The sequence below is a fragment of the Syngnathoides biaculeatus genome, chromosome 22, assembly GCF_019802595.1.
Source record: "Syngnathoides biaculeatus isolate LvHL_M chromosome 22, ASM1980259v1, whole genome shotgun sequence".
NCBI lineage: Eukaryota > Metazoa > Chordata > Actinopteri > Syngnathiformes > Syngnathidae > Syngnathoides > Syngnathoides biaculeatus.
The window spans coordinates 11,771,363-11,884,392 of NC_084661.1; the positions used below are offsets into that span (position 1 = coordinate 11,771,363).

The 113,030-nt window shown below is 44.6% G+C and overlaps 4 protein-coding genes, 1 long non-coding RNA gene and 1 pseudogene across 8 annotated transcripts; 4 read left to right on the plus strand and 2 right to left on the minus strand.

Moving 5' to 3' along the window:
• The first annotated feature begins 8,077 nt into the window (after positions 1-8,077).
• On the plus strand, positions 8,078-33,924 carry LOC133495951 (myoferlin-like). Of its 4 annotated transcripts, XM_061811035.1 has the most exons (56): positions 8,078-8,095; positions 8,364-8,405; positions 9,618-9,673; positions 10,744-10,835; positions 14,748-14,856; positions 14,938-15,031; positions 15,102-15,256; positions 15,540-15,668; positions 15,744-15,806; positions 15,929-15,979; positions 16,066-16,096; positions 17,334-17,449; positions 17,536-17,662; positions 17,736-17,839; positions 17,919-17,987; positions 18,067-18,110; positions 18,702-18,784; positions 18,915-18,953; positions 20,051-20,175; positions 20,352-20,465; positions 20,572-20,749; positions 20,834-20,958; positions 21,047-21,156; positions 21,272-21,464; positions 21,553-21,708; positions 21,789-21,920; positions 22,000-22,163; positions 22,664-22,778; positions 22,861-22,963; positions 23,907-24,049; positions 24,137-24,307; positions 24,532-24,622; positions 24,704-24,781; positions 24,881-25,062; positions 25,144-25,302; positions 25,432-25,533; positions 25,614-25,775; positions 27,104-27,269; positions 27,355-27,431; positions 27,562-27,618; positions 28,144-28,155; positions 28,254-28,352; positions 28,532-28,660; positions 28,744-28,899; positions 29,007-29,098; positions 29,181-29,351; positions 30,033-30,181; positions 30,567-30,706; positions 30,784-30,872; positions 30,961-31,056; positions 31,376-31,517; positions 31,982-32,081; positions 32,637-32,830; positions 32,922-33,031; positions 33,133-33,280; positions 33,412-33,924. In XM_061811035.1, the coding sequence occupies exons 2-56, from the start codon at positions 8,399-8,401 to the stop codon at positions 33,448-33,450; spliced, it is 6,138 nt and encodes a 2,045-aa protein (XP_061667019.1). In that variant the 5' UTR covers positions 8,078-8,095; positions 8,364-8,398; the 3' UTR covers positions 33,451-33,924. The 4 variants fall into 4 exon arrangements, with proteins under 4 accessions (XP_061667019.1, XP_061667016.1, XP_061667018.1 ...); XM_061811032.1 differs by lacking the exons at positions 8,078-8,095; positions 8,364-8,405 and adding an exon at positions 8,620-9,033; XM_061811034.1 differs by lacking the exons at positions 8,078-8,095; positions 8,364-8,405; positions 27,562-27,618 and adding an exon at positions 8,621-9,033.
• A 10-nt stretch (positions 33,925-33,934) lies between these two features.
• Positions 33,935-39,568, minus strand: aarsd1 (alanyl-tRNA synthetase domain containing 1). Its single transcript, XM_061811039.1, has 12 exons — positions 39,409-39,568; positions 38,616-38,744; positions 38,024-38,183; positions 37,893-37,950; positions 37,647-37,803; positions 36,061-36,177; positions 35,827-35,957; positions 34,631-34,697; positions 34,466-34,557; positions 34,323-34,377; positions 34,163-34,257; positions 33,935-34,073 (listed from the first exon to the last, which is right to left on the minus strand). The coding sequence occupies exons 1-12, from the start codon at positions 39,445-39,447 to the stop codon at positions 33,935-33,937; spliced, it is 1,239 nt and encodes a 412-aa protein (XP_061667023.1). The 5' UTR covers positions 39,448-39,568.
• Positions 39,569-40,014: 446 nt separating this feature from the next.
• Positions 40,015-41,324, minus strand: ptges3l (prostaglandin E synthase 3 like). The gene is made up of 7 exons (XM_061811044.1): positions 41,215-41,324; positions 41,027-41,140; positions 40,890-40,956; positions 40,702-40,800; positions 40,510-40,599; positions 40,366-40,428; positions 40,015-40,271 (listed from the first exon to the last, which is right to left on the minus strand). The coding sequence occupies exons 1-7, from the start codon at positions 41,247-41,249 to the stop codon at positions 40,263-40,265; spliced, it is 477 nt and encodes a 158-aa protein (XP_061667028.1). The 5' UTR covers positions 41,250-41,324; the 3' UTR covers positions 40,015-40,262.
• A 724-nt stretch (positions 41,325-42,048) lies between these two features.
• On the plus strand, positions 42,049-48,977 carry kat7b (K(lysine) acetyltransferase 7b). The gene is made up of 14 exons (XM_061810951.1): positions 42,049-42,267; positions 43,056-43,206; positions 43,292-43,540; positions 43,638-43,720; positions 44,817-44,900; positions 44,978-45,076; positions 45,179-45,289; positions 45,412-45,603; positions 45,716-45,805; positions 45,877-46,017; positions 47,339-47,432; positions 47,509-47,655; positions 47,802-47,908; positions 48,323-48,977. The coding sequence occupies exons 1-14, from the start codon at positions 42,250-42,252 to the stop codon at positions 48,422-48,424; spliced, it is 1,668 nt and encodes a 555-aa protein (XP_061666935.1). The 5' UTR covers positions 42,049-42,249; the 3' UTR covers positions 48,425-48,977.
• A 2,424-nt stretch (positions 48,978-51,401) lies between these two features.
• On the plus strand, positions 51,402-51,520 carry LOC133496120 (5S ribosomal RNA; annotated as a pseudogene).
• A 2,853-nt stretch (positions 51,521-54,373) lies between these two features.
• On the plus strand, positions 54,374-90,756 carry LOC133495922 (uncharacterized). Its single transcript, XR_009793683.1, has 3 exons — positions 54,374-54,489; positions 86,829-86,992; positions 90,640-90,756. It is a non-coding gene; the product is annotated as an uncharacterized LOC133495922 (long non-coding RNA).
• Positions 90,757-113,030: the final 22,274 nt, after the last annotated feature.

The following is a 113,030-nucleotide window of genomic DNA, read 5'->3' on the forward strand; positions in this document are numbered from 1 at the left end:
TCGGTTCATATATTCCACCGGTCTCACTCTTACCTTTTCCGCTCGAGTGCCCCCCTGCGGCTGTTTGTTTTGAGGGTCTGCTGCACTCAATTTCCAGTTGCAAAAATGACAAAAAGCAGTTGTCACCCCTTAATCTTTGAACCTGACTGGAAAGCTAGCTCACTTTTTTTTTTTTTTTTTTGCTCCGGGTTTGGCTTTTTGACAACGCTCACGTGACGAGGATTACATTTTCGACTACATTTACTAGCTTTGTGTATTTTATGATTAGCAGAGAGAGATTTCCCATCAAAACATTCCTTGCATTTCCTCTTGACAGAAGCTCTTTTTAACATCTTTTACGAGCCCACAGCGGTCGGGTCTAGACAATCTTGGCACGCTTGGCCGCAAACTCACGACGCGACAGCAAATCACAGAGACAATGAAGACATGGCGCAACCCATACAATGAAAAATATACCGGAGATCGGTTTTCCCCACATCAAACGCGTCTAAAATATAATTCATGCGTCTTCCTCCAAATAGTGCGAGTCAGTCACAGCACCCCCCCCCCCCCCATCAGTGGCATATTGGCACCTTCCTCCAGACCCTTTATAGTCACTCGTGCTGCTGACCACAGCTGGATCCGCGTGAGCCGAAACCTGCGCACACGGCAATTATTCATACAGATAAAAAAAATGAACATCGACTTTTGAAAGGTTGTTGGCGGTGGAGAGATAAAAAAAAAAAATGCATTTTTTTTTTTTTTTCCAATTCTACAATCCAAACCAATTCTTAGATGTGTGTCACCAGAAGATTGGGAAATGTCCAAGAATGTCAACTTCCTTTGCGCGGGCCACAGAGGGTCAACCTATCAATTTGGAAAGTTCTGGAAGAGACATCATTCATAATTTACTGTCCGGTGCACTCACTTTATCATTTACAAGCCCAGACTTTATCGCCTGTGCAGCAAAATGTGCACTCTCTTCCATGTTGGACATCACTAATACGCACGTGGAGGGTAAAACAGGAAGTAGATACATCCAAAATATACTTTGTGTGTGTCAAGATTATTTTAGTGTACAAAAAAATAACAAAATATGAGCAGTTTTGCACCCTAGATGTCACAAAGGAGACAACACAGATGATTAAAACATTTTTTCTCGTCATTATCTGGATAATATTCTTCCTCTTGATCTAAAAATTGACGTAAATATATTCCAAAATATTTTAATTTTATTATTTAATTTTTCGGGGTTTTTTTTTGGGGGGGGGGTGACTGTAATGCTCTCTATTGGGTAGCCAACACTGCTTATTAATCATCAATTAAATTTTATAATCTCACAAGACAACAAAACTAATAACACAGCTAATAAAAACAAAATTACGATAAATAAAAATAGCGCAAACTAGCAAAGGAGCTCACTAAAACCCAAAGTCGCAATGAAATAAACATTAAAACTGATGACAAATCCAAAAATACTCTGAAAAGCTCGGTGTGTTGCGTCTGCCAGGGTGTGGCTGAAGAGCGCCCAATTGCGGTTCTCCGAGCAACGGCCTGTCGCTGACGGGAAAATAAAACAAATTGTTTGCAGACACAAATAAGTGCGCACACCCCCGTATGACTGTCGTTGAAAACATCTGCAACTCCAGATGTTCTCCACTCAGCAATAAACGGAATTCTCGAGGGCAAAAGGTGATTAAAGGGGAAGAAAAATGGAGCTTGGGATCTTTTGTTTGTGTCCAAAAACATCTGTTTTTGTACTCGTTTGTAATATTTACCCTCAGGACGGGATTAGTCCTGCTAGAGATCTAATCCAGAGGGAATCTATTTTATTTGTCTATCACACAAATGTAGCTAACATTTCATTAAAAACAATATTTAAAAAAATTCTCAACAGAACAGAAATGAGCGTCAAAGTCAGTCTCGAGATTTTGTTCGAAATGTCACTTCGATTCGGCAAGCTCCGGTACTCTCCGGAATGTGACGTCACGTCACGACAACATTTAGCCAGAGTGAAAAAGCTAGCAAAGATAATGGGGAAGGGTGCTGCATACGTCTGTTCTGCGTCATACGCCGATGGATTCGGCTTTGTCATGATCCATCGGAATGGAGGTAGGACCCAAATGCAGGAGTCGGGAGACGCAAGGTAGTTCGGGAAAAACGTTTATTATTCCAAGGTCGAGGATCGGGCAGGCAGTCAGGTACAGCAGCGGTAGTCGGGACGTCGGGCGTAGAGAGCAGATCAGCGGGCAGGCAGGAGTCGGTACACGTGAGATCGATCAAGGAAGGCAGAAGTGTCAAAGGAGTCAGGCTTACGAGGTTGGTCGGAGGACAGGCGGAGGTCGGTACGCACAGGAATACGATCAGAGATACCGGGGTGCTGGAACGGGGCATGAACCTCAACGATCTGGCCCGGACCAGTCATCCCCATGGTCCTATATACAGCAGGGCCAATCAGCGCGACAGCGTGGGCACCCGAGCAGTCAGGGCTGGACCGGCAGGATCATGACAAGCTTAGATGAATGGATAGGCAGGTTACGGACCAGGTTTGCGAAAACAAAGCGGGCGGATTGGACTTACAAATCAAAGTGGACAGTAATATGTTCCAAGCATTTCACGGAGGACTGCTTTGGAAAGCCGGTACACCGTTCGGTAGCAGGTAAGTGCGTACGTCTTTTCTACCTCGTTTTAAATGTAAGTACAATCCCGATACAGATATCTATATGTCAGCTAATATCCGTATCCATGTGACGTTTAGGAGGTGATGAATTTTGGACACTGGATAAAGTGGGTGTACTGTTGACGCTGAGGTCTTCCTAAAATTTGACTACGGTGGTGTGTGCTCTCAAGTGTTAGGCGCGTTATTTAAAATATGGGCTCAATGTTTAAACGTAGAACTATTCCAAAGGTGTCGATTTTTGTTTTACGCCGACTCAGTCACTAGTACAACAACAACAAAATGCACGTAGATTGGTTGAGGCACATACCGGTCTGTGTTTTGGGTGCGAAGTTCCGCGTCAACTTCGTCAGGTCTCGCCGAATCCTGTCCTTGTGTTGCATTCGACGTTCAGACGCTCACACCGTATGTTCTAGTTATTTCCCTGCAGCAGTCTATGCGTAGCCGCCCACTGTGTTCCATGTCCTCGGAGTTCAATAAAACGGAAGTGGAGCAGCTCAATTCACTCTTGTACTCGCGTATCGCTACAAGTTTCCAGTGTCTCATAACTTTCGGACCAATCTGTGACTACATTGCTCTTCTTTTGCTATCGCTTTTCATTTCATTATCCCGTCTTCTGATACTTTGTGAAAGATGCACATGTGGCAAAGACTCTGTAACCTCAGCTAACAATCCAGGCTAAACTAACTTTAACATACTTCTTTGACACAATTCATATTTTGATAAACCATTAAAAATGGAAAGGGGGAAAAAAAGCATGTTAAACATAGCCTTAACCGAGTGAGTTGAATCAAAACAAGAACCCGCAGAATTTTCTCTGTTCTGGTGCCACGCACGTCTCTCACTATTTGGCCAAACATTTGCTGTTTCTGATATTCTCTTCAACCGCTTCTTTCTTATTTGTGGGAATTTTTATACTCAACATGTGTCTGAAAAATTCAAAATGCTGAGCCAAACCCGAGTTTATGAACTTCAGACTTGAACATCTGTGAGAGGACCGAGAGAACGATGAGCCCAAGTGGTCAAGAATACGGAACTTGGGTTTGACTAAGCTCACGATGTACAGTGTACCATCTTTGGTATTTGTATCCCACTGGTCGGCCACATAGCCTCAGTGGCCTCATTAAAAATACAATTTTCATATTTCAGTAATTTTTTGGGGGGGATCTCAACTATTTATACATAGATTGGCCACGGATGAAGCAACCACAGCTATTCCGAGTACGTCCGTAAGCGTTTGCTCCTACTTGCGCTCCAGCCAATACCGACAAACTTACGAGGTTCGCCTCTGGTATTTTGTTGGCTCAGGGCTGTTCCACATCCAGTCGATGTCCAAAAGAACACACATGATCGTCGTCCAAAGTCCAACCGAGCCATCTGTTAAAGCTGTGAGGACAAAACGCTCCTCAGCCAAATCTCATTTTTCCTAACCCCAAAAATGTGAAGTTGTACATCTCTCAATCATCCAAGTCACGGTAACCCACAACAGATGAATCGAGGCACTCAAACTCGTCTCGATTGTCGTGCAAAACAACAATTTAGAAATGAAGAAGCGTTCTGTATTAAAGGTGAAACAACAATCACGAACATCCAATCGGTTTGGAGGAAGACGAATGACGAGTTCCATCCCAAGAACACCATCCCTACTGTGAAGCATGGGGGTGGTAGCATCAGGCTTTGCGGGTGTTTTTCTGCACATGGGACAGGGCGACTGGCCTGTATTAAGGAGAGGATGACCGCGGCCATGTTTTATGAGATTTTGGCGAACAACCTCTTTACCCTCAGTCAGAGCATTGAAGATGGGTCGTGGCTGGGTCTTTCAACATGACAATGACCCGAAGCACACAGCCAGGAAAACCAAGGAGTGGCTCCGTAAGAAGCATATCAAGGTTCTGGTGTGGCCTAGCCAGTATCCAGACCTAAACCCAATGGAAAATCTTTGGAGGGAGCTGAAACCCCGTGTTTCTCAGCGACAGCCCAGAAACCTGTCTGATCCAGAGCAGATCTGTGTGGAGGAGTGGGCCAAAAATCCCTCCTGCAGTGTGTGCACACCTGGTGAACAACTACAGGAAACGTTTGACCTCTGTAATTGCAAACAAAGCTTACTGGGAAAGGTTGTCCCCCCCCCCCAAAAAAAAAAAAATTAACTCTCTCACAGTGGACATGCACCTATGGTGAAAATTCCAGACCCCTCCATGACTTCTAAGAGGGAGAACTTGCAATAAAGCAGGGTGTTCAAATACTTATTTTCTTCACTGTGAATGTGTGACTTTGACAAAGATCATTGCCTTACCCGCCATGACCCTCACCACACCTCACTGATCTGAGGTCTGTCTTAACCCGAGAAAAAGAATGCCCTCTGTAAAATCTAAATCAGTTTCACCATTGTGTGTTTTTGTAGAGGAGGTGATTTAGTCTGTAGTATAAACCGGGATATTTTGGACTTTTTGGAACAAATTGCTACCTTTTCACTTATTATGTTACGTCACAATCCCATACTATTTGTCAGAAAGTAAATGCAGCGTACCCCCACGGTTTACGCCGCTTCCCTTGTGCGCATACACACGGTCGGCGGTCGCAGTGCACCAACCCCACGCCGCTAAACACAGTCCTGGGGAGGCACATAGTTGTGGCTTTCTGGAATCGGAGAGGCTGAGTGTCGCCGTTGTTTTCAAAGTCCACTTTCGAGGCCCGTCTAGACCGAGTGTCGTTCGGTCCACTCGACATTTTCCGTTGTCAAAACTGCCTCAACAGAGACTTATATTGGAGATACGGGAGATTGTAATTTTAGATTACTAGCCGGTTAATCAACAGTTTCTAGCGCAACGAGGATGTGATGTGGTAGTCAAAGTGCCGTTTATGTTTTCCACTCACGATTTCATTGGTCCTGTGACGCTTTTAGAAAAGTCGAGGCGACGGGCCCGAGACCGGCACAAGTCAAATAAGCGGTCCTATGTCAAAATAGAACTCTTTTGTATCAACTATTTTTCAGTGATCTCAGAAAATTACCGTAATTCCCGGCCTACGGAGGCGCACCTGGTTACAAGCCTCACTGAGTACATTTGTAAAGGAAATACCATTTGGTACATACATACGCCGCAGCTGTGTAAGAGCTGCAAGTGCCCGCATTGAAACCCACATTGTAACCCTATTTTATTTACAAGGAAAGATGGTACACAAAAAGAGTTTAACGCTAGTGCTAATGCTAGCGTCGCACTAAAGCTAACGCTAGCGCCACGCTTATGCTAACAGGGCTGGTTAAAATAAAACTTACCGGTAAATATCACTGAGACACGCCAGTAACACAGCAGCAACATGCTAGCACAGCACCAACGCTAGCACAGCGCTAACAGGGCCGGTAAAAGTCACTTCCTTGGCGCATATATTCCACCGGTCTCTTTCTTACCTTTTCCGCTCGAGTGCCCCCTTGTGGCCGTTAGGAAAAAAAAAATGCAGAAATTAGCCGCGTCACCGCATAAACCGCAGGATTGAAAGCGTGTTGAAAAAAAGTCGCGGCTTGTCGGCCGGAAATTACGGTATCATTTGCATCATAATTTGGAACACTACCCAACATGCCCTGGCCTAAAACAACAAAAATTATTCATCGGTTCACGACGCCTTGTGGCAATGCTTCTCTCACAGACATGAAAACGGCCCCTTAAAACCTCCCAAAAATGAAGTTTTTACATAAAATACACGGTCAACTTTTGAGGAATGAATCAAAAGCACAGAAGAAATAGCGCTCATAGTCGGAGAGCTGCAGATGTAACACAAGAGCGTGAGGCGATAAAATGTCCACGGCGTCTGTGTTTATGCTGGCTCGTGCATCTTCGGAGCCAACGTGCGCAGGAGGCGTAGGCGTGGAACTCCTCTAGGAAACTCCTGCAGACTTGTGAGCTTTGGTAGTAATATGATATTCTGTATGAATGACAAGAGGTGGGTGGCTGGATATCACAGTAAAAATGTAAACAGAAAACCCGGTTGCAACATTTGGCTTCCCTGCAGAATCTTTTGGCAATTATGCCAAGCACGATATTGCAGACTTTTCAGTGTTTGCGGGGGATTTTCTTTCATTTAAAGTTTTGAGTAAGTTAAGTTTTGAAATTACTTCGGTCACCTCGGTGAGCTCCGAGAGTCAACATCAGAAACAACCCCTGCCGACCGTCTTAAAAGTTATTTTCTGCGACGTGTTTGTCTTTTTCCTCTCCGTACTGGCACTCCTGCCCGTATTCATATGATACACTGGGAAAAGCACGTGTTTGATAATGAAATCAAGATGCTAATAAACAAAAAGTTCAGAGACGAACGACATCGCTTCTTCTTTCAGTTTTTTTTTTTAAGTAACAGACAGAATTTTAAAATGATTTAGAGGAGTTGAGCGTCCAACAAAGTAAGGTCAGGATCACCTGCAGCGGCAGAGCGTTTTGACAGAGGCCCCTCTGACCTCACTCTGATATGAGCTTTCCAAGAATTCTACTTTATTGTACAAACAAAAACAATTCAATAATTTGTGTTTACTCAGAGCCGCTTCAAATACTGGCAGGTGTGTACTGATTCCGTATTAAACATGAGTTTAAATGCAATTTGGTTAATTCTGAACAGTCACATCCCAGTCCTAAGGGGGTGTGCACACTTTCGCAACCACATGTATGTTTTTGCTACTAGGTAAAAGGGAAAAAACAAGTGGAAGTAAGTGTTTTCTGTTGTTTAGAGGGCTCGGCAAGTGGATGATAGCCAGAATCTCCTGGGGGAAGGGGGAAAGGTTAATAGCTTTCGCTCTTTATAGGTTTAAGTCACAATGCATAATGGACAAGGAGTTTTTTTTTTTTTTTAACCTGTAATGTACTAAGTATCTGACTAAACATCGTAAAGTGCACCATGTGAGTGACTTCTGATCACAATGTGTATTATTACAGTACTATTTTTAAATTTTGAATAGAGCACTGCTAATTCCTGAAGCAAACTTCTTCAAGCATTTAGAATGTGCCTTTGAGTTGACTGTAGAAAAACAGCACCCTCATGTGGCGATAATGGGCAGTACATCCTCAATTTCACGTCCTGGGGTCAACAACTCCAAACAGAAACAGGAATGATGGTACAGTGCGATGACCTTAAAATGGCGTCTCGCTGGCAGTTGGTGAGTAAGAAGTCCCCAGCATCTGCTTGCGGTGGTGCTGTTGCCCGGGAGACGAGCGACAACAACAATGAGTCACATGTCCGAGCACTGCCCAGGATGTAACTAAGCGGCATCATGCACGCTACTCAGATTAAAAATGGAAGCGGAGAAGAGAAGATGCAATATTGTTAATGCCTAGAAACGACAAAAGAATGTACATAAATAATTACTTTACATAACCTATGTACTATAATTTTTCGGTTTTTGCATGAAATGATGGGGCCATGAAGATAAGAAGCTCCCAGTGCTGCTGCTGCTGATTGGTAATGTTTGTAGCCAAATAAACGACAACAATGATATCACACACATATTTTTGGAACTATATGAGTTATCGTATTTTTCAAGCAACAGAATATTTTTTCCGAGTCATTTACTGTCCTCGGGTGTGTATAATTATTAGTAACATTTACAAAAAAATGAGGAAAAAGCTAAAACGTAAGCAGGAGGGTTGTCACGTGACCGTCCAACCGGAAGCAGGTGTATATTAATTCTAATTGTCTTCTTGGGGGCAAACGTGGGCGCCAATAACAGGCCTCTGGTGGATGTGAACTGCTGCTAAAACGACAATGGAAGGTGATTATACGTGAAATTTGGTTGCATACACCTTTTATGTGTGTTTTTTTTTTTTTTATTCTTTTATGTGGAACAGAAAGATTTAATTAGTGCAGCACCCTTGAGTCGGTTGTTGTATAGCTCATTACGGCCACTAGATGGAGACAAAATATACTTGACGAAACGGGGGGGGGAGAAAAATGAAGGGGTGCAATTTTCGTCGAGTCGTGGACAAAGTAGCCTTTTCCAAATCAACGACCGATTGAAGGTTTGAAGCGTTTTTTCCCCTAGTTTCGATTTCAGTTTCCGGTTGAATTCAGTTTTCAGGACGGGCGGCAGCTGCGTCCCCACTCAGGATAAGTACACGGCCGAGCTCCGCCCACATTTCCACTTCCCGACGGTAACGCTTGGAAATAAACTTTTTGGGTCTGCGTCCCGGACGCGTCTGTGAGGATGCCAGTGTTTGGTTATTTATCTTCTGGGTTGACCATATCACTCAGTAACTAACTTTAAAAAATATATATATATTATTATTTTTGTCGCTTCCCCACCTGGATCATCATGTTACGGGTTTTGGTCGAGTCAGCTTCAGGTCTGCCCAAAAAGAAAGTTGGAAGTCCTGATCCAATCACCACAGTGGTCTTTAGAGGTATGAATAATGCTTTTTTTTCCCCCCCCCCGGTTTGTTTGTTTTCATAAAACTTAAAACTTAGTAAAAAGTGCAGCATTTAAGCTAAGATTAAATAATGGATGATTTTTGTCACCATTTACCCGTCACTCCTGTGATATGTTGTTCTGTGTATATTGTATTTCAATTCAACTAACGAAAAAAAAAATCTCCCCAAATAATAATTCTCATTAAAGAACCAACTGCAGCAAATTGTCCCTATATATCATAACATTCCTAGTTGGATTTCAAAGGGGGAAAAATGTGTGTGTGTGTGTGTGTGGGGGGGGGGGGGGTTTGGGTTTTGCAAAATGGCTCCAATCACTACAAATGTGTCAGCAGTAGGTTATATCCTGCAGGTGTGGCTGCTTCTCCTCTCTTCTTTTGTGTCCCCTTATAAGGCAATAATTGGAGCTCCCCTGTTGCATCCCGAATGATAAGCAAAAAATGCATATTTAACGTTGCTTCTGGGGAAATATCATCGCTGCTTTCTTTCTGCGTTTTTTTTTTTTGTCGTTCACTTCTGGCTGGCTTCACTGGCGATCATTCAATCTCTCCTTTTCCAGATGAAAAGAAGAAAACGCACGCGATTGACAACGAACTGAATCCTGTGTGGAATGAGGTAAATGTGCAACCAGCTGTGTTGTCATGTCAGTCCTTCAGAATCCGTAGTCGGAGGAACCTGGACCGTATCAGCGACGACAGTTTCTTTATGGCATCGGATTTCAAATTCAAATCCCGACTGCGTGCCCATGATAACGTCAGCGCTTTATTCCTGTCCTCTGGTTGGTCCGAGCAAAACGTTGGTAGCGCTCTGCAAACTGTAGACATATTGAGTGGGTAAAGCATTGGCCTCACAGTTTTGAGGACCCGGGTTTGATCCCAGCCCCGCCTGTGTGGCGTTTGCATGTTCTCCCCGTGCCTGCGTGGGTTTTTTCTGGGCACTCTGGTTTCCTCCCACATCCCAAAAACATCCAACATTAATTGGACATTCTAAATTGCCCCTAGGTGTTATTGTGAGCGCACCTGTTTGTCTCCATGTGCCCTGCGATTGGCCGGCGACCAGTTTAGGGTTTACCCTGCCTCCTGACCGTTGACAGCTGGGATAGGCTCCAGCATTCCCCGCGACTCTTGTGAGGATAAGCGGCGTTGACAATGGATGGATGGTTGTTTTTTGCCCCTTCCCAGAGAATGAAATATTTGAATTAAAAGAACTTTTTAAACTGAAACGTTTTTGAGCACACCATTTGAAACATAATTTGCAATGTATATGAAAAAATACTGTGCATAGTATCGCGTTTTTGAATATACATTTAAGAGGCAGAGTCGGGTGGGGTGGCCTGTGGCGTCTCGCAACCTTCGTGAGGATAAGCGGCAAAGAAAATGGATGGATGACTCATGTGGTACTGTTTTATTGTTGTTGTCTGCAAATTATATCTATGATTGCCGCATATTAGTGGCACTATTGAGGTGGGTTAAGATGGGAGCATAATGCTAGCAGATTTCCTTTTAATTTATGTTTTAAAAAAAAATGGGGTAATTTGCTATAAATGTATTAACGGAGTGTACGATGGAGGTCTCACACTCTCTATTTTATGGTTATATTTAAAATAAAGTGTCACCTGAGTGATGACCCAAAATGTTTGTTGGAGTTCATGCTTGATTCATTGTTTTTTTGACCCCCCCCCGCAGCTCCTTGAGTTTAACCTGAACGGAGCCGCTCTAGAACCCAACTCCCATGTTGACGTGATTGTGAAGGACTCTGAGACATTTGGGAAAGATAAGTAAGTGGCGCATGAACACCCCCCCCCCCCCACACACACACACACACACAGCCCACCCCACCCCAGAGATGTGGCCTCCCTGGCTTTGCGTAAAGAGGATGTCATTATGATCAATGATTTGCCTCCAAAAATAATTTGTCATTTGTCAATTTAAGTCAGTTGAGTGAGTGACAAAACCCGCAAATTCTTTTTAAGACTTTTGAAGCCCTGATAAGCTGGAAAATAATGGTTCCCCGGCTGCCTTTGCCCCCTCACTGCCCGCTCTTGCCGTGCCGAGACTTGCCGTGGGACGTCACATTCTGATTGGGCAACGACAGACTGATGAATTGTTTGTGCTCTTGCCGGTGAGGACGGGGCAGGATTCTAGTTGTGTCATGTCTCAGCAATAGTTCGCACGAGCATGTTAAACGCCGCGCGAGGCAAAAGAGTAAAACGAAGAATCCCATATGGGACTCATTCGGACCAGCCGCAAAGAATGCGTCCTCTGGCTTGCTAATTACTGCCGTGCAGTTCTCGACTTCATGAACGCATTTCTCATCTTTTCGTTGTTTCTTTGCATAATCCTAAATTCCACCCCCCCCCCTCCCCCCTCTTTGCATGTGACAGTCCCAGCACAGGGAGGAGCTTTTTCCAAACGTCTGTCGCCCGCAAATGAGTCCACGTTGAGCAATGTTTTCCACTGTGCCGTCTGACCCACCCCCAAAAGATGGAGGCGCAGGGCTTCCCCCTTCTCCTTGAGTAGTTTTCCACAATGTGTTTTTTTTTTTTTTTGCGCTCCACATTTCAACATTTGTTATGGCAACCCGAAAGGGGAGGGCGCGCACCCGCCGTAGCCCCTGGACTGATTCGATTGTCCATAATTAGACGCAGCAGCACTGGCATGATTTAATCATCTGATTAACGGATTCCTTCACTGATGACCTGAACAGGTTAAGGTCACTGTTTGGACCGATAAAATATTTCTGAAGAATGGATAAATGATTTTGATGATGGTAACATTTATCCAAAATGTGTGCCTGCCTCTTTTTGCCTTTGAGACTCAACTTTTGTACGCTCGAGTGAACACAGTAAGTTCGTTTTAATGATTGTGTGAAAAGAGAAGGGACTTTTGGACTTTTAGTACTTGTGTTCTCCCGACCCGTAACTGACAACAAAATGACTCAATCAGGATTTTGACCCCATAAGCCCGTCACTCCCAACCCCCACCCCCACCGCACCCCTGGAATCCCTCCATCCATGACATGAAGATATTTGGACCAGTTCTGTGGGGAAATTTCCACGCAAAAAAAAACCATCCAAAAACCAAATCTGGGTCAATGTTAGTTGTTCACTAGTAGTAATTGATTTTTTTTATGGTGTGTTTGAAAAAGGTTCCGCAGTGGTTCACCTCAAGATCATCAGACTAGTGTCATTACTTATCGGCTATTTAATAAACAGTCCTTCATTGTAAGGTCCCAAAGCAGATGGAAGGGAAGATGAATATTAAAGGACACGGTATTCATTGTTCCCTCTAATTTTTGACGTGTCTGAGCAAAGACACTAAGCCCATGAGCGCCCCCTTTGGCCACTGTGAGCAACATCAGACGTATGCACTGTGGTCAATCAGTATCATCCATTGAAGTTACACGGCTCATTAAAAGATTCAGATTACATTCCCGTCAGAATAATTTTAAGAACGATTTTGTGTTTTTTGCAAAGTTACACTGAAAGTCAACAAACAAAAAAATACATTGCAGACCTAACCAAGCCAACTATGAATTATAAATTTGAAAATTCCAACTTTTTTTTTTTTTTTTTTGATATCCCTGTCTTTTTTTCTTGGTGTAAAACTGAATATTTGCTTACAGAATATCTTTCGCAATGCATGTTGAAAGCTGAATGATCTTTAAGGTTAATGTTATGTTGCGTCCTATATTTAAAATTCAGAATTAGCTTTTTGGGCATTGTATCATCTGTGCTTTCATCCTCGATCCGGCTGTGCCAAGGTGGAATTTTAACATTATACACCCGTCTCATCCTGCACTTTCTACTTTGGATTCAGACCAGACCTTTTTACTCAAAAAAAGAGAAAATCTGGTCTAGTTTCACCACTTTTTCTTCTATTATTCACAAACTCTGACACTCATTAAAGCAAGAGCATTTTTTTTTTAACCATTACTTTTACCATTATTATCGAGAGTAAACACAAGCAGCATGTCTAACTCTTTGCTCTACGTTGCCCAGACAGTGTTGCTCACTAAAGCACTGGTGGTGGGCCCGTGTTTGTAATTATGAGTGTACCCCTTTAAGAGCGGAGATGTGGAGATTGTGCGCAAATGCGCAGCTTAGAGGGAACGTTGTTGGTATTTTTTTATTTTTTTTGGGCTGAGAAACGTCTGAAATGGACATTCCATGGAAGGCTCACCTGAATCCTTGGTGCAGGCCCCTCCGCTAAGTGAGAACCCGCCGGAGCAAGGCATAAATATTGTCGGACACTCTCGCATTTGAGAAAACATACCAAAGTTGCAGAGTCACCGACGCAAGTCTTCAACCCCCTTGATGAAGGACGCAAAGTCCTGCCAAAACCACAACACTATCCGCCCGATAAGAGGTTCTCATCCAGCTGTATGTTCGGCCACAGTGTGAAACGTGCATCTGTCAGCATCACTCAGAGAATGCAAGATTGTATCTTTTCTTTTTTAATTTGTGACTTTTATGATTTTGACAATGTTTTAATTGAATCAATGCTAACATGCACTGCGAAGGTTTCTTCGTAGAATTGCAGCAACTGTTAGCAATTAACAGTAATATTTCTTTTGGGAGCAATCATTTAGTGCTGTGCTATTGGTGCTCATTTATCACTTTTAGGATTTAAAACATTTTTCAGGGTGGTGTAGTTTGCATTATTCAACACATCTAGTACTCTTATTTCGAAATGATAAATTTGTAATCTATTTTTTGGTGTGTGTGCCTGCGTGCGCATAAATGAGCTGTTGGGTCGTGATTTATTGGCAACACAGGAAGGTATTCATAACTTTATTCTGCAGTCTAATATTCTCTGACGCGCTTTTGCTTCACCAGATTTAATTTTCAGTTCTCACACTATCCATTTTCTCTGCCGCTTATCCTCACAAGGGTCGCGGGGAATGCTGGAGCCTATCCCAGCTGTCAATGGGCAGGAGGCGGGGTACACCCTGAACTGGTCGCCAGCCAATCGCAGGGCACATTGAGATAAACAGTCACAATCACACCTAGGGACAATTTAGAATGTCCAATTAATGTTGCATGTTTTTGGGGTGTGGGAGGTAACCGGAGGGCCCGGAGAAAATGCATGCAAACTCCACACGGGCTGGGCCGGGATCGAACCAGCATCCTCAGAACTGTGAGGCGGACGATTTACCAGCTGATCCACCGTTCCGCCCGTTGCCACCAGACCCAACCCCACACCCCAAGGGAAGGGGTTACATCAAATCTATAGCAAAAAAAAAAAAACCTCCTTCCAAGACTGTCAACTTTAATTGCATCATTATCTCTCATGACTCTTAGAGTATTAAGCCCCATTAGGCAAATACTTCATGTAGTTGCCTATTCAAATATCGTAAATGTTGTTTAGTCGCCGCTTTGTTTGGCTTCTGTTTGAGTTTTGCCAGCTCCCAGGTTGCATTTGTTTGCCTCAGCAGGCCGGGCCTTGTTAGCTCTGGGTGGGGACCACCTTTGTGCCCCTTTTGAGGTGGCTATGACGTCTTTTGAGCGCACACACGCCAGCCCTCTACGACTACGGGGGCCGTACAGCTCACTCAAATGTCGGCTCGGCCCCTCTGGCAACGTGGTGGACTCGACTTTGCACAGGAAATCAGTGCAGCGGTGTCACAGAAAACTGAAGCTACGGTTCTGTTTCTTAATATTTTTTTTTTGTTTTTTTTTTTCTGGCAGATTCATCGGGTCAACAAGAATTCCTTTGAGAGAGCTCGCCTCTGGTCAACTTAGATCGCTGCCGTCGAAAAATGTGCCTCTAGTTGACGAGACTGGCCGCAGTATTGGTGTAAGTATATTTTGCAATAAGAGATTTACTTTGGCAATTTTTTTGGAACATAAAAAAACTTTGTTGGTCATTTCCTTGCAGGGGACCGTGAACCTCATCATTGGCTATGATCCTCCACCCAACGCTAACCCGAATGCCGACGAATCCCAAGATGGTGATTCTACTGTGGATTCTGGTATGTTCCGCTACTCTGTATTGGGATTTTAGGACCTCAACTCTGACAGTCTTTACTTGAAACTATTCAGGCGGTGGAGAACAAGGCGACGAGACGGCACCTGACGGGGCTCCGGGCGGTTCCGCGACGGTCCCCTCGACTCCCGGTCTCTCCGGCAGCCTCCGCCGGCGAGTCGCGAGGTCACGGAACCGGCACCGGCTTGTCAACAAACCGCAGGACTTCCAGGTAGGTGGAACTGTTTTTATATATATATATATATATAAAAGATATTTTGTTATAAAATCCGTCTAGCACTGGGCCTATTCTGGTTCAGTTGAATCCAATGAGATGATTATTTTTTTTTTAAACTTTTTTTGTTGTTGTTGTGCCGTATGATTTTTTTTTTTTTTTTTTTGTACCGTAAAATAAGTTCCTTGATCGATTGATTGACTCAGAACTAATTATCCTTCCACAGCGTCATACTCTTAATTTGTTCCTGGATGATTGAAGTCCACTTGTCGTCTTTCAGATCCGAATCCGCCTCGTCGAGGCCCGTCAGTTGCCGGGCAACAACATCAAGCCGGTGGTCAAAGTTCAGGTGTGCGGGCAGACCCACAGGACAAGGATTAAGCGGGGAAACAACCCCTTCTTTGACGAGGTACTCCAAATTTTCCGTTTTTGCTCTTCGCCTTGAGCGGTTTGAAGTATTGAACATTAATTTCTGTTGGAACAGATGTTTTTCTATAATGTCCACATGCTTCCATCAGACCTGTTTGAACAGAACATCAATTTTCGGGCAAGTAGATCGAAATGAGCACTATCCTAGTACAGGTAGAATTTTGAATGGTATTTATTTTTGAGGCAAGTTATTTATTTATTTTTAATGACTTGTCAAGTGTGTTTTCATGCTCCCCGCAGGTTTATAATTCCTACTCACTTCGGGCTGACAGTCTGATGGGAGAATTTAAGGTACATACCTGTCGAAATTGTTTGAAGTGTATTTGTTAGTCAGTCGGTCTCCCTCGCCTCTAATTTTTTTAATTTTTCCCACGTAGCTTGACGTCGGCTATGTGTACGATGAGCCAGGTAAGCGTGTGACGTCTCCATCTGCCGAGGCTTTGGTTTTGTTCTAAAAAGTCAAAACGCATCAGCTACTTAATTATGTGCGCTTGTGCATGTTTTGTGTATGTAATTGTAGCTGTCATACGACAGATATTGAGGAAGTTTATTGTTGTAGTGTGAAATTGCCTAAAGCTGTGCTATATCATACGGTTTTCCCCTATACATATAGATGAAAAATGTACCGTAATTTCGGGCCTACAAGCCGCAACTTTTTTTCACACGCTTTCAATGGTGCCTTTTATGCGGTGATGCGGCTAATTTGTGAATTTTTTTTTTTTTTTTTTAAACGGCCGCAAGGAGGCTCTCGAGCGGAAAAGGAAAGAGACCGGAATATGTGTGCCGAGGAAGTGACTTTTGCCTGCCATATTAGTGCTGTGCTAACGTTAGAAATGTGCTAGCGTGTTGCTGCTGTGTTACTGGCGTGTCTCAGTGATTTTTACCGGTAGCAGCACAACACAGCAAATGAAAGAATTCAGAAACAAATGCGAAGGTATTGTTTATTTATCAACTGGAAAGCACCTTCCACCATTGACCAAGAATCAACACAGGATTGTTCAGATATGGGTTCGTGTGATATGACATTTACTTTCACTCTCCCAAATGTGCCTTAATGACTGAGCCCGAACAATCCTCTGTTAATTCTTGTTCAATCCTAGAACGTGCTTTCCAGTTGATAAATAACAAACAATACCTTTGCATTTGTTTCTGTATTCTTTCATTCGCTGTGTTCAGCTTTGTGAGACATGCATGCGAAAATGAACACACAGAGTGACACGAATGTAGAAAAATTCAAAAGATTTCTACGTGCATGCGCATTAACCTGAAGACCTTTTAGCGCTCAGACCGTCACACCGGTCCTGTCAGCGCCGCGCTAGCGTTAAACTCTCTCTGTGTACTGTCTTTCTTTGTAAATATCTCATTTCAATCTGGGCACTTGCAGCATTTACACAGCTGCGGCGTACGTACCAAATGGTATTTCCTTTACAAAATGTACTGGGTGAGGCTTCTAACCAGGTGTGCTCTGTAGGCTGGGAATTACGGTATTAAAATGTCCTTTGCAATGAGTTATTTTCAAGTCTGCAAATAGTTATTAGCTCGTATTTGAAGAATGGGCTTTGCGTAAGGTATAACATTTTCAAAGCCTGTCCGCTCAGACGATATTGCGTGATTTTGTGTATTTATGGTGCTTCTTCTACCGTAGGCCACTGCGTCATGAGGAAGTGGCTGCTGCTGAGCGATCCGGACGACTCCAGCTCTGGGGCAAAAGGCTACCTGAAAGTCAGCCTGTTCGTGGTGGGGATCGGTGATGAGCAGCCAGTAAGGAAGCGAGGAAGAGCTTGTTCTATGTTTGTAGAACATCTCCTCTTCCTCGTCTCAATCAATGTTGCTCCTCATCCTCACAGTCGGAGAAGAGGGAATCGAATGACGACCAAGATGACATTGAAAGCAACCTGCTGCTTCCAGCTGGTGTCACACTCCGTTGGGCCACGTTATCGCTCAAGATTTTCAGGGCAGAAGATGTCCCGCAAAGTAAGACACCGCGCAGTACAGTATCGGATCTGATGCCCGGTCCGCACAAGTTGATTCTCTCTCTCTCTCTTAGTGGATGACGCCTTCATCCAGTCACTCAAGGAGGTTTTCGGGGGGAATGAAAATAAGAAGAACCTGGTGGATCCGTTCATAGAGGCTCGTTTCGCTGGCAAAAAGGTTCCTCGTCATTCAGCTCTTGGGCAGAAAGAAGCATGTTTTATAAATGGGATATTAATGCCTCGTTTTGTCCAAGCAGCTCCGTACTCAGATCATCGAGAGGAACGCGAACCCAGAGTGGAACCAAGTGTTGAATCTCCAAGTGAAGGTGATGAAATGTTTCCAAATAGCCGTCATTGTACACCAAAGTATAAAAGTGTATTTGAGGTGTTCTCCTTTTGTCGCAGTTCCCGTCCATGTGCGAGCGTGTCAAACTGACAGTCTTTGATTGGTGAGTCTTGGATGAACAAGTTCTGCGCGTACACCGTTGAGAACTTTGGCTATTTTCTACTACTGACAAGGTGTCGCAAGCAATAGTTCTGCGATGTGGTCAGCTTTAGAGTGTACGGGTGCGCTCCATCACCAGATTTATGAGAATTCTGTGGCTTGTGAGTCAGACTGTGCAGGACTCCCCCCCCCAACAATAACAAACTGTCATCCTGTTGGCACCGTCTAACTTTCATCACCGCGTATTCCTGAGCGAACAATACGTCTGATTGGGCAGGTCCAGTTAGCCAGGAGGGAAATGGGTGCAAGAGGAAGTGTTGAAAAACTTTAACTTGCTGGTGAAAGGGTTCACGCGTCAATAAGAGATTATTTTCACTATCACAAAATGAACCTTTGTTAAAAAGACAACGCTCAGTTTCGATATAGAGAAGCAGCATGTTTAATAATGTGGATGCTAAGCGCAGTTGACATAAAGCACAGGATCGTACTACAACGTGGGATTTGTGCGTCGTGTTTTTGTGCGAGTTTTGTCTTGCCGCCTGAATGTGAGCGCTGAGCTGTGAGGTTAATGAATGCGAGTTATGTGCGACCGCAGGGATCGCGTGACCGGGAACGATGCTGTTGGCACCACCTACCTCAACCTGGCCAAAATAGCCTCCTCTGGGGGTGAAATAGAAGGTACGCCCAATGATTTTACAGCAGAGTCGATTTATGATAGTCACGATAACACTGAAGGAAAAATGCCTGAAGTATTCATGTTCTCTACTGACTTCTAAATGGTGCCTTAATTGTCTTTTTCCTGGAATAGAGGAACATGCAGGAAATGCGGAAATGTCATCATTTGAAGGTTCACTTGTGCTCCCCTTTTGCTCTGTTGCATGTGCGCTTTTGATAAGCTTGCAGTGTTCCCCGGTACATCGCGGCTCATGGCCCGCAACCCCCCGCCGTAATCCAGATTTTTATCTGTGGAGCATATGGAAGTCGCTGCTTTTGAGTTTTACTTTTGAGCCATTTTTTTGAACAATTGAAGCGTTAAACAAACCTGGCACACTAATGGAGCTGCTGTCAGCCACAGCTCTCGCAGAAACACTCACGCAGACGTCACATCCCACCCCACCCGACTCTGCCTCTTAAATGTATATCCAAAAACGCTATACTGTGTACAGTATTTTTTTAATATTCATTGCAAATTATGGTTCAAAAACATTTGAGTTTAAAAATTCATTTTAATTAAAATATTTCAGTCTCTGGGAGGGGGCAGAAACTATCCATCCATTTCCTTAGCGGCTTATCCTCACGAGGGTTGCGAGGAGTGCTGGAGCCTTTCCCGGCTGTCGACAGGACGGAGGCGGGGTACACCCTGAACTAGTTGCCAGCCAATCGCAGGGCACATCCAAACAAACAGCCGCACTCGCAATCATACCGAGGGGCACATTTGGAGTGTCCAAATATTGTTGCATGTTTTTGGAATATGGGAGGAAAACCGAAGTGCCCAGAAAAAAACCCACGCAGGCACAGGGAGAACATGCAAACTCCACACAGGTGGGTCCCGGATTGAACCCGGGACCTCAGAACTGTGAGGCCAACGCTTTCCATCTGATCCACCGTGCTGCCAAGGGAAAATCTATTTGAACAAAAATGTATCTCTAAATTGTAGCTTTTCACCTATAGCAAGCGGGACTGTAACATGCGATGAACGGGGGTCCACTGTAACTCAAATGCTGTTTGTCGCATAGCTGTGTGCTCGTGTGTTAAAAATGATTTCATTTTTCAATTTTTCAATTTTTTTTTTTTTTTTAATTTTTTTTTTTTCCCTGAACGTCCTCCAACGCCACTGCCTGATCAAGAGCTTCTCTGCATACTAACATACAAGCTTTTCATTCTGCATGGTAAAGTACAAGTAGTAATTTATTATTATTATTTTTTTTTTAAATCTGCATGCAGCTGAAACCGGAGAGTCAGAGGTTGGTTTCCTACCGGCCTTTGGTCCTTGCTTCATCAACCTCTACGGCAGCCCCAGAGAGTTCACTGGACTGCCTGACCCTTACGAAGACCTGAATTTGGGAAAGGTAACGGTCACAAATGCGCAGTTTTGTGCAACCATTGAAGGCAAAATGCCCTGTTTTAGTGCACTTCAAGAGTAGGTGAATATCAATATTCATTGGGGGGGGGGGGGAGTAATAAGGAATACATACTTTGTTTCAATTGAAATCTTCATATCCATTACGATATTTTTTTTGATCAGGGTGAAGGAGTGGCCTACAGGGGCAGGGTCCTGGTCGAAATGTCCACAAAACTCGAGGGCAAAGTTGACAAAGCAGTAGACAGCATCCCTAGCGACGACATCTTGGTGGTACAGGTAATATTAATCATCTAAAAGTGAGTAAAAAGAAATGTGAGATTTTCCAGAGGTCTGGTTGCACAACTTCTTTTTGCCGTTTTCCCCTTTTCCTCTCCTACATCAGAAGTACCAGAGGAGAAGGAAGTTCTGTCTTTGTGCAGTCTTCCACAGTGCCTCCATGATACAAGAACCAGGGGAGCCGATCCAGTTTGAGGTCAGCATCGGTAACTATGGCAACAAGCTCGACACCACCTGCAAACCGCTGGCCTCCACCACTCAGTACAGCTGCGCCGTGTTTGATGGTGAGCGAGCCACAATTTGGATTATTTCTGACTGGGGCATTTTTAAAAATTGAATTCTTTTAAAACGTCACGTTATGTCGGAAGGTAACCACTACTATTACCTGCCGTGGGCGGGCACCAAGCCGGTCGTCGTGGTCACATCATTCTGGGAGGACATTAGCCACCGCATGGACACTATCAATATTATCCTTTATATCTATCACCGCTTGGTAATGCTCCATTTTACTCGAAAATCAAATATTTAAATGCCACAGCGTGTGATGAGTGCTCACACAGCGATTTTATTCTTTGCTACAGCAATCCAACCTTGAGGACTTTAGAACTGCTGTCTTGGCTAAAGCACCCGACAAACAACTGTCCGAAGTCTGGGTGAAGTTGCTGACTCAGCTTATCGAAGACTTGGAAAAGTAAGTAATCTTACAGCTCTTTATTGTATCGCATTAGATTTAGCAAGTCTATCAAAGGAAGTTTCTGATTTGGTTCCGTTAGAACTTAGTCTCTCGCGTTGTCTCCTCTCACCAGTTTCCCAACACCGGAGCTGGAGGGCCGCTCCAACCTGACATCCCTGGACATCCAGCTGAAGAAGCTGCGCGACAGTGGCCTGAAGAGCATCACGCAGGCGGCCAGACGCATGCGAGCGGAGGCCCAAGGCATCCCCGACACGCTGGCCGACATCGAGTCCTGGTCGGAAAAACTCTCGATTCTTGCGGAAGAGGTGAAAACGCAGCCAGTCAATCGTAAGATTAAACCTCCATATCTGTCATTTATCAGGAACTGTGCTAAAATGGTTTTTGTGCTTTCAGCCCCAGAACAGCATGCCCGACGTAATCATTTGGATGCTCCGCGGGGAGACCAGGGTGGCCTACAGCCGCATACCCGCTCACCAAATCCTCTACTCCACATACAGCGAGCAGGCCTGCGGCCAACACTGCGGCAAAACCCGTACGATCTTTTTAAAGGTGCGTTCGGAAAACTAGAGAAGCTTTGCCGTGTCCGTCCTCGCCCATCCAATCTAACCAGGGTGTCACGCTCCTCTCAGTACCCGATGGACAAAAACAAAGGCTTGAAGGTGCCCGTTCAGATCAGAGTCAACATGTGGCTGGGTTTGTCTGCACATGAAAAGAAGTTCAACTCCTTTTCAGAGGGGACGTTCAGCGTGTTCGCAGAGCTGGTTCGTTCACTCACTTTGTTTTTATTTTGAGGCCCGAAACAAGTCAGGAACTGAGCTGCGTTGTCCTTGGCTTTTGCAGTACGAAAACCAAGCCAGCATGTTTGGAAAGTGGGGAACCACGGGACTGGTGGGCCGCCACAAGTTCTCTGACGTGACTGGCAACCTCAAGCTGAAAAAGGAGTACTTCATGCCCCCGAGAGGGTGGGAGTGGGAGTCGGACTGGTTCATAGACCCGGAGAAAGCGTAAGTGGGAACTACAGACCGCTTGGCCAGTTGCTCTTTGTCCTCCCTAAAACCTAGAAAAATTTACACTGCTTATTATGAATTGGTTCAGGGTTGTTATACTATATATAAATATAAAACACATTTTCTTGACTGTGCTGAGGAAGTGAGTCAGCCGCTCTTGTTTGCATTCCTCTCGTGCCACAGACTTGATTTATTGGGAAAATACCGGAGACTGGAAAGGATTACATTTAACCCCTGTGCCTCAACTTATTTTTAAAATGTGTATTGCCATTATCGAAGCTGTGCTGCTTAGTGCAAATAGCCTTCCAAGTTGAAACTGATTAGAACTGAACATATTTACATGTTTATATTCTCATGATAAATAGTTTGGTCACTCCCCATGGAACTAGTCTTTCTCTTTCAGGGCATGCAGACCTTTCTACATCATTTAAGATAGACTTGGCAAAGCTCCACGGTGTTCTTATATGGTTTCGTTTCGGTGACTTTTTGTCTCTAAGTCTCTTGACGGAGGCGGACGCAGGACACACGGAATTCATGGATGAGGTCTTCCAAAATGAGACCCGCTTCCCTGGCGGCGAGTGGAAGGCCGCCTCCGAGCCTTTCACTGATGTGGTAAGAGCACATGCACAAAAGCGCACACCATAAAGATTTTTTAAAAAAATGTTTTTGTTCTTGTTCGTAACTTGTTGCACAGAATGGAGAGAAAAGCCGAAATCCAGGAGAGTTCGATTGTCCTCCGGGTTGGACGTGGGAGGATGAGTGGACGGTTGACATCAACAGAGCTGTGGATGATCAAGGTGCTCTCAGTACACTAACCCAGTGACGGGACGTACATTTGCAGTCACTCACACCTCCGTGCTTGCAAATCTCCACTGTCAGGCACGAAAAATCACACGGGTAAAATGGGTTACGAGTAGAAAAAATTGGATATTGAGAGAAGTCTCTTTTGTGTAGTCTTGACGTTAATTTACATGTTTGTTTCATAGACGTGAACTAAACGAGGCTGCTCCAAAACAACCGGTATTCACCCGGAAACAGGAAATGCAAGTTAACTGCGCTGAGCATGTGTGGAAGTTAGGCCAAAAGCGCATGTTCAGAGCTGCTTCACGTACCGCGAGCGCATTTACGTCGAAAGCCATCAACATCGTGAGCCATGTCGAAGGAAATTCAGTCACACCAGGGGTGCTCATTGCGTCGATCGCGAGGCAGTGGGACAGCGTGCCCCCGCCCAAAAAAAGACGTTAGGCTATCATCCGCCTCGTCGCTTGATTAAGGTGTGGCCAATACGTCAAGCGCATGCACATAAAGGTGCGTTCTAGGAAGCTGGCCTCCTATTCTCGGCAGTCCTGGGATGTATATGTTTTATTTTTAACTTACAGTTATGTTAATCCAGGAAGTTATTTTAAGGCCATCCCTAATCACAACTTTATCTGCGAACATGACTGACCACACCCGTACATTTTTCAAATGTGACTGAATTTGGTACTTGGCCCTTCACCAGAGATTTATGATTTCATCTGTCTTCGTACCACTGCTGTCAGATAGCAATTATGAAAATACTGTACAAAACGTATACGTGATCTGGAATGGTTCACAATCAACATGATTAACTTAAAATAAAATACATATTAACCAGATAATTTTGATTTAATTCAGAATTGAGGTCATCAGTTGCTTCTGAAAGCGTTTTTGCTTGACCCGGATGAGAAGCTTAAAGGGGTAAAAACATGTTTTCCACAGGATGGGAATATGGACTGACCATTCCACCGGATGACAAGCCTCGGTCCTGGGTGCCGGCAGAGAAGGTGTACCACGTCCACCGTAGGCGACGGCTGGTTCGACCTCGCAAGCGAGCTGCGCTTCCTGCGGGTGCCGCCATGGAGGTCGTCAGCGTCCTGATTTTTTTTTTTTTTTTTTTTTTAAATTTCAGGGTTTAGGAATATTTAGGTAACACGCCGCTTTGTGCACAGAGGCGGGACCAGGGAGATCCGGAGGGCTGGGAATTCTCGTCACTGATGGGCCGGAAGTTCCACAGGAAGGAGCGTTCGTCGGACGCGTTTCGTCGGAGGCGCTGGAGGAGAAAGATGGCGCCGGAAGACCGCTTGGGCGCGTCGGCCATCTTCAAACTGGAGGGTGCACTGGTGGGTGGAAATCATCAGTTGCATTCAGGTTCTAAACTTCAACTCGGGCGTTGTATCTACAGCCTTTACACAGATAATACATGTCCATCGTTGTTATATCAAGGAAGAAGCTAGTGTATGAAATCATGAACCTGTTCAAGTATTAAATATTTACTCGTGTATTAAGTGTTAACCGCGCCATTTCCCTCGGGTGTCTTTGTATTGTATGTTGATTTACTTTCCAGGGTGTTGATACAGAGGAGAAAGAAAGCTCCAAGGGCGACGTAACCAAGATGTTTGGCGCCAACACGCCCACAGTGTCTTGCTCCTTAGACAGTGAGTGATGGTGATTATGTATAGATATAAATTGAGATGACGGCCCAGAACATGAATGAATGATGATGTTCCTCTTTCCAGGGTCATGTATGTATCACCTACGTGTATATGTCTACCAAGCAAGAAACATGACATCAATGGACAAAGACAGTTTTTCTGGTATGATGCCCCCTTGTGGTGAAAGTGATTCTCGCATTTGGCCAAAATACCAAAAAAGGTCTGTTTTTTTTTTTTGTTGTTTGTTTGTTTGCTCAACAGATCCCTACGCCCACATCTCCTTCCTCCATCTCAGTAAAACGACAGAAAAGCTGCGCGCAACGTTAAACCCAACCTGGGACCAAACGCTGATTTTTAATCGCGTGGAAATTTACGGGGACCCGCAGGCCCTTGCGCGAAATCCCCCGGATGTTGTCATGGAATTCTACGACCATGACCAAGTGGTAACGCTACGCCGAGGGAGTCGCTCGATAAATCCAGTTTGAGAAAATGTTCTCCCGCTGACGAGGTTTGTCACCGGCCAGGGCAAGGACGAGCTGTTAGGTCGCTGCGTTTGCGCTCCTTTGGTGAAGTTGAATCCCAGCATGGATCAGACACCCAAACTGCTTTGGCATCCCATCAGGCAGAGGGGGCGCGTGGAGGGGGAGGCACTGGTAGCTGCCGAACTTATTCTCAAAGACAAGGTATGCACCCCAAGAAATGTATCTGGACTTTGTTTTGTCAAAGTTCCTTTTTGAATCCCACACGATTAAAGAATATTTTTTTCCACCCAAGCAAGTGTGCGCCATACGTTCCCTGCTTTGTCTCTACAGTCAGGAGATTCAGATCTTCCTCTGGTGCCCCCAAAGAGGGCAGAGAACCTTTACATGGTTCCGCAAGGTATCCGACCGATTGTGCAGCTCACTGCCGTGGAGGTAATCGTTTTACACGTTTGCTTATCGAACCGCTTCGATCACAAGGTCTCGCGGGGTGTCTGAATAATTGCTGTGTGCAGATTCTAGCTTGGGGTCTGAGGAACATGAAGCCCTATCAGCTGGCCACGGTGTCCTCCCCCAGCCTGGTGGTGGAGTGCGGCGGGCACAGGGTGGAATCCGCAGTCATCAGGAACATGAAAAAGAGCCCCAACTTCCCCAGTTCGGTCCTCTTCATCAAAGTGGTCAGTGTTGAAATGCATTTGGTGAAGCGGGTTTTTCCTCTCATGCCAGCGGCCTACTGAAATAAAAACAGTTCACGTGAAAATGCATTTGCAGAAGTCGCTGGCGCGAACAAAAACCCACCTTGTCCCTGAGGTCAGTTTAGCCGATCAGCAGCTTGAAAGGGGAACTTCTTCCAAGTTGTCCAAATGTGGATTTATGTACATATTTTTTTTCCATTCTTAAATCTCTGAAGTATTATTTAACAATAAATAAATAAATAAAAACAATGCATTTGCCTTTATGTACTCTCTTATGAGGACTCCGATTTTTAGGTCTTTTCACTCTTATAAATTTGAGTGTAAAATCACTGTGTGGTCACCAGTTGAATTATTGTGCAGCATGATTTACTAAAAAAAAAAAAAAAAAATAGGGTTAGTCAATATGTAAATACAACAAGCTACATATTGTGACTGTCAGGCAGAATCAGGAAATGAAAACCAACCTTACCAAATACAGCATCAGCAACCTTATCCGCACCGACATCAACAGACCCCAAAATAATGTTCAATCACTACTTTTATATGCAAAAAAAAAAAAAAACCCCGCACTTATTACTCCGTCAAGGTTTAAAATGGTCCAAAAGTCTCTCATTCTGTGTTCGCACTACCTTTTAATGCTCAACAAAAACAAATGAATGGTTACATCATCTTCCCGAGCCTTTTCAAAGGTCATAAAGATTGATTAATAAATAAAATGTTCATCTGACTGTTGAGCAGTTTCATAGATGTGAACCACGCATTTGCCTTTGTGGTTAAACAGTTCCTTCTACACCAAAGCATTACATTTTTTTTTTTAAACAAATCAGGCTTACACCAATATACCCAACCTTTATTGACTTATTGTCTTGAAAAAAAAAAAAAAAAACAAAAACATCCAGACCTTCATCAGTAAACTGGAGAACTCGAGTATTAATGGACTTGTTGTCAAGCTATGTTCAACCATTTCAATTTGTTAATAATCCGTAAAAACATCAGATGATGTTGGGGGAGGGATCAATAGTAGAGCACCTGCAAAATCCATCACTCTGCAATCTGTCAGCTGACACAATTCAACGGTACTCTTTTGGAACTTGGTCACTTCAGGTCTGCAGCTGATAATGACTTGCTTAAAAAAAAAAAAATGGCAATTTAAAGTTCTCCGAGAACGCCAAATAAAAGATGAATAGCCATACATGTCTTCTGCACATCATGTTTGGCAATAATGAATAAAACCTGTTTGAGGAGACATTGCCACAAACTGTGCACGCACCAACTTGTTGTAATATTTGTCTTCACGTCAACTTTCCCAGCTTCTACCGAAGGATGAGATGTACACGCCTCCGATCGTGCTGAAGGTGATCGACCACCGTCCGTTTGGCAGAAAGCCGGTGGTGGGCCAGTGCACCATCACCTCCCTGGAGCAGTTCCGGTGCGATCCGTACGTGATCACGGCCGAGGGAGCCATGGCTTCCAAAAGTAAGGGATAGAAAAATGATTATTGTCATAATGACGGAGCTGAATGGGACGGTGGAGTGATTGTTCTTCTCGTGTACTTTTGCAGTGGCCCTCATGGCGGCGGCGCCTCCCAGACACGTTTCCATCAACATGGACGAAACTAGACTACTGTTAGAATCTCAGGTCGGCAATACCCGGTCAAGAATATTTCCCCGCGACGTTCTAATAACGCGATCGACTGTAACTGACCGAAGGTGTCACAATTTGACCCGCGGCAGTCAAATTTGACAAGTGGTGTCGCTCTGGCTTGCAGTTCATGTGCAGCATGACAGCTGCTGTCAACAAAATGGCTCCCCCCGCCTCCTATTTTGTATGTATGGATACTTCTCGTTGTCGCGCGCTCACAAAAGGTGGACACTAATGACACTGGGGGGGGGGGGGGGGGGGGACTAATAAACCACAGCCCTCTAACTGTCACAATGCCGTGAGCGGAGAGTAACTTTAAGATTATTCAAGTGTGTTCTTTTTGCTCACTGATTTGAGCTTTCATCTAACGAGCGCACCAAACTAATGCGGCTTTTCACTGGAGGGGGGCTTCACGTGACGTTTGTATCAGGAGCACGGTGAGAAAATTGAATTCAAAACGGCTGCCGTTTCAAGTCATGGCAGGATTGGCACATTTACCGCAAGTTGGGGGTGGAGGTGGGGGGGGGGGGGGGGTGATACAAATGTACTGTTGTAGCCCCTCCTAGTGGCCTTGCACGCCTCTGATCCGTCAGTCATTCAAATTGCAGCTCAAATCTTTCACTTCAATAATAATTTGTGTTCTACCCAAATATTTATAGTTATTAATTTCTGTTCTTTTTGGCTTCCTGTGTTCGGCGTGTCTCCACAGCACGTAGAGAAGGTAACTATAGAATTATTTATTTTATGTATTTATTCCCCCCCCCCCAAACTGAGTATCGATTGATTTTTAGTACAACTTGTGCGCATTCTATTCCGTAGGAAAAGCAGACGGTGGATTGGTGGAGTAAATTCTACGCTTCGGTGGGCGAGCACGAGAAGTGCGGCCCTTACCTCAAGAAAGGATACGACACCCTCAAAGTAAGATGGCGGCCCACCTACGAGCGCACGGGGTTGATTTGACAGGTGTTTCTAATATTTTGGGTACAAAATATTACGATGTAATAGAGGCACGGTTACACCATTGTAAGCAATTATAAACGTGGATTATCTGTTTTAGACGGTCCCAGTCTTTGATCGCATTAGCGTTGCCTTCTCAGGTCTACGACTGCGAACTAGAAGACGTCGCACAGTTCAAAGGGCTGACGGACTTCTGCAGCACTTTCAAACTGCAGCGGGGCAAGAACGACGACGGGGACGACGACCCGAGCGTCGTCGGGGAGTTCAAGGTCACGTTGGCGAATCGCATTTCTCAATAGCTCATTACTTCCGATCTGAAAGTCTTCGAATCCTCGCGGTTTTGCGCCCGCAGGGCTCGTTTAAACTGTACCCCCTGCCAGATGACCCGGGGGTCACCCCTCCCCCGAGGCAGTTCAGAGAGCTGCCGGATAGCGGACCTCAGGAGTGTCTGGTCAGGATTTATGTGGTCCAGGCCATCGACCTCCAGCCTAAAGACAATAACGGCAGAGTGAGGATGACACTGCAATATTGTCCCCCCCCCCCCCCTTTTTTTTTTTTTTTTTTTTTTTAATAACAAGGTCCAATTAATGTTTTGAGCTTCTCCGTTTCCCTTAGTGTGACCCATATATGAAAATATCCCTGGGAAAGAACACGATTGATGACCGGGACCATTACCTCCCCAACACAACCAACCCCGTGTTTGGAAGGTAGCCGATCCCAGCTGAGAAATTCTCAACCAGATGATACATTTCATGGATAAATGCAGAACTTTTCATTTTTATGCCACAGGATGTTCGAGATGACCTGTTTCCTGCCGCAAGACAAAGACCTGAAAATCTCCGTTTACGACTACGACCTCCTGAGTCGGGACGAGAAGGTCGGGGAGACCGTGATCGACCTGGAGAACCGCTTCCTGTCCCGTTATAACTCCTACTGCGGCCTGCCGCAGACCTACTGCACGTAAGGCAAACGTGCACCGAAAATATACACGGGGTATCCCGAAGGTCACCGTGCACTTAACTCGAACGCGTATCCGAAGAGCTAAACTGGAACTCCATACCCGCTAAAGCTCAATTGAGGACCCGCTTCAGAAAGTACCGTAATTTCCGGCCCATAAGCCGCGACTTTTTTTCCACATGCTTTCAATCCAGAGGTTTATGCAGCGATGAGGCTAATTTGTGCATTTTTATTATTTTTTTTTTTTTTCAAATGGCCGCAAGGGGGCACTCGAACGGAAAAGGTAAGAGTGAGACCGGTGGAATATATGTGCCGAGGAAGTGACTTTTACTGGTCCGGCCATGTTAGCGCTGCGCTAGTGTGTTTACTGCTGTGTCTCAGTATGTTTTTGTTTTAACTGGCCCTGTTAGCTCGGCGGCGCTAGCGTTAAACTCTCTGTATACCGTCTTTGTAAATATCTCGTTTCAATGTGGCCACTTGCGGTTTTTTACACGGCTGCGGCCTGTGTATGTACCAAATGGTATTTCCTTTACAAATGTACTGGGTGAGGCCGGGAATTACGGTAGTAGTTTTACCGGACTGCGGGTAATTCAAAGGCTTCACGTAAAAGCTCAAGTTGACCAGGGTGATTTCGGATGAAAATGGCGACTGAACTGACTGTGTGCTCTCGTTTTGGCTGTTCAGTTCTGGAATCAACCAGTGGCGGGACCAGCTGAAGCCGTGCGAGCTCTTGGAGAACCTCGCTCGCCTGAAAGGCTTTTCCAAACCCAGGACAGAGGACAACGGCAATTCACTAACTTTTAATGGAAAAGAATACACGCTCGCTCAGTTTGGTCAGTTCATCGCTTGAGCGTGCGTTCATTAAATTGAGCTGTGGTCCAATTGTTTAAAAAAAAAAAAAAAGTACTTTAAAGTTTAGATTCTCTTATACCGTAATTTCGGTCCTACAAGCTGCACACGCTTTCAACCCTGCGGTGATGCAGCACTAGCGTTAGTGCAGCGTTAGTGTGGCGCTAGCGTTAGCGCACCTGGTTGTAAGCCCTGGTCCAGAGTTCAACGCCAGCGCCGCGCCAGCGTTACACTCTTTCTGTGCAATGATGCTTATAACCAGCTGCGCTCCGTAGGCTGGGAATTACGGTACATGTTTTATGTGTAACTTTATTGATCGAGGCAACTTGAACACGGAATGCTCCGTGACTGACTTGTTTCCCCACCCAGAGAACAATAAGGAGGTTGACGAACACCTGGGTCCAGCCTGGGAGCGTCTGTGTCTGCACGTCCTGCGAACGCAGGGACTGGTACCCGAGCATGTGGAGAGCAGGACGCTTTACAGCAGCTTTCAGCCCAATCTGTCCCAGGTTTGTCCAGATTCCCACAGATGCACCGACAGTGTCAATGTGCACATTCACCATTTAAGTGGTCTGACCCTGAACAGGGAAGACTTCAGATGTGGGTGGATGTTTTCCCCAAAAGCATGGGCGCCCCCGGCCCCCCTTTTGACATCACCCCACGCAAGCCCAAGAAGTAAATAGTGCCTGAAAATGTCCTCCTTTCGTGTCGCTGTGCTATCAATACTGAAATTGGGTTTTATTTTATTTTTTTTCTCCCACAGGTATTTTCTGCGTGTCATCATTTGGAACACGACAGACGTGACTCTGGATGAGACGAGCGTCACCGGAGAGCACATGAGCGACATTTATGTTAAAGGGTACAGATGACTCATCACTTTGTTATGCTTTATCTTTGATGAACTTTCTTTGCAAGATCAGAAAATCAAACCAATCTGGAACCTAACCCAGGTGAAACTTAACTTGGAGGAATATCTTTTATTAATTGAGGCCAGGCTGTTTTGTTTATGCAGGATCTTGTTGTTCAGTAGCTAAACAATTTGTGAATCTCACGTCTTGTTGCACACATCTCGGCAAGAGCTTTTGGTGCCGACACGCCAACTGTTTGTAGGACCACTTGAATGCACCTTTTTTTTTTTTTAAGCTCCGTTTGAATCATGTGAATTTGATCTGCTGCAGTTGGATGCCGGGAATGGAGGAGGACAAGCAGCGGACCGACGTCCACTACAGGTCCCTGGACGGAGACGGCAACTTCAACTGGAGGTTCGTCTTTGAGTTTGACTACCTTCCCGCAGAGCAGCTCTGCCTCGTCTCCAAGAAGGTGAGCCCACCCCCCCCCTCGTCCTTGTCCGCCTGTCACCTTTGGGACTTTAGACCGGTGATTCTCACACTGGGGTCCCCGGGAATCTACAAAAGATCTTGTAATGAATGAGTTTGTTTGTTTTTTTTTTTTTTATGGATACCGAGACCTTGTGGACTGAGATACCAAACAAACCAATTACTCCTCCCTCGCTTAGCTATGGGCTAATTAACCCTTTCCGGGCAGGGGTTGGAACAAGTTTAATATAATTGAAAATTTTAAGTCCAGAGTATCATTTTCTGAATGAATCAGATTTAATAAAATTACAAAAGAGGGTTAAAGTGCTGACGTGTGACTTTTTTTTTTTTTTTTTTTAATATACAACCAGAAGCCATATTTTTCCACTACTCACTTGTTATAATATGATGTCTCATTTTATCTTTGATCTTTCCTGTTGAACCGTTTAAATCAGTCTGTTTCGACAGGAGCACTTTTGGAGTCTGGACAAAACCGAGTACAGGATCCCACCCAAACTGACTATCCAGATATGGGACAACGACAAATTTTCACTGGATGATTATCTCGGTGAGACGTGTACAAGCTTGTCAAACACATTTGCACAAAAATGATACAATGTATCTTTATTCTGGCGGCACGGTAGGTAGATCAGCTGGTAAAGCGTCGGCCCCACAGTTCTGAGGACCTGGGTTCGATCCCGACCTTGCCTGCGTGGAGTTTGCACGTTCTCCCCGTGCCTGCGTGCGTTTCCTCCAGGCAGTCCGGTTTACTCCCTCATCCCAAAAACATGCAACATAAATTGGACACTCTAAATTGTCCATAGGTGTGATTGTGAGTGCAGCTGTTGTCTTGTCTCCATGTGCCCTGCGATTGGCTGGCGACCAGTTCAGGGTGTACCCCGCCTCCCACCCGTTGACAGCTGGGATAGGCTCCAGCCCCTCCCCGCGACCCTCGTGAGGATAAGCAGCAAAGAAAAATGAATTGATGGATGGTATCCTTATTCTATGTTAATAACAATGTGATTCGACTAGATGGTAGAAAGCACAGCTTTCACATTAGTGTTCTATATATTTTTATTTGATCTGCACTGTCCCCCCCCCCCCCCAATTTAAAATGTCCCAGGAACGCTGGAGCTCTATTTGCACAACTTGATCCCCCCTGCAAAGACACCAGAGAAGTGTTCGCTGTCCATGATGGACAACGTGGATCCAGACGTGCCACACAAGCCCGAGCCTGCCAAGTGTCTGTTTACCCAGAAGTCAGTGAGGGGCTGGTGGCCCTGTTCTATTGAGCGGGATGGCCACAAGGCGCTGGGGGTGAGGAGGGACAATATTGCGCAATATGATGTAAAAATGACATATTTGACATTGTCCGGCCTCTGAGCTGTCGTCGTGCATCCGTCCGTAGGGCAAAGTCGAGATGACTTTGGAAATCGTGAGTGAAGCTGATGTGGATGAAAAACCAGCAGGAAAAGGCAGGGATGAACCAAACATGAACCCGAAACTGGAGTTTCCCAAGTAGGACCCCAGCAAGAAATATTCTGTTCTTCAACGTGGACATTTATTCCCCCAAATTTGGTTATTCTGATGAAATAATACATGATCTCCGTGACCAACAGGCGCCCAGAAACGTCCTTCTTTTGGTTCACCAACCCGTGCAAGACCATGAAGTTCATCGTATGGCGAAGGTTCCGCTGTCTCTTCATCGGGCTCATCGTTCTGACCATTGTGCTCCTCTTCCTCGCCATCTTGCTGTACTCGCTGCCGGTAAGGATGAATTCCTCTTTCTGCGATTAATAAACATTGCATCATCAGGTCCAGCCAAGATTAAATTATCTTCTGTGCTTGATTTTTCACGTGCTGGTACGTGACGTTTTTCCCCCGCGCCCCTTTTCTAGAACTACATCTCCATGAAGATAGTGAAGCCACTAAAATAAAGCGTACAACTGGCAGAGTGCAGTCGACCTGCAAAGGACTACAAAAATGCCAAAAGGATCACAGTACACGGTCTTGTGTTTTTGTGTACTTTCTTTATGAAAACTGGTGACTTTGTGGGGGGGGTGCTTGCTTGTTTGCACTATTTCAACCTTCTGCCACACACGCACACTAAACTGTGATAAATGAAACATGATTGGTGAAAAGACTTTCCTACATACACACTGGTGTCATTTCGTGGGATCAATTCTTAGTTTTAAACCTCACTTATAAGCGCAATACTAATTATAAAATAACATGAACATAACATTTTTTAAATGAGAAATTTCACGTATTTCATAGCTTGAACATATCAGCTGACATTGTGGCATTAACTTGATCAGATGAGCAAAAGCTGAACATTTTTTAACACGTCCCCTGAAATGTGTTGTTTCCACTTTTTTTGTATTATTGTGAATAAAGTAAGAATCAATCCATGGCTGGAGTTTATTCTTCTTTTCGGGGGTGATGATTGCACTTTTGTCGTAGTAAAGCTTCCGCCTGCCCTCTTCGCGCCAGGCTGTTCGCTTTGCCTTGGAAACGTCCGTTTTTTCCCGCTCCCTTCCCTTGTAGCAGCTCTAACACCCTGGTGGGCAAGAAAAATGGATAAAATATTTCAAAACTTGTATAGCTTGAATGATGATGGGTGTTTTTTGTTTTGTTTTTTTTCCCTACTGTGGTCCCATCTCTGTCACTTGCTCGCTGGGTCCGGCCAGCAGGAACAAACCGGGCCCCTTTTCCTCTCCTACAGTCAGGAAAACCAAAGTTTCCTGGAAAGAATCACGAGAGATGAACATAAAAATGATCAGATACCAAAAACATTTTACATTCTTACCTTAGTGTTTATTTCATTGACGATAGTATTCATGAACTCGTTGTCTCCTTCTTTTCTGTCCGTGAGAGAAAGAGGAGAACATTAGGTTGGAACTCTGAGCAAAATCTGACCTCTGTGTTGACGGGAAAAAGAAGCAGACTTACTTGTGCAAGCTTAAAAAGTTACCCCTGTGTGGGTCATTCTTAAAGTTGTGAGCGACAAGGAGCGCCATGTCTCGTAGCAGGCTTGTGTTAGCCTGCCCACAAAAACAGTCTCAAATTAAAAAAAAAAAAGACAGCCTCCGGTTTAAAAATAAAATAATGCCTCACTTTCTGCATAAGCCTCATGGACTTCTGCAGCTTGTCCACAGCCCCCACGTGCTCGTCGGGTCCAGTTCTGTTGACAAAAGTAGATTTGAGCGATGGTGTGAAGTCAATTACAAATCCTTCGTTACAATAGTTAAGTAGAAAATCGAATTTGGATGCTCATGTGCACATTGGGACACTTCATGATTTTGTTGCATTTGAGTGTTGTTTTTTTTTTTTCCTTCCCCAAGTCACACGGTGATGCCTCGGTTCGCGACCACAATCCGTTCCAAAAAACGGTTCGAGAAGTGATTTGTTCAAAAACCAAATCGATGTTTCCCATTACAATGAATGGAAAAAGAAATAATGTGTTCCAAGCCTAAAGAAATTAGGCTTTTTAAAGCATTTTTTTATCTTTTCCTCATAAAAAACTGCATCGCAGAAATACATGTATAGTTTAAATACTTTATCTAATAAAATAATTTAAGAAATGTATTTATTTTTTGCTTAAAATGTATGCTTTAATAGAGCGCGAGTCTGGGAGTGCATTGCCGTATCTGTAGCGAATCGGCCCCCACCGTTGTAAACTTTTTTTTTTTTTATTAAAAGTACAGAATAACTTCAAACAAGCAAATTGCGTTCTTTGGAGCCATTATTGGGGGTTAATACGGCAGTCCTTGATAAGAAAAAAAACGACAATCGCTATCGAGACACGTCTGTGTACAGACGCTGCGTAACACAGAATAAAAGTGCGCTGGTTGCGTCGTGCGCGTGATGTCATTTTAATTTTATTTTTTTTTTCGGGGGGTATTCGAATTGACAATAACGGTGGGTCAACCGCTTGCGCCGCGCGCATTATGCTATTTGCGGGGGTTTTTTTTCGGCGGCGTGGGAATTTACAACAAAGCGTGTCATGGGTCAGCTGGTCTGGCCGCGCGCAATGTTATTTCCGAGTTTTGTCGGGGGTGTTCGAGCACCGATTTTCATTGGAAAATCGATTTGTTCGAAAACAGGGACGTTCGAGAACCGAGGCTTTCCTGTTGACTTGGTGATCTATACACGAGTAGCTATCAAATGTGTATTGTATAATGGGCAGGGAAACATTTTGCGAATTTCAGTCTGTACATATAAAGTTGAAACATCGCATCTAAGTTCTGTTCCCATTCCTGGTGAGGACTTTTGCCACCTCTGCCAATGACACATTTGGTAGATGAGCTTACTTGAGAAGAGCCACCAAAGAGCGTTCGGTGCTGTAGCTTTTTTCTGCATACTTCAGCACGCGGTTACCTGCCAGGAAAATCAGGTTGGTTTTGTTTTTCTTTCCTTTCTCTGTCCCCAGCAGCTTAATTACCTGAAATTCATATTGGGGGGAGAAATCAGTGAAAGTTACTTAGACTAAAAGTGTGCATTCCTCAGCAAATATGGTGGGAATGGACAACTTTGTTAGGCGGTACCTGTAAGTGACTGAGGTTGGACACGTGCGTTCCGCAGCACATGTTGGCGTCGACGCCCTCGATATCGACAATTCGAATAGGCCACGCGTGGTCGTCTGGCAACCCTCGACTCCTCACCTACAAGTATAAGTATGGTGAGCCAAGCTTGCTGTGCTGCAAATCGTGAAAATTTGTAATTGAATCAAAGCCCAGGCCAGACTAAACCAAGCTCCTCCCCTCAGTTCAACACAGTTGGCTTGGGCCTCAGGATGACGCGAGATGGTGCCAAAGTGATATTTAAAGCTGTTTTAAGGTTACATATATCGAGCTCGTGCACGTGATGTCACCATTTTGGCAGCGCCTTATTGCCGGTCAAAAAGAGCTGCTCGACAGTGTGGGGCACATTGAACCGGAGCGGAATATTCACAATAACCGAGACTTGTTGTGCTGTTGGTTGTCACGACAGACGAGACAGAAACTCAAAAAGAGATCATTCTATAGAATAGCAGCTGAAAAGACCAGAAAAGATCAAAGGATTTTGGCAAAAAAACGTGATGGATGGGGCCCAACCAAAATAGCCACACGCCTGTGTAGCCATCACTTCACTTCAGGTAGGAATTATTCTTAATCTCAAATTCCCAAGAAGTATTTATAATGCCAAGTTGGCTCATTTGAGAACAATGTGTTCAAATAAAAAAAGACAGGGTGTCGTCTCCAATGTACATGGAAGCGTATTGCGGCTACACGTTAAACTTCGGTAAACCTCTCCCTGACAATTTATTATTATTATTTTTTTTTAAATATGCATTATTCTCAAATGACCCCAATGCGTATTTAAAAAAAAAAAAAAAAAAAACGCCGGTTATAGTGATGTTTACGTAGGTTAACGTGTGCCCGCAACATGCTTCCGTGTACAGGGGCTGAAGCCTATCCCAGCGGTTTATTTTCTTTTTTTAAATACACATTCGACTCATTTGACAAAAATGCAAAAAAAAAAAAAAAAACTGTTACGGAGAGGTTTACAGTAGTTTTAGGTGTGGGCGCAACATGCTTCCGTGCACCTTTTTTTTTTCCCCCAATCATAGTTAATGAATGCGAGTTTGTGTAAAACCAGGGGTCATTTATTTAAATATTGGTATTTGTATTGAAAAAAATCTGTGTGGCTCCATCGCTATGTGGGATTTATTCTTGATTGAGAACAGATCCAGCAACAGCATTTGTACGCGTCTGGACTTTTCTACGCTTTCAAACTCTTCTGTTTAAATCTCGACGACTTACTCACCAGATCCACGTGTAGATCCAGTTGTCCAAAACAACCGAAAGCAGGGTAATAGTCCAATTTCCTATCGGCAAAAACGTCGACTTCGGCATTAAATATGGGTCCTCTCATTTTTCCACGTACCTTCGTCTATCATCACCTTCTGAATGTTCAACGGTATCGGACAAAACTCCGGGCGTCGTGCAAAAGACTGATTTTTTGCGTCGTCCCCAACCGACTTAGCATTGAAAAATGGTTTGTTTGACCGGCACTTCCAGCCAGTGATGTGATTTGATGACGTAGGTGCAGGAGCTCTATTGAACACAATCCGCCACTCCCGTATACATACTTTTTCCACCTCAGGACTGTCACGAGAAAGTAGTTGAACGTTGACTGGGATGTGGGCTCTGATCTTCTCATTCACGGCATCCTCCAGGGCTTGTACTTGGGCCGCTTGAACAGACGGAGTGTCCAATTCAATGTTACTTCTCTGACGTCCCAGCTCCCTGAGAACAAAAACGAGTATACAGTGAGGACAATAGAAATCTGGGAGGTCTTTTCATTTTAAATAAGCAGTACAGTTATGTGGTAATACCAAGATGTGGTCATGTATCCAAACATGGTTTCCGCCAAGGCTGTGATCAAGTGTTGTCCTAAAAGGGGAAGAAAACGCTTGTTGGTGTGAATATTAGCACCGGGAGGCTCTCAAAACGATCTGATCCTCACCTGAGTGCTGCTGCATGTGGTCAAAGCGCCTCTCCCAGTCCACCTTCACTCGCACCTCGTGACCCGCCTCCAGCGGCGAGCCCACGAAGTGGGCGGCGTCTTGGCCCTGTCTGGTCACCCTCAAAACGGGGACGTCAGCGATCAGCCCGCGGTCGTCCGGCTGCCAGTGGGACGACGAGATACAATGATATTAAATATTTAATGCACTTTGTCGGGATGATTTGCACTGCTTAAACTAACATCATAGTCGTGAAAAGTAATGAGCCACTTTGACTTGTTATATTAAGCAACTTTTACCACAACTCTCGTGACTGTTTTCAAAAAGCGACTAGAAAATTATTCCCACAAAAAAAAATGATGCGAGTAAAGTAATTTAATCACACTTAACATTCCAAAGACATGACGCCCATTAATCTCCTACAAAAGCTGTTATTAGCATGTTATAAATGTTTGCCGTGAAGTATGTTCGTGTAAACTGCAAATATTTATTTTTAAAAAAATGTGTGATTTTATTATAAGGCCATAAAGCCCTACAAACAACATTACAGATAGCTAAAACTATGGAGTTGCTTGTTATGAAAATGAATCTTACCTGCCCACCTCCCTCGGGAAATAAGATGGTGTCTTGCAGCTTCACATTGAACCCCTTCAGGGTTTCTTTCTTTCCACCAATTTCCTGCCGGAGCTCCGCAGGGCAGCATGAAGCTACAGTTGTGACGAACTAAAGAAAAAGTCGTGAAAGTAAAACGTGCACTCGCCTAAAAAAAATAAAAATTAACATGTAGTCTCATCCAGGGGTGGAAAGTAACAGAGTATGAATTGTTTATTTTTCCAAGTATCGCTACTTTTCACACCTGAACTTTGAAACGAGACTAAACTCGTTCGTGTATTCTTTTAGCATTTTTGAGTACTCTGTTCAAGACGTCAGAATTTAAACATAAAAGTCAACATAGCTGTACTTTTACACGAGTATTATTATACTTTCATTTTACACAAGTATCTGTACTTCTACTTAGGTTTAGAGTGTTTATACTTTTGCCACCTTTGGTCTCGTGTACGTGGACTCACATCGGTTGTGTGGGAACACAACTTGAAAATACAATTTGATGAAATGTGAAAATATTCCTCAAAGCTAAGTTCGTGACGTCAAATTAGATAATTCTACACAATGTGATCTTTTAAAATAGATTCGTTAGAGTTGTATAAGGTGGAAGGGAAAAAAATAAAATTCATCCACCGCAACTTTATAATCAAAAACAGACTTCACTGCCACTTCTTTGACAGGTGTTAGCAACTATGCTAATCACCTTATGCAGAGAAAAATATGACAACATAACTGTTTGGAGCCCGTAAACGTTTAAATATCACCTCAGACATACTCTTACCTCTTTCATATAACAGTCCCGCTGACACTGGAAAGTCATATTGCGTTATTTTGCGGACAAATGTGATTGTTTAGACAAGAGAACGTTCAATTGAGTTCGTCGTGAAACACCAGCGCTAACATGTCTACGGGTAGCAGGGAGGACAAACTTTAAAAAAACACTTTGAAGTTTAGCGTTTTAGTACACTTATTTTTTTATGGTAATCTTACTAACCTATAAAAATATAAAAAAGGGCTTTCAAAAGCAATAGATTTTATTATATTGTAGTAATAAACATTTGTTTTGCTTTTGTTTTTTGACGCTGACTTTTTACTAAAGGTTGCGGGAAGGGCAAGTTGAACACGTTCTATTCTTTGACATTTCGCTACAGGGAAAATTAAAAAATGCGTATCATAGCTGAACATAACATGTGTTTATATTTAATGATTATTGCAAGTATCTAATTACAAAAACAGAGATAAAAAAAACATCAGTCTGACCAGCATTTTTTTTCAATTATTGACGTTGATAGTGATATTACAGTATTTCATACACGAACTATAATTGTTTCGTAAATAATTTTAAAATTAATAATTTTTAAAATATTACCTTTATTATTTATTATTACCGTTCGAAACAAGCCTCTGTACACTCAAAAGGTGGTTTCCCCATCAACAGACCAGTATAACCAAATATACAATGATACATGAGTGTAGAAAGAACAATGAAAAAAAAAACAATGAATCATAACATTTAAAAAAAAAATCACAATTGTAGTTAAAAAAAAAAAACAACAACAAGCATTAAACAGCATTATTCTCTGTTTCCTTGAAGAAAGTCATGTCAAGAGGCGCGTTCCAGCATATGGATGGATGTCAGTCAGACTGTTTAGCAAGAAAAACAATTAGTAAACAATATTTTAAAGTGCAATAGTTTATAAACTCTATTTCATCATTCTGAACATCTAACTGGACTTACATCACTAAGATCCCCCATGTCTGGCGTTGCTCCTTTATTACCAGTGGCCATATCTTGGATCATCTGGATTAGGGGACGAAATATTTCCTTGCAGAAAAACTGACGCTTTGAAGAAAAAAAAAATGACTAAATGAGTTCACTTACATCTACATATTTTTCATACTCCTCTCGTCCATCTTCTTCTTCATTCTCCCAATCCCTCCAGTTATCGAAGTCCACCGAAATCCAACTCGGCTGCATTAAGAAGGAAAACTCTGCAAATTAGTTTCGTAAATAATTGACATTATGATGCAATTTTGCTTCAAAGTCAAACATTTAAATAAAGATTGCATGTACCCTTTCCGGATCTTTCTGAAGACGAGGCCACGCGTAATCGGGCTTTACTTTCCGCAGTAATACGTTGATGGTGCGGTCATACACTCTTTCTCTGGAGTCCTTTGGGGAAAATAAAAAGTATGAGATCATCATCTTAATAATACACGCATAAGATATGATTTCATGTAAAATAACGCCTGGCTGCTGACGTGGATTTGGACTTTTTCATAGAAGTGGAGCTCATTGTAGATCACATCATCCGTGTCATTCTTGCAGCTGTTGCAAAAGACAAAGCAAGGGAGCGATAAAATTTGCTCACACGAGCGTTGAACCTTTTAAAACTCACCACAAGATCATTTTGTCCGTCTGGATGTCAACTTGGACATCTTTAGGCTTCTGCACCTTAAAGTTAACGGTGACATATTTTTTCCTGTCGAACCACACTGCGTGTGCCGGTTGGCTGGAGGAAGAGAGAGGAGGGGGGAAAAATCTAGTAATTCTCAAAAAACAAACAAAAATAAAGGCATTGCTTACCTTTCCTCTGGTCTCACAATTTTGGGTTTGTTCATTTTAAAATTTGGGCAAAACCACAACAGAAAATGTGGCAGTACTGTGTAACGCTCACACTCTGCGAGTGAGTTGCCCAAATGCTGTGAAAAGGCCTGGAAGGAGCTATTTATAGTAGCTAGAAAAAGTTGCTATCATCTGTCATGGGGGTGGGAGGTGGGGGTGTTCCCCACTGCCATTTATGGTCAGCCAGGAGATGTCTGGAGAAGACCACCTGCAATTTTCTAGATTATACTTTATGCCCCCCCACTCAAAGTGAAACTGAGTGACTAGGTATCTAAAAGAAAACAGCAAAGAATAATTAGCTTTTTTATTTAAAACAGTAACAGAGTGGAACAAACTTCCAACTGGACTCAAAACATACACGGATTTTAGATCAGAAACATATTGCATACATACAATTTTAAAACAATCAGTTCTACAGCACCTTGGAAGGCACAATGTCCCATCTTTGGGGATACTCATGTGGTCCCGAGGGCTGCCCACGGACATCATGCTGAGGAACCCTGATTTACATAATAGTATGTGACCAAAAACTGATATTTTGATGGGGTGTTTTCTATTTATCAATGGTTTTATCAATTTCCCTTTTGAACAAACAAAGCAAATAGAGCATAAAACAATGAATAATATCTTGTGCATCAATATTAATCACCAGAATTTGTCGGATGGAAACCAAGTGCAGGTAATGAAACGGGTTCAGTCTGCACTCCAGTCCAGTTAGTGGCGCTAATGCGTATCAATACGGCTTGCCAACAACCAATAAATAAAATGGAAGAAGAAACTGAAGACGAAGAAGTCGACAATGTTAATGCTGCCTCCTGCCGTTCGGGCGGCGCTCCGCTAGTGCGCTATTGGGGGAGATGTGGCGCCAGATCCGGACTACACTGTTTACAATTAGCCTGTACCTGTACGATTATACTTTGCTTTGACTAGCCCGAAATTTAACCGAGCGTTGCCCTTTGTTTTGAACGCTAAATTAAGTTTTGAATCAAGCCGAACATGCCTCGCAGACGTCAGGTAAGGGTTGAGAAAGAATCGAGTAGCAATGTCAATGGGGTTAGCTTGTTTGGGTTAGCCCTCTTGCTTGTGGCCAGAATGTTCCACCACGTTCCACGCCGCACGTCTATATTAAAACGTTTGTTTGGATAAAGAATGGTGCTATTAAATGAAAAAGAAGGGATTGAAATCGAAGGTGTTCCTTTGTATGTGTTTAGAAACAATGCCCACGTCCGTAGCTACTGCTTGTTGTCAAGCTAAATAGTATCCTCACCTTTGGCATTTAAATGTTAGACAAAACGTTTTTTTTTTTTAAATATGAACGCCGAATGGACAAAAAGGTTTACGGTAATTATTGAGTAGGCGCATTTTCAACAATAACGGCTGGTGGAAATTGAACTAGTAAGTATCAAGTATAAAAAGTCAAAATGCTAAAGCACTTTGGTGCATATGGGGAAACTGGTTCAAAACTGGGAGAAAGCATGCTACGATAATAACACCCGAATTCTGGGATGAACAAAATCTATCTTTTAACGGGGGTTAATTAGAAAAATAAATGTACGGAGTGTCCCGTTTGACATGTAGCATAGGCGGCTAATGCCTGCTAACAGAAAAACGATGACACCAGACGTTTCCTAAATAGGAAATATCATACTACACTTCCTACGGAATTTAATGCTTTACAGATTAAACCCATTTGAATGGCTAATAGAAATGATTAACTTGCCAATTTTTGAACTTTTACTTATAAAGCCAGCCGAAGGCATCAGTGGACAGTGGCTCACACCTATGTTTGTTTACAACAATAGAGACATATGGCAGGGAGCGGTTCTGATGGAACTGAAGATTCAGACTCCTCCGCCGAAAGAGAGCAAACCAATAGTTCGGAAAGTGACGGTACCCGGACCAAGAGACAGCGTCTCACCAGAGCCTCCACTCGCCTGAGCCAGAGTTCTCACGGTATGTAAACTTATAATACAACCCGTACGGTATTATTGTTCCATTAATTCAATAAATATTGAGATTTTGACTTGTATTACTGCAGATACATCTGACTTGAAGCAGGCTGCAGATCAAGACGAATCCCCGCCACTTACACCCACAGGAAACGCGCCGTCCTCCGAGTCCGAGCTGGACATCTCCAGTCCGAACGCCTCTCATGACGAGAGCCAGGCCAAAGATCCGGTCAACAGAGACTCCGATAAGGATCTGTCCCATCGACCCAAACGCCGCCGTTGCCACGAGACCTACAACTTTAACATGAAATGCCCGACCCCTGGATGTAATTCACTTGGTAAACGTCCCTAAAACTTGCTTACCAAAATGTCAAAGATGTCTCATCATTGCAGTGCATTGATGATTTCACATCTGTTTTTTTTTTTTTGAAACAGGTCATCTCACAGGAAAACATGAACGCCACTTTGCCGTGTCTGGGTGCCCTCTGTACCACAATCTTTCTGCAGATGAATGCAAGGTGAGGATTTGGCATTTTAAGAATGCCAGCAATTTTTTTTCGTGTGTGATTGTGAAAGACACACAATTTGTGAATTTCTAATAATGCTTAATTTCATTAATAAAACATAACCTTGCTTTTGGTCCCAATAGGATAAAACTGAATTGTCGAGCAATAGTTTACATAGCAAATAATAATACAATGAATCTGTTCCAGTCAGCCAAAAATATGTGCAAAATAATATATTTTCCAGAAAATACCTATATTTTAAGATGTTGAAAATAATTTGAAGTAAATATAAAGGACCAATAAAAATTTTTGGGAGGCATTTTTAGCCCCGTGTTAGCTTACTGAAGAGGCAGAGTCATGTGGGCTGGGACAAATTTTCAGGTGAAAAAAATGTCAAACCAAATTGTACACAAACTAGGTCATGTTCAGGGGTAACAAATTTCCGCCGATTTGCGGAATTCCGAGTTTTTTTGTCAGTTTTGTGTGTGGGGGGGGGGGGGGGGAATAGGTTACGTGATCAAGACCGGCCGCCGGCATGTATCGGCAACGCTCGTCGTGAAATTAGTCACAGCGGAAAACAGCATTGCTATCTGAGATATATATATATATATATATATATATAGGCAAAATTATTTTTGTTGTTGTGTTTCTAAAAAAATATATCTGCCAAAGACATTGAGTGTTTTTCCAAATTGGTCATTCTCATCCCTGCATGTGAAAACCGAGGTGCCAGTTTTGAATGCTTTTTAAAAAAAAAACGTGTAAATAAGGGGAAGGCCTTAGCCCAAACGGAAGTTCAATCCACAGTTTTTGACTTACAGACTGTTGGGCTCTATCATTTTGTACTTTCTGGCATGTAGTGTGACAGCCTTTAATTGTTCTACTTGTCACTACATGTTGCTGGCATGCATTATTTGTAACACATGAGTAATTTTCAGACCACTTAAGTGAAATTGGATAATTTCCTGAAGCTGATCTGTCACAGGGCAGTGGTTGTGAATCACTGCATCATTGAGTACATAATGGCCAATTCTAAGATTATCTAAGGAGCAGTTTAGTCATAATTTGTCTTTTGAGGTAACATGCGTCATTTGCTCGTTATTGTCAGGTAAAAGCTGTCAGTCGTGAGAAGCAAGACGATGAGATGAAGGGACAGGATGAGAGCAATTCGCGCCACGCAACCCGTCACCAGGTTTGTTTTTGGGAGAAATTTGAGCAAATTCGGTTCACTGTGGAGTTGTGTGACTGGGTGCAATTTGTTGAATTTAGAATCCTACGTCGAAGCAGAGCCGATACAAAGAGCAAGTAGCTGAAATGAGGAAGGGGAGAAACTCCGGCTTGCAGAAGGAACAGAAAGAAAAGCACATGGTACCTTAGTGGATCTTCTATCACCATAGCAACTGGCAATTGAATTGTTTGCCACGTGTGCGGTCTCACCCTCTCATTTTCGTCTTCCGTTGCGATCCGCAGGAGCATCGGCAGACGCACGGCAACACCAGGGAGCCTCTGCTGGAGAACATCACCAGCGATTATGACTTGGAGCTTTTCAGGAAAGCGCAGGCTCGTGCATCTGAGGATCTGGTGAGAATCTGTTGTCCATCCCCCTCTTGGCGAACAGTAGGCTAATGCCATGTATATTATAAAATGTATTTTAAAAGGACTGTTATGATCATATTTGCTTCCTGCATTTGGATGACCCGCAGGAGAAGCTTCGCATCCAGGGTCAGATCACCGAGGGCAGCAACATGATCAAGACCATCCTGTTTGGCCGCTACGAGCTGGACACCTGGTACCACTCGCCCTACCCCGAGGAGTACGCCCGCCTGGGTCGCCTCTACGTGTGCGAATTCTGCCTCAAGTACATGAAGAGTCAGACCATCCTCAGGCGACACATGGTCAGAACAACAAACGAATTTCACAACAAATATACTCCAGATTGTAATGTGCCTTTTTTTTTTTGTGTTTGTTTTTAAGATGTTGACAATTTAAACTGTGCGTTTGTGTCAGGCCAAGTGTGTGTGGAAGCATCCTCCAGGAGATGAAGTGTACAGAAAAGGTGCCATATCCGTGTTTGAAGTTGACGGCAAGAAAAATAAGGTGCGTTCAAGCAGGTTGATAGAAAACTGCAACATTTTACTAATTGAGTAAATGGATTTGGTACTCCGCAGATCTACTGCCAGAACTTGTGTTTACTCGCCAAACTCTTCCTGGACCACAAGACGTTGTACTACGACGTGGAGCCTTTTCTCTTTTATGTCATGACGGAAGCCGACAACACGGGCTGCCATTTGGTGGGATACTTTTCCAAGGCAAGTCCCCGACAAGGTTTACTCTATACCGCAAACTGCAATTCTAAAAGACTGATATTATTTAAACCCACGTTACATTACCACTAAAAAATGGCTGAGCACATGATGTGATTTAGGAATAGTGCGTTTATGCAGTGTGACCAAGCATATCGCCAATAGGGAAAATCCACAAGTAACTGTAGAGGCCAGGAAATTGATACTTCACTTCTGCATAATTCCTTGACATTATACTGCCACAAGATGGCGCCAAAGCAGGGGTCTTCTTTGTGTTTTTGGTGAATAAAGGAAAGTAGGTGAATTGAAAAAAAAATCTGAATAGGTGAAATTATCAATCCAATCGTAGATATGCGGGGGAACACTATTGCCTTGGCAACCGGTAATAAAAGCTCCGTCTTTTTAATAGTCATTCAGGAGAGTAAAAATGTGAATGTGTGTTCTTTAACAACCCGAGCTAGTTTTAATTCTTCCCTGACATCAAAACATCTTTGCTTCTGTTGAGATGATTCACTTCATCCTTGACACAATTTATGACTTTCTTATTGGCCAGGGCCTTCATGGCCTATTGTAGTATCTTAGAGCATTATAGGAATAGAACAAAAATATCCAAAGAGCTACAGAAGTGAGGTTCCACTGGGGGAAAAAAAAAACAAATACCGTAATTTCCGGCCTGGTTACAACCCTCACCCAGTACATTTGTAAAGGAAACACCATTTAGTACATACATAAGCCGCACCTGTGTAAAAGCTGCAATGCCCACATTGATGCACGAGATATTTACAAAGAAAGACAGTACACAGAGTTTTCAAAGTTTTAATAGTTTAGCTTAACATAGCAACAACACGGTTGCACGAACAGGGCTGGTTTAAAAAAAAAAAAAAAAAAAAAATAGCTGCGGCAGCTACACAGTAGCAACACGATAGCACAGCACTAACAGAGCCGGTTCAAAAAAATAAATAACACCTAAGTCACTGAGACACGGCAATAACACAGCAGCAACACGCTAGCACAGTGCTAACGCTAATGCAGTGCTAACAGGGCCAGTTAAAAAAACAAAACCGGTAAAAGTCACTTCCTCGGCACATATATTCCACTGGTCTCACTCTTACCTTTTCTGCTCGAGCACCCCCTTGGGGCCGTTAGAAAAAATGCACAAATTAGCCGCAGGGTTGAAAGCGTCTGAAAAACGTCGCGTCTTATAGGCCGAAATTAAAAGAAATAATAAATAAGTAAGAAAGTAATAGAAATGTTCACCGTAATGGTTTTTTTTTCTTTTTCCCCTCCTACGTACAAGACCGGCTCAAATTTGTCTTTTTCTTTCAAGGAAAAGAATTCCTTCCTCAACTACAACGTTTCTTGCATTCTGACAATGCCCCAGTACATGAGGCAGGGCTTTGGCAAGATGCTCATTGACTTCAGTACGTATCTTCTCACCGGTGATCTCCGATCAACCAAAAAGCGACTGTGCTGACTGCGGCCTGCTTTTCTTTTAAGGCTATTTGCTGTCCAAAGTGGAGGAGAAGGTGGGCTCGCCAGAGCGGCCTCTGTCGGACCTCGGCCTCATCAGCTACCGCAGCTACTGGAAGGAAGTGCTACTCCGATACATGCACAACTTCCAGGGGAAGGAGATCTCTATCAAAGGTAAGACGGGAAAGACTGAAACACATGTACAGCTCAAGGAAGAAAAAAAAACCCCAAACACTCCTATATGTAGTTTAAGAAGGAAACAAAAAAACGGTTGAGCAAACAGACTGCGAATGAAGTTGTTCTCTATGCTTGGTGCACAGAGATTAGTCAGGAAACTGCCGTCAATCCCGTGGACATTGTGAGCACGCTGCAGTCTCTTCAAATGCTCAAATACTGGAAGGGGAAGCACTTGGTGTTGAAACGACAGGTAAAACCTTCCTCCGTGTGCTCTTGTTTTCATTCCTTTGCACGTTGTCGTGCGTTTGTGGAGTTAAGGGCCCTCGTCATTTCATACCCAGTAATTGTTTTCATGCTAATGCACGTCAAGATTACGTACCCATTTGACTGTGTAAATTCTAATGCATGTCATGGTTATGTAGACACCCCCCCCCACCCATGCATTTTAACCTAGTCCACATTTATAATCTATTTGTGTAGACTAGTTTTAACATGTGCCCGCGAGGTTTACTTAAGCGCGCGACTTCATTATTTTATTCCTTTCAGCTCACGCTTTGCTAATGCAAACTAACACGCCCTGCCTTAGTTGTGCCTCTTGATCAAAATTGAACGTGACGCTCCGCGCACATAGGCAAGCGACTCAGTCTTTCTTTCCTCCTCACAGGATCTGATTGATGAGTGGAAAGCGAAGGAGGTCAAGAGAGGCAATGGCAACAAAACCATTGACCCCAGCTCACTGAAATGGACCCCTCCCAAGGGGACTTAAGCACTCAGGTCCTAAGGCTACTCGATAAACTCACCTTCAGCCTCGCCAGCCGCAAGTAGCCTCGACCTCCTAACTGTCAGTACAGATCAGAACATCCTTCTTTGTTTTTTTTTTTTTTGGACCCATTTTGTCCGTATGTTTCAGTCAAATCAAAATGTTGAGACTCTCAAGTTGAATTTTGAAGGTGAAATGACAGTTGATCACATCCATAACATACAAAAAGTTACACACCTACATTAGGGAGAAGTTCTAGACATTTTTTTTTTTTTTAAAAGAAATTTCATTTGACATGTGAAGCAAAAGATAATCATTACTGTGATTTGAAAACTGAAGAGAACGATGCAAGGTCTGTGTCATCGTCTTCGGTCGGCGTAACGTTATAAATACTTCAGAACTTTTTCCTGGCCCCTACCCAGCAATACAGAAGCTGTTCCCCATCTTTCGGTAAACCTGCCAAATAACGAAAGACGGTCATTGATTTGCTGCAAATTGAAGTTATGAAAGTACCACAGTCGAATAAATAATAAAAACTCAGGTTTTTATACTGATACAACCGTACCGTGCTTGTGTGGTTTCTCTAAAAGGTGTGCCAATGCGATCGGCGCAGATGCAGATTCTGTAAGCAAAGCAAAGCAAATTTATTTGTATTGCGCATTTCATACATGATTAAAGGCATTTGAAAACAAAGAGATAAAACATTTATAATTGGATAAAAACAATAAAAATGATGAGATTAAAAAAAAAAGACAGTTAAAACCGTATACAGTGCAAGTAATATAATCAAAAAGTGTATATATTCTAAAAAGCATGAGAAACCTGGATTTATAAACATTCCTGCTCCACCATATTTGCTTTGTACTCTGTGCTCCACAATTTGACCCGAGTCAGTTGATCTCGGAGCTCGACTGGGTTTGTATTCCGTAAGCATTTCTTTCATGACCTAAAAAGATTAGTATTTATAGACCAGTAGCAGTACTTTAAAATCTATTCTAAAGCTGACTGGAACCCAGCGCAAGGACTTTAGGATTGGAGTTAAATGCTCGGACCGCTTTGTTTTGGTCAGAACGCAAGCTGCAGTATTTTGAATGGGTCTTTTTGGGGAGCCCACTCAGAAGACCATTACAATAGTCAAGTCTACTTGAGATAAAAGCATGGATGAACTTTTTTTTTTTTTTGCGGGAGTTATTTTTACTCACCCCTGGGGACGTTCCCCCTCAAGTGGCTCACCAATCGCTCTTTGTTTCCTGAGGGGGAAGAAACTGGGTTTAAAAGTGTGGATGAAATTTTTTTTTTTTTTTTTTTTGTAATTCCACACTAAGCGAGTGGACAATTAGTCACATATCTACACGTTCCCTTCACACCGTAGGATGTTTCGACAGCGAAGCACAACAAACGGCAACACGAACGTTCAGGTGATGAATGACATGCACGAGTACTTGCTACCATGCTGTTCTTTCTGAAAAGGTGAAAGGTCACCTGAGCGTTTCCCCATGAGTCCATAGAAGCGATAGGCTTTAGATCTTTTCACAAGGGTTGCTATGGGCCAGAGCACAGTCGACTCCAGTGATTTATCTAGCCCCTACCCCAAAAAAATTAAAAAAGAAAGAGGGGGATCAATGTATAACACCCTCACGTTGACCTCTCTTTCTAGCGCGCCCCCCCCAAAAAAAAAGAAATAAATAAATCCCACCTGCCATTCTTGCGACACCTGCTGCTCCTTTTCCTTGCCAAGTGACGCTCCCCGGAGGATTTGCACCAGCGTGCAGAAAAGCACAAATGCAAATGGAAGCTGCCATTTATCCATTTCTCCTTTTTGGCTCTGGAAGGAAACGGATCCATGTGAAAACGCGGGGCGCTTTTAATTCTCTCGTTTCTTTCATCTGGGGGCTATGACCCGATGCCGCGAGGCTCCGCCCCCTCGAGACGGGATCGCACACGAGTCTCCAAATTCATTCCCGCCCACCAAATGTGTCAGTGATGGAGGATTAAATTATATGATTAGCACATTTTATTTCCCCTTAGAGTTTACATGTTTAAGTTCGAGGGTTCAGACTATTTTTCGAATTTCATTCGACATCTACCATTTCATTTATATACAAATATTCTCCCTGCGTCTGCTGCTTAGAAACCACGGTAGAAGCAGGTGGACTTTTTATTTTTCATGTATCATTTATTGTTGGCTTCTGTTTTCCCAAACTGGCTTCCTATTGGTTGGCGTCAAGCCGTTAAAATAGTAATACTGCAGCCATTTGAAGTATTTAAACTCTCCTAAGATACGAGACTTCTTTGCAACAGGTACTACTTTGCTGAAACCAAACGGGTATGCTGACATGTAAGTGCAACGTGCTATGAAATCACTATAATGGTTTGTTTTTGCTTTTTTAAATTTATTTATTATATTATTTTTTCATTGTATGGCTGCACACATTGTATATGCCAAAAACCACCACTCCTTATCGTTTACCTAATTTGTCCAGTTGCATGTATCATTTTTATAATGGATAACTGAAGTCAAGAAGAAAAAAATAGTCACATAATACGGAGTTCTGGATCTGGCCCACAAGACTTGAGTTTGACCCATGTGTTGTTAAGTCACTCCTTTTGTTGCTCACTGCCACAATTGTTCTTCCATTTCAGAACTTTCAAAAAGTTACAAAAGATACTCGTGTATCAAACTGTTGTCAGTCACATTGTTTATAAATTATGATTCCATTTGTTCTCTTCATTTTAAGACAGTGACGATGTATCTCCTTTATACGTGTCAATGTGTATGTGTTTATTTAATTGTTGAAAATTGTGTCCTGCAAGGCTCCACCTTGAGACCCCTCCTTTTTCTCATTATCAACGACCTTTGAGGCTCAGTGTTGAATTAACTTATCCGTCGTTATCTGGTCATATCTCATATCCAAAAGGCTCAGATTGAATTTCTATTCGAAAATATGGCCCCTTGACATCCATCACTGTCATCGGTATAACAGCTTACGGCCATGCTACCTTGAGAACGCCCGATCTCGTCAGATCTTGGAAGCTAAGCGGGTTTGGTCCTGGTTAGTACTTGGATGGGAGACCGCCTGGGAATAGCAAGTGCTGCAAGCTTCTCTCCCGGACCCCTAACAGGACAAGCCGAAAGGACAAGAAGAAGATGCAGTTATTCCACTTTTCAACACTGCACTGGCCATTTTATCGTTTTTCCTGAACGCTCCAGACATTTCTGCGGGTGTGGGGGCAGTCACAGAGCGACGTGCCCACTCCAGACAAAGCCGCCGCCGCGGATCACATGCTTTGATCACGGCACAGGTGCTCCGAGGAACAAGAAAAGCCGAGGCGGTCGAGCGTGGAAGGCAATTACAGCCGGACGGGCCTCTTGTGCGCCAGCGGCGGAGGGCGCAGTTTAACGTGGAGTGGCGAATCCAAAAAAAAAAGAAGGGTTGCTGCACGATTTGCATTTCAAGTAGTTGAGTCACAAAGAGCTCCCGTGACGACAGAACAGCGGATTTCCATGCGACGTAATTGAGCAGGTCATTTTTTGTCTGTTCATCTCACCGCTTTGTGATCTAGTGGAGGTGAAAATACTGACAATTGGAACTAGGTAGCTGGTCCGCAGTGTTATCGGGACAATTGAGGTGGAAGAATAAATGCTTCGTGTGCAGCCATACTGGACTCATGTGCTTTGAAGAATTTGTTCAGATGATTTCAAATGAAGGGCTGCACGGTGGATCAGCTGGTAAAGGGTGGGCCTCACAATTCTGAGGACCCGGGTTTGATCCCGGCCATGCCTGTGTGGAGTTTGCACGCTCTCCCCGTGCCTGCGTGGGTTTTCTCCGGGCACTCCGGTTTCCTCCCACGGCCCGAAAACATGCGACATGATTTGGACACTCTAAATTGCCCCAAGGTGTGATTGTGAGTGTGGCTGTTTGTTTCTATGTGCCCTGCGATTGGCTGGCAACCAGTTCAGGGTGTACCCCGCTTCCTGCCCGTTGACAGCTGGGATAGGCTCCAGCACTCCCCGCGACCCTCGTGAGGATAAGCGGTGAAGAAAATGGATGGAAGGATGATTTCAAATGAAGTGACCTGGAAAAAGCATTTTTTCAAAGTTAGTATATCTAGTGTCCCTTTTGCACAACAAAAAGAAAAAAGTTAGACGGATACATCAAGTACAATTGATTTATTGTCACTGAATAAAAAAAAAAAAAAAAAATTGGTCGACTTTGCGATTGCACATGAACACAATTGGCCAAATGGTTGTAAAAGGATTTGCGCTATCTGCTCGATCTGTCTGATTTATTCCTTGCGGTCAGCATCTCCTTCGGAGACTTTTGATCCGGTCTTGTTTACGACTTTTCGCGGAAATAATGTTGGCTATTGTTCCAAACGCTGCCTACTGAGCGACTGTGATTGTCAACCCTCGGGCGGGGGAATTTGTCAGCGTATCAACTCTTAATTTGTTTGTGGTTGGAAGTAATATAAAACAAACTTTTCCTGTCAGTGTCGTGACGAACTGCTTTCGCATTGAATTTCCTCTGCGCCACACTTATTACTAGCTGAGCAGTCTTTCACCCCTTAAAGAACTCATTTTAGTCTTGGAGGGATCTTTTGAGGTAAAGATTCCACCAGGAAAGGATGAATCTTTTACGACCAATAGATATGAAACTGAGTTTTATTCACCAACTGTATACGAGGCCATCAAGTCAGCCCTGTCATGTTTTGAGGATGGAAAAACTCAATACAGGCCCAAAGAATCACAGTCATGGTCACGGAGGTGGGAAAAATGAGGTCTGGGGGCTCTTCCTTGACCACATACTGTGAAATCTTCGTTAAAAACCACCTTTTCTTATCAAGAAGACTGAAGATGCGTCACGCATGTGTCTTACGGCATGTCGATGAATGATTTGGTGCCAGGCCCACAAAGAATTTGACTCAAGAAGAAAAATGTTTAGAAGACAAGGAGCGACTTTGTATCCAGACCTCAACGCAGAAGTTCAAGTGGCAGCATGGAAACTTGAAGGATTTCAGGATTCTATGAAGAGGGACGAGCCAAAATCCCTCCTAAGCTTTAAGCAAACCTTTCATTGCGTTCCCTTGCCAAAAATGTTGAGTACTAACTTATTTTTTGCTCGGGGATCAACTAACTTATTTCACAATCGAAAAGCGTCAACATTTTCTGGTATAATTTATACGTTTTTGCTGGTTATTTGACAGGGTTAGACTAAATCCATTTGAATATAGATTGAAAAGGATGGGGAAAAAGCAATGCAATGAGTTGCAAAATGTATTGCATTGCTTTTTATTATAATTCATGCTTTACACAATGTCCCAACTTCATTGGAATATTACCAGAACTATAAAAATTACACAGCTATCAATGAGCAAACTTTACCTCTCTGTTTATCTTTTGGACCATGTATAGCTTCAAGCATGCTGCATCTACCATTTTGTATTAGTTATAGTTTTTTTGTTCTTATATTTTCTGTTTGTATTTCTCTTCCCCCAACTGTAAAAGTTTGTTGGCGGCGAACAATGCGCAACCGATCCAGTAGGGGGCAGTGTTGTATCACACATACACCGTCTGCCCTCTTTTCTGATCATTTTGTAAACTCATGATCTAAATCTTTTACCCACTACGGGAATTACACATTTAGATATAAATATAGACAACATTAATATTTTACTCAACTGGTTTATGGTACTTTGTGGCTGCTGTCTAGTTTTACTTGCCTCGTCAATAAATATATTGAATGTAATATTTTCCCTAATGCTTTTAATAATTAAAAAAAAAAAAAGCTCGAGAGAGTCCAGTGGTGTCAGTTTAATACTTTTAGTTCTAATTTGAACATGGTCATCTTCAAGGCGGTTTTCAGAGTTGGAATGAAAAAAGAAAAATGTTTGGACCAAATGCAAAATGAATGATCATAACATCACAAGTTCTATTACAGTTGCGGCAGACGACAAACCGGTTTTGATGTTGAAGTGAGAGACGGCAAACTAGAGCAGACATGATGTGATGAAGACTCCATCCATACAATGGTGGGCGGCGCAGCCTCGCTGACATGATCTAATAAATCATGGTAGGTTTTCCCTCTTGTTGCCCGAGTGCCGCCAACTCTCTTGTTCCCCGAGTTGTTTTTCTCGTTTGGTGCCCTGTGGCACTTTTCTGTGGTTGCTCTTACTCAAGAAGAAGAATAAGAATTAAAAAAAAAAAAAAAAAAAAAAACGGGCTCATCTGTGGTCTCACTCGGAGTGAAATGGCGCTTTTGTGCGCCGGCTTCGACTGGGGACTTCAAAACTGGCACCGGTCGTGGTTCTGTCTCGGGCTGGAAGCGGCTTTGAAATCCTTTGGCCCAAAAGCGTAAAGACATGCCGCGTCGTAGACATCAGACGCTCGGACATCACCATTCAGATTTTTTTTTTTTTTTTTTGGGGGGGGGGGGGTGTTAGGGGCGCGATTATCATCAGCAAACTCATCCCCCTCAGAGGCCTGATAAGCAGCTGACTTAAAGTAAAATCCCAGCATGTCGACTTGTGACTGTGCGGTCATGGCCACGCAAATAATACTTCATACTTCATCTATGTCCCACTACTGCTTTGGCATCGCACTCAATCAAAAAAAAGTTGTTCTTTCACAGCCTGGCACATGCCACGGAAAGATGGCATTAATACCGAGATGAGCAATTTCCACTATGTAGGCTGCAATGCGAAAAAGGAACCGACTGCGACGTTAAAAGTCCCACGCCATCCAAATCCATTTTTTCCCCTGACTGCTTGATGCTCAATATAAATCAAAACGAGTCTGTAACGTGGTTAAAGTTTGACATCCGTGCGGTTTGTCGATTTTTGAATTAGAAGGCATAAAGATTGGAAAATTGGTGGATTTGAAATCCGCATTGTAGTGTAGCTTTGCAAAGTAATCGAGTACCTGCTCATTTGTTTTCCAGATTAATATTAAGAATAAGAGCCATCCAAATCAGAGCAAAGGTTAATCATATGCCCGTCTCAAATTTCCCGGCCTAACAGACCAACTAGGATAGCTTGAAAATGTGCATTTAGAACATTTCCAACCAATCCAGAGTACTTAATGGGATCTTTTAATGACATGTATGTCTTGTGGTGGTATGTTTTCTTTTTAGTATTACAAACACAAACGAGCCACAGCATTATTACCATAATATAACGCTATTATAAAATAATTACCATCATTTGGGACGATGGCAAGTGGAGAAGTATGAATGAAACAAAATGCTAATTATTGTCGTAGTATGTAATAGTTATACGCAGCTCTCATTAATGCACCGCAATTGTTTATCACTGCAAACTACAATATTGTTAAAATTCTGGTAACTTTGCATCCAGCGCTTGTATCGGATCTGAGATTCTTGTTGTGATTTGTAAGTGGATATTGATTTATTGTGTCAACGTTGAGTCGAGCAACGGTTTGCTCAACGCTTTCAGTACGATGACTCCTCGGGCATTTTTTTTGTTGTTGTTTTGCACGCCGTCTTGGGTTCGCTATCAGGCTGTCATCTGCACTTAGTAGCCGTTTAGCCCTCATTTTATTTCGGTATCTTGACATTTATGAGCCTTCTCAAACAATTTGCACTAAAATGAACTATGCATGGTTGGCGAAGTTATTATTATTATGATTATTTTGGGTTGTAATTGATTAAAAGCAACCGCAAAAGATGAAGTGCACCTTAAGGGCAAGTCCCAGCAAGACATAATCCACACAGTTTTTTTTTTCTTCCATCTTTTACGTTTTGCAATCCTTCATCCCTTCCGTAAATGATTCACAGCAAATCATTTTGTTTGTTGGCCGTGTTATCAGAGTCCTTGTTTACATATTGGCCCGCTTTGGTCAGATATGCTTACTTTGTCCAGGAGCCACTCACCAATTCATTCCCGAAGCCTCACAGGCTCGGAAGCCAAGTGCGTAATTGCTCCTTAAGTCAATCTGCAAATTTTGCGGCATCCGAGCTGCAAACATTTGGCCTCGGATCGTTTGTTCATAAGCGACGGCTGTCCGTGGTGTGTTTAGACTTTGGTAGAGATACTTCGTACTGGTCTCGGAAAATGTATGTTCAATTATAGGATTGTGGTTTGCCCCGATTTTTTTTTTTTTTCTCGTCTCATTTTCACTGGATACAATTCATTTAATTTGTCCAACCTTGGTGGGTATCGTCATGTTTTTGCGGTTCTGCGGGGAGAGCAGTTCTCGCCCCTGAAGTTTTCGCCCGGCTTTGAGTACCCCGACTTTGTGAGCAGCTGCTGCGAGTCTGCGCGCGTGACGCATGAGGCGAGCGTGCGGTCGCAGCAGTGTCGCATTAAAAAACAGATGCATCTCAAAGCCCTCCATTTTAATAACCGCACTTCTGACACCCAACTTCTTCGGAGCCTCCTTCGGCGCAAACTGTGTCCCGCTGGCCTTTTCCGATTTTTCTCCCCGTCTTCTTTATCCCTCCTCCCTTCTTGTCATCCTCTCCGTCTCCTCGATCCTCCTCCTCTTCCCTGCTGTATTTGCAGGCAGCTTTAGTGCCAGACACCCTGAGGCAGCGGTAGCGCCAGCGAGTCTTCCCACCTCTGTTTTTGTGGTGGGAGATGACATGTCGAAGCTTTGAAGGGCAGGAGGGGGGAGAGGAAGAGGAGGAGGGAGGAACTGGAAAGAGGGGAAGGGAGCACATCACTCGGCGCAGAGGCGAGCGAGGGACCCGGAGAGAATGTCATGTGGCCTGCAGTCAGCCTCAGATATACTCTCTTTCTCCGGCTGTCTATGTGGGCAGGCAGGAATGGCGACAGGAAGCAACCCCCACTTCTCCCCCTCCCCCCTTCCTCCTTCCCACCCTTCCTCTTTTCCTCTCTTCCCTTCAGTGCTCACTCACTCCCTTCTGTCAGCCACCCCCTCCCGAGCTCCAAACCTGGGCCCGTTTTGGCTGAAGGTGAACCTCCCTCATCATTTTTCTCTGGGCCACAGGCGTGCCCGTGCATCGTAACTCATTCTCTGATGAAGTGTGCTGAGGTGTATCGAGGTGTGGCGAGGTGTAAACGGAGGGCGGCAGCAGACAAAACACGTTGGATTTCGTGTCCTCGGGCTTTATTGCGCTACCTTCACAAGCTCACGGCAGGAACAGAATGTGCAGCAACCATATACGTGTACATTATAAATAAACCCAAGCTCCAGATTTATTTTTAGTGGAAGCGTGGATGGCTTTCGCTTCCACGAATTCGCACTTGCCGTTCCACCTTTTGCTTTTATATCACGTCTCGTGGTTTATTACCTACACACGTTCACCCAAACAGATTTGAAATGGAACCTAACAGTCGGGATTCACCAAAGTCTTTTCCCCCTTCGTTGAACGTGTGTGAAGTTGGTAAATGCAAAGATGCACAAATCATGTTGTGAAGAATATGTTTTTGAAGTTTTGGCACAGATAAAGGCATAAATATAGAGCACCGTTCAGCATTCGCAAATTCACTTGCCATCATTTCTCGAGTATAATGCGTCCTGAAGTATAACGCTCACCCCCAAAGTTGACTTAAAAAAAAAAAGTAAAACCTTTCTACCCATGTACAATGCGCACGACCAATTTGCTGCAATCATAAGCTCAAAATTTTGGGAATTATCTGTATTTCTAGTTTGCTAGGTTTGTACTTGTATTGTTTTTCAAAAAAAATCGTCTGTGCAACAATCATTAATAATAATCTTTGTGGATGTATTTATGCAGTGGCGATATATATCTCAGGACAGGCCACAGCACATGCTTGTCCTGGTCCCTGCAATTGCTAGAACCAACTAAAATAAATAGTTGCTATCAAAACGAGAGCTCAAACTACGTAGAAATGAGCGTGCGCTATATATATATATATATATATATATATATATATATATATATATATATTTTTTTAATTATTGCACGATCGTACTACATAGTTTCAGCTCACGTTGTTTTGCTTCCGGTTTGGTCGCATCATCGACAGAAGTGATGACACATTTCTTTTAAAAGCGGCTGCACAACTAGCCCTCGTAGTCGACATTTTTTTTGTCGTCATTTAAGTTCAAACGAACTCACGAGCATTCGTTTCTGATGTTTGGTGGAGTAGCAACAAATATGCTACGCTAATGATCGTAAAAATGCAAAGCCCCGCCCTTCCCGAGCAGGTCAGAGTTCAGGTTGGTAGCACTAACAGTGTAACATAAGACATCAAATATCACATCGAAATTTACATGTATATGTAGCGCCGGAGAAAAGCAGTCGGAGGCGGAGTGTCGGACACAGGAACAAAACTTGCTTTATTGTTCGACATCAAAACACTACTCGCATAACGACGGGAACTCTGTTAACCTTTACTCAGGAAGCGCAACAACAAAAACAGTCCGTGCGGAACCCCGCACCCCAACTCGTGGTCCCGCGGGTGAATTATGTAAACACCACATATACCTTTTTTTTTTTACCACTCCATGTACCTGTATGCGACTGTGCAGTGTGATTGTATTTTATTTTTCTTCCGTATCTAAATATAATGCACCCTATTGACTTTTTGCAAATATTTTTGGAAAAAAATGCGCATTATTTTCGAGAAATTACAGTATTTGTGGAAGTTTTTGGGTAGACAGCCGTCATCTGCATAAAAACTAAAGCCCGTATATTACATTTTCATTGTCCCGTCCTTTTGATTTTTGACGACGACCGGTTACTGTCAGCCCTAACCACACATGGAAAAGCCATCAAACCAGTTGTCCACTCAACAGAACTTCCATGGCGGAAGGCAGAAGGCCGCCGTCTGCAGGCGGAACTTGAGCTTTGGATGCAGTGTGTATCGTGGCGCCGACGTCTGCTTTGACCCGTGATAGTTTTGCCAAACTAGGACTAAACACCCAATCAAAAACTAGTGGAATACCAGCAGCTCAGCAGAACTTTGCCAAATCTCTGTACAGAACAATCTTAAAACAAAGCGGCTATGAATTTCTTTATTTTTTTTTCAAAGAATCAATGAAAAAAATCTATCTATATTTTAAATGAGAACAGCTTTTTGGAGCCAGAAAATGCAAAACTATGAATGGGAGAAAAATCAAAACAAAGCCCATTATTTTCCACTAAACACCGACATGTGGATGCATGTTAAGTCTAGGTTTGTCTCGTCATACCCAAATGCGTCATTAGCAAAAAATGGTGGGCCACAGGCATCAAAACTTAGTGGGGTAGGGTTGGGGGGGGGGCAGTCTGTGGTTTTCACTGCTCGCTCCCTTGTACTGCGCCGGGTAAATGCCAACGTACTTCTAGTGTGGTATTCATGTTCTAGTATTGTTATTCCCTTGTCATCTAAACAACCCTAGCGTGAAATCTTTTGGAAAACCCAATTGATTTTGTCTTGAGTGTAGTTGTATCTGGGAGAGTTCGTAGTTTCGAGGTTCACAGTTTTGTTGCGTATCGGAGAGGTGGGATTTGCACAGCGGCAGACGGGCTGAGGCCACGCAGTCGCCATCAAACATCTTCTCGGATATACTCGGTTTCTTGCGCGGCCTTTGTCGGCGTACAGACGCCGCGCTCCCGGTGATTTCTCCAAGTCGAGCAAATAAAATGATGAAAGCTTTTCCTGTGGGCATTTAAAAAAAAAAAAAAAAAAAATCATAAAAAGTAGACATTGGCTTTGATGTGTGCCTGAACCGTACCTGTTCGTATATGTGACGGCTTTTAATTTCGTGGTTATAAACTGTCATCTTGAGAGAACAGAACCTGGGACGTTTGTTCAGTATAGTAAAAAAATGCACCAGAGAACACACCTTCCGAAATTTCCAGTTATCCTTTTCTCACTTTGAGCCGGAAAGACCAGCTCCAGGCAAATAACCCAAAGCTAAAAGTCAAGAGGCCTTGCCTTGCCTCTTTCAAATACACTTTGGATTCTTTCTTCCCATCAGGCTAAATGAGCGATTTCAAATAGTTGAAATGATGTCCGTATGATTCCGCGCAGTTTTACGCGAATATCATTGAGATTGCTAATAATGTGTCCGTCAAAATGGAACGCAAATATCCTGGTGAAGGCATATTTGTTATTACAGCTGCTATTTGAGACATAATTGGCTTAGTTCTTATATCTGACCCGCGAGTGCAAACCTCTCACGGACTCTTAGCATATATGGGGATGTTAATTGATATTTCCTAGACGGTACCAACTTTTGAAATGTTGTGAGATTAAAGGGTAGTGCAGCAATAACACGCGCTATTAGCGAGGCGAGGTGTTATTATGAGATGTTAGTCTCTGTGTCACGCTGACAATTACCGTATCAGCACTCTTGGCATCGTCTCCAATCCAAAGCGAGGCGTATAAATCTTCCCCCGCTGACAAAAGTCAACATTTGATGAACAGTTTATTCACTGCATATGATTCATGTCGTTTTCCTGACGCCTTTTATTTGTCACCAACCTTTGCCCCATTCCCTTTTACAGTAAATGTGCTCAAACCATTAAGAAAACGCTCATGGCCGCAAATGTGAATGAGCATGAGAATAAATTCAACCTACCCCCCCACCCCTCCCCTCCCCTCCTCTACGTCTTTCGTGTTGCATCTAAATTTTCCGTGCCTGGCCTCCCCTACTGCTGAGAGTGCTGTTCCTTGAAGCCGCAGTATATTTTGAAGCAAGGTCGGGGAGAGAGAGAGAGAGAGAGAGAGAGAGAGAGAGAGAGAGAGAGAGAGAGAGAGAGAGACGAGAGTCTCCGGAATCAGGCACAAGACTCCCAGTGTTCCACAGTTCGGCTTGCGCTTGGCAGCAACTCCTGACCAGCGAGGTCTAGCTGGCCGCAGCCACTCAGTGTGTGCGTGCGTGACTATATGCAACCCCTCCCCCCATCCCCCAATCCCCCCCTATATCCAAAATGCTTTGGTTGACTCATTTATGAGCTCGCCCACGCAGCAACAGTACCTGGATGTGATTCAGCCTTTTTTTGGGGTTGTTTTTTCATCCTACTTTTTCCCTTGAACCCCCCCAAAATCCATGTCCTCCTTTTTCTTCTATCTCCATCAGCAGCGGCGAGCGCACATTCAGGAGAGCGGCCGCGAGTCCAAGCGTCTTACTTTTTTTGACAGCTCTAAACGCGTAAGCGATTCCGAGGAGCTCCCCCAAATTGCTTCCATGCCTCGTCTTGACAGTGCTGAGGTCATCCCTCGTCGGAAAAGGAGCTCAACGTCGTGCGATTCTGACGACACCCGATTTTCACGCTTGCCCCGCCGCTGCCTTTGTTGTAAATTACACAAAATGTCAAATCGTGAAAAAAAAAAAAAGTGGGACAGTTCGTCTTCGATCCTAACCTGACAGGCTGAGGGTTTAATAAGATAAAGTGGACGACGGACCACACATCAAAACCCGATTAACACGTACCCCATGGACGTGACATTAATCCTGTATGTATATATATATATATATATATATATATAATATATATATATATATTATATATATATATATATATATATATATTTTATGTATGTCAGTGGAACGCCATCCATCCATCTCCATCCTCAGATGGAATATCCACCCAGGGTCTGGAAGTCTAGGACGTAACGCGCAAAAAAAAAAAAAAAAAAAAACCACAGTGAATATAAATAAATTGGCTGCGTTTTCGCTCCCTGCTTTTGTCTGGTCGGGACACTCCACGGAGAGCCTGCCAAGATGAGGATCTACATTTGGGTTTGGCTGTTCCCCTCTCCTGACAGCTCAGCCCGCGCCAAACCACAGGAAAAGGAAGCAAAAGGTCCTCTCTGGAGGGCTTGTAAAATATTGTACGGAGTTAAAATGGCCGAAATGAACGGCGACCCTGAGTCGTTCGTCTCTGGACAAGCAAACATACAAAAAAAAAAAAAAAAAAAAAAAAAAGCCTTTGTTCCTGCAAACCCTTGTTGTATTCTCTCGTGGTTCACATCAATTTCAAGATTGGGAACTCCATCTAATGTTTGTTCATATAATTTTACAGCAATAAGTATTGAACATGGATAATATTTGTCAATTTTTTGCCCTGTAAATCTGGAAAATAAGGTCCTAATCTGTAAATTTGTGAATATGGGACACCTTTTTTGAGGCTTTTAATCATTTGAGGTCACGACTGGAATACCCTATCTGAAATTATGTCAAGCTTTCAGTGGTGCAGTATTGTTATGAAACATTCTTTGACATGACAGATGCTGTGCACAAAGCGTGTAGTCCTGGAGTGGCACCAAAATTTGTCCTTGGGGCCGTTTCCCACTGAGTTCTCTCACAGGGGACAATTTCAACTGCTGAAATTGAATGCGTGAAGGGCGGTATGGCGGTAGAGTGGACAGCGCATCTACCTCACAGTTCTGAGGTTGAAGGTTCGAATCTGGGCTTGTGGCTTCTTGTGTGGAGTTTGCATGTTTTCCAAGAGCTTCTCTAGCTTCCTATCACGTGAAGAAACATGCACGTTAGCTACCTGATAGGTTATCTGTGGGTTTATTGACTCCATAACTGAATACGCTGATCTCCATTAGCGCACGGCCGCCGCCGATGCCCGCGACGTGCACGCGCACCGAGGCGAGGGCCCGGCGCGCTCGCGCGACGTGAGCCGAAGGCCATCTGGTCACCGTTGCCGTGCCGTCCGCGGTCCTTGTGAAGTGCTTTCGGCGTGGCCGCTGTGGTCTCCAGTGGCGACTGGAGACTTGCTGTACAGCACTTCCAGGGCAAAGCGGCAGACCTCAGAAAAGGAAATTTGGGTCGCCGAAATGGAGGGGTTGCTCCAGTGCTATTTACAGAGCCCTCTACCGGTCCAGCGCCACCCACGATATTCCATATGAGAACTGCTGTGTGTGTGGTGCTTGTGGTGTGGTGTGTGAGTGTTAGGGGTTTGGGAGGAGGGGGCATGGGGGTGGAGGGAGGTTTCATTCGTGTGCATGTGTGAGTACACATAAAGTTTATGAGGAAATGCACGAGAGTATTTTGAAGAGTTTCGCTGTTGTACGTCTGGAAGCTTGCTTGGCGTGTCTTGCGTTGGCATTAATTGTTTCATCAAATCTCCCGTTTTCATCAGAACCCGACGGATGTCATAGTTTGGCTGCTTTTGCATATCAAATGCAACAGAGCAGATCTCCCTCCTTAAAAAAAAAAAAAAAAATACATAATAAGAGCATGAAACCACAGTTCATATTCCTTGAAAAGACACCTCATGAATCACTGTCACGTTCCACGATATTGACTATTCAGCATGGCTTCTGGAGTTGAGACTGAGCTGATCCTTTTCTAAACTAGCTTGGATAAATATCTAGGGCGTCATGGTTGCCGGCGATGGAAATAAGATGAGGATATGGAGACGAGAGGAGGCTCAGATTAATGAGAAACCTGCATGTTGGAAACTTTGCTTCTGGTGAGCTCATGGGCATTTTCTCTTGCGATACCGATCTGCGGGCCCGGTGGATTTTGAGATGAGCTCAGTGGTCTACGGCCACGGAGTGCAAGGATCTGCTGTCTCAGTGATCAACCGCATTTTACGGCGGATACAAACCATGACTCATAACGCGAATCCGCAATGGATGTGTAGATCACGCTCACAGCCGTATCGCAAGCCGCATTTGGGAACGGTTCATCTCCGGTTCAGAGAGCACTCCCGCCTACATGTCCTACATGTATAAGAAAGGTGATCACGTCAACAATCTCTGAAACGCCTGCGGTCCGGAGAAACGGCCCACTACCACCCAGGGAAAAGACCTCCAGCGTCTCTCAAAGTCTCTCTCTGCTGTGAATATTGGGTGAGGGTTATTTTAGGCCGACCCGCTGCAGGAGCAAATTACAGTGCAAGAAAAAGGGGGTGAAAACCCAAGTGGGTTGTCCACCGTGTAATTTTCCTGTTTCTCTTTCAAAGGATGAGGTATTCCTCGAGGAAGCCTCGAGAAATTTACAAGCCATGACCCCGCATCAGTGGGGAAGGAGGTTCCCTTGACTGGCCAAAAGGGAAGCAAGGATGGAGCTGCGATGCCGCTTCGATATTTACTGCGTGTGCTGTGAACAAAAGGGAAACTAAAAAAAAAAAACAATAATAGGGACTTTGTTCCTTCTAAGCTGCTATACCAGCTGTCGCTACTCAAGCAGATTTTGGTGTATGTCTGTGGGAATATCTGTCCTTTCATCTAGAAGACATTTGTGAAGTCACATGTTGTCGTAGATCATTCCACTGGTGTTCCATTTGGGACTCTCGAGTTCTTCCACACTACACTCCAAGTATACCGTTATGGCGTACTTTGTCTGCTTAAGGTTCCTTCCCAAGGGAAAGTTTTTCCTTGCCTCGGTCGTCTCTTGCCTGCTCATGCGGGGTTCAATTCGTCTTTTATTGAGCGAGCAGTGGAGCCTCTGAGACCGTCGTCTGTTGTGATTTGGTGCTGTATAAATAGAATTGACTGTGGGGAAAAAATGTGAAAATGGGCCTGGCTATGTCGTTGTTGAACAGAAAAGGAGCTTCCCCAAACTCCGTCCTCAAAGTCAAAATGTCTTGTAAAATTAGGGACCGTGCTTCAGCGCCGAGGAGAAGGTCGGAAGGAGCTACACTGTGTCTTTGTGGATCTAGAGAAAGCCTATGACAGAGTACCAAGAGAGGAACTGTGGTGCTGCATGCAGAAGTCCGGTGTGGCGGAGAAATGTTAGGATAGTACAGGACATGTATGAGAGCAGCAGAATGTAGGTGTGACGGAAGAATTTAAGGTGGAGGTGGAACTGCATCGGGGATCAGCTCTGAGCCCCTTCCTGTTTGCTGTGGTAATGGATAGGCTGACAGATGAGGTTAGACTGAATTCCCCTTGGACCATGATGTATGCAGATGATATTGTGATATGCAGTGAAAGCAGGGAGCAGGAGGAGGAACAATTCGAAAGATGGTGGCACGCACTGGAACGGAGAAGAATGAAGATTAGTCGAAGTGAATGTGAAGTGTGCGTGAATGAGAGGGGGGGAGGGGGAAGTGTGATGCTCCAGGGAGAAGAGATAGCGAGGGTGGATGACTTCAAATACTTGGGGTCAACAATAGAGCAATGGTGAGTGTAGTAAAGAAGTGAAGAAATGGGTCCAAGTGGGGTGGAACAGTTGGCGGAAGGTGTCTGGTGTTCTATGTGACAGAAGAGTCTCCGCTAGGATGAAGGGCAAAACTTTATAAAACGGTGGTGAGGCCGGCCATGATGGACGGATTAGAGACGGTGGCACTGAAGAGACAACAGGAAGCGGAACTGGGGGTAGCAGAAATGAAGATGTTGAGGTCCTCGCTCGGAGTGAGCAGGTTGGATAGGAATAGAAACAAGCTCATGAGAGGGACAGCCAAAGTTGGATGTTTGGGAGACAAGGTTAGAGAGAGCAGACTTCCATGGTTTGGACATGTCCAGAGGCGAGAGAGTGAGAAGGGTGCTGAGGATGGAGCTGCCAGCCAAAAGAGCGAGAGGAAGACCAAAGTAAAGGTTGATGGATTTTGGGAGGTAGGACATGAGGACGGTGGGTGGTAGAGAAGATGCGGGAGATAGCCTTAGATGGAAAAAGATGACACACTGTGGCGACGCCTAATGGGGCAAGCCGAAAGGTAAAGAAGAAGAAGAAGAAGAAGAAGCTTCAGCGCCGAGGAGGTAGTCCAGCCCAACCGCTGCTCGATGAATTAACTGTATCAACTTTATCTGTAAAGCATCTGTAAGGCACCCGGCAGAAACTAGACCGTTTCGAGATAAGAAACAAAAGAATCTTAAAATGAATTCTTAAATTCACTGGCAGCCACTCGGGGGAGACCAAACTCGGAGTCGTGACCCCTCTCATGCACTTCAGTTCGAGGCAAGCAGCAACATTCTGAGGTATTTGGAGACGTTGGCTGATCAGTTTTAGCGTCCCAAGTCCACAGAAGAATAATGTCGTCATAATCAAAAATCTTGTTGTTACAGTAAGTTTGATGCCATCAAAGTTGAGTTAGGCCAACGCAGGCGACGCTGTCAGATCTTAAGAAACCTCACCTCGAATACATCATCGCCCCGTCATTACTTTTAATTCGCTCCAAGATACACAAACAACTCTTATTATCGCGCGACTCTTTGATGTCTGCTGCTGTGATTATCAGTTCAACGCCGCATGCTAATTAGCCACTGAGGAATTTGCGCCCTTTTAAGAGTGTGACGGCAAGTTTAGACAAATAATACTTTCCCTCCGCGCATACTGTTCAAACCATATGCGTCCGGAGCATCCTCTGCTACGTGCCGCGGGATTAGGCCGTATATTCTGTGTGTGTTTCAAAGGGGGGGCCCTCGTGGTACTGTGGGGAGGGGGCGGAGGATGTGCGCTGCGATGTGGCTGGCTTGCTTAATTATGGGTCGCGAGCTGCAGCTCGGCCGGCCTGGGCGGGTGTTGGAGCCAGTGGGTCTGGCACAGGGAGGTCTGGCCACAGACCCCGGCGGTGACGGCATGAAGTCTGGGACGAGTCAGAACACCAGCCTGGGGTTTGGAGCATTCCTCGCATTCCCTCCTCCAATGGCTGCCTGTCTCTGTGTGTGTGTGCGTGCGAATGGTTATGTGCGTGAAACGGCGAGTCGGGGAAGGAAACGAGTGAAAGAAGCCATGTTTGTGCGTATGTATTAGCGTATGCACACAGCTGTGCTCTGTGCATGCGTTACACCCAGGGCGGCATCACTGCGTGGCATGTGATGTCATCAGAATTTCTTTTTTTTTTTTTTTTTTTTACAACTTCAGTAACTTCTTGGCAAGGTTTATCCAGTGGAAACATCTCGCAGAGTTATTGCCTGTTGAATGTAACTCATTCTGGATTTTTAACTATAACCTAAAATGATCAACTCTTGTGTGATAAAATGTTAAAATATATATGACAGCTGGGGTCATGAGGATAAGCGGCTCAGAAAATGGATGGATGTGATATATATGTATATATATATATATATATATATATATATATATATATATATATATATTACATAACAGGTTGCCTCAAGACATGCCTTTCTGATTTTTAAAGGTGTGTGCGTGCAAGAGTGTGTATACTATCCGTCATCAATTTTCTATTTTTATATCCGTGGGACAATCGAACGTTGTTTTGCAACCTACTTTTACTTCTGCGTCAGGGGTGTCAAACTCATTTGCGTCGAGGGCCGCATTGGAGTTCCGGTTTCCCTCAGGGGGCCGTTTTGACGATGTGAAACCATAAAAACCTTTAACCGCCTCACAGTATTTCCACATGGAGTTTAAATACTTCTTTTAGAATCGGAAATCAAAAGGTGGTGGTTTTTCAACTCTTGTTGTTTGGTAACACACAAAAAAAATGCTTGCAATAGCTCAATGTTATCATTTATGATGTGACCATTAGGGCCACAAAAATATGCGGCGGGCCGGATCTGGCCCCCGGGCCTTTTGTTTGACATGTGTGCTATATTTCCATCTTGTTCAGGTGTAGCTCATGTTTGGGATAGTAAGTGTTTGCGTATTTCCAAATTGTCAATTGTTTTTTTTAACTCATTCATGGGCAGGGTGGTAATTTTTTGCCTTATTGAGATAAAAGTCTCCTCACAGGCCACAATCAAGGAAATAACCCTTCTTTTTCGTTTACGGTTAAGTTATATGATAACTTTACTGGTTTATAATCTCGTCCCAAAAAACAGAATCAGAATCAGACTAAAACACTTAAATATTTTGATATACTGAAGGTTATAATGCGTGAAAATCATCATGTCCCAAAAATGGGACGCTGCCCACGAATGGGTTAAAGAGACTCGTCGGTGGGTTTTTGCGTTAAAATAAATCTAACGGCAAATACGACCGCTCGCATCTCCGCATCATCCACTTGAACTTTTGGCGGGTCGTTGGACCTTCACGTCGTAGTTTCCTGTTCAAAGTCATCCTCACCTGCCAGTCAGACTGGCTCCTCGCCACTCCCAAATCCAAATAGGTCGCCTGCCATGTTGTCTTCCAAGGCAGGTGTGGCCCCCCACTAAAAAAAAAAAAGGGATGTCTGAGCATTGCGTGATTCCACTCGTGACATTTGTTTTGTTTCCATGGTTACCGCAGATGCCGGGGTGTGGCTTTGGAAGGCAACCAACCAAGTGAGTTGTAGTTTTGTAGCGTGTGTGTCTTGGAGCAAGTTTTATAAGTAGTCTTTTCAGGTAATGAAGTATAACAACCAAACGCAGTACGAATGAATGATTTCATGCTCAAGGCTTTGCCATCAGTCACCCAGACGGTAATAACGCGCAACATCTCAATGTTATTACTTCACATTTTGTGAAAAATATCAAAAACAGTATAGAAATAAAATGCTAATAACGAAAACATATCGCGTGTTTCTCATAGTGCACCATTACCACTCAGTGACTTTGTACGTGCAGTAAAGTATGTAAAAAGAAAGCAAGAATACATTGATGAGGAAAAACACACACGATCATAAAACCACATTCTTAGGTACCACGAGAATGAAGGTTATTCCTCTCAGTCGGCATTAAACTGACATTTTCATCTTAAGCCGAGTCATAGTTTACCTGCCAGATGCAGGCGGCGAGAGCCCTTTCAAAGCACTTGTGTGTTTTGAGAGGCGTCGAGACGCACACTGTAGACACAGACAGGTAAGTGCAATGAAAACGAGGAAGTCTCAGCCCACTAAAAAAATAAAAAATACACATCAAAGCGGCCGCGCATCAACAGTATCTCGTGTTCGGCCTTTGGGTCAGAAAACGGGATTTGAATTTGAAATGTAAAGCGATCACATTTTCAATAGTTTTATTTCAGTGTAACTTTTCAACGTTAACAATTCAACCGGCTACAATTCGCTGTCTAAAATTAACTGATCTAAAAAAAAATTGAAAATGAATACTGGATAGCGCAAACACATCCAGCGATATGGCGATTGGTTGAAGCCAGTTGGCCACCATCTTGGTCCTCTCAAAACATGTGGAGGACATGGTTTACAGGTTGGATTATAGCGGGGGTTTTCTCAAAGTTTACCATGTAGAATTAAAACTGGTCGTGTGAGCTTGACATTTTTTCAGTTCTGGTATCATGAAGGATTATTAATTGACTTGGTAAGCCATAAAAGGCTAAGTGCAAAGAAACGACATATAACACCGTGACTACCAAGAAACCTCGCATATCACCTCGGCCCCAATTTCCGTGACATGTTAACTTTTCCCAAAATATGCTGTGAAGCACAATCATTATAACAACAAAAAAACTAAGCATTTTTTATATCATTAAAAAAAATAATTTTAAGTCAGTCCGTTAGATCTATTTTTGGAAATAAGAACTCGCAATGGGAAAATACATGCTAAATGCATTGTTCATTTGTTGTCCCTGCGACGTCCCATTTCAGACAGAAAATTTCAATTTGTTTCCTTGCATTTGAAAATCAAATTCAATTTGCAGAGTTCTGTATTATGAAATTCATCAAAAAATTTCACTGCAAATGTGGTTTCTCGCTTACACACTGATGAGTTTTGGGAAAATATTTATATCACTTTTTCGCAAAAAAAAAAAAAAAAAAAAACCATCATTGGTGCTACCAGGCAGGGTTACTTCAGGTCAGAACCAAATAGCCTGCCAATCCAGTTACGCTTTCTTAGTATGCGCGGTCACGTGACTAAGAAAGCTGAACTGCGATTGGTTGGGTGTTCGGTTCTGACCTGAAGTAACCCTGCCTGGTGGCACCGACGGTGGACTTTAGACAACGAATTGTCGCCAGTTGAATTGTTAACGTTGAAAAGTTACAGTTGAAAATGTGATCACTTTACATTTCTAATTCAAATCCTGGTGGCACATATTTACTTCCATATTTGCGCCGCATAGGCATCGTGTCAGCCCACCTGTGACCTATATGACGAAGGCACTACTGACTTTTACAAACCGCACTTGTTCACTTGTAAAGTTTTATAACCGTGGGGACAAAAGGGTGTCATTTTTAGATCGATTGGCGTTGACCCACACTTGGAAAAAAGGAAGCCGTCGCTTCAAATACGGTACGACTTCATTTGTCATATCTTTGCAACGGCACCCAAAGTTAGCTTCCTCCAAAATAGCAACAAAGTGGGGAAGACGGCCGCCGAAAGAAGCCCGATTTCTTTCTTCCCGCACAACCTTTATTTTGACAAGGCTGGACGAAAAAGGGTATTTATACATGGGGCTGTGTGCTGCGGTTTCTCCACAATTACAGTGTGGCGGTGCTTAGACTGGGAGGCGTGCTGAAGGTTTATGGAGGGGGGGGGGGACATGAGGGGAAACAGTCCTTACAACCTGCCATGGAGACGCGAACGCCACACCTTACGGACAGGATCGCGACGTTAGCATAAAATACATTAAAGCACACGGGAACCGCAAACAAATCTGTTGATATAAGAAGGCACCGTGTTTCCAGGCGGACGCTAACCTCAGTCGCCTCAAAACGTTACGCTGCAACGAGGCTCAATTTCTGTGTTTAATCAGTGGTCAGTCATGTTTTCAATGGTTCGGGCTTGTAGGCTGGAGTGCCTCTTTGTAGACCCGCTGGAATACGGCGGCGATATAAACAAGGAATTTCGACCAAACGACTTGCACAACAGTGGGAGTTTGTGTTTGTGTTCCGTGGATGCCGTGTTGAATCTGGCGTCGGCCTCGTGGGGGTGTGGGTGTGTGTGGGGGGGGCTGGTTTGAGCATGGGGGTGGGGGGTGGAGCGGGGTTTTTGCGGTTCCGCCGGGGAGCCTGGAAGTCAGTCAGGGCGGTGGCTGAACCACCTTTCCTCCACAACATCCACCTCATTCCTCAAATGTACACACGGGCGAAACGTACTAAAGTGAACGTACACATTTTTAGATTGCAGCTTCCAAGTACAGACAAAATCTCCAGTTTGGCACCTCTTCTGAGGGAGGTTATCGTACAAAATTCTTCTTTTTCTTTCGGCTTGTCCCGTTAGGGGTTGCCACAGTTTTTCATCTTTTTCCATCAAAGCCTATCTCGTGCATCTTCCTCACTAACACCCACAATCTTCATGTCCTCCCTCCCAACATCCATCAACCTTCGCTTTGGTCTTCCTCTCCCTCTTTTGCCTGGCATCTCCATCCTCAGCACCCTTCTACCAATATACTTACTCTCTCTCTCCTCTGAACATGTCCAAACCATCGTAGTCTGGTCTCTCTGCGAACATTATGGTCCAAGGGGATTCCCAGTCTAAACTCATCTGCCAGTTTATCCCTTACTACCGCAAACAGGAAGGGGCTCAGCGCGGGACCCTGATGCAGTCCCACCTCCACCTTAAATTCTTCTAACACACCTACGGCACATCTCACCGCTGTTCTGCTGTCTTCACACATGTCCTGAACTTTACTAAAATATTTCTCTGCCACACCAGACTTATCATGCAAAATTACATAAAAAAAAACCAACGGAATATTTGAATCGAAAGTGTAGATTTGCTTTGACTGGTTACTCCTGTGATGCAACATCAAAATAGGGAGCAGTGTAGCAAAAATAAGCAGTTGGATAAGATGGGAAGGTTTGCTTATTAAAACATTTTCACGCGTTTTCTGAAAAGTGATGCGGACCAGGGAGGAGGCGCGCCTGGCAGGCAACAGGAAATACAAGCCGGCCTTGTTTACAGGACGGTATGCTGCAAGCAGAAAGACTGGTGCCGCAGGAGAGTAACATTAATTAGAACGCCCTTAACCTTCCTACGTTACGTTCTGTTGTTGTCTGTGCAGTTATCGTAACTCGCTTGTGGGTGTGAGCCGCCACAAGAACGGGCCGTACGTTTGTTTTTGTCACCCACGGAGACGAACGCAAGGGCAAAGCAAACAAGTGCAGCAGGTGATGACTGATAAACCTTCATGTGCCGCCACTATTTTTGGGGGGGGGGGGGGAGGGGCGCTCAGCTGCTGTATCTGCCCCTTGATTATTACTTGGTATATGCAACATACCAGAGGTGTGAAGTTAATTAAAATTCTTGTTCACCCTAATTTGCTCTCAAGTGGGCTGGGACAGTATATGCGTGACTAAGTAGATATGAGTAACAACAATTCCCCATTTTTATCACTATTATCATCTTGTTGCAAACCCTCTTTCAAATCATGAGTAATCTGAAATTTATTGCCCAAAATAAGTACAATCTCAACATATAATGAATGTTTCAGAATCAGAAAATTGACAGATTTTCGTTTGCGGATCACATCAGCTCTATAAACTATATGTACTTTTTTTTATAATAACTTATGGTCTCGAAATCATTTTCAATTTATTATCAACTTCAAAATTAAATGTAGCCCAGTAGTTTGCACACACACAAAAAAGCAGACATTGTAGCGCAAACATTGTTTGAGGATTTAACATTATTAGCATATTAGCATTAGTATATTGACACACATAGTCTGTATTGTTGGAAATCATTTTGGTCTTGTCAGAACTGAGGACAAAACGCAACGGATGAATATTTTTAAGACTGGTTGGTTTAAAAAAAAATAAATAAATAAATAAAATCATTACATCTCTGTTAGTCGGACGAGGCCGGAACGTATGAATTAATTTCATTTGACTTTAATACCGAACGAGGTTTTCTACTTCAGCTCGCTGTCGGACCTCCAAGCCAAGCGTGTTTACGGCCTCAGTCCCGTAGATGTCGACGCAGGAATTTTATTTTCTCTGCTTCTTCCTCTTCTCTCAGCGCTCGCTGGCAGATCAAATAAGAGCTGCACCCGTCACCTGTCAACGGAATGTTCCAGGGCTCCCATCCGTCAACGTGACTCGAACAGGCATAACTGCGACCCAATATAGGGCTCAGCGAAGCCCCCAGGGCAGCATCACCTAACCTGGCGAAAACAGCCACGCAACATGAGCATGCGCGCCGTTCGGAACGCAGGTTTCCCCTCGCGCGTGCTTAACGAAGACCCCGCCGCAGCCACTGGCTCCGTTTCTTAAGCCCGACATGTTCTGCCGTGCTCGCTGGCCCATGTGATGTCTGAGCTTTAGACAGGGCGTTGCAGTTTCTTCACCTCCAACCTGGGAGAAAGAGCAGGATTTGGCGTGTGTCAACAGGCATACCTGGGTGATGCGCCCCGGGGGCCACCTGGTGATTTTCTCGTGATTGTTGATGGCCAGACGCGAGCCGACAGGGCTCGCAAAAGTGTACTCCTCGGCAGGACCGGGGTGGCTTAAAGTGGCGTCAGACGCCCGTGCGCCACGGCGCGCCGTCGAGATGCTCTCTTTATGCAAAACAAGTGCACCGCCGTGCGTCTGCGCTCACTTGCGTGTCTGTGTGGGTCTTTCTCAATTGCTGTTTGTGTTTGTGGCCTCCAAGGACCAACTTGTAAAACCCTGAGAACCTGACGAACTCGACGAGAGCCAAACAAACCCAAAGGTGCTTCGGCGCTGCCTGAGAAAACACGAACACACCGTGTTTGCTGTCTCTGTCAATGTGTACGAGAAAACAAGAGCTTTGGTGGCGACACTGGAGTCACGGGGTACCTCAAAGCTACTATCTCAGCCTCAGGTTTTTCTTACGTCTCGTGTGTGTGTAGTTGGATTTGGTTGTGTTGAAAGTTTTCCCATTACTCTAACCTGCCACAGCATTAGGCTCTCCTGGAGAGTCTGGCAGTCAACGTAAAAACTGCATCAAAAACCTTGCATTTACAAGGATAATAACTTTAAACCTTCATATCGAGACTCTTAACAAAGCTCATTTAAGTGCCTGTAAAGCAAAAATGTCTTCTAGATTTGACACTACAGACAAGCAATAAAAACACTGCCATATTTGAAAATTGAGCCGCTCGCTCTCTCTCAAGACTCTGTGGGCATGTCTGCTGAATGTGCTGAAACTAAACTGTCAACTGTCAAATCAAATACCACCACAACTCGTGGAAAAGGGAGTAGTGCAACTTCATCGAGCCGCTTTGTTATGCCTACGCGTAACAGCATTTTTGAGCTGTGAAAACATAAGCTTAAATCTATGCTGGCTTGAATACTTTCGATCCCGTTCTGTGACGAAGCACCCTGCAGTGGCCCCGTTAGCACGAAACCCCTGTTCACATATTCGGGCTGTCTAGCCGGATTTAACGCCCCCCCCCCCCCCCTACTTTGGGCGCCTATGCGTGATGAGCGCACACTCACAGCCTACAACGATGCACTCTTAAGCAGCCGTGCTGACTACCGGAAAGAAATAATACATTTTACGCGGTGTTGCTAGCTAGCCGCATGTAGCACTTGCGCCGGATAACCGTGATGCGTACGAAAGCGCTGAAATTCGTAAGTGGGGGAGGGGTGACTCATGACAGACAGTTTAAAACCAAAGGCCCCCCCCGAAACATGAAAACTTTACATGGTTTAATGTGAGATCCATGGTTCAGTATTTTAACCCTAACCCTTATCTGAAGACGCTTGTCCTCACGAGGGTCGTTGTACCCCTGGAGCCTCTCCCAGCTATCTTTGGGCAGAAGGCAGGGTAGACCCTGAACTGCTTGGCAGTCAATTGGAGGGCACATAGAAACAAACTAGAATTCGCATTCACAATCACACCTCAGGCTAATTTAGAGTTTCCAATTTGCATGTTTTTGGGAGGTGGGAGGAAAACTCATTTTTTCTCATGGAGCCATTTTGCTCCCCTGGAGAACTGACAAGGCACAAATATGTATCTGCATTAAATTAAAACAAGTATAATTGTTTCCTGCTTGTGTCACCACTTGACAGTCATTAACTGCAGATATACGAGTGAGGAAAATAGGAAAACCTCTGAATGTTCCGCTCTGTTTGCATCACTGCACAACAATACAATGCAGTATTTTGTTGAATAAATACTGGACCGATTACAGCGTCACTCAAAACTTTGACGCACCTCTTTGAACCATCCATTTTCTACCAGTTCTCCGGGTCGGGTCACGGGGGAAGTAGCTTCAGAAGGGATACCCAGACTTCCCTTTCCCCAGCCACTTCTTCCAGCTCTTCCGGAGAGATCCCTTAGCGTTCTCGGGCCAGTCGAGAGACATAGTCTCTCCAGGGTGTCCTGGGTCGTCCTCGGGGTCTCTTTCCGGTGGGACCTGCCTGGAACACCTCACCATGGAGAAATCCCGATCAGATCTCCCAGCCAACCTCATCTGGCTCCTCTCAATGCGGAGGAGCAGCCCGTCCCGGAAGACCGAGTTTCTCACCCTATCCCTAAGGGAGAGCCCGGAGAACCCTGCGGAGGAAACTCATTTCGGTTGTACCCGGGATCTTGTTCTTTTGGTCACGACCCACACCTCGTGCCCATGACCTTAGATCTCATTTGATTTCCTTATGATATTCTGCCCCCAATGGTACTTAGTATGTCACAGGAAGGTTATTATTGTACCCGAGTCAGTCCAAAGACCAACTCATGTTCTGTTGCTGGAAGAACCCTTGCGTGTGGAAATTAGGGCTGGGGTTCAAGGGGGGATTTTAGTGGTACAGGTTGCGCAGCAAGACAAAGAGAGGCCGGTGAAGATGACGGGGAATGTGTCCTGACTAGACTCGACACTTTGATGTCGCTTTTCCCCGCTCTACAGTTGAACTGACTGACGGGGGTGTCGGCGCGTACGCTTTGTTCTGTAACCGAGTTCCTATCAGGGCCTTCATCTTCGTGGAAGCGTACATGCAAATGCGTATGCAAGACCCATTAGCATAGGTTAACAGCGTTTCCTTTTCGTGTCCCCATCTGCCTCACGCTAGCAATAATAACTCTCATAACTGCGCCGCTTAGTCTCGTCAGTTATTTACATTAGCTCTGGATTAGTCGTCTTTCCATGTCGACTCAGGCGAACCGATATGATAATTAAGATAAGCCGGCTGTGGACCCCGGAGGAGAGTTTTTTTTATTTTTTATTTTTTTATTATTCGCAGCATGGAGGAGTAATAGCGGGGTTCCTCCACAAGCAGGCACGACGGAGCTCGGAATCTCTAATTGGGCGAATTATCCGGGGAAACTCCTTTCCAGCAGGTGGTGGCCTGGACGGAGAATGTACGAGTGTTAGAACATTAATTGGGCCATTAACTTCTCAGCAAATTACAACGCTACAAATGAGTGCAGCTCAGGTTCACCTGTCATGCTGTGGTGCTCGTTTTGATTTTGTTTTTTTTTGCCACTTAACTAAGATCTAACCAAACAAGTTCTGATCATATTCCAGTCTCATGACTTCCAGGAGGGCGGCCGCGCCGCCGAGATGAAATTAAAATGGCTCACCTCAACTGAACCTAACGTCGTTAAGTCGACATATGCCGCTTGAAGCCATTTTCGGAACTGCCCGTTTGTGTGTTGTGCTGCCAGATCGTCGCTGCGGTTTGAGCAAATGGTTTTAAGGTAAAAATGTAAAACGGAGCGTAAATATTCAAAGGTTTCACGATGTCGCGCTATCGCCGTCTCACTGTAGTGTGAACAGATAAATGCAGATTTAATGCAAACACCTTTGGGATATTGGATTGGGTGAAAAAAAAAAAACAACAACAACCTGTCAAGGTTAATGTTGTCACCCGTGGCCATCGCGTGTCAAGAGGTTTGGATTAATCACTCTGCGGTGTAACTTGTGCATTATTTATCAACAGGCTCCATTTTCACCTCACTCCACACCTTCCTCGGCCAGACTGTAGGATTTGGACCTGTTATCTTGCTGATGACAAGCACACATTAGTTAAGAGAATATGGGAGGAGGTAGAACTGGACCCACGCGCTCTTGTTTTCGAGATGCTACAAAGTAGTGCTGGGAAAGAGGTCTTGAAGGGACGAATGGAGGCAGGTGAGGAGGTGTCGGAGTTGCGATGAATATTTAAGCGGGATCAGGTGTCCGCTGGCGCTCGTATACATTCGAATGTTCAGCCGTATGGAGGGGGGGGGGGGCGACTTTGGGTTCTTCTTGTACAGTGGAAAGAAAACTAACACCTGTAAAACCTTACGAGGTGTGCGAGATCAGACCGCGGAGGCCAGAGTGTATATTTGGGACACGTCTTCCACCATTCGGTGGTATGTCGAATTTACAAGATATTTTTTAGTTTCCCTTTACAGGAGATTCTGTTGCACCTGCCGCCATCTAACTGACAGCTTATCAATTATTTGGCTGTTGTTACACATCCATCCATCCATTTTCTTTGGTGCTTATCCTCACGAGGGTCACGGGGAGCGTCGGAGCCTATCCCAGCTGTCAACAGGCAGGGGCGGGGTACACCCTGAACTGGTCGCCAGCCAATCGCATGGCACATCGAGACGACTTCCGCACTCACAATCACACCTATGGGCAATTTAGAGTCGCCAATTAATGTTGCATGTTTTTGGGATGTGGGAGGAAACTGGAGTGCCAGGAGAAAACTGGCATAAATAAATGAACAAATCTATATCCACAATGAATTCACGATCATTTTCTGGCGAGTACAATTGGATAATTTCCCACGCCGTTGTGGTGGGAAATCAGCAGAATCGGTGAACTGCAGAAGACAACATATTCAAAGAAAACAACAATGCATTATTATGAAATATATGAGCCAGTCTAAAAAACTGCAATAAAAATCATAATGTCAGCCGTTAACACAGGAGCAATTATGCACATAACTACATTTGCGATTTACATGAGCAACCACACATTAAATCGTGATTTAAACATCCCATTCATGATTCTGACGTGCTTTCCGATCAAATGTGTGATTATACATATTTGTAATTGTAAACTGCAAGGGGGGGGGGTGAGCAGAAGTCAGCTTTGAATAATTCAACCACCTTTTTCCCGTCTCGGGTCTCCCGCACCTCTTCCAGCTCCCGTTTCCTCCTTGTTACTAATTGCGGCGACATTCCGACAGCTTGGCCGCCTGCCAACTAAAGACAATGTATTAAGTATTTGAAGGAGGAACCATGTTGTTGAGTTTACAGCCCCCCCACCCCACCCCCACCCCCACTGTCATTTGTCATGATCTTTCCCCGTTCTGTGTTAAAGTTAACCCTAAAAAAAGTGTTTTTTGGGACAGTATACTGTAGTATACTGTATATACTAGTATACTAACTAGTTAATTGACCGCCACCCCCACCACCCAACCCCCCAGGGAGAAAAAGAACTTGCTCAATGACTTTGTGATGCCAGGGCGGCCATTCGCTTCATCGTTGGTGGCGGGCCGAACAGGCAGTCATCGCTGAGGAACGTATTAGAAGATCACAGAAGGAAGAAGGAACTGTTTCGCATCCTCCGCCCATGTTATTAGTCAATAATAACAAGACTTTCATTTGGAGAGATTTTGGATACGTCCCCCCCCCCCCCCCCAAAACCACCACCAAGCCTTGCAAAACACTTTTTTTGGTCTTGTGATATCATATTTTTGGGGGAGGAATGAAAAGGTCACCTTTCTGTTCTTTTTGGGTTTTTTTTTTTTTTTTTTGACAGTGAGGTGGTTTGGCCTACTTGAAGACCACAAACTGTTAATTCTCTGGGAAATGTCACTAGGGGGCAGTCTTGAGCCGGTAAGGAAACTAAACGCGGGGAAGGGGACTAAATTCCATGCAGACGCAGCAAAAAAATATATATATATATATTTCCACACTGGATGGAGAAACTGTAAGCTACCAGTTGGCAACTTTATCGTGTTGGGAGAGGGGGGGGGGGGCTGTAAAAAATGTAGGGAGCGCGCAAAAAGCAGCTTCAGCCATCAGCCACCTGTCAGTTTCAGGTGTAAAGGCAGTCAGTGTGCAGGATGCCCCGGACAACACAATCTTTGGGGGATCTGAATGAGACCTTTGTCCCCGGTCAGGGCCTCGCAAGAGACTGAGGGCATTGTGCGCTCTGCTGCTGAGTCTGCAGGAGGGAGGCTGCTGTCACCAGCGGCAGCCCAGAGGACACGCCGCTCTCTCAACATGGTTTGGCCGGCGACAGTGGGAGGGGAGGCGGAGTGGTGGTGGTGGTGGTGGTGGTGGTGGGGGGACCTTGTTTCCACCTGATCGGATGACGACGAAGTGAGCTGCTCGGGATTCTTAAGCGTCGATGACGGCTGTCGGCGCTTGTTTGATGCTTGATGTTCCTCCTAAAGGCCGGCGGATTGACTGATGATCCAAATCAGTCTGTTGTCTCATTTGTTTTGGATGACTTTTACCAAAGTCCTCAAAAGACTCCTTCCATATGTGGAAGTTGTGACCCACTACACGCTTTTTTTTTTTTTCTTTTTTCGATGAGTGAGTTTGTCAGTCGCTCTTAGTCATTCTGGAGTGGAGAGATCCCGGCGCTCCTTAATGGCCCTTTGTTCAACCTGCAGGCTGAGAGGTCAGGGGTCAACCGCACCTGAGGCCGATTCCCACAAACAAAAACTCTGTGTTCGCTGGCACCGGGCCACCACTTCCACGTCTTCTGCAGAAGAAACGGACTTGTTCATAAAGCGCCTACAAACTTGATAAAGTGAAGAATTTTTTTGGGGGGGTGGGGCAGAAAGTACAGTGGATAGAAAAGTCAACACACTCATGATCAAATGTCAGTTTTTTTTGTGATGATTTTGTGATTTCCACCTGTGACCTAAAACTTATACAACACAATTGTGGAAAGTATATAAATATAAATCAAGAGGGGGGAGTAGGAATAAATTGAATTTGTCTTTATTCAGAATTAACCAATTCAAACTCGTGTTAAATGGGACTCACCTGGTTAAAGTGCACCTGATTAACTAAATCAATTTTTTAAAAAATATTTGTACTTGCCGAAGATTAAAACAAAATCCAACTGACTGTTACAGGTTAAAGCAAAGCAAAGCAAATATATTTGTATCGCGCATTTCACACACGAGGTAGCTCAATGTGCTTTACGTGATTAAAGGCATTTGAAAACAAAGAGATAAAACATTTAAAGTGGCATAAAAACAATAAAAATAACAAGCAAAATATTAAAAAAAAGACAGTTTTTATAGTTTAAAGATGTTTTTTTTCTTGCTCTCATTTTTTTCATGACAAAGATGTAGCATTTGAACAGGGGTGTGTGGACTTTTTCAATCCGCCGTACACCATCAAAGTGTCGCTACACAATTTCTTTTCTTTAGTCTGCGTTTTTGTGTAGCGGTTAATGCCATGAGGTGCGCCCCCCACGCAAAAGAAAAGTCAGAACTAGTGTTATGAGTATTTAAAATTGTAAATTTAATTTGTAAATCTGTTGAGTGATGCTATTAAGTGACATGTTTAAAAAAAAACAACAACAAAAAAAAACTTTTTGATGCATAATAGCATATGAGTCCTTTTCTCTCTCTCGACTGTAAATCAACATGACTTCATTTGACTGTTTTCACAATTTTTTTTTTTTTTATGGGACACGCAACCATGAGAATGGAAACCTTGAAGAAGTGATTACAAGCAAGATTTGGGAGATTTCCAACAGCAGTGACAAGTATCAATATTTCTCTTTGACTCCAACACAAACATCATTGAAGACTTTCTCGGCCTGATCGTGGAAGAAAAAGTCAACAATTCCGCTTCCTGCCATTCCCAGCTTCTCTCCGGCACCCATTCAAGGACAACAGATGGGAATCTTTAAGCTGCCACACACCCGCCCACGAGCTGAAGTATACGAGGCGGATTGAACTCCGGGACGGAATAAAAGAATTGCTGGGTGCAGGGGCTCAGGGTGGGGGGGGTCGTACCTGTCGGGGCGTGAGTGCAACGAGTGAAGCTCGTCCCCGAGGCCTTGCCGGGAAGACACAAATGGGCCGAAATAACCCCCCGCCCACCTCCACCTGTCACATTGTCACTCGGATTGGGAAGCAGCAGGGGGGCTGGGAGGGGGGTGGGGGGGTGTCCAAAATATTTTACCCCTCCTCTTATTCATGTTACTCCCACATCATAATTGCATCAGATTAGGGCTTCACCTCCAGATTATTTTTAATAATCGATTCATTTCAAGTGTTTGATTTTTTTTATTTTTCATTCCTTTATTCAAAATCAGGCTGACTCCATTGATTGTGAGTCAACAATTTGAAATGAAACACGGTCTCTCAAACGATAAATCGATGATGAAAAATAGCTGTCGGTTAATATTTTCGCCTCTGCGTCAGATCGAATACGCTCGGCGCTAGTAACTTTTCTGACTGAACAGATGTCTTTAGTTTTAGCCTCTTTTTTTCTCTCTCGCTCTTTTAATTCTATTTTGCCGGCAGAAGCGTAGATGCAACAAATGCTCTCCGCTGCATCTCATTGTCGATGACGGCAGTTAGCATGAGAAGTGACATCTGCTACTTTTGGACTGACAACAAGAGAGGCACGACATGTGGAGAGAATCCCGGGAAGACACCGCCGTACCGCCCACACTCTTTGATTCCCAAGTGAACGTCGCCTCATCGCTATGAACAACAGAAACGCTCGGGACCGGGACTTCAGAGCGCCCATGGTATAGATTCTATGCCGTGACTCGGAATCGTTTGTGACCTCGTGTGACACAGCCAGCAGCTTCTCTTCACTACTCAGTCGGGGTGTTTTCATGGTTTTTTTTTTTTTTTTTTTTTTTTTTGGGGGGGAGAGCAATTCTGAGTGGAATCCTTCACACTTTATTAATGAATTTCCCTTTTTTTTTTTTACTTTTTAGATCTCAGTATCAGTGGGGAACAAAAACTAAGATGAAAATGGAGGCCACGGAATGAGAGTCAAGTCAAAATATTACACAAAATAAATAAAATACACAATAAATACACAATAAATAAATCAATAAATTGGAAAAAGTTAGCTAAATAAATAAATAGGGAAATAAAATATTACACAAATAAATGAGTTGAACGTTGAGGATCTAACACGATCAATGAAATTCAATTAAATTGAAGTTTTTTTTTATTTTGGAAGTGCAAGTGATTTGGAAAAACAACAGCAGGGCACAATTAAAATTATAAAACAATGTAAAACTAAAAATCTTTTTAATCCTATTCCTATTAACATATTCAATCAATATTTTGGCACTACGAGCATTTTTTTTTCTGAGAAAGAACTTCAAGCACTGGAAAATCTCCCTGTTTGTTTAATAAGCAAATTTATTTATGGAGTTTATGGTATTTTTTTCCCACTCGCTCTTCATACTTCTGTCTGTAAAGTGCGTACATTTACACACGTGCGTGATGTATACCCACTGTTTATTATTATTTTTTGTTTGTTTTCACTGTGGCCATAGTACTTTTTTTTTGGGGGGGGGGGTGTTTTCACCCTGCCATCAACTCAACTCATTAAGTCCTCACGCCACCTCAATCCTTTTGCTGCTTATCCACGACAACCTTGTGGGGCTCCCGCCTTGTCGATGCGCAACATGCGGCCGGTTCCACCATTAGATCAAAAAATAAAAATAAAACAAACAAATGTGGCCGGTAATAAAAATAACAAATAGTGTTTCGGCGGTGAGATGACAAGTAGTTGAGTCTGCCTCACCTCAGCTGCTCCACAGCTACAGAAACCTGTTAAGTCTTTGGCGTGACCTGCTAACTTGCTTACACAACAATAATTCGGATTATTAATGTGGTTATTGAGGGTGGCCCAGTTCAAGATGCCCTTTGCGGCTGTCCCAGCAACCACCCTCGGTCTTGACTCACAAACGCTGTTTTCTCTCCACCGTGTAAAGTTCTACCACGCCAAACTCCACCCGACCTGGGTCGGAAACAAACAAAAACAAAAAAAGCCTTTCCTCCAAATTTGCATTGAAACGAAGCCAAATTCAGTTCATTTTTCTTTCACTTGGCCGGCGTATCGTTCGAAGATTTATCGGAAAACTGAAGCAATGGTGAACGTTATCGTAATACCCGCATGCTACGTGAAGTTTCCAGAGGGGGTTAGCTTGTTTTACGCGGCCTTTCAAAACGCCGCGGAGGGATTAAAAGAGGTTAGGCGCGCACAACGCGTTGCTATTTCCCTCAGGCGGGAGACGAGGAACCTTTCCACTCTCGGCTCTCACACTCCACGCTAGTCACGCAATCCTCGTCAAACACACACATATGTATACACACACACACAAGGAGTCACTGGAAAACACACAGACGAAAACTCACGCTCGAACCGAGTGAGTCAGTCGCGACCCGGCATGGCGAAGTCTCATTTGCGTTTTATGTGGCTCTTTGAAATCCTAACCACATGTTACTGTTACAAATGTGCGGGTGAACTCGAGCGTTTGTTGCGTTCGCCTCGCAGTCGATTGATGTCGGGATTCGGACGCTTTTTTGCTGCCGTTTCACGTGGGGGGGAATGCGGTTGCGAGACAGCGCAGAAATGGGAAAAACGAGGGGTGAAAATGCGCTGCGACGACGCTGTTAGCGACACCTGCAAGATTAAAAAGCATAAGTAAGACTACGATTTAGTTTGTATTTTATTTAAATTCAAGATACGAGCACTGTACGGTGGCCGTGAACTCGACTCACTTTACAACTAGCGACAGTTTGACAGGACAATTCTTCAAAATTGTACTTTACAGTCATACTCAGCTGCACAATTCAGCTAGCTTAATGCTAACATAATTGAAAACATCACAGACAAGTGACTAGCGTCAACGTCGTCGCGTTGCGACAACCCTTTACGGAACGCTGATGTGAACGGCGCAGCAACAAATGTAGACGTCCAATATAATACTAGACTGCATATATTCTTTATCTTCTGAAAGGAATGACTCGTTACTACAGGTTATTGAGTCAATTAGACTAGTTGTGAAACTCTTGTTTCTGTTTGGGTGACTATAAATTGCAAGTTGCACACACCAGTAGAGGCCTCATTAATTTGTATTTTATTCAACAACTGATCAATTGTTTCCATTGTATTTGATTATGTCATCATTATCTTTGCTTTGCTTATTATGATACACAACTGCATACTACAACCACTGTAGAAAATATATTTTAATGGCTGCCCGTCGCAGGGCTTTCTAATGGCACAATCTGAAAATCTCGTTGGCCCTCATTCTATCGCGCATGTGTACCTAATAAAATGTCCTCTCAGTTGTGTATTGCATTGATTAATTTGGATGGCATCACGTTAGGTTTCCGCCTTGCCAAAGTGTACAAAAACAAGGCAGTAAAAGCAAAGCTGGCAACGCGCTTGAAAACGCCCTGGAGGGGCAGGGCACTCATTGCTCAATGTCTGAACGGAAAGATGCACCACCCCGGAGTCGGCTAATAATAATAGAAGGCACGTCTCCCGGACCTCTCGTGGAGTTGCCGTCATCCCGCACGACGTCGGCTCTTGGGTCATAATTTTAAGCAGATCACGCATAGACAAACTGTGTTTTTTTTTTTTTTTTTCATCATCCTTGACTAACACAAAGAGTTGGACAAACCAATTCTTTCAAACCGGCCTTTCTGTGCATCACTGCCCATCGTGCCGGGGGTCAAAGTTGAGGTCAGACACCGTCTTATTTGAGGGACAAAGTCCTTGGGTGCCCATCTAAATTTCACTCTGCACTTGTGGGGTTTCAAAAGTTGTTTAAATGCTCTCAGATGCTCGGGGAGGAGGTGTGTGTGTGTGGGTGGGGGTTGAAGGTGGGCTTGCAACCCACGATGGAGAGTCAGCACAGTTGAAAGCACGATAAAATATGACCAAAATTAACTCCCCCCCCAAAAAAAAAGGTGATTAACAAAAAGGGGCCAGATATCTTTAATCTCTACGTGAGCATTTTTCAAACTGCCAGAAAAATTTGAATGCAGCCTTGCTTCAATCCCCTTTCCCCCCCCTCCCCTTGTGTTTTTACCCCATGCACGGACCACCAACGGTGCCAAATCGTTAGCATGACTTGCTCATGCTGCAATATGAACAAACACAACATGTTACTTGTTTAATGTTGTATTTTCATTTATTTCTAGAATGTACAGTTAAAAAAAAAGTAGATGTGATCAACTTGCCCGATGACCCGGTGAGCGCCGAGCCCAACACTGCCGTCAAAGTATAGGACACCGCTGTTATACAGTTGTATTTTCCCTTGATTTGTCTTGAAAACTGTCCACTTCCTTGTTAGCTATTGTTGCTAACCTTTGCAAATGCACAATATTGGATTGGGTAAAAAAACTTTTGTGATTCTTCAGTTACCACTAGGGGTAGCCAGCAAACTGCTAGTGGTCCCCACATGCCACATTTGCACGATGGACCTTTCCGATGCCGACCTTTAGCTCCGCCCCCGTTAGCTATGTCCCATAAGCTTTCAAAATGGAGATTGAACAGAACATGTTTGAAGTGGATTCTCTATCGCGTATTCCAGATAATATCGGGGTATATTTTTTTTTGCCAAATGCGTCAGACTTGTCCAAGAGAGTTCTACAGAGAGGTCTCAACTATTTCACGCAAGGATTCGTACACGGAATTAAGATTTTGGACGGAGCAGGACGCAATGTCAGAGTTACAGCGAAACGTTGGCGATTGATGCAGGATCAAATAGTGGAATCGTACTGCGCATGTAAAGCAGGGTGAATACTTTTTATTTGGAAAAATCACAAATAATATCATTGTAGTCCTTTTAAGTGAGTTGGTGTATTCATCTGACTTGGCTTGTTTCAAACCCAGTGCTCTGTCTTAAAAGTCCGATGTGATAGAAATGGGCAAATAGACATTTCTCTTGCATGACATCACGCATTTAGTTTCACTAACCCGACTCTTCGGCATATAACATTACACACTTCATTCAGCAGGTGAGTGATACACAAAGTGAAAGTTGTTCTCCTGCAATGGACACAGCACTGATAATAATTCAATCAAACTCTGAGAAGATATTTCTCCATCACTTACCTTGGACCATACAGCCTCGTGTTTTTTGATATTGTCCACATTTAGTTGTACGTGCGCTCTTCCGCGAGCCTTAATCCGTCGTAGTCACTTCGTCAACTGTGTTTTTGGCTTTGGAAAATGAATCAACCGGGCCCCTTGTAAGCTAGCAGGATATCTTTCATCAGAATTGCACGTTCCCCAAGCGCATCCGAGGACCATTTTCTTCGTAACATTAACTTTTCCAAGCGCACGCTAGTGACAACCAGAATTGCTTGTGGGACAACACGGCAGGGGCGTGTCAAGGTTGGGGCTTAGACAATACGGCTATCTGATTGGTTATTATTGGATGAGTGATTGACAGGTCGGAAAGGTCCATTGCGTTTCTTAGTCTGCTATTTTATGTCGCTGTCCTTGTTGTTTATGCGAAAAATGCTTTTTTGCCATTTGCTTACATGACAATGGCGGTTTGGAACTTTTGTGACAACGTATCGAGATAAGACATTTTGAAAATAACACCCACAACAACAACATTTTTCAATGTCAACATTCCGTTCTGAGCATTTGGATCTGTCAATACGTGACAGCGATATATAGTAATATTTGGAGGGCGCTCGTTTGCCTCCTCGGCAACAAGAACCCAAGATGGCGAGCCGGGCCCTCGGTGCAGTTCGCATACAGTGCGCAACAGGAAATGATTAACAGTAAAAGATCAAAGCCAAGCGAGTCAGGGTAAACACTCCTACTCCTCTGGGGTAAACAGTGCCACTTCCTCTTTTTACAGAGTGACGGCTGTCTCCGCCGCCGCCGCCGCAGCACAGCGCACACATTGTCCCCACATGAGGCGGCGACCTAGCAGCCGGGAAGAGCGTGTGACGGCCAGGCGCACATACGGCAGTGTGAGATCCCGGAGAAATCCACGCGACGCTTTGGAAACGTTCATCGGAGGTGGCAAACGTACTCGCACTCTGAGTTTAAAGTGTATGGAATGTTTAATTTGTAATGCCAATTAGAATTATCTAGATGAAAATGTATGTTCAGCTGTTGCATAAAACGCATATCCTGTTCGATGTTTTTACCAAAAAATACAAGTGTTTACGACTTAAAGTCCACGAACTTTGACCTGGTTTCTCTTACCTGCAAAACGACTCATTTTGTGGGCAGACTTCTGACGTCACAAAATCTGGGATGGGCCTGTTAAGCTGCGAGTCTTTAGTATTCACACTGAAGAAAAACCCCATTCGTTTCGAGAATGCCTCAGTGATTGTAAGCTAAAACCAATCGGTATAAACAATTCATTATTATTTTATTATTATTATTAAAAATGTGCCAAACAAATATGAGCGTTCATCTGAGATGACACGCTGTGGCGACCCCTAACTTGACAAACCGAAAGAAAGCAGCTTTATATTTTTATATTGTTGCTTATTTGTGAAAATACACCAACTTAGACTACGTTATCTGTGTTTTGGTGCAATAATAAACATTTTACACGCCAAATAGTTGCCGCGGTTGTCGCGTACCTAATCACTAAATACACCGCGTATGCATAATTTCAAAACAAAACCAAAAACTTCGCATAACATTCACGATATCGAAGCTTTTACTATTTATCAGTTTATGACTAACTAAACCAAAAAAAAAAAAAAGAACTTCACAAATGCTTATCATCGATATTTCCAACACGAGGCAAATCCTCCACGATGGGTCTGCCTTCATCGCCAGCTACTTCGTCTGAATTCAAACGCGTGTGCTGTCTAACTGGTTCAAATTGATAACCTTTAACACCTTCATAAAGCTCGTATTCTTCACCGTCTTCGCGGGACCCTTCAAGAATAACGTTCATCGCTCGAATTATCGGAAAATTCATCGACGTTCTTGCAGTGTATTCCTACGGGGTCCATGTTGTTGTCGCAACGTCCTACGGCACGCCCCCGATCGGCCGTTTCCCGCTTCGTTTCCGTCTTTTTCCGGCGAATCCAGCAACGTACAATCATTTGTTGCAAATAATCGAAAAATAAAAATGTTTCCTTCGTAACGGGTTTAAGATTCATATTCAGCATAAAAACTGTAAATTAGCAAAAAAAAAAAAAAAAAAAAGGTGCATTGCGGTCCTTCCATTCCCTTTAAGTAGAGTACGGACAGGGGGCAGGGGGAGAAGGAGTAGTACTGATTCGACTCCTTAGGCAAAAGCAAAAAAGACATTTTGCCGTCAACTGTCTATAATACTCGTTTTGATAACTTGCCCCCCCCCCCCAAAAAAAAAAAAAAACATCTGCACAGAATTGTTTCTGTCTTTAATCAAATTCCGTAGTGACTCATACTGAGAAGTAAAAAAAGTCCCAGGGCACGTTATCAAAACTTCCGATTGCACAAATTGCACAATTAGCTAACGATGACAGCTGGAGGAAAAAAAAAAAAAGACACTTTACCTGTATGTGTATATTCAGATATTTGAAAGCCGGAAATTGGTAGTTTTTAGGCTGTCACAAGCCGTTTGATACAACTCATTCTTAAAGGTAGCAACTTCAAATAATTCTTTTTAAACAAGGCCATGGCGAGAGAACAGTTAGCTTGTCTGAATCTGTTGCATCATCATCGTTAAATCCTGCTTGCTTCAAATTGGAGCAATCAAATCATGATTGATGTTGGAACACAATGCTGGCGCAACACATGTAGACCGACAATGTCAAAATCTTCACAGCCTATTCTTTATTCTCTGATGAAAACGGCTGTTCCGGCCTCTTATTGACTGACTCGAAATAGTTGTGAAACTCTTTTTTCTGTCTGCATTTCGGGTTTATCCTGGCCCCTGGTGGCCAAGTCGTGCATACCAGAAGGAGCTGCAATTGAGTAATCACGATCAAACAGTTCTATTGTCTTGTTACAATATGAATTTTTGACCCAATTTTGCTGTTTTTCCATTATTTGCATTTTATTGTGATTTTTTTTTTTTTTTGACACCTACATGCATTCACTGGTGTGGAGCAGCTGCGCCATTGAGAGCTTATTACACACGAGACCCAAGCAGCTGTGCAGGACTACAATGCGCGAGAGGAAACGGCAGCCGTGCCTATGACGTGCTAACAAAAAACAAATTGGCAAATGTGCGTTTTGGCCGTGCGTGTGAGGGGATTCGGGGCAAAATAACACAATATTGTAGTTCTGGTATCCGCATCTTGGATAACTGGGACAATATGGAGCACAGATATAGATCGACGGTCACAACTCCTCAATAACCTGCAGTTTTTTTTAGTATTAATCCTAGTCGACTTTTCTAAGAAAAACAAATGTGCTTGTTCCAAGTACACCTCGTGTAATTCTGTTGATGTCGTGTGACCGTTTACTGTATTTGAACACTTTGAATCCTCTTTAAAAAAAATTGTTCTGAGTCTGCCAAACTGCAGCTTTTTGCAATTTAGGTTCACTGCTACCATATGGCCCCTCCAGGGAAAATGTCGCTCTCAAGTCAAAGCAAAGAACATCGCCCCCATGACCAATTTGCGTCTTGAAAGAATCCCGAGTTGGGTCCACGCTTCTGATTTCAGCATGAACGATTACACTCTGATCCTTCGGAAGACACGTCTTCGATATTTAATACGGGAAACTGAACGACCGACTGCATTCCGCAGAACGCGATACAAGCATTCGTCTCGAGAATCTCGTATTAACCTTTTGATGTCGACGCAATGTTTACATCAATGTCAAGGCGGCCCTTGTTGAATCCCCCCCCCCCCCACGCCCCCCCCCCTTCCTGAGGTGAAACATAACCTCCTTTCGGGCTCAACGGATGGCAGATCACAGGCCCTCGAGATCTAAAAGAGACAATTATCCTCAATTGTAGGCTGACAGTAAGAACAAACACTTGGTAAGCGGTCCAGGGGTCTTTCTTCTCTCACGGGGGTCAGGGGGGCCAGTCCACTGACCAGGTCAAGCTGTAGCTTCATGAAGGACCCGATTTCCCAGGTGAAATATAAAAAAAAACCAAGACAAAGTACGAGTGTTCACGGATCCAGACTGTCACAAACTCGCGAGTCCGCGTGGGCGAGAACCGGAAAGTAAAACAAAAAAAATTAAAAATACATAATTTGGCCTCGTTCGGTGCTTTGAGGCTCCAGCCTTTTTGACATTGTCTTCGTGCTCGGCTTCCCTGATGGATCGAGCAGCCTTTGCTGTGGTAGGCGCGCCGCTCCGAGGCCAAAATGCGGGTTTAAAAATAGCGAGGCCTGTGGATGTGCGGCTTGCTCGCGCTGTTTCTCTTGGCCCGTCCGGGCCCCCCCGACGTACTGCCATTAATCCGCTTCATATGCAAAGCAACACAATATGATTCCTTGTCATTGCCGCTTGCCAGCTCCGCTCACAGTCAATCACGTTTGAGTCCGTGATAGGGCGGCGCTGACGTACTGGGGGGGGGGGGGGGGGATGGGTTTGTGCTGCTGTTTTTCTGGAGCCACTCAGGCACCCAAAAAAAAAAAACCAAAAAAAAACCCTTCACACACAAATGACTTCCAGTAATAGAAACATTTTTGTGCTTCTCTGCTTGCCATTTAGAAAAAAACAAATCTAATAGAATCATTTGTCTTTGCACTTGACAGGTCCAAAGGACGCTTCCATCGTTTAATTGGACGAGAGGTTCATTGACATCACGAGAGGTGAAAGGTCAGCGCGGGAAGACCTTTGCTGCTTCTTTTTGGTGCCAAGTTGTGTTTGAGAGTTGCCAGGTGTGAAAGTTTTTTTTTTTTTTGCTTTTTTTTCTCGGCGAGACTGTGATGTGAACATCTGCGCTAAACATCTAGCCAGCGCAAATGGAGCGAGAGTCATGCAGAAGCTCAAATGTGGACTCATTTGGACTAAAAGTGCGGAAATGGGGGATGTTCAAATTTATAAAATTCACAAAATATAAACACACGTGCACTATTTTCCCTTCTCAATGTCTGACATGAAATCCGATGAAACTTTTCTGGTTTTAGGTCATTGAGGATTACCAAAATTGTTTCTATTTCCTAAATCCCAAAATAAAGTGATTTATTTTTTGAAGCATTTTAAGTCAGAAGTTTAAGAATAGTTAGCTTATGCCTTTAAAATTTTCGAGAGAACCAACATTTGCGTTACTTCAGGAGGTATTTGAACTGGGTACACGTGAAACACACAAAGTTTCTTTGCGTAACATGATAGGAAATCAAAAAGATATCAGCTAACGTATCGGGAAGAGAACTACGGACTTGCCCGAATCTGGTTCTGCCCTGAGAGCAATTTCGATCACCACCGTATCGTGCAGTTAGCCAACAAGCTACTCCTACAACCCCCCCCCCCCAAAAAAAAAAAATGCATCTTTCCAGAAGTGCCATATGGTCAGTTTCTGTTATTGTGGAGTGGCCTACTAACAGCAGCTAGGCTAGTACGTGTTAGCCGCTAATGGGATGCTAATGGACCAGCGGCGGCTCCGTTCAATTCTCCTGAACATTGCTACGTGTGCCACGCATGCATCCACACAACAGACATTTAAAGGAGAGTTAACGGTTTATTATGTTCGCTAACAGGCTAGCGAGCTAAGTAGCTCGCTAGATGGCGGCAGGTTCGTTTATTATGTCAGCGCCTCCTTCAAAGTTAGTGTGCGTGTCCACCCACATAATAGAGCCAGAGAAATGTTAACTCTTTATTACTAGATGGACTATCTCACATTTCATATTTTCCCGCTCTCTTTCAAGCACAATCGAGCTACATTAACAACCAGTTACGAAATTACGAGGACGACGTGATGAGTGACGAAAATCCGTACGGGCTCGTGACTGGCGTCAGTGGAGATGACGCTATTTAGTTGTTTAACTGTATCATATTATCATTATAATTACTCGTACTAATTTGAACTAGAATCCATCTTATTTGCATTAACGATAGCCAAGAGCTTAAAGGGCCAGTGCCACAGTTGCGTCCCAAACACAAGCCCGCTTTTTGCCGCCCGATATAAATAGACAATGTTTACTCACACGTCCACTTGAGCCCACAATGGTCTACCTCTGCGCCTGACCCCTAACATAAACACGACACGGCTCCTTTCCCCGGCAACCCAGAGGGGTGCAGGTGGTCCACACGGACACCTCTGTACGGGTTCTGACCCGGGGGTTCAGAGGTCACGCCCCTCAAATGACGACCTTCCTCGCCGCCCCTAATTGCCCTGTTTATTTTTAGTCCGCACCGGGCTGTGTTGCGCTATTATAAGAAACATGAACATGAGGCCATGTGCTAATTACCGCTGGGCCAGCAGACCCTCACTTTTGCTGATTGCTACCACATGCTAGCCCACTCGCGGCGCGCGTAGTCTCGTCTGTCACCTTCGCTGTCATTCGGGGCTGCTGCGGGATGGCACTTTGCACAACGTGTGCGTTATTCCAAATGAACGCTGGAATCCGTGAAGTGCTCAATTTCATGGAAAAATGTAAAAAAATTAATATGGGGGACACTCAATGGTGATCAACATTGGAGGGGTTCAAATAAAACTAGATGCCACAATACATAGGAAAGGCTAAGTGATAGGATCTAATGTAAAATAGAATTTGTATTTTATGATTTTTTTAATGTGAACAAATACACTTAAAGAACTATGAATACAAACATAAATACAAATATAATGCATTGTGTCTGTAGTTATGGAGAAAGCCTGTGACAGGGTACACAGCGAGAAACTGTGGTACTGCACGAGGAAGTATGGAGTGGTAGAGAAGTAGGTTATAATAGTACAGGAATATTACAACCATGAGGTGTGAGGTTGATATGACAGAGGATTTGAAAGGGGAGTAGGGAGTGCATCAGGGATCAACTCTCTGCCCCTTTCTGTTTGAAGTGCTCATGGTTTGCCTGACATGTCAGGTTAGAATGGAATCCGCATGGAGGATGATGTTCCCAGGTGACATTGTGATCGGCAGGGAGCAGGTACAGGAACAGTTTGATGAGGAATGAAGTATGGCTAAGAGAAAATGCCACTGAAGAGGCAACAGGAAGTCGAGCTGGGGGTGGCGGAAATGAAGATTTTGAGGTTCTTTCTTGGAGTCTTAAAAATATTTACTTGTTCTGTTGGGGGAAACACTTCAATAGATATTACAAATCAACCCCCGAGTTTTGCCAAACGCGGATGGACGCTCAAAAGCGGAAAAAAAAAAAAAAAACAGAAGAGCGCAATAGCAGAGGCCGTTGCTGGAAAGGATCACTAAATGCAGCACGAGCATTTAAAGAGGCACTAAGTAATTGGATCGATTTGGGCTTATTTGTGGTCTGAGGGAGGTTTGAAATAAAGCAGCCGAGGTGGCCGCGCTGCTGAAGTTGCGAAGTTTACAGAAGATTTGATTGGAGTCGGAAACTGCTTGTGTGGATTAGCGCAAAAAGAGCGCGCGCTTCTGTTCGCCGCTGCGGACATTCGATCTGACCATTAAGCGAGCCGTTAGCGAATTTAGCAGCGGGGGAGTAAAAAAAAAAAAAGAACCCATCAGTCTGATAATTAAAATTATAACACGTTTGAATTTATATTAATATAGCTGTGCATTTCTTCTGCACTATTGAATATTGATTGTTGCTGTATGTTTGACTTTTTCTACCTAAATGCACTTTTTCACATAACCACCGAATACCGCTTCAGTTTATAATTATTCATTTTTGTATCTTCTTGTGTCTCAGTCCGCTTTTCGGCCTTCTGTTGCCATGGTAACACGCGCATCCGCGCTGCATCGGGACGCGTCTGGCCAGCGTCAGACGGCGCGGGCCCACCCGCCTCGATCTTCCCTGACGGATTCGGTTTCCGCCGCCTCCCCGATGCACGCAAACCTGCGACTTCCCGCAGAAATGAATCATCGAGTGGGAAAGAAAAAAAAAATATTTTCTGCTTCTGCTCAGACCTGCCGCTTAAGCTATGACGTGACGTTTCCTGACCGTAGAAACGGCTTCGGGAAACCCAAACGGCGCACCTGTTCGCGCTCTGTAATCTATAAAGAAAGTCAATTTGCGGAAATTTGGCAGCGAGATCCTTGCGATGAATGTATTAAAAAAATGCGGGGAAAATATTTGCATTATATTTTTCCCCAAATCAATATGTAATAACGTGCCTGCAGTCAGTCCGATATGATGGTTTATGGTGGCAGCACGCGGTGCACAGGTGGGTTTTTTGTCTATGGCATTTTGCCATTCTAAGGAACTGAAGGCTTTTTTTTTTTGCAGTCCTCGGCTCTGACTACTTTTGCACAACAGAAACAATGTCCCAGTCATCCGTTGTAATATAAATCCGAATGATTAATATTCCACGTATAAGCGTCGTTTGCGCGTGCAAAAGGCTTAAAAGCGAAGATAGCATCGAGCCCTGGTCGCGCCGTTCGAGCACCTGGGAACACTTTGCAGTAATGGTCGCTAACTTTGGTTATCGCGACTGAGCCGCCTGGATTAGGCTTTTATCCCGACCCTGGAATTTCAAACTTTCTGCTTTGTGAAAGGCGTAATTGAGGAAAGAGTTCTTTTTTTTTTTTATTTGGTCTGCTGAGGTAACACCCAGCTGTTAGCGAGATTTTAATTTCTGCAGCGTCTCGGGAGCTTTTCTAATCACTTTTTGCTGTTGTTTGTCTTTTATGCAGCTGTACATCTTTAGTGAAAGACTTTCTTTGCCACCCCCCAGCTGTAGAGGGACGTGAATTCGGTCATATCCAAGATTTCATCATCAAGATGTACTGAATTTGCATATATTTTGTTGAAATACACGGCCGGATGCAAACATTCTCACTTCACCTCATATTGCCCCGTCCGTCCCTCGCTTCATGGGTTTCCGGGGTGGCCTTGCATTGCCAATTTTCTATCTTACTTCATGTTTCCAATATATTTTCACACCCTTCCACTAAAACTTATGTGATTGAAACATATTAGTTTTGCTGAAAAATGATAAAACTGCAGATAAGAGTGCAAGGTGAGGCAGTTGCTACTCTGCCTCCACAGCGCTGGATCTTAAAAAAAAAATGCTTCATACAACCAGTCACAATAAAACTTTTTTTTTCAAACCAATTGGTACTGTGGCTTATCCATCCATCCATCCATCCATCCATTTTCTTTGCCGCTTATCCTCACGAGGGTCGCGGAGAGTGCTGGAGCCTATCCCAGCTGTCATCTACCAGGAGGCGGGGTACACCCTGAACTGGTTGCCAGCCAATGGCTGGGCACATGCAGACAAACAGCCGCACTCACAATCACACCTACGGGCAATTCCGAGTGTCCAATTAATGTTGATGAAACCTGAGCGCCCGGAGAAAACCCACGCAGGCACGGGGAGAACATGCAAACTCCACACAGGCGGGTTCTGGGATTGACCTCAGAACTGTGAGGCCAAAACTTTACCAGCTTATCCACCGTGCCGCCACTCTGGCTTATTAAAATTAATTTTGACACCACCACTCACTGATATTATGTGTTCCCTAAGGGGTACGAAAGAAATCGCGATGGGTATTGTGCTCGCTCTTAACTCCTAGAACTGCAACACATCCTTATGTGTATAAAGAGAAAGCTGGAATATTAAAAAACAATTTTTAATATCAGCATGCCACACCCCTCTGTTTCGCTCCTAAATTTTTAAAACTGACTCTTATGTCAGTGCTTCACCAGCCCAGAATTTCACCGAACGTTACTGCATCCACCGTATTTCTCCTGGGAAGGTACACGTGTTTGTGTATGTGTTTGGGGAAATTGCGACTCCCCCCCCCCCCCCCCCACCCCAGTTGTGGATCACTGTTGCCACCTGGACAGCTGCTGCGGGCCACCTGAGGAGCACCTGACAGCCCCCCTGTGGTTCTGTCCCTCGGAAGAGCTTCCCAGATGGCCCGAATCTTTTTTGGGCATCAGTCCAACGGCGGCAGCAACACAGAAGTCAACGAAACACTGAAAATAAATCCCAGCGCCCCACCACCGGCGTTTACGTTTTGTGACATCGGCTACCATTGAGGAAAAGCTCCTCCGAGGAGGCTGACTTTGGTTCTTCAAGGAAAGGAAAGGCGAGTAATCAAAAACTGCTGTCACACTTGTGAAATTGGTTTCACGTTTTTGAATAATTGCCAAACCAGTGAAAGATAAAAAAAAAAGCTTGCGAGGTTGTTTCGCTCCAGCATGAAATCCAGCACATGAGTTCTTCTAATTTGGTGTCTGGTCCCCCTCCAGAATACTCGGATACTCTGCACCCGGGATCGACGGCTACACCCAGTTCCTGTACTAATTCCTAATCTTCCTGAGAAACTAAGGAGGGACTCTCGGGTGAAAAGGTCGCTGTCCTCTGGCATTCTTGGCTTGGCAGGGGGGCAAAGGTGGGGTTGCGTTCAGTATTGAGGTAAGCGAGGGTATTTTATGTCAAGGATACCTAAGTCGGGGTTTGGCGCTTTGGCTTTTGTTGACGTGTTTTGTCGTCATTGTTCGGCACTTTGATGGAGTGTTCCTCCCAGTTCTACAGCCCGTTTATACGGCAGAGCGTGAGAAGCAAGCGGGGGGAGTGACCTTTAAAATGACGAGCTTCCAAATCTTGGAAACGGCAAACGCCGAGCCCTGAAGCAAAACAAGGTACTGCGGGGTAGTACAATACCAAGATGGCCAATGTTTCAAGTGTGTGACATAAAGTAAGCCACTGCTGGGTATGCCGTTGTACTGCACATGGCAGAAAAAAAGTATAATATTGAACTTTATCAACAAATAAGTAATGACATAATGGAATAGAATGTAAAGAAAGAAACAGTTTGTGCATCGTGATTAATTCTTTGCAGCGTCTTCTGGTGTCCACAACTTGAGCAGTGGAGGCAGTACAATACTGTCACGCAGACACAAAAGACTCACAACTGCTGTAAGTCGCTCTAAAGTAACATGTTTTATCTGTCTACATGTGTTGCTCCAGAGTTTGTGTTCCAATATCATTTAAAGGGTTGTAACAATGCCACGTAGATGCTCTTCTTAAGCCTTCCTTAGGATTTAGCCATTATGTGTTAGGAATAAATTAGGAGACTTTAAATCAGTTATGTGGTTGTTTAAAATCACCTGTAATGCTCTTTGTGTCGGTCTGTTGCGGTAAAGAGGGAGCGAAGTCGAAAGGCAAAGGTCTCAATTTACCGGTCGAGCTATGTTCCTACCATCACCTATGGGCATGAGCTGTGAGTCGTGACCGAAAGAACAAGATCCCGGATAGAAGCGGCCGAAATGACTTTCCTCCGCAGGGTGTCCGGGCTCTCCCTTGGAGATAGGGTGAGAAGCTCGGTCACCCGGGAGGGGCTCTGTATCGAGCCGCTGCTCCTCCGCATTGAGAGGAGCCTGATGAGGTGGCTGGGGCATCTGATTCGGATGCCTCCTGGACACCTCCCTGATGAGGTGCTCCGGGCACGTCCCACCGAAAAGAGACCCGAGGACGACCCAGGACACGCTGTAGAGACTATGCTTCTCGGCTGGCCTGGGAACGCCTCGGGATCTCTCCGGAAGAGCTGGAAGAAGTGGCTGGGGAAAGGGAAGTCTGGGTATCCATGCTGAAGCTACTTCCCCCGCGACTCGACCCAGAAAAGCGGCAGATAATGGATGGATGGATGCTCTTTGTGTAATGTTTAGTTTGAAATTAATTTTAAACTGCGAGTTGCCTTAAACAGCTGGAATTATTACTACCATTAACTCACTAACATTTGATGATGAATCGTTCGCCATCCGCCAAACTGCCGCTTGTTGTGAAGTGAGTTGCGTTCAATGCCACCGTACAACGGCTCGTATATCACATTTTTACCAGCAAGCCAAAAAGAATAATTGGCCGATCGATGGCTTGAAACATACTCGGAAGTTGGGTCATTTGTATCTCAAATCACCGGCGTGTTATATTCCGCAGTCAGAATGTTACAAATTTGATGCTGATCCAAAATTTGGCGAGTCAGCGATTTCAAGGCTCTTCTACCTTGATCGAGAACGCCGACGCTATTTTGAGTCGCACCTTGATTTATCTTTTCCAGCTGGTCTGAGCAACACGAAAACAACGTTGCGGTTTGCCTGAAGGGATGCACCCGAAGCCGACGGGGTCAAGCTGTGGTCAATTGAAGCGTCACGTAACCTCTCATCTTTCTGTTTTCCAACGCTTGACGAGAGTCTCCTTAGGCAGCGCTCTTCTGAGAACACCTTTGTCGTCGCCGCGGACCCGCCTCGCTCCACCTTGTCGGCTTTTAAAACAGATTACAGGTAAATGGGTTGTATTTACCCCGGAGCCTGCTGTCACAGAAATATGGATGCTTTTGAAGCGCTCGCCCGTACTCGGTCGGCTCGGAAGCTGCACGTTTCGGGAGTGAGTCGCATCAGTCATCCTGATGGCGTTATTGCCGCAAGTTTGTCATTTCACGGCGAAGCGTGGCCAAAATTCCTCAAACCAATTGCCGTCCTCCGGTTACTGCTTGCTCATCGCTTTCCCTCTGTGGCTTGGTGGAAATGTGAGAAATCGAAGCCTGAATTCTGACAGTGGATTTATGCATAGGTTTGTGTTTATTAATTAAGTTGTTATTACAAAAAAAAAAAAAAAAAAACGGCTGCACACTGCTAGGGATCGCAATTACGTGAAGTTTTGTTACAAAGAAGCAGTTTTATTCTCAGAAGAGAGATCTGTAATCTGCTTCCATACAGGAAAAGTTCCAAATCTCCGTGCACAAGATAAGCATTTTTCTTTTTTTTTTGTTTCGTTTAGTTTTTTTTGTATCTGGGTCAAGCGTATTTAGCTGGGAGCGATGCCGTCGCCAGACCGAGGTTGTTCAAGGCTGGTCTACAGGGACCTGATTATGACTAATGAGTTCCAAGTTAAATGCGACCGACCGGAGGAGGCAGCTGTCGGGAAAACCGGCCCAAACCTTTATCGTGAGATCTCGTCACGGGCCAGACTGGGGGGAGACAAACCCACAGGAAGTGCACCGCTGCCAACGCCAGTCACGTCCGACACGAGACGTTGCGAGCTTCATTGACATATAAGGAGATATTCACAGACTGTGATGAAAAACTTCACGGCACAAATGCTTTCATTAGTCTTGTGATGAGTGGGGGAAATCTTTGCGCCAAGAAAGCTGGGGATTGAGTCAAAAAGATGCAAATAAGTACAAGATTAGGGGTGAAAAAGTCAAATGAGGTGGCGGGATTTATGGACATGTGGTGAGATGTGCCCTTGGTGTGTCTGAAAAATTTAAGGTGGAGTTGGGACTGCATCAGGGTTCCGCACTGAGCCCCTTCCTGTTTGTGGTAGTAATGGATAGGCTGACAGAAGACTGGAATCCCCTTGGACCATGATGTTCGCAGATGATATTGTGAAAGCAGGGAGCAAGTGGAGGAACAATTAGAAAGATGGAGGGACGCACTGGAAAGGCGAGGAGTGAAAATTAGCTGAAGTAAAATGGAATATATGTGCGTGAATGTGAGGGGTGGAGGGGGAAGTGTGAGGCTACAAGGAGAAGAGATAGCGAGGGGGGACGACTTCAAATACTCGGGGTCAACAATCTAGAGCAATGGTGAGTGTGGTAAGGAAGTGAAGAAACGGGTCCAAGCGGGGTGGACATGTTGACGGAAGGTGTCTGGTGTTCTATGTGACAGAAGAGTCTACGCTAGGATGAAGGGCAACAATTTATAAAACAGCGGTGAGGCCGGCCATGATGTACGGATTCGAGACGTTAGCATTGAAGAAACACAACAGGAAGCAGACCTGGAGGTGGCAGAAATGAAGATGTTGAGCTGCTCGCTCGGATAGGATTAGAAATGAGCTCATTAGAGGGACAGCCAAAGTTGGAGGTTTTGGAGGCGAGGTTCGAGATAGCAGACGGTTTGGACATGTTCGGAGACGAGAGAGTGAGTATGTTGGTAGAAGGGTGCTGAGGATGGAGCTGCCAGGCAAAAGAACGAGAGGAAGACCAAAGAAAAGGAAGACACGGGGACAGTGGGTGTGAGAGAGGAGGATGCACGAGATGGGCTTAGATGGAAAAAGATGACACGCTTCGGCGACCCCTAACGGGACAAGCCGAAAGGAAAAGAAGAAGCTACGACTATCTTCTGCAGACAAGCTGAATCCGGTATTGTTTTCCCATAGGAGACCTCATCCCTAAAGGTACACTTTTGTTTTCCCTTCTTGTTGGTTGATTGAAAACCGCGCTGCGATACCCGACAAGCAGAAATAAGTGATCAGTAATTGCTCTGCGGTTCAGGGCGCCCAAATCAATTATTTTGCCCTCATGGCAAAAAAAAATGACAGCGGTTTATTTGAACGCAAGGTCCCTTTAGGTGAGTCATCAGGGCTAATTAAGGCCTAGGGATCACGGTGGGGGGGACCCCGATTGCCGAGGAATAGAAACCAGCGTGTACAGTACGGACGCTGTGTTCATGTGCCGGGGGGGCCGGGTCGGGGGGTCCTGTGATGCCACACCGCAAAGGGGTGTAGCCATTCCATCCGTGAGAAATTTTTGATGCAAGTTCAAAAAGTCTCATTTATCCGCAAAAATCTAGTTCTCCTTACGTAGAGGTAATCGTGTTATTAATTGTGATTACAAATCATATTAGTAAGTTGAATCATAATTCTCAAATATCTCAAATATGAAGATCGACTGCGGCAAAGTTGGATTAAAAAAAAAAATCGCTTTGCTGTGGCGAGCCATCCTTTTGCGATAGTCGATAAATATTTTACACGTTGGTGGTGAGCCATTAAAAATAGAAATTGAACGTAGGGGAACTCCTCAATTAACTTGATTCATCACGACCATTGTGAAAGCATTTCCACTCGATCGAAATATGCAATCCACCTGATCGATTGAGTCTCATGCTCAGTCAATTTTAAGGGTAATTCCACCCCCCCCCCCATTCTGTGTCAACCTGCATACCTGAACTGATGCTATAAGTAATAAAATAGCAGCCTTTGATGTGACGTCCCACCCAGAGGCTCCTTGTCTCTCGGGGGGGGGGGGGACAATACGGCGATTCATCCCCGCAGCAGCCGCTTCAAAGCTGCAGCCACTCGGCATCGAGAAACTCTAAACTCCCATCTCAGACAGGCTCCTTTAAACGCCTACTCGACCCCCTCCGCCCCCCTCCCCCGGGCGCTGAGGCGGTGGCTGGATGAGTCCGCATAAGTCACGGTAGCCTGCACATATCCCCCTCCCCCCTCCCCTTAAAGCCTGCAGCACCACACCTAAGCCCCTCAGGTGACAGGCGGATTATTGGGCGCTGGTATTTGTGCATTCTCGAAACTGCGGGAAAAATCTGAAATTGAGTTTTCGCTCAAGATTAGATTGTGCCGTAATAATTGATCATCACTGTATGTGATATAATAATAATAATAATAATAATAATAATAATCAGGATACTGATTTCTTATGGTAGTTATGTCACGACACATTTTTATTCGTCATAGTAAAGGCAATTATCACCACCAGTGGCATCAACTGTTTTTTGATACTATTGTAATTATTGAGGACAAGAAAAATATGTTTTTTTTTTTGTGGTGGGGGGGTATTTGAGGTTATATTGAGACCCCTATTGTGGGCTGAATCAAGTCCGTTTATTGTTACTCTCTCAAAATGAAGTTAAATGTCTGTCGTTTGTCAACTCTAAACATGATAATATATGAATATAAAAGTGTATTAGGCCATCTTAGCCAAGTTCATTTTTTTTAATACTGTAACTCCACATTAGTGTTACAGAAAAAGCATTAAATATTGATTGTGAGCGTGACTGTTTGTCTCTTATGTGCCCTGCGATTGGCTGGAAACCAGTTCAGGGCGTGGCCCGCCTCCTGCCGGTTGACAGCTGGGATAGGCTGCGACGCTACCCGCGACCCTCGCGAGGATAAGCGGCGAAGAAAATGGATGGATGTCGGGGGCAAAAGGAGTCACGTTGGCTGAGAGGGTCTGTTTCCGGCGGGACACGGCCGGAAAACCTCACCAGGGAGGCGTCCGGGAGGCATCCGGATCAGATGCCCCAGCCACCTCGTCTACGTCGTCTCAACGCGGAGGAGGAGCAGCTCGACACTGAGCCCCTCCCTGATGACCAAGCTTCTCAGCCTATCTCTAAGGGAGAGGAAACTGGTTTCGACCGCTTGTATCCAGGATCTTGTTCTTTCTGTCCCGACCTGCGGCTCATGCCCATAGATGAGGGTAGGAACGTAGATCGACCGGTAAATTGAGAGCTTCGCCTTTCGAATTAGCTCCCTCTTTCCCACAACGGACCAAAACAAAGTCTGCCTCACGAGAGCGAATCCATAGAAAGAAAAAAAAAAGTTTCCCTTTCGTGAAGTGTATTCAAAACAACTCCTTATGTAGTGTTTGGTAATCCTTTGTCATGACCTCAGGAGCCCATTGAACCACTTGAGGAAAACAAACGCGGCTTGACCCGCGCGCCGTTTGTTCGCGAGCTTTACGTGGCACGTGTTATTTTGATAGCGTTTTACCAAAGCCATGTTGCTGTTGTTGTTGTTCTGAGGCTTTTTTTTAAGATTGTAAAGCCTGAATCAACAGCTCGCTCAGACTAAGCATCTTTTCATCTCTGGAGGCAAGTCTCCCAGTTGTTATTCTTCGGGGACGTGTTTGTAACCCCGCAGATTAGTTTTAACCACATTAACACAACACAAAAACTCAAGAAGTGCGCCCCTCTCCGTGGGTGGCAGAAAAAGATCTTTGCCTTAACCCCTCTATCTCTCTCTTTCTCTCTCTCTCAGCAGTAAGTTGTTCTTAGCCAAGTTCTGACGTCAGTCCACGTATAGCGCACGAGGTCCTTTTGAGCGCGTGCGCCGTTTTTGTTTTGACACCCGTTCCTAATTACGCATGTAAATGATTGATCACCTGGACTTGGCCGGGAGGTAGCAGAGACGGAGGTCCTCGTTCCAAAGATGGTCCGGTGATTAAGTCCAAGTTCAGGACAGACTTTCCGCTGCCGGCAACGGTTGAAAGCGATATCTGAAATGGGGGGGGGTTGAATTCCGAGCACCTGCCGCTCTGACCGAAAGTTTTGTCCCAGTGAGTGGTCTCGAGGAGTAAAGCTCCACAGGTGTGACTCGGGCGTCTGTGGCGTTTTGGTCGGGTCTAATCCCGGACGGTTTAAAACCGCTCGCGCCTTTAAGACGACTGTTTGGCCCCCGAGGGGCCTCGCCGGTGAACGCACATCTGAGCGACTATCGTTCAATGCGATTTGGCTAAGTGATTTTGGAGCGGCTCGTTCAGAGTGGTAAACTGAAACTGCTTCAGATGCCCCCCCCCACTCCCAACTCCCCCTTTGTCATCCCAAATGATGCTGGATGCAAATTCCTCGCTGCTGCCGCTGGGAAAATAAACTGCGCGCCAGAAGCGGCCACCTTTCAATGCTTTCCCGGACCGGGTTAGAACCTCCGTTTCCCTTCTTTTCGCTCGGCAGCAGCTGTTGATTCATTTGCACTTTGACTCAGGTATGGAGCCAATCTGCGGGCCAGGAGGGTTTTAACCCCAATCTTCTCCTCTCGTCTCGTCTCGTCCGTCTCCCGGCCTGGCACACGCGGGGGCCGAGCAGCTGCGCTTCCCATTGATGTAGCGGGGGGCGGGGGGGGGGGTCCCGCCCGCCCGGACGGGAGATAGATTGGAGGGGAAATGGCTTAATTGTCCTCACTCTCACTTCTGGAATGCAAATAGTCCTCCGCCGCGAAGCCTCCTCGACGAGGAAAACCCCACGCTGAGGAGCTGCACTTCTTTTTTTTTTTTTTATCCTTCCTTATTGTGGTGAAAAGGGAGAGCGAGAGAGAGAGAGCAAGACAAGCGTGAAATAATTACATTGAAGGTCCTCATGATGACTTTAAATCGCGTCACCATAGTAAATCGTCACACCAAGCAAAAACTAAACATTTTGCTTCAGATCACAGGCGTCAAACTCGAGGCCCGGGGGCCAGATCCGGCCCGCCACGTAATTTTACATGGCCAGCGAAGCCAAATCTACAGTGTCCATTTCCACGATTCTCGTAAAAATCTGTACCAAAAATTTCAAGTTGTCGTATATCATAAATGATGGAGTTGAGATATTACAAGCATTTTTGTGTAACCAAATGGTGAATAGTTGAAAAACACCGACCCTTGGTTTCTGATTCCAAAACTTGTTCATAAATTGACGACATAAATATGATGAGATGATTAAATATTTTTGTTCCACAGTCATAAGGGCCCTCTGAGGGAAGTGGCTCGCGAGAAAAATGACTTTGACACCTCTGGTTTAGATGTTTAGCAGAGCAAATTTTGAAATTATCAAAGTTTGACAAGGACAGAAGTAAATTGCAATATCCATCCATCCATCCATTCATTTTCTTTTGCCGCATATCCTCAAGAGGGTTGCCGTGAGTGCTGGAGCCAGGCCCAGCTGTCAACGGGGAGGAGGCGGGGTACGCCCCGAACTGGTCGCCAGCCAATCGCAGGGCACATCGAGACAAACAGTCGCGCTCGCAATCACACCTAGGGGCAATTTAGAGTCTCCAATTAATGTTGCAAGTTTTTGGGACGTAGGAGGAAACCGGAGTGCCCAGAGGAAACCCACACTGGCCTGGGGAGAACATGCAAACTCCACACAGGCGGGGCCGGGATTGAACAAGGGTCCTCAGAACTGTGAGGCCAACGCTTTACCAGCTTTACCACTGTGCTGCTAAATTGCAATATACAGCATAAAATATAATAATCGGGATAGACACGGTGACAAATCAATTACTTTCAAATTACAATGACATTGATTTATTTAGCAGTGTTAACCAGTTGGCAACTGTGGCCCCTTATGAATAATAACACTGTAATACATTTCTGTTAAATAATAAATGTAGTTGTGTGGTGTCGATGTTGGAACTGAGGGATGCATAGTACAAATAAATGTGGTTATTTTTTTAGCATAATTACACTCGTGTTTTGCTACGCTGCAACCCGCCTGAAGTCAGACGAGATGGGCTCCGACACATCCGTGACTCTCGTGAGGATAAGCAGATGGTTTCCAACATTTCCTAAAATGGTGTACAGTATGAAACTTTGGCAAAATCAATGATATTCCAAAACTCAGGCGCAATGAAAAGCATTTTATGCGAATCGGCAACCACTTTGTAATGTGCGTGACTGCCACCTGCAGGACTGGAGTGGAATAATCTTCCTGCAGTCCTAAATCGGATAGATTTGTTTGTTCAGCCTTGGCGGAGGCGTATTTATACCCGGATTATTTTTTCTGCACGCAAAATCACCTTCACGTAGCCAACGGGCCTCACCGTTCATCATTCTGAGGTTCGAGACGACAGACAGGTGAGGGGTCGTGACTTGTGTGGAACAGGCCGGAGATGAAAGAGTTAAACGCCGAGGCGTATGTATCCTGTCTGACTTTGATCGGCGCCTCGGGTCGCTCTTTCCCGGCCATCAATCTCGGCCCCCGGAGCTTATGGGAGGCTGCGCCTTTCTCAGAACGGGCTTGCCGAGACTCAGACCGACTCCTCGCCTTCGAGCCCCCGCACGCAACGCGGAAGATGCGCCCGGCGATAAATTTCACTCCGCTCGCTTTGTTGGTCTCGCCTTCGCCGACTCGGTGTCGAACCTTGAAAGGAGATAGGCGAGGGCGCGGGGGGGTAACTGTTGCGTTGCGGTTCTGGAGTGACGTGCGTGTCTGCGGCGCTTTGATGTTTGCTGGTGGGATTCGGGCGAACAATGACAGGCTGATGATGCGGCCCGTCGTGGCCTCTGCCCCCCCCCCCCCACGCCCCCACCCCCCTCATCTCGTCCTCCAGTGACAACCTCTTTAATATGACAAGCTTAATCACCTTGAAGCGCCACGCCAAAAGGCGCGTGACCAAGTACGGGTCAAAAGAAGCGGACCTTTAAATGGTTTGTACTTCGCGCTCTTCAACGTGGCCGTCATCTTTGAATTTTTGCCGTGCAAAGCCATCTTTTTCACTCAATTCCAATAGTATAAACCTATATTCGTTCACGCCAATTATGTTTTTAAGAACACAAATAGTCAGTGTTCGCTGTCTGATCTCGGTTTGTTTGTTTGGCTTTTACTTATCAGGAGTTCTGTCATCACGACAATTAGTACTCATCCGTTTATTGAAACATTTTTTACTGTTTTCTATCGTCTTAGAAGAAGACAAGCATTCAAAATATGGAAAAAAAAGTACTGTGAGATCTGCTAGCCGTGCAATAAAAATATGAAAGTTGTCATTTGATCGGCCGCAATGTCAAGGCTGGCTGTTGCTGAGCTTTTTGTGTCACAACGGAACTTAACACTTGATAGAACCAAGGCCTGTTGTCAGCAGTTGAACCTGATCCCACTCACCCCCCCCCCCCAACTTGAAAGACAGAGATGTAACTTTTTTTTTTTTTTTTTTAAATCAGGGGCCCTTTAAATTTTATCTGAATATTTCAAATATTGTCATTGATTAAATGAGTGTTCAATGCCATCAGGCGGAAACTTCCCACCTCCAAAACCGTCGCTTTTAAGTAACCCTGAAAATGGAATGTTGGTCAAACCACCAACATTGCATTTTGTGATATTTAAAAAAACAAAACCAAAAATCATAAAATGTGGGCGGCGGCACGGCGGATCAGCTGGTAAAGCGTCGGCCCCACGGTTAGCTCAATGCTAACCGATAATGCAAAAAAGCCACATACAGGCTACTGAATAGCATGTGTGGATGTGCAATGACAGATATCGGAACACAAAATGTATAACAGCACATGTAGACAGGCAGTATAGCGATACTCACAGGTAAATATTCTTTATATGTTACTGCAGCTTCCTCAGTCAAAGTAGTTGTGAAACTCTTCTTCCTTTGTATCTGTATGACTGTACTATACTGCCCCCAGTGGCCAGGTCTTACACACCAGAAATAACCTCAATTAATTCATCATGGGGCGGCACGGTGGTTCAGCTGGTAAGGCGTTGGCCTCACAGTTCTGAGGTTCCCAGGTTCGATTCCGGACCCGCCTGTGCGGAGTTTGCACGTTCTACTCGTGTCTGCGTGGGTTTCCTCTGGGCACTCCGCTTTCCTCCCCACATCCCAAAAACATGCAACATTAATTGGACATTCTAAATTGCCCCTAGGTGTGATTGCGAGTGCGGATGTCTGTCTCGATTTGCCCTGCGATTTGCTGGCGACCAGTTCAGGGTGGACCCCGCCCCCTGCCCGTTGACAGCTGGGATCGGCTCCCCGCGACCCTCGTGAGGATAAGCGGCAAAGAAAATAGATGGATGGATGGATAAAATTCGGGCATAGGTAGTTTCGGCACGACAGCCGATGCAAAACCTGCTCATCGGAATCACGCAGGCCGCCAAAGCGACTGTTGTCCAACTTTTTATTTCACTGCTTGCACGATTATCGGAAGCAGTTGTGCCACTTTGTGCCGGCGGAGCGGAAAAACGGATGAAATAAACAAACAAATGATAATTCGTTGTCGCTTATTCCCGCGAACTCGAAAACATCTATTGTCGCGTAGTTTTGGTCACGTATTACTTGACACATCTTGATTGATTGCGGTGCGTTGCATTTTTTTTTTTTTTTTTTTTGAGGGGGCCGGGGGGGGGGTTATAAGTTTCTCTAAGTAAAGTCTGCTTGTTGTCATCCACAGTTTTCTCCGTTGCTCAACTTCACGCTACGTGACGCCAAAACATCATTTGGGTGAATTTTCACATTTGAAAGGGCTCTCTATTTCTTTTGACCCCCCCCCCCCTCCCTCCCCCAAACTCACATTTGAAGTCCAATGAAGGGGATGTGATTGGAACATTGTTTACCCGCCGTTCTTCCCATCTGTGACTTGTCCAGAAGGCCAGAGAGACGACCCCCCCCCCCCTGTCACCCTCCCCACCTCTGGCATTTCAAACCGACGCTTATCGGGACCGCAAAGGTGGCTTCACGTTACCCCAGAGGGCCAAGGTAACTTCAGGAGGATAATCCTCGGACCCGGCGAAACCGGTCCTTTTGCGGAACCTCTAGCCGCGCGTCATTGTGCCCGCGGTCAGACGTGTTGACTCCCTGGGGTGAGCCGTTGTGCGCTCGCTCGGCTACTTCCATCTCCGTCTGTCAGCTTTATGAAAATAAACGACCCGACCCGAAAAACGTCTCCCGTACAAAAACACCTGCGGGTTGTTAAACGTGATACGAACGATGATTTGTTGACTTAAAGATGCTCGAATTGATTTTATGATTTTGAAGGTAAGGGACATTATTGCACAAAATCTCTTATTTATTTATATCATCCAATTTAATGGGATCCAGTAGAGGAGTAGCATCACGGTGTTCCCGCGACCCTTGTGAGGATAAGCGGCTCAGATAATGACATGACTCAATGGACGGGTTTCCAATTACGCCATCTTGCGTGTCATAGAGGTCAGAAAGCACAGGTGGTGCGTGAAGTTTTTTTTGTATCGTTAATTTATCCGATTGGTCTAGGGCACGGGTGTCAAACTTTTCTCGCGGGCCACATTGTAGTTCCGGTTTCACCTCAGAGGGCCGTTATGACTGTAAAACAAAAATGTTGAAACTTCTCATCATATTTACATTGTCAATTTATGAACTTTTTTTGGAATCAGAAATCAAGGGTAATGTTTTTTTTTTTTTTTTTCCAACTACACAAAAATGCTTGTTATATCTCAACGTTACCATTTATGATACACGACAATTTGAAATTTTGGCTCCGATTTCTACAAGGATCATGGAAGTTGACACTGTAGATTTTGGCTCCGCGGGCTGCATACAATCATGTGGCAGGCCAGACCTGGGCCCCCGGGCCTTGAGTTTGACACCGGTGGTCTAAAGGGGAATCCAGGGACGTCATTGGAAAACCTATCCAGAAAAAAGTTTTTTTTTGTACACATGCATTGCACATCCCCACCTTCCGACCCCCACACACACCCATCACTATAGAGACTTCCTATGCCACCCAGGCCTTCGAAAAGACGCCATTCTGGGTCACAGTTTAGCTTTTCTGCCCCCCCCCACAGCTTTTCTTTTTTTTCTGCTTTTTTTTTTTCAAACCCACCTCCCTTGGCACCGCGGCCAGGATTTACAATGGAAAAACACCGTGCATATATTTTCCCCCCATGTTGAGCTGGCGAATGTGGAATGTGTGCTTTGGCAAGATTTTGCGAGAACCGTGAAGGGGGCGAAGAGGAGGGTGGTTTGGGGAGGTTGGGGGGGGCTAAAAAAAAAAACACAACAGAGCTGTAAACACCCTGTGTGGACTCAGACTGGCTTCTCTATTCCAGATGTGGAGGATGCGTGCATGAGGCGGCGCTATTAGCGCAGCTACAAGTTCGTTCGGCGAGCGGCGAGCGCAGGAACGCACAACATTGCCACTACTGTCCTGCTGCCTGTCCATCAATTTGGCCCCCGGATACTACACGATATTATGTGTGTACACCTCCTTGTAGTCAAAACTGGCACCAAATCCACACACACAAACGCTAGCAGGGTAACAAATTGGGAAGTTACATATTAACGTTTCTCCAATTGTCGCCATTTCAAGCGCACAAAATCACGAGACACGAGTAAAGCAAGGCAAAGTTATTTGTATAGCGCATTTCATACACAATGTGCTTTACATGATTAAAGGCATTTGAAAACAAGAGATAAAACATTTAAAAACAATAAAAATGACAAACAAAATATTGAAAAAAAAGACAATTAAAACCACATACAGTGCAAGTAATATGATCAATATTCTAAAAAGCATCCAGGGTTCAACATAGATTTAAAAACATTATAACGCGTGTCAAGTGTGTCATTTTTTTCCCTTGAATGTATTTTTTCCTTATCGTGCTTAAAAGGTGAAGTCTTCCAGTCAACTAATCAATTCAGAGTTGACAGCGGGATTGATCGTTTCTCGATGACGTCGTCGTCCACATGCCGGCAGACGGGAAAACGTGCACGGCGGATGGCGGGTCAGAAGGCCGCAAAAGAAATCCGTCGCCGTTTGATCATTTTTAATGTAAAAACGGCGCAAACGTGCGTTTTCGGTGTGTCAACATCTGATCCGCGCAACCGGCCTGAACTCGGTCGTCCTTGTGAGGTTGCCAACGCACACACACTGGAATGACAAACTGGCGCTGCACGTATTAGTGTTCCTTTATGACGGGGGCGCCCGGAGGAAAGATTGGGTCAATCATCTTCTGCGGAACCCCCCCCCTCCCCAGCCCTCCCCCCTTCCGCCACATCCTCCTCCCATCCTTCTCCTCTTCCCCTTTCCCCAGGCATAATACAGTCAAGGGAAAAGCACGGCTCTGATTGTTTGCATTGGCTTTGTTGATGCACAAAAAGAGACGCGGGTGGGGGTGGGGGGCAGGGAAGGGCGGGGGGGGGGGGTTTTAAAAAAAAAAAACACTTTGCACCGCTGAGGATGTAAAAGTGTGAGCCAAACAGGAAAATGCAGATGCTTGTCAAGCAGAGTGCGACATCGTCCCGGCGGTGGTTGCAGGTGTGTCACATTGGGACAAAACTCTGAGCTCGGATGCGCACTCACAAATCGAATACGTGAGTGTTGACCTTTGACCTGTACAGCTCGGGTGATGCAAGATACCTCGTGGCAACGATTCCCCAACAATATTAATGTGCTGTGGCAAATAATTTCATATTCATGTACAAATAATGTGTATTAGGCGGCACGATGGATCAGCTGGTAAAGCGTTGGCCTCACAGTTCTGAGGTCCTGGGTTCAATCCCGGCCCCGCCTGTGTCGGGTTTGCATGTTCTCCCCGTGCCTGTGCGGGCTTTATCCGCGTACTCCGGTTTGCTCCCACATCCCCCCAAAAAAACAGCAACATGAACTGGACACTCTAAATTGCCCCAAGGTGTGATTGCGAGTGCGGCTGTTTGTCTCCATGTGCCCTGCGATTGGCTGACAACCAGTTCAGGGTGTACTGTATCCTGCTGGGATAGGGTCCAGCACTCCCCGCAAACCCCATGAGGATAAGCGGCGAAGAAAACGGATGGATGGATAACATGTCTTAGCACCAGGTGGATAACAGCTGGGAACTGCTTTGTAGTGAATGTCCCAAATTCTTTTGCCAAGTTTTTTAACCCGTCCATGTCCTATTTTCTGTTTTGTTTCAGGTATCGTTGAGTCAGAGCGGAAGACGTCAACATTTTTGACATCTGAGGATTTGATTTTTTTTTTTTTTAAGCATATCATTTCCTTGCCTTTGGCTCACCAACCGACATATGAGCAGAGTTGCAAAATTACCTCCCGGCAAAAAATTCAACTCCAGTTTGAGAAGCTTTACGGCCTTCACACATCAACGTGTAGTAAAAATGTGCGCCACCCATGGCAGATTTCTCCAAGCATGATGCATGCGCCACACACCACGCAGCGGAAGGCCCGCTACGACCGCCGCCACTGATGAAGACGGCAAAAACTCTTTGGGTTTGCTCTCCTAAACGGAGGTGAGTGGTTTTTGTTCTGTGCCGTGTGCCGTGGGAAAACGGTTTCGGTTTCCGATAGTTTCCATGAAAGTCGCGGCTCGGGATTGTGATTTGCCTCGTCTCCGGTTACGGGCGCTCCTCACGGATCCCTCCTGCTCCCCCTCGCGTTTCTGAGGGCGCAGCCTCCGTTTTGGCGTTCGGTTTTCCGTTTCAGGCAAATTGGCGGCGGGGGTCGTTTGCGTCAAAGCCCACCTAATGCCGAAAACCCCCTGCTGAAATCCCTCCGCGTGGGTCTCCTATTTGCGACTGTGATGATGCATCCTGGCACGCCGTCGGGGGCCGGGGGGAGGGCGTCAATAGCACGAGCGTGCCCCTGCTCCCGGCAGGGCCCCGTAATGCGGCCGTCTTGTAAAACATGACGTGCCAAGCGCGGGAGACCAGAGCTTGCGCAGTCGCTCGGGAATGTGCTCTTTGGTTTTGGCCGCAAAGAATGTTGTCAATCTGCGTCACGGCCCCGCGACGGATAAACGAGCTCGGTGCTAGCACGCGCACGCACACACCTGTGTGAAGAACACGCCTCGGCGCAGGAGACGCCGCCGAGTCTGGGCTGCGTTTGAGAGCGTTGAATGTTGTGAGAATGTTTGTATTAAGAGAGACATGGCGAGGACCCATCCCTTCGCCCCATGACTGCAGGGCTCGCCTTTGTTCTTGGCTCGTCGTACAGACGTAATTACAAGCCTGGCAGGGCCTCCTGTCCTCTGCCGGCGTGCGCGCACGCACGTTCTCATGCGATGATTCTTTTCCCCGTTGAAACGAAAAAGACGCCTGCTCATTTTGCAAACAGTTTCCTGGTCTCTTTCTCAAGAAGGGACGCGAGTTCAAGCGGCCGCGTTTGAGATTTTTTGATCAGGGAAGCCAATTGTTTATTCGAACAATGTGGCGCAAAGTGAGAAGAACAAGGCGTACGTTCTTATCCTTGCTTTGTGGCGTATATTTTCTAACTTATGTAACGCGCAATGTGAAACCGGATGAAATAAGTTCAGTCCTGTCATTAGCTGTTTTTTTTTATATGATTATTATTGCCAAGATCATTTGTAGCTATGATAATTCGCGGATGGTAATAGTGTTTTTCTGAAAATGGGAAAAAAATTGAAAATATCCAGCAACTATTGTTCATTTACCTCCTTCATTCCGCGCATAATTGTCCTCAAAAGTGGGTCGTTCTAGTTTTGATCGGCAAAAGAAAACGTTTTGACGTTGAAGCCAAAACAGTTTTGACTCAATACCTTTGGTATGACTGTCGCTAAACCCTAACCCTAACCGCATGCCTGTGGCTAGCTGCAACGACGCAAATTAACGTAGCTTCACCTTCGTGACCCCCGGAGTGAGGCTCAAGCCGGGATGCGCCAAACCACTATGTATATCCACTCATTTGGTTTGTAAACGCTCCAGTTGTTATTGCTAATTGTTTTCCATCCACGTTTTTAATGCTAAGGGCACTGTGCCAAACCAGAGCCAAAATCTTGTAACCATCTGAGGAATCGGGAAAAGATTCTTATCACCAAAAAGATTAGCATCCCGTCAGATTCCTCAAATTATGTTTATGAACAT

Excerpts from the sequence above, each read along its gene's own strand:
- LOC133495951 (XM_061811032.1), top strand. The coding sequence starts at position 8,946 with ATGTTACGGGTTTTGGTCGAGTCAGCTTCAGGTCTGCCCAAAAAGAAA. Across the intron at positions 15,980-16,065 it reads GTCTGATGGGAGAATTTAAG|CTTGACGTCGGCTATGTGTA; the intron begins GTACATACCTGT and ends TTTCCCACGTAG. Across the intron at positions 22,164-22,663 it reads TTCATAGACCCGGAGAAAGC|TCTCTTGACGGAGGCGGACG; the intron begins GTAAGTGGGAAC and ends TTTGTCTCTAAG.
- aarsd1 (XM_061811039.1), bottom strand. The coding sequence starts at position 39,447 with ATGACTTTCCAGTGTCAGCGGGACTGTTATATGAAAGAG. Across the intron at positions 38,184-38,615 it reads TTCCCGAGGGAGGTGGGCAG|CCGGACGACCGCGGGCTGAT; the intron begins GTAAGATTCATT and ends TCCCACTGGCAG. Across the intron at positions 34,378-34,465 it reads AACTTTTTAAGCTTGCACAA|AAAAGAAGGAGACAACGAGT; the intron begins GTAAGTCTGCTT and ends TCTCACGGACAG.
- ptges3l (XM_061811044.1), bottom strand. The coding sequence starts at position 41,249 with ATGAACAAACCCAAAATTGTGAGACCAGAGGAAAG. Across the intron at positions 40,801-40,889 it reads ATGAAAAAGTCCAAATCCAC|GACTCCAGAGAAAGAGTGTA; the intron begins GTCAGCAGCCAG and ends TTTTCCCCAAAG. Across the intron at positions 40,429-40,509 it reads AGTATGAAAAATATGTAGAT|ATGATCCAAGATATGGCCAC; the intron begins GTAAGTGAACTC and ends CCCCTAATCCAG.
- kat7b (XM_061810951.1), top strand. Across the intron at positions 44,901-44,977 it reads GCCACGCAACCCGTCACCAG|AATCCTACGTCGAAGCAGAG; the intron begins GTTTGTTTTTGG and ends TGTTGAATTTAG. Across the intron at positions 45,077-45,178 it reads AACAGAAAGAAAAGCACATG|GAGCATCGGCAGACGCACGG; the intron begins GTACCTTAGTGG and ends TGCGATCCGCAG.